Source organism: Neoarius graeffei, chromosome 22 (genome assembly GCF_027579695.1).
Source record: "Neoarius graeffei isolate fNeoGra1 chromosome 22, fNeoGra1.pri, whole genome shotgun sequence".
NCBI lineage: Eukaryota > Metazoa > Chordata > Actinopteri > Siluriformes > Ariidae > Neoarius > Neoarius graeffei.
In genome coordinates, this window is record NC_083590.1 from 4697074 (window position 1) to 4841252 (window position 144179).

The 144179-nt window shown below is 43.9% G+C and overlaps 1 pseudogene; it reads left to right on the forward strand.

Annotated features, from left to right (window-relative positions):
* Positions 1-33571: 33571 nt before the first annotated feature.
* On the forward strand, positions 33572-93999 carry LOC132870561 (NLR family CARD domain-containing protein 3-like; annotated as a pseudogene).
* The last annotated feature ends 50180 nt before the right edge of the window (positions 94000-144179 follow it).

The window sequence follows — 144179 nt, forward strand, 5'->3', positions numbered from 1 at the left end:
CCACCCCCGGGGGCGTCTCTATGTGGTGTTCTATGAGGTTGGTGCGACCGGGCAGGGGCGAGAACACATCCGAAAACTCGGCCTGCAACTGGGCGACCTCCGTGAGTTGGGTCGGGGAGAGGTGGTCTCCACACCGGAGACCAGAGAGGTGCGCGATGCCAATGACCCTTTTTGGACCTCCGGCCCCAGCTCCGCCTTCTCCGGAACTACTGACACCAACGCCACGGGGACCTCCTCGTTCCAGAGTTTCAGCAGATTGAGGTGGTAGATCTGTAGTGCCCCCTCCCTGTCCGTTTGCCTAACCTCATAGTCGACGTCCCCGACTCGCCGTGTGACCTCAAAAGGGCCCTTGCCACTTGGCGATTAATTTGGAGCTCGACGTGGGCAACAGGACGAGTACCTTATCTCCCGGAGTGAACTCTCTAAGGCGCGTGCCCTTGTTGTACAGGCAGGTTTGCCGTTCCTGGGCCTGCCGCAAATTCTCCTGAGTTAGGTGGGTGAGCGTGTGGAGTTTTGCACGCAGATCCATAACGTACTGAATTTCGTTTTTGCTCTGTGAAGGTCCCTCCTCCCAATTTTTCCGCAGTACATCTAAGATGCCGCGCGGCTTACACTCATACAATAATTCAAACGGGGAGAACCCCGTGGAGGCTTGGGGGACCTCTCGCACTGCAAACAACAAGGGTTCGAGCCACTTATCCCAGTTACGTGCGTCCTCACTTACGAATTTTTTGATAATATTCTTGAGGGTGCGATTGAACCGTTCAACTAAACTGTCCGTCTGTGGGTGATACACGCTGGTGCGGATCGGCTTAATACCCAGTAGCCCATACAGTTCGGTCAGTGTTTGTGACATAAACGAGGTGCCTTGGTCAGTCAGAATCTCTTTCGGGATTCCAACCCGGGAGATGACGTGGAAGAGGGCCTCTGCAATACTACGTGCGGAGATATTGCGAAGAGGCACCGCATCCGGGTATCGCGTTGCATAGTCCACCAGAACCAAAATAAAGCGGTACCCTCGTGTTGACCGATCTAATGGCCCAACGAGATCCATCCCAATTCTTTCAAATGGGGTCTCGATTAATGGTAGGGGGCGCAAGGGCGCTTTTGGAATGGCCGCTGGATTTACTAACTGGCATTCGCGGCACACCGTACACCACTTACGGACGTCGCCGCGAATCCCCGGCCAATAGAATCGGGCCATTATCCGGGCGAGTGTCTTATCCTGCCCGAGGTGTCCCGCCATGGGATTAAAGTGAGCTGCCTGGAATACCAATTCCCGGCGGCTCTTTGGAATTAACAACTGGGTGACTCGCTCCTTCGTCTGAGTGTCCTGCGTCACTCGGTATAACCTATCCTTTAAAATGGAAAAATAGGGGAAGAACGGGGTGGCGTTCGGCTGGAGCGTTTGACCATCGATTACTCTCACTTGGTCAAATGCGTGTCGCAGAGTCTCGTCTCGCAATTGTTCCAGTGGGAAATCCGCGAGGGATTCCCCAATAGAAAGAGGAGGGGCCGGGGGCTCCTCACTCTGTCGCAGAGATGACGTAGACGACTCTGCGACTGCAGCTCCAGCCAAAGCGACACCGGGACCCTCCCCTGATAACCGGCAGGACCCACTCTTTACTGGGCGTGCCATCAACCCCCGAAATCCCGGCCAATCAGTCCCCAAGATCAAAGAGTGGGTAAGGCGAGGATTAACCGCCGCCTTCACTATTGATTTTTCCCCTCTGAAATGTATGTGGACTGACACCAACGGGTAGCTGTGAATATCCCCGTGCACACACAACACCTTCACCCCTTGTGCTCCCCCCAATGCCTCGTCTTGCACCAGGCTTTGGCGGATCGAGGTCTGATTGCAACCCGAATCCACCAACGCCTGATATGTCGCCCCTTGTACACTTACCGGTATGCCATACGCTCTGGCCTGATCGAGGGCAGCCTCTGGCGCGTCGGGGATCCGCACCACCGCCCCCACCTCCATCGCAGCACACTGTTGCTGCAGGTGGCCCGGTTCCCCACAGTGCCAGCAAACCAGCCCGGGCCTCCCCTCTGCAGCTGTGTTTTGAGGGTCACTCACCTGAGGGGGGGGAGAGACAGACACAGAAGGGAGAAATGGGAGGGCACCATGGGTGCGGCGGGCCGGCTGGGGGGGAGCCGGCCCTCGCCTCCGTGGTGGGGGAATGGGGCGAGGATGGGACACGGGAGGAGGGGGAAGAGAGAGAGAGAGAGAGAGAAGAGGAGAAAGAAGATTATGTCATCCGTTGTCCTGCCGCCGGGACAGCCGCCAGATGATCCTCTGCCAGTCCTACGGCCTGATCCAGCGATGCCGGGCGGTGGCACTGGACCCACTCTGCGGTTCCGGCGGGTAGGCGGGCGATGAACTGTTCCAGCGCCACCTGGTCGATGATTCCCTCGGCATCGCGATCTTCGGCCCTCAGCCACCGCCAGCAGGCGTCCCGGAGCTGCTGGCCGAACGCGAACGGGCTGCCGACTTCCTCCATCCGCAGCGCGCGGAAGCGCTGGCGCTGCTGCTCCGGCCTGCGCCCCACGCGCTGGAGGACAGCCCTGCGAAGGTCGGCGTAGGCCAGCCGGCGGTTGGCGGAGAGCTGTAGTGCGGCTAACTGCACTTCTCCCATCAGGAGGGGGAGGAGGCGTGCCGCGCGCTGCTCCATTGGCCACCCTGAGGCTTCGGCGACCTGCTCGAACAACGCGATGAAAGCCTCGGGGTCATCCTGCAGGCCCATCTTGGTCAAGGTGATGGGAGATGGGCCCGCAGCCAGGGCGCTGGTGGACCCTGCCGACGCGAGGAGGCGCCGGAACGCCTCTCGGTCTTCCTGCTGAGCCAGCACCAGGGCTTCGAAGCGGCGCTCCTGCTCCTTCCGGAGCGTGACGAGTGCCTGGTGCTGGCTCTGCTGAGCCGTGGCGAGGGCATGGACCAAGTCCGCGAATGGGTAGGATTCCATGGGGCTGCAGGACAGGTGCTCCACCTTTCCCGGGTTTCGGCACCACTGTAGCGGGTATAACGTGTGGGTGGAGCACAGAAGATGGCAGGACAGAGATCAGGATGCAATATAGAGCTTTTATTGCCAAACTTTTCAGTCTAACACTCAAAAACCAATACTCGGAGATTCACACACACACTCCGTAGTCTCCTCTCGGCAACAACTCCCCTCCGCTCTCACTCTCCCTCCTTAAATAGGGCATGGTTTACTGGGGAGAACACACACAAAACACAGGTTAATTACACTCAGGTGTAGCGATTCTGCCACTTACCTTCCCCAACTCCGCCCTCCTGTCACAGACCGGCGCTTGACCACACCCCCGCTGCCACAATATGTTTTACATGAACAAAACCTCCCTGTTTATATATATGAGTGGAAGCTCTGTCCAGACACTTTAACTAATGTAACTCAAGACCTTGTGCAGCAAGCACATGACAGAGTTGTAGCACATGATCTTGACTATATGGAGCATATGGACCTTCACTGCATGGCCCACGTGCATGATGGAAAGAATACTGCATATGAGAGAGAATGGTTTAAACGCACCTGCGAGCAAAAACATATTTGCCTTAGAGATTTATACTGGTCAAAAGAATATTGTGCATGTTCTGTTGAATTACAGCACTGCACAGACATTTGTGCCTGGTTTCAATCATAGGGCATAACCAAATTCCCTAGGTGCTGCCAAAAGGAGCTGTTTGATGGCCCATCGTCCATGCCCCACTTTTCTTTAGCCAAACCAAAGGCGGTTCCGTGGAATCAGATGGGGCGTTGGCTTCGAGGATGTGTGAATAAGAAAGCTTCTGATAAGGTTAGTACAACAGATCCTTTTATAATCCTTGTATTTTATAATCCAGAAGAGGATGGCTTTAAACAATCTCTCTCTATGCTAGTGCATGTCCAGCACAGTGTAGCGCTCTCCACGCTTTTGTGGAGAAAAAGTTGGGGCTTTTGTAAGCATTCCAGGAGACGTCTCCCCAGCTGAAGTCCATCCTAGGCTGGTAGAGATTCCACCAGAGCTCTGGGCCACAGGTAAACACGATGTGGGTTTAATGAAGCATGCTGAACCAGTTGTGATCACTCCCAAGTCAGATTTTAGACCTAGACAGACACAATACCTACTAAAGCCAGAGGCCATAGAAGGTGTTAGGCCTGTCTTTGAGTCTCTGTTGCATGCAGGAGTAATTGTCCCTTGCCTGGACTCACCAGTGCGTACTCCTATATTTCCTGTAAAGAAAGTCAGAAAACCTCCCCAACCTGATGAGTGGCATTTTGTACAAGACTTACAAGCAGTGAATGCAGCTGTCAGACAGCGTGCACCAGATGTTCCAAACCCCTACACCATTCTAGGTCAAGTGCCACCTGATAGTAGATGGTTTTCAGTAGTGGACCTAGCGAATGCATTCTTCAGCATTCCAGTACACAAAGACAGTCAATACTGGTTTGGATTTACATCTGATGGCAAGCCTTACATGTCCACACATCTGTGCCAAGGATATTGTGAGTCACCCACCTTACTGCCGCTCCTCACCAGCAAAACCCAGTTCGCGGCCCAGCAGATTCCTATTGACAATAGGCTGGAGTATGCAGACCCGATATACGCTATCCTGCAACAACTTGGCCATACCCCCTAGCAACATCGTCAGCACTTCTGTGCGCTGACCCTGGAGGGGGTCAACCGGCTGTTCATGTTTGGTCAGCAGCTCCAGGAGGCCTGCCAGTGGTGTTTGGGAACAGAAAATCACAAAATCAAGGGGTCATTGACACAGTTGCACGAGAGTAGTTCACTGCTCGGCTGCCAAGAGGGACAGCAGAGTGGATCCAATGCCACCACCTGGCATTGTTGGATTGAACAATCGAGTTGGCTGAGCAATTCCAGCAGCAGGTGGACATCCTGCCTCTTCTCTCTCTCTCTCTCTTTCTCCCTCTCATCCAACCTCTTCCTCCCAAACCTTCCCTGCACCATGGAAGCTGGGGCTGACTTCCTCGTTGCCAGCTCCCCGAGCCTGTATTTTCCCTCCCCCTACCTCCCCTTATGCTTCTTTGTCTTCCCCCAGATGAGCAATCCCTGAGCCACCAATGCAGAGGTGAGGCCTGGGCCATTGTGCTGATGCTGCAGGAAGCCTGGGCACTTCCAAGACCACTGTGATGCAGCCGAGGTGAAGTTAATAATTCAGATCCCTGATGTGCCAGAGACCACCCCCAACTGAGGTGGAATGTACCGCATACCAGGGAGTATCCAAAGTGGTACATATCACGCTTTGGTGGATTCAAACTGTAACCAAACATCAATCTACAAAAACTTGGTTCAAGGTAAGGCATTGGGTACAGCATGTTAGGTGAAGGTATCGTGTGTGCACAGAGATATTCATGAATATCTGTGGATGTCTGTAAAAATCCAAATTCGGGGAATAAATTATAGTGTTGAGGCGGCAGTCAGCCCACGCAATAATTCTGGGGATGGACTGGCCAGATTTAGGAGCTTAATTGAACAAATTGTGTGTGGGTCCTGCAGTAGCACATCACAGGGGGATCCCAGTGTGATGTTGTCTGGGGAAGTCTTCCCAGAACCACCTACGTCAGCCCTGTGTCATAGTGACACGGAGAGCAGGAAAGGTACTGGCCCTCCTCTTTCTCTTGGGGACTCCCTAGGGGATTTCCCTCTGAAGCAGGCATGAGATGAGACTCTGCGATATGCTTTCGACCAAATGAGAGTACTCAATGTTCAGAATTTCCAGCTGAATACTGTAGTTTCCCACCTGTACTTTTCCACAATTAAGGAAAGGCTGTCAAGCGATGCAGGACACTCAGACCAGAGAACAGATAATGCAGTTATTAGTACCAAAATGCTGCAGGCAACTCGTATTCCATACGGCTCATTATAAACAAATGGCCAGACACCCAGGGCAAGATAAAACACTAACCTGTCTCATGGCCCACTTCTAGTTGCCAGGGATTCATGGGAATGTCTTCAGGTGGTGTACAGCATGTTGTAAATGCCAACTGGTAAATCCAGCAGCCTCCCCAAAAGCGCCAATGCACCCTCTTCCCCTAATCGAGACCCCTTTCTAAAGAATTGGGATGGATCTTGTTGGGCCATTGGATCAGACTGCACAAGGTCATTGCTTAATTTTAGTCCTATTCAACATGATGACCGGCTAGTGGCCTCATGGTTAGTGTGTCCGCCTCTCGATCGGGAGATCATGAGTTCTATTCACGGTCGGGTCATACCAAAGACTATCATAAAAATGGTACCTACTACTATCTGGCAAGGCATGCTGCAATACAGATGTGAGTGGGGAGTTAAACTCTCGTGGTTACCAGAGAACTAGCCCCCCACTGTAACCCTAGCTATGTAATAGGCGAGAGGCCGAGGGCTACGGAAACGGAGATCGGCGCCGCCCAATACGCCACATGGCGCGGGAAGGACTTTGACTATTCAACATGATACCAGGAAGCAATACCACTGTGGAACATCTCCACATGCAATGTCACAGAGACACTGTTTAAAATAATCTCCTGGATTGGCATTCCAAAAGAAATCGTGATCAAGGCACTATGTTTGTCCCGCACTCTTCAGGAATTCTATGAGTGTCTAGTCAAGTCAAGTCAAGTTTATTTGTATAGCGCGTTTAACAATAAACATTGTCGCAAAGCAGCTTTACAGAATTTGAACGACTTAAAACATGAGCTAATTTTATCCCTAATCTATCCCCAATGAGCAAGACTAGGGGCTACCGTAAATCCATCTGCAGAAGTGTTTATCACCCACAAACAGATGGCTTGGTAACCAAACCCTTAAGAACTTAATTCATAAGTTTGTGTGCGAAGACATTCGTAACTGGGATAATTGGCTTGAACCCCTGTTATTTGCAGTACGAGAGGTCCCACAAGCCTCCACAGGATTTTCCCCATTTAAAATATTACTTGGGCACAAGCCTCATGGCGTTTTAGACATCATACAAGAAAATTGTATGCCCAGATTTTTTTTTTTTTATTTTGATTCTCCTTTAAATATAAAACAAATGTCCTTATTAATTTTATGTATTCTAACCACACACAATTGTCTCTAATCACAACACTACCATGAAAGGACTGTCACATATGCACTAAAAGCAAAGTAATCACTCAGTGATTGGTTTTGATCTGTCTATATTGAAGAAGGTTGAATTGACAAAGTATGATCTAGGAATGTAGACCTCTGGCACCTAGAAGATTCTGCCTCATGGATATCTGGGAACAAACAGTCACTGAAACAGACACAGCTGTTCAGATGTTTCCCAGTTTATTGTTGGACAAACATGAGGATATAGTCACATTCAAGAGTGTGTTGTGGGTATGTGATTGGATGATAATGATGTGATTGACGAAACCAAGTTACAGTATCTATGTATGACAGGGTAACATAAATGGGTGATGGAGCATTACATTACTGGTTTAGACTACTTTATGAAAGAAGAAAGATATTATGAACAATTACATCACCCGTCAGGATCATAATCTTATGAAAGAAGAAAAACATTACTGGTCAAAATAACCTTAATTAAGCAGAGAGCAGAATGTGTGAGTGAAGATAAATCTCAAGGATGGAATTAACCAAACAAGTAGCAATCAGAACAGCCTGTTCCAATATTAAGTATGCCAAACATGTAAACATATCACTCAGTTAACATTAAGTACTGACTACCAAGTTGTTTGAGTTTCAATCCTCTTTCTGATGACTGTTTTCTGCTCTATGATTTTGCCCTTCTTATATGGTTTGCTGATCGCATGACCGCTGCCTTTCTTTGTCCGAGCGTCTGCTTCACATTTTGTACCTGTTTGCCAAGTGTTGAATAAAGACTCTCATCTTCAGTTGCATCCGTGTCTCTACCTGTACATGACAGATTATTTCACCCTATAATATAGATGCAGTAGATTCAGAGGCTCAGCGCAATGTGCTTTCAACACAAGGGCATTTCATAGGTGAACAACAACAGGGATCCAAGTGGTTGAGGCCCAGATCCAGCAACTTGCTGAAGCCCTTGCCCAAATCTTAACCCAGCATGCTGCACCTATGGCATCCCCAGCTCCAATTGCATTAGTTGCTTCCCTCATTCTCTAGGCCTGGCAAGTACACAGGAGGACCCTCCCAGTGTAGAGGATTTCTACTTCAGTGATTCCTCCATATTGCCAAACAGGAAGGCACCTCCAATCCATCGAAAATCACCCAGTTCCTGATTTTCTCACTGACAAAGCCCTCAAATGGTCTACAGCTGTATGGGAGAGAGGCAGCGAATCTCTCTCTTCCTGCAACTGCTTCATCACAATGTTCTACAGAATGTTTAACAATGCCCCCAAGGGAAAGGAGACTGGAGAACAGCTACTGGCCATGAAGCAAAGAGGGAGACAAGTGGTGGAATATGCCCTCGAACTCCAAATGTTGGCTGGGCCTTCTTAAAAGCTGCATTTTAACAGGGCCTCAGTGTGGAAGTACTCACCAAGATAGCATGTTGGGATGACCAATATAATAATGTAATAATCAGGTTAAATGTGAAATCTTTCTCAACTGCTTTCCTTTGTCTTTTTCACAAACAGCTTTTCTGTGAGATTATTATTAATGACTACCCCGTGGGATCACCACTTTATTGTGGTAGGGTGGTTTGTGTGTCCCACTAACCCCTAGAGCTATGCCGGCGGGAGTCATATACTCCCGGTAGAGTCACCCAAGCCAGACAGGTCAAAGGGTAGGGGCCTGACAAAGAGTGATCCACTGGTCCTCCAGGTTAGGGGTTGGGCTGAGGGCTGATAACCCACTTCTGTAAAAACATCTTATTCCTGGTATCTGCTGGTAGCCATATTATAAAAGAGCTCTTTCCTGATATGGAATGAGGTTAACCAGCTGCAAGTCTACCGGTGGACAATGTGTGGTCAGTTTTTTGGGACCCGGTGTCCAAGCTGGTAGGATGGAGAGAGCATCGGTGGGCCAGCACAATCTACCCTTGCTATAACATGTGCAGGTAGTTTTTGCAGCCAGAATCCAGTGGAGAACAGCAGTGAAGGCTGGCGTGGCTAGTTTTGAGGAGAGTCGAACTGAAGAACTGAAGGAGTGTCGTCACTGTCGAAAGGAACAAATATCAGCACCTGGAAGTTATCCTTGTGATAAATGTCCACAAATCTGTGGATTGGCAATCGGATTTGTGAGCTATCACTGAGCTCATGACCGCAAAGGAGACCGATGAGACGCTGCTGCTGAACATGGATCTGTCGCTTGCGACAGCCAAACCAAAACAATTATTAATGACAGCACTTTTATTCTGTTTCTTGGTAATTAAAGTGGACTGGACTTGTAGTGTCACTTCAGAACAGCAAAACGTCAAGAGTCTCCCTGAATGAGGAAACATTTCAACTTCATTGTTTGCTTTTTCACTTTTACATTCATCTAAAAGAGCCAAATCAAAGAGTCGATTCATTCCCTGAACTTCACTCGGAGTGAATCAGTTTTCCAGAAGTGGAAGCGTTTCTCCTTCAGCCTCGGTGCCATTCTGTTGTTGTTGGAAAACTAAAGAAAAACTGCAACTCCAGGCAGAAGCGGTGAGATGAATGAAGCCCAGCATGGAGTGCTGAGTAAAAGTAAGTGCTGTGTTGGAGAGAAATGTGGTTGCATTTGACTGAGCTCGTGTAAAAACAGCAGTAAAACCATGGAACTGAAATAGAATAGAATAGAATAGAAAGCCTTTATTGTCATCACACAAAGTATAACGAGATTCAGAGCTGCTCCATAAAGTGCACACACACATAGAATAAAAAGAAAAGGTATGTACAATATACAAAATACAAAAACTACTATTGAAATACTAGTTACTATCAGGGCTTTGAACCGGAATTTTTTTCCTATTGGTTCGTTCCGAACAGAAACGGAATTTTAACGTTTCCGGTTTTGGGTTCCACCATTAAATAGACGTTCCTGAACCGGTTAGAACAAAAAAATTTCGTTCCCGGAACGGTTAATTACGTTCCCTGTCAGCTGTTTAACAAATGGCTATAAAATTATGTCTCTGTCTCATCCAGCTTAAGCCAAATGTAGGCTAATTCTATTACAACCTTCATTAAATAAGACAAGAAATAATTCAAAACAATTATTATTTCAAATGTTGGCGATTTGGATTCTCAGTATGTCTTCCCATCTACACAAACAGAAAAAGTGCCAAAAATGAAAGATAATTCGTTTAGTACGTTACCAAAGGCTAGTCAGGCCCTATAGAGGGCTACCGCATGACGTCACCGCGCCGCGAGATTTTGTTAGGCGCCATATTGGAAGACCAAGTACACATCTATGCAAGTACATACATACATAAAACAAACTCCACCTGAAATGTAGCCAGGGCCGGTTCTGCCCTAATCTGGACCCGGGTGCAACATCGCGCAACCCCCCCCCCAAAAAAAAAAACACCAGTCTAAATCAGGACAACCATCACATAACTATAACTATAAACATTTTATATCAACTATTTTAACTAAATGGGCTATAATAAATAAGCCTGCAGGCAGCCACAGCGGGCTGCCTCAGAAAAGTAACCATTCAATGACACAACTGAAAGCCTGCAGCCACGGCGGGCTGCCTCAGAAAACTAACCATTCAATGAGACAACTGAAAGCCTGCAGCCATGGAGGGCTGCCTTAAAAAGTAACCATTTGTCCTACCTTAAAACTCGTTTTGCATTTTCTGCCTCCTTTTTTGTATTTTCGACCCTCCGTTTATTTTCTTTCCTTTTCTGAAAACCCGATTTGTGTCCAGACATTTTGTTCTGCTACCAACGAACTAACTCGTCAGGTCTCGTCTCTCGAGCCCGCGATGATTCCCGTGGGAAGGGCAACAATTGATACATTTTTACAAACAGCCAATAAACAGCCAATAGGGAGGTTGCATCGTTCAGGCTCTTCTTTGCTCAGACACTCAGTAATGCAATTACTCACTAGCAGTCCACCTTCCCGCTCTCTCCATTCAGTCAGTGAACGTCACACAGGAAGTGAACCCCAGCGGGTCATAGAAACTTGCACAGGAGAAGAATGACTATTTGTAGGCTACAGAAACTTTGAGAAACGAAATAAAAACTGGTATTAACCGGTTACCATTATTTTTAATAAGCGTTTCTGTTCCGGAACATAAAAAATAATAAAGTTTCTGGTTTCGTTTCTGTTCCATGTGAAATAGAAAAAGTTCCCGGTTTTCGTTTTCGTTCCTTGAACCGGTTCAAAGCCCTGGTTACTATATACAGACACATTTGTATATGTCCTGCATGGAGAATACACCCAAGACAAAGCACAGTAGATGAAACCGTAAGGGCAAGTAAAGTGGCTGATAGTAGCAGCATCCAGTGGTGTGCAACCATGTGTAACATAATTACAGTTCAAGTATATTGGCATTATAATAACAGTATATACATACACACACACACATATATGTATGTGTGTGTATATATATATTATATATATATATATATATATACACACACACACACACACACACACACGTGTATATATATATATATATATATACACACACACACACACAATATGTATGTGTGTGTATATATATATGTATACATATACATACACATACATACACATATACACACATACATATATACACATACACACAGCTCAAGTATATTGGCATAATTGGCATATTGTGCATAATTGGCATTATAATAACAGTGTATGTATATATATATATATATATATATATATATATATATATATATATATATATACACACAAACACACACACACACACATTATATATATATATATATATATATATATATATATATATATATATATATATATATATATATATATTAGGTCTGCATCAGTTGCTAGGGAACCAGGGCAAACTGATGAGAAATGGGCTACTGGAACAAGACATCGATGGACGAGGACAGAAAATACGGAATTGCTGGAATGCTACTATACAAGCAATCCCAGAGAGAGGGGATACATGCAGCGAATGTGGGACCATTGGATACTTCGAAACCCACAATCAAGGCTAACAAAGAAACAGCTATTAGCCCAGTGTTCCAACATCCGTAATCAAAATCTACTATCACAACTAGAGATTAATGAAATACAACAACGATGCTACGGCAAGGGGGAGCCAGGAAGACAGGTCAGCGGGGAGATGTTATCATCATCCCCACAACCAGAGATTGGGTACCAAGCCCCAACAGCTAACAGCCTCAACACAAGAGCTGCTGACCTGAGAAGGAAGATCGTGACCCAACTGGAAACCTGGAGCCCCCGACGAATACCGAAGCTGAGTTGCCAAGTACCTTCAGAAGATCTACTAGTAGATGTGAATGCTGCTCTGAAGACAATCTCCACAAGAACCATCACTGAGACCAACAAGCTGATACACAGTACAGCAACAGTAATCATGGCGATGCTTAGACACAAGGTGGGCTCGGGACATAAACAGTATCCACCATGGAAAGACGATTAGAGGCCAAGATAAAGGCAGCATGGAGAGAAGTTAGCCAGCTAGTTGAACTACAGAAAGGGAACATGGTGAATAAAGGGGCACCCAGGAAGTACAACTCACTCTCCATACCAGAGGCACTCGAAACTGCCAAACAGCGACTAACAGCTCTGGCCACCCGGTTGAAGAGATACACCAAGGAGGGAGAGGCCAGGAGAATAAACAAGCTGTTTTCCACTGAACCAGCCAAGGTGTACTCTCAGTGGCAGGGAAACAACAACCGGTCAGACCCACCAAGAGCTGAGGTGGAAAAATACTGGAAAGACATATGGGAAAGAAAGGCATCACACAACACTGATGCCCAATGGTTAGAGGACCTAAGAGCTGACCACAGCAACCTCCCAGAACAAGAACCAGTAACCATCTCAATGGCAGACATCCAAGAAAGAGTGTCAAAGATGAAGAGCTGGACAGCACCAGGCCCCGATATGATCCATACGTACTGGCTGAAGAAGCTAACTGCACTCCATGAACACCTAGCAGCACAGATGAACCAGCTGCTGAGGGATGGGACCCACCCAGAATGGCTAACCCAAGGCAGGACAGTCCTAATCATGAAGGACCCCCAGAAGGGACCCATCCCATCCAACTACCGGCCAATTACCTGTCTCTGCACAACATGGAAGGCCCTGTCAGGCATCATTGCGGCAAAAATGAGTAAGCATGTGGCTCAATACATGAGTGAGGCACAGAAAGGAATTGGCAGTAACACCAGAAGAGCCAAGCACCAGCTACTGGTCAATAGAACAGTCGCCCGAGACTGTAAGAAGAGACAGACCAACCTGTGCACTGCCTGGACTGACTACAAGAAAGCCTATGACTCAATGCCACACACATGGATACTGGAATGTCTGGAACTGTATAAGATCAACAGGAACCTAAGGACCTTCATCCAGAACTCAATGGAAATGTGGAAGACAACCCTAGAGGCCAACTCAAAAAAACCCATTGCCCAAGTCAACATCAAGTGCGGCATATACCAAGGAGATGCACTATCACCACTGCTGTTCTGCATAGGCCTGAACCCCCTCAGTCAGATCATCATGAAGAGCAGCTACGGGTACCGATTCCATAGTGGGGCAACAATCAGCCACCTGCTCTACATGGATGACATCAAGCTGTATGCCAGGAACGAGCGAGAAATAGACTCGCTGATCCACACCACCCGGATCTACAGCGATGACATAGGGATGTCATTCGGATTGGACAAGTGTGGCCGGATGGTCTCAAAGAGAGGCAAGATGATCCGGACTGAGGGGATTGACTTACCAGAGGGCAATATAGGTGATATCCAAGACAGCTACAAGTACCTTGGCATCCCACAGGCTAATGGAAACCATGAAGAGGCCACAAGGAAGTCAACCACAGCCAAATACCTCCAGAGAGTAAGGCAAGTCCTGAAAAGTCAGCTGAATGGTAAGAACAAGGTCCGAGCCATCAACATGTACGCACTACCAGTCATCAGATACCCCGCTGGTATCATAAACTGGCCAAAGGAGGAGATAGAAGCCACAGATATCAAGACTAGAAAGCTCCTCACCATGCATGGAGGGTTCCACCCCAAGTCCAGCACCCTGAGACTATACACTAAGCGGAAAGAGGGAGGCCGAGGGCTAGTGAGCATCAAGACCACGGTCCAGGATGAAACATCGAAAATCCGAGAATACATCAGAAAGATGGCCCCAAAGGATGAACTGCTAAGGGAATGTCTCAGGCAGCAGAACCCTGATGAGACTGCAGAGGAGGAGGAGGAACAGACAACCTGGAGGGACAAACACCTACATGGCATGTACCGCCGTCAGATAGAGGAAGTGGCTGATATCAAGAAATCCTACCAGTGGCTGGATAATGCAGGACTGACAGACAGCACAGAGGCACTAATCATGGCAGCACAAGAACAGGCCATAAGCACAAGAGCCATAGAGGCCAGGATCTACCAGAGTAGATCAGACCCAAGATGCAGACTGTGCAAAGAAGCCCCTGAAACAGTCCAGCACATAGTAGCAGGGTGTAAGATGCTAGCTGGATCAGCGTACATGGAGAGGCACAACCAAGTGGCTGGGATAGTATACAGGAACATCTGCAACCAGTATGGAATAGAAGTACCCAAGTCCCAATGGGCCATACCACAGAAGGTGGCTGAGAACAACAGGGCCAAGGTTCTGTGGGACTTCATCTTCCAGACTGACAAACAGATCCTGGCTAACCAACCAGACATAGTGGTGGTGGACAAAGAGCAGAAGAGGGTGGTGGTGATAGATGTGGCGATCCCAGCTGACGCCAACATCAGGAAGAAGGAACATGAGAAACTTGAGAAGTATCAAGGGTTGAAAGAGCAGCTGGAATGGATGTGGAAGGTCAAGGGTTGCGTGGTCCCTGTGGTAGTGGGGGCACTTGGGGCAGTAACCCCCAAACTGGGAGAGTGGCTCCAGCAAATCCCAGGAACAACATCTGAAGCCTCAGTCCAGAAGAGCGCAGTCCTAGGAACATCGAAGATACTGTGCAGAACCCTCAAACTCCCAGGCCTCTGGTAGAGGACCCGAGCTTGAGGATGACATGGATACCCCCCCCCCCCCCTGCCGGGGGTGAGAAGGAGACTTTTTTTACATACACATATATACATATATATACACACATACATACAGCTCAAGTATATTGGCATCAATACTCCAGTAGTATAAGTAAAGTGGCTAGTGATAGCAGCATTCAGTGATAAGGTGACATTTGTATTGACAGTGCAAAAAGACATGATGCAATACACACACACACACACACACACACACACACACAAGCATACACAAAGTTACCTTTTGAACAGTTCACAGGTAGGCCAGTTCTCAAAGCACCAGTTCCTCAGTGCAGACTGGAGTTGAGTATGGTGACTGCTTTAGGAAAGAAGCTGTCCCTGAGTCTGTTTGTTCTGGCCAGTATGGACCTGTATCGCCTGCCAGAGGGTAGCAGGTTGAACAGATGGAAGCCAGGGTGGGTGATGTCCCTTATGATGTTTTTTGCTCTGTTCAGACATCTAGAGTTGTAGATGTCAGTTAAGGAAGGCAGAGGGCTGCCGATGATCCTTTGTGTAGTGTTGGTCACCCTCTGCAGCCTCCTCCTGTCAGCCACTGTGCAGCTAGAGTGCCACACTGACACTGCGTAGGTCAGCAGACTCTCTATGGTGGAGCGGTAGAAGGTCACCAGCAGGCTTGTGCTCAGTTGCTCCCTCTTGAGCACTCTGAGGTAGTGTAGCCACTGCTGGGCCTTCTTGACCAGGGCTGACATGTTGGTTGACCAGGAGAGGTCAGCAGAGATGTGGACACCCAGGAATTTGAAGGTCTGCACTCGCTCAACACACTCGCCGTTGATATACAGGGGGGCAGGGGTAGCGCTGTTCCACCGGAAGTCCAGGATGAGTTCCTTTGTCTTAGAGATGTTCAGTGCTAAGTTGTTGGTTGCACACCACCTCTCCAGGTTCAGGACCTCATCTCTGTAGGCCTCCTCGTTCCCCCCGTTATCATCCCCACCACTGTTGTGTCGTCAGCAAATTTGACGATGATGTTCTCTGGGTGGGTTGCGCTGCAGTCGTATGTGTAGAGCGAGTACAGGAGTGGGCTCAGCATGCAGCCCTGCGGTGAGCCAGTGCTGAGGGTGCAGGCAGATGAAAGGTGGCGGCCCAGCTTCACCTGTTGGGGTCGGTTGATTAGAAAGTCTTTGATCCAGGAGCAGGTGGATGATGGGAGCCCCAGGCTGGTTAGCTTGGGGATCAGGATGTCTGGTATTATGGTGTTGAAAGCTGAGCTGTAGTCGATGAAGAGCATTCTGACATAGCTCCCTTGTCTCTCCAGATGGCTCAGCACAGAGTGGAGAGCAGTGGCTATTGCATCCTCAGTCGATCTGTTAGGCCTGTATGCAAACTGGTGGGGGTCCAGGGTGGGGGGGAGACAGGTTTTTATGTGGTGCAAGACTAGTTTCTCAAAGCACTTCATTATGACGGGGGTGAGTGCTACGGGGCGGTAGTCGTTGAGGCTGGCTGTGGGTGACTTTTTGGGGACCGGGATGATGGTGGCAGACTTCAAACAGGTCAGGATGATGGCTTGTTCCAGTGACCCGTTGAAGATGTCCATGAAGACCTGTGCAAGTTGGTCAGCACAGGCCTTGAGCACCTTCCCTGGTACGCCATCCGGGCCAGTTGCCTTCCTGGGGTTTACGGCCTGGAGCACCCATCTCACATCCTCAGGCTCGACCTTCAGAGTGAGTGGGGGAGTGCCAGTGATTGCTGTCGGTTGAAGTGGGGGTTGGGGTGGAGTGCTGGGGGGAGGTTTGAGCTGTAGTGGGAGCTGGGGAGATGGTCCGGGGGGTGGTTTGGCTGTGTGCTGCGCCTGAGCTTCAAAGCGGGCGAAGAAGCTGTTCAGCTCCTCCGCAAGTGCCGCATCTGAGTCCCCGGCTGACACAGCACAGCCCCTGTAGTTTGTTATTGCCTGAATGCCCTGCCACAGCTGCCTGGGGCTTGTCAGCTGCTCCTCAATCCTTCTCCTGTGGTCCGCTTTGGCTGCGCTGATGCCTTTCTTCAGGTCGGCCCAAGTCCTACTGTATAGCGCTCGGTCGCCGGATCTGAAGGCTGCATCCCGGGCACGTAGGAGTGCACGGACCTGGCCGGTCATCCATGGGTTCTCATTCGGGAACACCCGAATGGTCTTTACCACGGTGACCGTGTCAATGCAGTGCTTGATGTAAGCTAGCACTGCATCCGTGTATGTGGCCAGGTCCTCGTGATGGAAAACTTCCCACTGTGTTCGTTCAAAGCAGTCCTGGAGTCGGGGGAGGGCGTCGTCAGGCCAGGTGGTAATTGTCCGTCTTTGTGGCTTTGATTGCTGGCTGAGGGGGGTGTATGCGGGGGGTAGGAACAGGGAGAGATGCTCAGACTGTCCGAGGTGGGGGAGGGGAATAGCTCTGTAGGCATGTTTAAGGTTGGAATAAACATGGTCCAGAGTATTTACTCCCCTCGTTGCACACTTCACATGTTGGTAAAATTTAGGCAACACCGTTTTGAGGTTTGCCTTATTGAAGTCTCCTGCAATGATGTGCGCGCCATTTGGGTAGGCTCGCTGGTGGTTGTTAATGTTGTTTGCGAGCAGAGAGAGAGCGGTTTTGACGTTAGCGTCCGGTGGTATGTAGACTGCAGTGATGATAACAGCTGCTAGCTCCCTCGGCAGAAAGAAGGGTCTGCATCTTACGGACATGAACTCTAGGTCAGGAGAACAATGCTTGTCCAAGACTGTACTGTTGTTGCACCAACCTTCATTCACGTAAACGCAGAGCCCCCCTCCTCTGTTTTTCCCGGAGTCGCTATTCCTGTCCCATCTGTGTAGCATGCGGCCTGCTAGCTGCACCGAAGCGTCGGGGATTAGCGGTTGTAGCCATGTCTCCATTATAATGATTGCACAGCATTCACGAATGTAGCGGTTACCAGCAAGCTGTAATTCCAAGTCGTCCGTTTTGTGTACCAGGGATCTAGCATTGGAAAGATAGAGGCTTGGTAGCGGAGGTTTGAGTGGCTGTTTCCTGAGCTTGTTCAGCAGGCCCGCATTGCAGCCCTGTTTTTGCTTCCTCTCGCGTCTCCGCCTCCTTCGTCTGCCAGACCCAATAACAATCCACGGAGACCCCGGTGCCCTCGCTATCTCCTCCGGAATGTTGTAAGCGCGATGAAAGTCGTTTGAAATGATCATTTCTTGCCGAATGCCGATGTCTATCAGATCCATATGGGTGTATCTTGTGTTGAAGTCCATAGGTGACGTGAAACAAACAGTTATAACACACAAAAAATACAAAAACGTGCACTTGAAAGGAGAGCTGTAAGCTGCTGCATCCTGATGCACCACCATCTTCCCTGTAAAGCTGCTGTTTATCGGCTGTGTGTTCTATATTCGAGTTTCTCATCTATTAAACACTCAGAGAGTTTGTCATCGGGGCTCCAGGCTCTCAGCTTGGCTGGCCTGTTGGGCTGCTTAATCTTGTCACCTGTTCTCGATAGAAACCTATTCTCGATAGGATTTGCATAATCGCGTTTCTCGTGAGACCGCGCGCGTTTTTGACAGAGGAAAAGCCCTACAGAGTTTCGTCTGCTGTTGTGCTATCTTGTGCCAAAAGTCAAGAAAATGTTACGAATTAAGGTAAGAGATACATTTAAATAACAATATGAATGCCTTACCTCACTATCTCAGCCTATAGTAACTTTTCCCAGTCACAAATCAGTGAATAAATGCACAAATAGCCATCGCTTTTCATTTGTATTGATAACAACAGGAAGTTTACGTGTTGAGCTCAAAATAGCACGTGGCGTAATGGGGATACCTGGCATATTTTTTTTTAACTACAGAAGCGCATATCTGCCATTGTTTTTATCGTTTTTTATTGAAAGTGATCAATCATGTTGTATCTCATTAAAGCTTAAGCAGCCCAACAGGCCAGCCAAGCTGAGAGCCTGGTGCCCCGATGACATGGCAAATGCCTACAGGATGGTGAAAGAGGAAGGGGTGTCTGCCTACAAAGCCTCTAAGCTGTACAGAGTCCCACTCACAAATTTGAGAGACAGAGTGGCAGGTAATTTATTAGGATTTAATCAGTATTTGATTGCTATTTATTCACAGGTTCATTTCACACCTTCACATGGCCTGATGATTTAATTAATGGAATAATTCACATTTTATTTTCATGTCTTTTCAGGAGCTATCTCAATAGATGTAACTAAGTCCGGACCAGATCCTGCACTCAACTTGGAGGAGGAGGCTAGGCTGGTGAATCACATTAAAGAGTTGGCAAGTGTGGGGTATGGCTATAGCAGGGCTGAGGTTATCAACCTGGCATCAGAGTATGCGGTGGCCCTGAAGAAACAGCAGAAGGACCAGTCCTTCAGCATGAAGTGGTTTTACAACTTCATGGGGAGATGGCCAGAGCTAAAGGTTGTGCACCCTTCCACATTGTCTGAGTCGAGAGCAAGGTGTGCCAGTGAGGAAATGGTGAGGGCATACTTTACAGAACTGAATAACATTATCTCAAAGTATGGTGTGGCGGACAAACCTCACCTCATCTATAATATTGATGAGAAGGGGGTCAACACTGAATTTAAGCCACCTAATGTCGTAGCAGGGAAGGAATTCTGCCCACAAGCTGTTGTCCCAGAGAGAGGCCAGACGATCACCATCATTGGAGCTGGCAATGCTTTGGGGCATCACATACCCCCGTATTTTGTTTTTCCGGGAGCTCATCTCACCGAGGGCCTTTTGGAGAAAACAAGTCTCCAAAAAAAAAAAAAACCCTAGATACTCCAAGAAAACTCACATCCTCCAACCTATGGATGTAGGTTGCTTCGGGCCATTCCAGGTTATATATAGTCAAAAGTGCAGCACATTTGCAAGGCAGAATCATAGAATGGTGACAAAGTATGATGTATGCGCATTGGCTTGTGAAGTTTACCCCCAGGCTCTCAGTGCTACAAATCTTCAGAGCTCATTTAGGAAGGCTGGCATATTCCCTGTGCAGACGCCTGATGATATGGTGAGGAAACTACAGGATCTGATCAAGCCTGCCACCCTGTATAATCATAAGACAATCAGTGAGCCATCAACAGCAGCAGGAGTTGACTCCGGACCAGTCGTTCATGATAATATTACTGAGTTCTTCAGTGATAGGGGTGGCAAAGTAGCAGAGAAGATACCTAAGAAAAAGCGTTGTAGTGTGCATGATATTGTTGGTGGGAGCGCTCTTGAGGGAGAAACTGTTAAGAAACTCAAAACATACTGGGAGTCCTCCAAACCATCTAAAACTTCAGCACCAGCCCCTAAGAGAGCCTCTGTGACCAATTCAGCCAACCATCAGAGCAAGAAAGCTTCACCACCTCCACCCCCGGAGTCCCCACAGCCTGGTCCATCCCAAATCCAGCTCGCATCTCCCTCAGAATCAGAGGATGACTCTCCAGCCAACAGAGAGTCTGAGGTAGCAGATGAGGAAAAGTGCTGTGTCTGTAAGAGGTTCTACATCCCTAGGAATCGCACTGATGGAGATCTGTATAGAACCAACTGGGTCCAGTGTGTTAACACACAGTGCAACCACTGGGTGCACCTAAAGTATTGTAAGAGTAGCTAATAGCTAAGAGTAGCTAGATCTGGCACTCGGTGTTTATGTGACTGTTGCACAGTGAACAGTGAGCAATGATATGCAAATAATTGATTGATATTATTAATTCAACTCCATGTTGTTTTGGAGTATCTTCTTTTATAAAACTGTTTGAGATGAATGAGAGGTATGAATGTGGAAATTAATAAATTTTATATTGTGGTATATGTTCCCATTTATTAAAAAAATAGAAATGGCATGTCCCTAACCAGCTATCCTACTTCTATCATAATGGAAATCCAATGATGACGTCAGATATCGAGAATAGGTGACGGAGTGTTTCCACTTCATGAGGGGAGCATGTCTTATTGATTTGCGTCCGTGAAGCGTAAAATGTAAAACTTGTCATCCAAATCATCGAAATTCGGTAGATAACTTGCAAATTCACTCAATAATAATGGGAATTGGTAGGAAATACGGATATATTGAAACACATTGCCCATAAATTCACTGATACAGTGGTTTTCAAAGTGGGGGCCGTGGCCCCCTGGGGGGCCACCAGGGGGTGCTAGGGGGGCCTCAGAAAGTTGGAGGGACGATAACAAAAAAATTGCAAAAAAATTTTTTTAAAAATAATAATTATTAAATAGGGCGGCACGGTGGTGTAGTGGTTAGCGCTGTCGCCTCACAGCAAGAAGGTCCTGGGTTCGAGCCCCGGGGCCGGCGAGGGCCTTTCTGTGTGGAGTTTGCATGTTCTCCCCGTGTCCGCGTGGGTTTCCTCCGGGTGCTCCGGTTTCCCCCACAGTCCAAAGACATGCAGGTTAGGTTAACTGGTGACTCTAAATTGACCGTAGGTGTGAATGTGAGTGTGAATGGGTGTCTATGTGTCAGCCCTGTGATGACCTGGCGACTTGTCCAGGGTGTACCCCGCCTTTCGCCCGTAGTCAGCTGGGATAGGCTCCAGCTTGCCTGCGACCCTGTAGAAGGATAAAGCGGCTAGAGATAATGAGATGAGATGAGAATTATTAAATATATTGTAATTATTTTTTAATCATTATTATAAAATATAATTATTAATAATACATCATATCGAAACACTGTTTGCCATGCTCATCTCTCCGATTACCTCTGACATTGCGGTTTGCGCCATTTATCAAGCTGCTTTGCTCCTCAAGCTAGCGTATTGCTAGCGCAAAATGGACAAGTTTTTGAAGAAGAGACTGAAGGAACAAACCAACAGCCCTGCTATGGAGGACACTGCTGCGAAAAAAACTAAGAAGTCCTGGCCAACTAAAATCCGAAAATATGAGGCAGCATACATTAAGTATGGCTTTACAGCCATACAGAAAAATGGCCATGATTGCCCGAAATGCGTCCTCTGTCTGGAGACCCTGTCAAACGAGTGCTTAAAACCTTCGAAACTTCAGCATCACTTGGTGCAAAAGCATCCGACAGATGCCGAAAAAACAGTAGATTTCTTCAGATGCAAAGAAGAGCATTTGGTCAGGCAATCTGCTGCATTCACCCAGCAAGCTACTGTCCCCGAGCGGGCCCTGAAGGCATCATTTTTAGCCTCGTACCACATTGCTCGTGCTAAAAAACCTCACTCAATTGGAGAAGATTTGATTTTACCAGCCACCAAAGACATTGTCCGAGAATTGCTTGGTGAGGATGCTGCCAAAAAAAAAAAAAATCGATGCTGTCCCACTCTCTGATAACACCGTGAGCCGATGGATTGGTGACATGGCTCAAGACGTATCTGCTTAGCTGTTGGAGCAGGTGAGAGCCAGCGAATACTTCGCACTTCAGCTGGATGAGAGCACAGATTTATCCAATGAGTCCCAACTGCTTGTGTACATCAGATTTATTTCACAGGAAAGATTTGTGGAGGAAATACTATTTTGTAAAGCACTTGAAAGAAGAACTACTGGGAAAGACATTTTTCAAGTTTTGGACAATTACATCGAGTCTAACGGATTGGACTGGACCCGTTGTGTGTGGGTGTGTTCGGATGGAGCCGCGGCAATGACTGGGAAGATCAGTGGAGTGACCGCTCTCATTAAGCAGAAGGCCCCGCATGTAGTGGCCACACACTGCATGCTCCATCGCGAGGCACTGGTTGCAAAAAGGATGGATAACGAGTTGAATCAGGTACTACAGGAGGTTATACAAGTAGTGAATTTTATTAAAGCCTGTCCCATGAAACACAGACTGTTTACCCTGCTTTGTAATGAGATGGGCGCTCGTTTTGAGGGGCTGCTGCTTCATTCGAACATGCGCTGGCTGTCACGGGGCGCAGTTTTGAACCGTGTCTATGAGCTGCAGAGGGAGGCTGCAGAGTTCCTGTCATCTGAAAAGCATCAGGTGGCAGATCGGTTCACCGATGCAACCTGGATCCGCAAACTTGCATACATGTCAGACATTTTCCAGCATCTAAATGTACTGACTCAAAGCATGCAAGGACGTGACACGTACATACTCCAGGTGCAAGACAAAGTGCGTGCTTTTTCCAAAAAGATCATGCTGTGGTCAAACAAGCTCCAGGAGGGAGTTACAGAAATGTTCCCACTACTTCGCCAGGAGCTGCTGTCATGTGATGATTTGGGCTCTGTCTCTCCATTGATCCAGTCCCACCTGGAGCACCTCCAAGGATATTTCAAAAACTATTTCCCTGACCTCAAAAACACACATTTAAACTGGGTTAGGAACCCCTTTGCCCCCGGTGTCGGTTCTAGTCTGGACTTAAAGTCACAGGAGGAGCTGATTGAGATGACAAACTCAGGGGATTTAAAAATGGACTTTGAGGCTCTTCCCCTGTCTAACTACTGGCTACATGTAAGAAAGGACGATCCCAGCTTGGCTGACAGGGCATTGAAATGCCTTCTCCCTTTTGCAACAACCTACTTGTGTGAGTCTGGCTTTTCAACTTTAATGGTACTCAAAACCAAACATAGAGCACCTCTACATGTGGACAATGACATGCGTATGGCACTGATGGAGATTAAGCCCAGGGTTGACAAACTATGTAGGAGCCACCAAGCCCATCTCTCCCACTAGTGTAAACTGTCTGTCACTCCCAGACACACACACACACACACACACACACACACACACACACAATTGAGAGTGGTTTGATTTCTTTTGTGCTGTTCTTATCAACAGTTTGTTGAAAAGTTTATTGTTCAGTGCGAAAATATTTGTGTTGAAAACATCTCATCTCATTATCTCTAGCCGCTTCATCCTGTTCTACAGGGTCGCAGGCAAGCTGGAGCCCATCCCAGCTGACTATGGGCGAAAGGTGGGGTACACCCTGGACAAGTCGCCAGGTCATGACAGGGCTGACACATAGACACAGACAACCATTCACACCTACGGTCAATTTAGAGTCACCAGTTAACCTAACCTGCATGTCTTTGGGGGAAACCAGAGCACCCGGAGGAAACCCACGCGGACAACATGCAAACTCCGCACAGAAAGGCCCTTGCCGGCCATGGGGCTCAAACCCGGACCGTCTTGCTGTGAGGCGACAGTGCTAACCACTACACCACCGTGCCGCCCTGTTGAAAACATGTTAGTTAATAATATTCTTATGCTAAACAAATGTAACAATTATTGAATATTGAATAAAAGTAAGAGAAAACATTCTAAAAGTTGATGTTTCTTTACATATTTTGTAGCATTTTCTGTGGGTTTGCAAAGGGGGTCCCTGGCCAGAAGCTAATGCTGTTTGGGGGGCCTTGGCATGGAAACGTTTGGGAACCCTTGCACTGATATATCGAGAACTGGTAACGCATGGGTAATGTGATGATGTAAAGTTTACTGGGACTTTAATGGAGTGTGTGTGAATGTATGCATTCAACTGTGAGCATTCTTCACATAAATAGGTTCAAAAATGTTAAACACATCTCTTCAGGTCAACTGAAAATTTGGGTGATGGATGATGAGATAAAAGTGAGCCATTTGTGCTCAGATGATGGCTGACAAAAGTTATATTCACTATAGACAGCCTTTTCCCTGAAGATATTATCAACACGTTTGTTTTTATTTTTGAGAATGTGTCCAGTAATCCTGTAGCATACTGACTGCATCGGCTCTGTGCAGATTATAGCAATAGTTTACCTGGGTGATAAATCTGTAGCTTACATTCAACTGTGAGCATTCTTCACATAAATAGGTTCAAAAATGTTAAACACATCTCTTCAGGTCAACTGAAAATTTGGGTGATGGATGATGAGATAAAAGTGAGCCATTTGTGCTCAGATGATGGCTGACAAAAGTTATATTCACTATAGACAGCCTTTTCCCTGAAGATATTATCAACACGTTTGTTTTTATTTTTGAGAATGTGTCCAGTAATCCTGTAGCATACTGACTGCATCGGCTCTGTGCAGATTATAGCAATAGTTTACCTGGGTGATAAATCTGTAGCTTACAGTAATACCATGATGACAATAAAAACATGATTATGCAGGATCAATGAGAGAAGATAAATGTGTGACTGCAATATTCTGCAGTGCAAAAAATAACCTGCATTTCCTTCTGCCTTTTCAAATGGTGAACGTGTTATCACTGGTTACCTGGATAATACCTGCCTCTGAAAAGCTTCTGATAGAACAATGTGCTTCACTCTATCAGAATTGGGCCTGTTTTCCTGCGCTCTCTCCACCTCTCCTCACTTCTGCTGGACCTTGCTGTGCTCTTTTGTGTGACAATTTTTAAGTGTTTCAACAGGTTTGCTGTATTACCACACTACCTGACAGTTTGTTTCTCTCCCCCCCCCCCCCCCATCTGTCCCTCTGAGTTACATGTTGATCCTGGGATTGAGATGCTGGCCTCTTCTGCCCCTTGGACCTGCTTGATCCATCCTGGTGCCCTGTGTCTGGTCGGAGTTTTATCGCCCCACTCCTGTGAAGGACGGCCCCATGAGGACAGTTGAGGGTTATACCTGTTAAAACTGTTAATATTATAGTCAGGCTGTCTGTTGTTGCCCAAATGAGGATGGGTTCCCTTTTGAGTCTGGTTCCTCTCGAGGTTTCTTCCTCATGTCGTCTGAGGGAGTTTTTCCTTGCCACCGTCGCCACAGGCTTGCTCATTGGGGATAGATTAGGGATAAAATTAGCTCATGTTTTAAGTCGTTCAAATTCTGTAAAGCTGCTTTGCGACAATGTTTATTGTTAAAAGCGCTGTACAAATAAACTTGATTTGATTTGATTTTAGCTGTGTCACATTTAGCTTCAGTGCTGATGAACACAGTGAAATGGCTCCAAACCAGTGTTGCCAGATACTGCTGACGTTTTCCAGCCCAAAATATGTTCAAAACCCGCCAAAATGCACTTAAAACCACCCGAAATGTAAAATGTACTTGATGTCTGTCTTGTAAAGTAAAAATATGCAGCTAAAGTCCAGTATACTATTTGTAAATCGAACAAATGGCACCATGAGCCCGTCAGTGCTGGAGGTGAAGAATCTGCTGTCTGGTACTCGGCTCTGTGTGGTTCAGTCAGATTATAACTCTGCAATCATCTGCTGGGTTCTGAATCCTACATGCACCAATAGGTGGCGCACACGCAGAATATTCTGTAGGCTATGTTAGGCTACGATGCATATCTAACATCTGCATTGCTGAGGTTATTTATTTTTTATTTATCCTGTTTGTTTTATTAATTTTATAGGCCTAGTTATTCTGCTTAATTTATTTTTGTCTACGTCCATGTATTTTCTTCATCTGTTATCCTGATTTTTGTGGATTTGTTAGATCGTACCTGTTTTATATCCTTCAATTAAAAAAAGTGAGGCTCCGATGCATGGCTGAATGTAACATGAGAAGAGAAAATGGAGAATGGATTGCGTCTCTCTTATTTACTAGTTTATGAGTTCAGTTTCTGCACTACATTATACACATTCATATTAGTCTTACAGTTACATTGACTTTTTTTTTGTTTAAATAATACTTAATGAGATTAATGTTTATTGTTAATGATTAATTTAGGGCAATGCTCGATTTTGGTTGTTTAAAATCCCTAAGGGGTGCTGGGTAAACTAGGTCTCTGACTTGCGTCAGTTGACCAAAGAGAGCTGTTTTTCCTGATTTCCTTCGCATATTCAAGAACATCATTCGGCTTAGGGGTTTACATTCTCTCCCATCTCTGCTTTCTAGTGGGAGTGAAACTATATAAACATCTGATAAAAACCCGCCGAACTAACGCCAAACCCGCCCGATTTTTGTCAACCAGCCCAAGCCATTTTTCACCCGCAAAGTAGAATTCAAAACGAGGGTTATGTATATAACCGCGGTTCTATGAGTTTCGGATGACCGCCAGAGGCGGTGCTTTCAGCACATGGATATCCATCACACGAACGTGCAGGTCGAGTAATAGTAACAACAAAGTCACGTGTGACCTGGGTGACGTCACCCCGTGACCCCGGCATAAAAGACCGGTAAACCCAGGAAGTGACCTCTTGGCAAATCTTCTCGTGTACACTCCGAGTGACTGCCAAGCTCTGGCGGTCATCCGAAACTCATAGAACCGCGGTTATATACATAACCCTCGTTCTATTTCGTTTCTACTGACCGCCAGAGGCGGTGCTTTCAGCACATGGATGACTAATACCAACCAGGTCATGAGGAGTGCCTACCCGTACCCAGTGCTGCTGCGACGGGCCTGGAATGACAGCCGTCGCCACAGGATTATGTGGGACGACATTAAGACGGTAAAACCTGGTGAAGGTGCAGCTGGAAGCCCAGGAGGCTGCGCTGCATATGTCTGAAAGGGGCACGCCCTTCAGTGATGCCCATGAGGCTACCACGCCCCGTGCAGAGTGCGCCCTGGCAGCCGGAGGAATCAGGAAGCCACTGTGCCTGTAGGCATGTAATATGGCCTCGACTATCCACTTGGATAGCCTCTGCTTAGAGAGCGCCAGACCCCTCGACGGTCCTGTGCGGCACAGAAACAGGGCGTCACTCCTACGGAAGCCCTCTGTACGCGACACGTACACCCTGAGGGCGCGAACTGGGCACAAAAGTTCCGACCTCTCACCATGGCCCGCCTCGAACGCCGCAAGGCTAAGGGGCTGGTTGACGAAGGTAGCAGAGAGGGTCTTTGGGAGGAAAGAGGGGTTAGGCCACAGGGTGACCCCACTGTCGCCGGAGTGCCACTGCAGGCACTCCCCACTGACTGACAGCGCGTGTAGTTCCCCGACGCGCCTCGTCGATGTAATAGCCAGAAGAAAAGCAGTCTTCAGGGAGAGCCATGAAATGTCTGCCGTGAGCAGGGGCTCAGAACGGTGCGTCGCAGAGAGCCTGCAGCACCAATGAAGGTCCCATGTGGGTACCCGGCTCCGTCGGGGGGGGTCTCAACCGGAGAGCACCCTTCAAGAAACGTGCCACCAAGGCGTGGGACCCCACGGTCCTTCCCCCAACTCTGGCATGCTGAGCAGAGATGGCAGCTGCATAGACCTTGATGGTGGCAGGGGTAAGACCCTTATCAAAAGCAGAGACTGGCGGAACAGTCAAATGGTCGGCAGGGGGCAGCATGTAGGCTCCTCCCCCCGAGTTAAGCACCAGTTGGAGAAAAGCCTCCATCTGTTGGCATAGAGGGCATTGGTGGGGGGTGCCCGAGAGCTTGCAATGGTATTGACCACTGCCGGCTCACAAGGACCTTGCAGGGGGTCCGGCCCTTCAGCGGCCATACCCAGAGCTGCAGACGGGCTGGATCCGGGTGCCAGATCTGCCCTCCCAGCTGTGATAGCAGGTCAGTCCTCACTGGCAGGCACCAGGGGTCGCCGTTCAGAAGTTGCAGCAACTTGGGAACCACACTCTGCCCGGCCACCGGGGGGGCGACAAGCAGCAGCCCGTGGTGGTCCATCGCAACCCTGTGTAGGGTTGGCATGATCAGCAGCAGAGGGGGGGAGGCATACAGCAGTTGCCTCGGCCAAGCATGCGCCAGCGCATCCTGGCCCAGGGGACTGGGCCGTGGAGGCTGAACCACAGAGGGCAGTGTGTCGACTCCCGGCAGGCAAAGAGGTCCACCTCTGCCCTGCCAAAATGTTCCCAGATGGCGAGAACCACCGCTGGGTTGAGTCTCCATTCCCCGGGATCGGGGTCCTGGCGGGACAGCAGATCTGCTGCCCTGTTGGCAGTGCCTGGCAAGTACATGGCACGCAGGCTCAAGAGATGTCGATGGGCCCACCGCAGAAGTTGGCCAGCCACTTCCAAGCACTGGAGGGACTTTGTGCCTCCCTGGTGGTTGATGTAGTACACTACCGTAGCGTTGTCCGTCCGCACCAGAACGTGTCTGCTGGTCAGGCCTAGGAGGAAGTGCTGTAGGCCGAGGAACACAGCCCGTAGCTCCAGCACGTTGATGTGCTGCGCCCGTGCAGCACCGGGTGGAGGTGGAGACCGTTGAACCACCTCTGAAGCGGCATAAGTCCAGAAGTCCCAGCGGGACCAGAGAGGAGGCTGCCGTAAGCATGCCCAGCAGGCGCTGAAAGGTCTTCAGGGCGAGTGACCTACCCCGTCCGAAGCGGCCAAGCAGTAGGCGGATGTTGTGGATCCTTGTCTGGGAGGGAGTTACCATCAACGACCTCGAATCCAGGTGCACGCCCAAGAAAGTCGTCTCCCGGCTGGGCACCAGCGAGCTCTTCTTGTAATTCACCCTGAGCCCCAGCTCTACGACATGCGAGAGCACAGTCGCGATGTTGGTGCAGGCCTGAGCTGCTGACCGTGAACAGACAAGCCAGTCATCCAGGTAGGGCAGGACACGCAAACCCCTTGCCTGAAGTAGTGCCGATGCCGCTGCCGCACACCCGGTGAACACACGGGGTGCCAGCGATATCCCAAAGGGCAGAACATTGAACTCGAAAGCCTGGCCCTCGAAGGCAAACCGCAGGAACTGCCTGTGGTGTGGCACAATGGGAACATGGAAGTAGGCGTCTTTCAGGCCAAGGTGACAACCAGTCGCCCGCCTGGATGTGGTGTAAGACATCCACTGTACGCAGCATGCGGAATCTCATGGTCCTCAAGTGGGAATTGAGGGACCTCAGGTCGAGGATCGGGCGGATACCGCCGTCCTTCGGAACCAGAAAATACCTGGAGTAGAACCCACCTTGCTGTCTCTGCCTGTCGACGGGAGAGACTGCTCCTTTCTCCAGGAGGGTGGCGATTTCCTGCCGGGGGACGAGGGACTTCCCCGGATGGCTCACGGTGGTGTTTGACCCCATGAAACGTGGTGGACGGCGGCAGAACTGGATGCGGTAACCCTCGGTGAGGGTCACCAGCACCCAGGGGTCAACGCTCTCCAGCTTTGGAGCTGTTCGCTGGAAAAGCGGCCGACCGCCGGCGCGCTGATGTCAGCGCCGTCCAGAGCGCCCCCGTCGGTCACCATGGGGGCGACAAGGAGTGGACTGGGTGTAGGGGGCGGCACCGCGGGTCCGGGAGGTGGTGGGGTGGCGAAAGTCATCAACCCGTCTGGTCTCCTGGCGGGTGCGTGGCCGAGACAGAGTCGGTGTGGGCCCCCTGAAGGACTGGGCAGCATTGCCATGGTGGTGGGCCTGGCGGGGGCCAGCGAACTGCTGTTACGCCTAGATGACCTGGGCACTCCGATCCAGGGCTTGCTGAGTGGCTTCGCCAAACGGCTCCCCGGGGACAACAGGGAGAGAGTGCAGCACACGCCGGTCGGGCTCGGCCAGAGGGGACTGTGCCCGCCATATCTGCTGGCGGCCGAGGGTGAGATACGACATCAGCCGGCCCAGTTCCCGCGACGAGTAGGCAAAGGCCTGGAGCCGCGTCACACAGCTCCCGTGATGCCGCGCTCGTCCCCTCCAGCGTCTGGGGGTCCATGACACCTGGCTGGCAGAAGGGAACTTAAATAGGGCGAGAACGCTCCGAGTAAGTAGCCCAAAATAAACTATCAGGCGGAAATAAGAAATAAACGACCGGGCGAACACACCCGTGGTCGGGAATATTAACAAGGATGGCGCCGTGCGCTACAGAACTGATAAACAGCGGCGAGAAACACCGCTTTAATTTAAATGAATGAAGACCGCTTACCTGAGCGACAACAAACCGGCCTCCAGCAGCGAGGACACGCCCCGGAGGGCTAGTCAGCTAACTCCACCGAGCGAGAGCGCTCAGCTTAACGGAGTAACAACCAATACGAATATAACACAAGACAGCCGGCCCGTGAGCAGGCCGGAGACAAGACTACACAAAACAAGCGGTTGATAATATTAACAAGGATAGGCACTGTGCGCCACAGAACTGATAAACAGCGGTGAGAAACACCGCTTTAATTTAAATGAATGAAAGCCGCTTCTCAATGTTGGGCATCTGCAGGAGGCCATAGGTAGGGGTGTCCTGCATTGCCGCCAGGGCCCTGCAGTCACTAGGGAGGTGGGAAGGCATCTAGGGTCCGCCCAACACCTCTGTAACTCCTCGATGTATGAGGCCGAGGGCGGAACAGACAACGAGGAAGGCTATGTGGGACCTCTGAAGAAAGCGCTCTGATGCTGGGCCACCGGGGCGTGTCCAACCCCAGACGGGCCAATGCAGCCCTCAGCATTGGCTGGATGCTCAGGCACATGCAGTCTGCGCAGGCCATGTCCGTCAGCCCCTGCCGCAGGTGATCAATACCCAGGCATGAGGGGCACTCGCGGTGGCCGTCCTCCGGTTCGAGGGGGACCGGCAGTTGGCGCAGCGAGAGAAGAGGTCCATGACGCCTGGCTGGCAGAAGGGAACTTAAATAGGGCGAGAACGCTCCAAGTAAGTAGCCCAAAATAAACTATCAGGCGGAAATAAAAAATAAACGACCGGGCGAACACACCCGCGGTCGGGAATATTAACAAGGATGGCGCCGTGCGCTACAGAACTGATAAACAGCGGCGAGAAACACCGCTTTAAATGAATGAAGACCGCTTACCTGAGCGACAACAAACCGGCCTCCAGCAGCGAGGACACGCCTCGGAGGGCTAGTCAGGTAACTCCACCGAGCGAGAGCGCTCAGCTTAACGGAGTAACAAACAATACGAATATAACACACAAGACAGCCGGCCCGTGAGCAGGCCGCGCTTCTCAATGTTGGGCATCTGCAGGAGGCCATAGGTAGGGGTGTCCTGCATTGCCGCCAGGGCCCTGCAGCGGGAACACTGCCCCCTGTGGCGGAGGCTGAAGATTCGCCAGCAGGGCCTTCATCTCCTCCAGCTCGGTGGACATCGCCTCCACCTTCTGAGCCAAATCGCCCGAGCGCTTCTTTTTCGCCTTAAAAGCGAAGACGTGTGGGGGAACCCACGGCGCTTGCTGGGCCCCGCTGCTGCAGCCGACACCGTGTCCTGTCTCCCCGAGGCCCGGGGGATGTCAGACGGAGAATCCAGCCGAGCCAGCCTGGCGGTCCGCGCAGCCACGCTCAGGCACATGCAGCGCAGCGAGAGAAGAGGTCCATGACGCCTGGCTGGCAGAAGGGAACTTAAAAAAATAGGGCGAGAACACCCCAAGTAAGCAGCCCAAATAAACAATCAGGCGGTAATGAAAAACGACCGGGCGAACACACCCGTGGTCGGGAATATTAACAAGGATAGGCGCCGTGCGCCACAGCACTGATAAGCAGCGGCGAGAAACACCGTTTTAATTTAGATGAATGAAAACCGCTTACCTGGGCGACAACAAGCCAGCCTCCAGCGGCGAGGACACCGCCCCGGAGGGCTAGTCAGCTAACTCCACCGAGCGAGAGCGCTCAGCTTAACGGAGTAACAATATGAATACAACCCACAAGACCGCCGGCCTGTGAGCAGGCCGGAGACAAGGCTACACAAAATAAGGCGGTTAATAATATTAACAAAGATAGGCGCAGTGCGCCACAGAACTGATAAACAGCGGCGAGGAACACCGCTTTAAATTAAATAAATGAAAACCGCTTACCTGAATGAGGACAAGCCAGCCTCCAGCGGCGAGGACACCGCCCCGGAGGACTAATCAGCTAACTCCACCGAGCGAGAGCACTCAGCTTAACGGAGTAACAAACAATACAACACAAGACCGCCGGCCTGTGAGCAGGCCGGAGACAAGGCTACACAAAATAAGGCGGTTAATAATATTAACAAAGATAGGCGCAGTGCGCCACAGAACTGATAAACAGCGGCGAGAACCACCGCTTAAAATTAAATGAATGAAACCGCTTACCTGAATGAGGACAAGCCAGCCTCCAGCGGTGAGGACACCGCCCCGGAGGACTAATCAGCTAACTCCACCGAGCGAGAGCGCTCAGCTTAACGGAGTAATAAATCAATACGAATACAACACACAAGACAGCCGGCCTGTAAACAGGCCGGCGGCGAGGCTACACAAAACAAGGTGGTTAATAATATTAACAAGGATAGGCGCCGAGCGCCGCAGAACTGATAAACAGCGGCGAGAGGAACGCCGCTTTAATTTAAATAATGAAACCCGCTTACCTGAAGCGAAAACAAGCCGGCCTCCAGCGGTGAGGACACCGCCCCGGAGGGCTAATCAGCTAACTCCACCGAGCGAGAGCGCTCAGCTTACGGAGTAATAAATCAATATAACGACAAGAAGAAAAGAGTTGGTGGACTTAGCGCAGTTTCTTGGAGGGTGCATAAGCACAGCCCCAACCCTACGGGTAACGAAACTACCACAGCGCTTTGTCCAGATTTCAATCCAACTCGCAACCTGCAAAACGCGAGAAGATGTAAGAGGTCACTTCCTGGGTTTACCGGTCTTTTATGCCGGGGTCACGGGGTGACGTCACCCAGGTCACACGTGACTTTGTTGTTACTATTACTCGACCTGCACGTTCGTGTGATGGATATCCATGTGCTGAAAGCACCGCCTCTGGCGGTCAGTAGAAACGAAATAGAACCGCCCAATCTGGCAACACTGCTCCAACCGGTGCTGTGGTTCCTCTCAGTCACTGTCAAACTGGCAGAACCGGTTTCTCTGTGTGTGATCAGACAAACACCATTTTGTTGCTGTTCGGAGAAAATAATAAAACTAAAGAAAAACTGCAACTCCAGGCAGAAGCGGTGAGATGAATGAAGCCCAGCATGGAGTGCTGAGTAAAAGTAAGTGCTGTGTTGGAGAGAAATGTGGTTGTATTTGACTGAGCTCGTGTAAAAACAGCAGTAAAACTGCGGAACTGAAATCATCTTCCCTGTAAAGCTGCTGTTTATCGGCTGTGTGTTTTATATTCGAGTTTCTCTCTTCAGTTTCTCATCTATTAAACACTCAGAGAGTTTGGGGGAGTTTAACTGGAACGCATTTTTGTTTCCCTTCATCCCATAATGTGGTGATGTAAAGTTTACTGGGACTTTAATGGAGTGTGTGTGAAAAGCTCCTGAAGTGGAGGAGTTTCAGTCAGTGAGGGAATCTAATAAGAGGAGGACATCTTACAGCACTTTTAATGACCTGCACACAGATTAGTCATTTACACTGCTATAAATGTGGGGAAGGGAAGTTCCAGTCATCATCAAACCATTAAAACTAAATAAAGTGCCATTTAATGTGGTTAATTTTGGGCTGGGAGATCTGGCAAAAATATATCAAGATTTTCCAGCCTGGATCATCAACAATATTATCATGGGGTGGTTTTGTGTTTTAATGTTGGTTTTTAAGACTATTTTCCAGAGCAAACAAACTAATTTCCTCATTGATGTAAATATACGGCATTTTTTCACTCAGGGTCACATTTGGAGAAATAAGATGTTGTGCAGGTGGATTTAAAAAAATATGTCAAGTTTCTTGTATTAAACTTATATGTTTACATTCGTGTCATCGGATCACCACAGAGAACACTTTTTAAATTTTGTTTCCATGTTGATTCTTTCATTTTTTATGCCTTTTTGGTCCATTTTATTCATGCAGAATTCCCCAATAAAAATACACAAGTTGAAATAAGCCTTCAGGAAAGAATGGTAGGAAGTAACGGTAGGAGCTGCTGTTTTATTCGGCAACTATTTTGTGGGTAAATGTGGACTTATTTCGGTAAAAATATTACTTAAATGACTAGTTAACCAGCCATTCATCACCAGTCATCTCCATGTTAAATGGCCGATTTTTCCAATGGAGTTTGGCGGCCGGCTCACAAAACTCCAACTATCAAACTAAACGCCGCTAATCAGATATGAAACAGTATTCTGTTGCTTAAATGTTTTCAGAAACTTTTTAGTCTACTGTTTAGCTGTAAAATGAGAGAGTTTGTGCCATGTCTGCCTCTCCGCCGCTAATGTTAAGTGCTAACCGCTGACCGGACATTACCACACTAAAACAAACAGATTTATGCATGAAAAGAAATAAAATTGCGGCTCTAAAACGTATCACTGTTAATAGACTCACTTCACGAGTGTTTAGGTAAGTTACCTTCACATTTGCAAGTTGCAACAAAACAGTGAGATAGCTCATTTTATATTGTGTAGAGTGGGGGGAAAGCCCCCCTTAAGGAAAATTCAGTTTTTCTCCAAGTTGAAATGAACCATGTGTTGTTTTAATCATAGTTTTTTGACAACAGTGACATGAACAATAATGCCACCTAAAGTTTGCCTAAAGTTAATACTTTTTTTTTTAACAAAAACAAACATTGTGCCAAGGGGGCCTTTTACCCCCCCCCCCCCCCCCCCCAGTGGGGTAAAAGGCCCCCTGAGGTGGGGCAATAGGCCCCCTCACTCAAAAAAAGCTGTTTGGATAGCAAAAGTGTTTACTTAAGCCTATAATGTGAAAGAAACAAGAAAATATCCCTGAATTAATGAATAGATGCATTATTTTATTATATTTCGCATTTTAATTTCAATATAATTTTGTGTGGCTTGAACATGAATTAACAAAGAACAAGCTATTCATTAATTCAGGGATATTGTCTTGTTTTTTTGAGTGAAGGGGCCTATTGCCCCACCTCAGGGGGCCTTTTACCCCACTGGGGGGGGGGGGGGGGGGGGGGGGGGGTAATTGGCACAATGTTTGTTTTTGTTTAAAAAAAAATTAGGTATTAACTTTAGGCAAACTTTAGGTGGCGTTATTGTTCATGTCACTGTTGTCAAAAACTATGATTAAAACTAAACACATGGTTCATTTCAACTTGGAGAAAAACTGAATTTTCCTTAAGGGGGGCTTTTTCCCCCACTCTACTCTAATTATGATAAAAGGAAACAATGCCCCCTGGGGGCCATTTACCCCGCCATTAAGGGGGCGTTTTACCCCACAGACTACACTTTTACAAAAAAGGGTCTTACTTTCAAAATGTGATTCAACTTTTTATACCTAATGTATTTTTTTAAGTACTGACTTGTCTACTCATACCACATACACAGCTGTGATATCTGACGAAATAGCAGCTATCTAAATACAGTTTTACTGATATCTGAAAATTATATCATTTACCATGAAATTTGATTTCTCTCCGGTGCGTTGCTGATATGCGATCCACAGTGGATATTTGTATATCCCCGTTGTCAAACCAGTCCATAGCAACAAAAGAAATGTAACTTTGCGCCATCTGGTGGCTATTTTGGGTAAAACAGGCCGGGTGCCTTTTACCCCACGGGGGCGTATTACCCCACTCTACTCTAACATGCGTTCTTCTTACTAGCCCAGTGATAAAAGAAGTTTTCTTACCTTAGTCAACCAGTTACGTTTTGCAAGATGAGCAATGTCGAAGAAGATGAACAGTCACTGCCTGTACTCTTTCTAAATGTATTGTGGCTAGTTGATAGCCTGCTGCATTCAAAAAAAAAAAAGGGAAAAAAGCGCACTTTGACAGGAAGTGCTTTTCAATTAAAATTTGCCTGATTACATTAATTTGAATTCACTCAATATTCTCTCTATTTGGAATTAGGTAAACATAATACTTAAGTTTTATTTAACTACAATGGGTGAATTTTATTCCAAACATTTTTATTTGAAATTTAATTAAATATTGGCCTCAAAATCAAAAACACAATTATATTGAATATATTTTACCTAATACATTAATTCAAATCTACATGACCACAGAATAATTTCTTACAGTGCATATCTGTCTTTAATGAAAATGCACCTTCATCGTTCTTCTGCATGGTCTTCTCAGTTTTGCTTCCTCGCTTATTAAAATCAGTCGGCTTTGTCCATCTGGTGGGGGACAACATCGGCAGCCAATGAGATCGCTTATAATGAATCGGAAAATTCTGGGATGTCTGACGTTTTCTTTCGATATTTTTATTGGACGGTTTGAACACGTGATCTTGACGTAGCCAACAGATTAGTTTGTTTACATCACACCACGCGGACACTTTGACAGAATCAACACAAATATTGGGAAAAAAGAGCGCTTGTTTAACACAAATATCAATCAATATGTAAATGGATCTGTTATTTGCTCTCCTATGTATCGAGTTACTTGTGGGTAGGAAATTTAACGTGTCGGTATAAATCTAAGCGTATCGGATTTTAACTAAAGTGACTGAGTGTATCGGCAGGCAGAGCAAGAATATCGGGCCCGACACGCTAAAACGCTTTGGGGAAAACCGTGTGTGTGTGTGTGTATGTGTGTATGTATGTATATATGAGTGTTTAGTCTATGTCTAGTTCTTATCTGGTGTTTATACTGTTTATTTATACTGTTTATATTGTTTGTCTGAGTGTTTAGTCTATGTCTAGTTCCTACACAGCAAATTCCTCAGTGTTGAATTAACACTTTCAGAGTTAATTTGTGTCCAATTGGACCTATATAAACACAGTAGGGTGTTAAATCAACACTCTGGGTGTTAATTCAACACTGGGGATTTTGCTGTGTATCTAGAGTGTTTATACTGTTTATATTGTTTGTTTGTTTTTTCAATTATTCTATTTTTATTTATTGCATTGCCTGTTTGCACCGTGGGTCAGAGAAGACTGAAATTTCATCTGTGCTATATGTCGAGCATGTATAGCATATTTGACAATAAAGTTGACTTGACTTGGAGAAATAAGATGTTGTGCAGGTGTATTTAAAAAAAATATGTCAAGTTTCTTGTATTAAACTCATATGTTTACATTCGTGTCATCGGATCACCACAGAGAACACTTTTTAAATTTTGTTTCCATGTTGATTCTTTCATTTTTTTATGCCTTTTTGGTCCATTTTAGGGCTGTTTTGGCATGTTATACTGTTCCACTGTACACTGATCTATATAACATCATACAGAATCCCACATTTCTAGTGCATTTTGTGCTATAAGATTGATATGAAATGATAATGTCGTATCTCTGCTTAATTTAATATATGCATAGAAAGGAGTCATTTATCACCTGGCAAAGATTTTGCAGTTCTTTAATAATGTGTCCGTCGTTATGCCAAATGATGTTTTTGGTCAGTGTTCTCAAAAAGGAAGCCAAAAATTCAATCACTGATTCTTTTAATGGTATCCATTTTGGTAGTTTAAATCACTATATATGTCGGAATAATGCACAGAAAAAAGGTGTTGACTGTAAGGCACCGACACCTTTCAGCATTCATTGAAAATGTTCACTGGGATAATGGAAAAAGCAGTGTAGTCTCCGTCACCCTCTCTAAACTCGAGGTTTAATCAGGGTTAAAGAATTTCCCATAATGTTTTTATAATTACCATGAGAAGTAAAGGTATAAAAATGCCTTTAGTCATTACAGACTTGAAGTAATTGCACTGAGTGGTTTAATTGAGAAATGTAGTCTCCGTAGTCCCCAATTCTTCGTTAGGTGTTTCTTCGTTAGAAAAGATATTTGATTCTGTGCTCATTGCCATACACATTGTATTTCATAATATTTCCAATAAAATATATCTAGTTATACCTTTTAAATCTTTCTTTTTGTATTCTGTGGAAAAAAATATCCCCTGGTGTAGTCTCTGTAGCCCCCACCAATTCACCGAAACGGTGGTCTTGATCAGCAGGCCATATCTTCTGAATCAGATGAGGATACCTCATGAAATTTTCACACTGTAATATTAAGATATGTGGAAACAACATGCACTGACTACAAATCTGAAAACTAAACTTTCAAAAAATGACCATTTTGGAACAGAAATGTGGACCCTGAGTGAAAAAATGCCGATATCTTTAAAAGGAAACATAACTTCATTGAAAAAGAATAAGACACCTGAGGCCAAAGCACATTTTCAGACACATTTTAATAAAGTGCACTTCACTGCAAAATGTAAACCATTATTCCTAAAAGGAAAATAAAGATAACAAATAAAAAAATGCAAGATAAATCTACATCCGCTCTAGTGTTTTCTGTTAAATATGTGTCAGATTAAAAAGAAACTGTTTCCCAGAACACACCACAAACACACGGACTGCGTCACGCTGACTTCTGATCTCTAACACACACACACACACACACCGGCTCACAATCAAATCAACACGTGCCAACAGAATTATAAACAGTTTCCTTCCAACTGCAATAAACTTTCTGAACTCTGATCTCTCCACAGTCTGAGATATGACGTGCAGTACATTGTTTTTCTATTCAACCCACAACCTGTACATATTTCTGGATTTCCATATCGTTTCTGTTAAGTGTATTTATGCTCATTTTGTATATATTATATTTATTTATCCCCTTTATTAGCTCTCAGGTACTTGCTCGGGGGCGGCACAGTGGTGTAGTGGTTAGCGCTGTCGCCTCACAGCAAGAAGGTCCTGGATTCGAGCCCCGTGGCCGGCGAGGGCCTTTCTGTGTGGAGTTTGCATGTTCTCCCCGTGTCCGCGTGGGTTTCCTCCGGGTGCGCCGGTTTCCCCCACAGTCCAAAGACATGCAGGTTAGGTTAACTGGTGACTCTAAATTGACCGTAGATGTGAATGTGAGTGTGAATGGTTGTCTGTGTCTATGTGTCAGCCCTGTGATGACCTGGCGACTTGTCCAGGGTGTACCCCGCCTTTCGCCCGTAGTCAGCTGGGATAGGCTCCAGCTTGCCTGCGACCCTGTAGAAGGATAAAGCGGCTACAGATAATGAGATGAGATGAGGTACTTGCTCGGTCAGGTGTGTGTGTGGTTTTTTTTTTTTTTTTGTCTTTTGCACCTTAACTTTTTGCACCTTTGGGACCAGCAGAAAAGAAATTTCGTTGTACCTTAACAATGACAATAAAGAACTTGAACTTGATTTAAGGACTCCATTCCCACATCCACTTGTGCGTCTCCCAGAACTTACCAAGCCTTTATTTCTGTGATCTGATTCTGCTGCTTGAGTTTGGATTTTGCCTCGGTGTTGATGTTTGATGACCGTCTGGCCTTTGCCTGTTTTTGAACAGTTTTTATCTGGGTGCCAGTCTCTTCATTACAGCTTCAAACTGCATTTGCATCTGTTTCAGCCTCCCCTTTATGATAAATATGTAAATCCAGAACACTTCAGCTGAGTTTGTTTACATTTATATTTAATTACTTTTAAACAGGATATTTGTCTTATTGTGTGTTTTTATGGTACTTTTCTTGCCATTCTGTGTTCAGCTGAGGAATGGAGATGTTAGAAAAATATTTGAGACTCAGTCAGTCGTAATGAGGATCAGCGATATTTAGAAGTTGCTGAATGGGTCGGTGCAGGTGCAGTGTCCAATGTCATGGCATCAGTGATCAGTGTTTTCTCATAAGGAGTGTCTTTACACAGCTTTCTTGCTTTTGCATATTTTTCAAACACCTGTTGTTTTCACCGTGTCTGTTGTGTAAATTCCAGCATTTTCCATTTCACTGATGTGGAATTTTTTCGGCACCAGGTTCTCTGTGTTCTTGGCCACGCCGTTCCCAAACAAAACGAGGAACTGGAGGCCAAGGAACTGCTTACTCTGGGTTCTTATTGGTTCGTTCCTGTGTCTTTCAGGGAGACCATGAGCTGGACTAATGAACAGAGTAAAGTCTGGTTCATAAAACAAGGTGCCATGTCTAAGCATTTTCAGCACAACTGACAAAATATATTCAGTATCACGGTCCATGTGATCCCTCAGTAAAAACAGATCATGGATTGTTCACGGTCTAAAACAGTCATATCACACTCCTCTACTTTAGGCTCGCAGAAATCATGTCTGTTTAGTCCAACTGACTTCAGACTGACTGACTTCTGGATCAGAATTTATTCAAACTAAAAACTCATTTAATGCTGGGAAAGAGAAAGTAGGATGAGATTTAAAGTAGCTTTTCTATCAACCGCAAATGATTTTAGTCACCTTCTGCTTCAGCTTTTTTAGTGAAGGCATCACAGCTGACCTGCTTCCACTTCAAACTGTTTCTCCTGCCTTCCAGCAGAGGTCTCCCTCCCCTGATTACTGAACTGTCCACCTCATCTCCTGTGTAGATGGACACGGAGACTTGTCTTCTGCATCCAACATGACATAACACTGCTGTATGATCTTTAAAACTTCTCTCACTGTGAATCCTCCTGATTCTTAAGTTTGGATCTTTTCACATGTGCAGTTCATTAGATATGAAGGGATTGTTTTCTCCAGTTTTAACAGCATGTTTTGTTTTTTTTTCTGATTTTTAGGAGCCTCATTTATTCAACTCATGAGTAATTCAAGAGATCAGTGTCTTCAGGAATCAGCAGTGAGTCCATGAGCTGTGTGTCCGTCCACTAATATTCAAAAATGGAGAGCTGTGATCTGGACACAGATAATGTGACCCCACCCTCAGAAAAGCGGTAAACTGCCATGTTCTAATATTTTAGCCATTAACTGTTCAGATCTGAAATATGTAGTGAGTTTATATGAAAAGATTAACTGAACAAAAATTCAGACTAAGAATGAAAAGTTAACAGTCACCACTTGAAAAAATGCCAGATTCTGTTCACTGTCAGTAAAATTATCTCATCTCATCTCATTATCTGTAGCCGCTTTATCCTGTTCTACAGGGTCGCAGGCAAGCTGGAGCCTATCCCAGCTGACTATGGGTGAAAGGCGGGGTACACCCTGGACAAGTCGCCAGGTCATCACAAGGCTGACACATAGACACAGACAACCATTCACACTCACATTCACACCTACGCTCAATTTAGAGTCACCAGTTAACCTAACCTGCATGTCTTTGGACTGTGGGGGAAACCGGAGCACCCGGAGGAAACCCACGCGGACACGGGGAGAACATGCAAACTCCGCACAGAAAGGCCCTCGCCGGCCACGGGGCTCGAACCCGGACCTTCTTGCTGTGAGGCGACAGCGCTAACCACTACACCACCGTGCCCAGTAAAATTATGTTGTGATGAAATTAAAAATGCAGTCGTATGAGACGATACATTAAAGCCACGATACGAATCGTATCCCAGTACAGGCTTCACAAGACCAGACTGATGAGACGGCGTTGACACAGAACACGACATTTTAAAGTGTAAAACATTTATTTTGATTTGTAATGGCAGCAAATCAAACCACTGCCGTCTCACTCCAGTCGGGGTGTTAAACTCAGATTCTGTGTCAAATCCAGGTGTTTATTTTAACCTGCATTTCAGACTGTAGTCAATCCAGCTGTGATAGAAACTGGAGTGCACGTCTGTATCTACAGCGGTTTACTGTAACTACCTTCAGATGGCTCCACTACAGATCTGCTGTGAGTTCTTGATCGTGTGAAAATGTTAAGCAGTCGTGTTCGACAGGCTGTTTCAGTATTCTTTTTTCAAAGTTCACGCGGGCCGAATGAAACGAGGCTGTGGGCCCGCTGTCTGACCCGTGTGCCAGAACACTTCCTTCTGATCAGCTTCACTTTCTGGACTGTTAAGTCAGCGTGCTTTGAGGCAGTGAGGTTTCCCTCTATAACTCTGTGGGCAAGAAGGTCCGGGTTCAAGCCCCGTGGCCGGCGAGGGCCTTTCTGTGTGGAGTTTGCATGTTCTCCCCGTGTCCCCGTGGGTTTCCTCCGGGTGCTCCGGTTTCCCCCACAGTCCAAAGACATGCAGGTTAGGTTAACTGGTGACTCTAAATTGACCGTAGGTGTGAATGTGAGTGTGAATGGTTGTCTGTGTCTGTGTCAGCCCTGTGATGACCTGGCGACTTGTCCAGGGCGTACCCCGCCTTTTGCCCGTAGTCAGCTGGGATAGGCTCCAGCTTGCCTGCGACCCTGTAGAAGGATAAAGCAGCTAGAGATAATAAGATGAGATGAGAACTCTGTAGGCTGCGACCTCTGGTGCTGCCATCTAGTGTGTAAGAAGAGGTAGAGCTCATGAAGAATCTCATCTCATCTCATCTCATTATCTCTAGCCGCTTTATCCTTCCACAGGGTCGCAGGCAAGCTGGAGCCTATCCCAGCTGACTATGGGCGAAAGGCGGGGTACACCCTGGACAAGTCGCCAGGTCATCACAGGGCTGACACATAGACACAGACAACCATTCACACTCACATTCACACCTACGGTCAATTTAGAGTCACCAGTTAACCTAACCTGCATGTCTTTGGACTGTGGGGGAAACCGGAGCACCCGGAGGAAACCCACGCGGACACGGGGAGAACATGCAAACTCCACACAGAAAGGCCCTCGCCGGCCCTGGGGCTCGAACCCAGGACCTTCTTGCTGTGAGGCGACAGCGCTAACCACTACACCACCGTGCCGCCCGCTCATGAAGAATATTCAACAGAAATCTCGTGATGCATGATATGAGCAGGAGATTCGTCTCTCCCTGTATTTTGTATTGTGATGTTTGAGATGATGAAATTCTGTCTCATGGCTCCTCTGTAATGTTGAACAGTGAACTCCAGAGAAAGATATCAGACTCCCCAGAACCCAGCTGTGTCTCCATGAAGAGCGATGCGTTTATGGATCCTCCTTTGGAGTTTAAAAATAGAGACTCCTCACCTGTACACAGGTAACATCCCATAATTCTCAGAGTTAAAGTCACTGCAGAGTGAAAGGGCGTGTTACACATTCCTGTATCCAGGCCAGATCATGAGCAGAGTTTTGATATTTATCAGTTTGTTAAACTTTAATTCAGTCCAAATGCTGCTGCAGTACCTTCAGTAAACATTTTAGAGTAATTAATATCAGTAACTGTGCAGGTCAGTGTTTCACAGTGTCACGGACAGGATAAGGAAGTAAATTCATCTGCATGTGACAGTGATAGTAATGGCTCACAGAATCATTTAAATAACCAATAATAATTAGTAATAAGCAGTGTAAATGTTTTATATAAAGGACTGTCTGTAATGTTGAACAGTGAACTCCAGAGAAAGAGATCAGACTCCCCAGAACCCAGCTGTGTCTCCATGAAGAGTGATGCGTCTATGGGTCGTCTTTTGGAGTTTAAAAATAGGGACTCCTCACCTGTACACAGGTAACATCCCATAATTCTCAGAGTTAAAGTCACAGTTACAGGCTGTGCTACACTGACATTAGCAGCTGTTTTGATTTAATGATCCAACACAGTTCTAAAGCTGCTTTTACAACATCTTCATTTATCTGGTGTTTGACTTTATTTTGGTGTTTGACTCGATTCAGTGTCTTGAAATTAACTCTTGTACTATTTTACTCAGTTCAGAGCCACAATCAACTCTGTTACATAATTATTCTGAAATTTTGCTCCAACTCCAAATTTTACTCTCTAAACTCAAAAAAGAGCAAAATTAACTCTTTTTGAGGAAAATACTTTTAACTCTGGAATAATTGCTCAGTCATGTTCCCTGTGTTTGCACTAGAGCGCACGCATATCAACCGATCTGCTCATCAGAAATAGAAATATTTAGACTTACCCGAGTTTATCTTTGGCTGGATCGAGTCAAAGTAAAAAAAACACAAACAAAGGCACCGTGTTGCAGTTCTCAAGATTGAATTGAATCGCTGTCCTGAATCACCCGAAGTGCATAAAATCCGTGTACCATCTCGCAACAAGTTTTACTTCCAAATTGCTTAAACTTTGTCTGACAGATTTTATTCTGTTTACGGTGGGCGTTCCCACCACGAAAGAGAAAACAATTGAAACGGAAAGAGTGAAAGTGATTATCATGCCGTTACCATGGGAACAGTCTTTTATGAATGCGTAAGTGTGCGCTCCATGCTCCGACTCCGGTGTGACTGAGGAAGGTGGCGAGTTTTATGTTTCATCTAATTTTGGTAATTTAAATACTATAATATTATTTGTCAGTGGGCACAGAGGAAAGTATAAAGTTTCTCTCAATATGTTTATCATGCTTGTATGATAAAAACTCTCAAATATATTTATCTAAATACATGACCTACTCATTCTAAACCTGACGGACATTGCCGCCGAAGCTCTCGACCCCTGAGGGTTAATTTTTGATGTCATGAGATACATTGCTTAATCAATGGTGGAACTATTTTCTGTTGTGTGAGCCATCTTTGGCCAATCCCTGCACGAGCCATCCAGACAAAATCTTTTCCAGGGAAGGCCTTCTTTCTTTCAGCAAGACAACGCCAAACCGCTTTCTGCACGTATTAAGACTGCATGGCTCTGTAGTAAAAGAGTCCAGGTGCTAAACTGGCCTGCCTGCAGTCCAGACCTGTCTCCCATTTACAACATTTGGTGCATTATGAAGCAGAAAATACGACAAAGGAGACCCCGAACTGAAATTGTATATCAGGCAAGAATGGGGCAACATTTCTCTTTCAAAACTCCAGCAATTGGTCTTCTCAGTTCCCAAACGTTTAGTGTTGTTAAAAGTAGAGGTGATGCAACAGCGTGGTAAACACGCCCCGTTCCAATTTTTTTTTAAACGTGCTGCTGACATCAAATTCTAAATGAGAATTTTTTTTTCAAAAAACAAAATTTCTCAGTTTCAACATTTTGATATGTTGTCTTTGTACTATTTTCAATGAAAAATAGGGTTTCAGAGATTTGGCTATCATGGTATTCTCTTTTTATTTCCAGTTTATGCAGCGTCCCAACTTTTTTGGAATTGGGGTTGTAGTTTGAAAGTCCAATTTGAAGGTTAGATATTGTATGTTCCATTTTGGTGCCCATATGGTGCAGGGACATTTAAAATAAATGAAAGCAGAGGACTAAAAAGTTGTAATTGTCATATATTTGTATTTGTATGACTGTCAAATTTTGCTCGAGCTAGCTAACAGTAGGAGGAGAGGGAGCGTCATCGTTACTTGGGCTCGCGCACGCCCTCCTCGGTGCAGCAGAGGTAACAGCTGCCTCACCTCGTACTTTTTCATTGCAGTTTTATGTCGAGTGCAACAAGCCTCAATGTCTTTTGCACATCTGTGAAATAAGTTACTTCGACTATAGAAAGTTCAGACGCACAAAGAAGGGGTGTACGAACATTATATTAGTGATATTCACAGAAATGTTAACAGGCATGTGCTTATTACCTGCGCTCAACTCGGTTTCAATAGGATCGCGCAATCAGAGGAGAGGCAGCGCTCACCGCCGCCGCACCTCTCTGTACCTTGCGTGTACTTGCTGCTGAGTTCCGCCAGTCAGCAATTTTGACAATAAAAACAATCTGAATCATACAGAAATGACATTTAGAACACAGATCAAAAAGAAGAATCATGATTTATGAAATATTATTTTACATTCATGTCGTCTGTGTTCATTGGAGCATGATGGGTGAGGCTCTGCCTCCCCTGTGTCAGAGTGCAGGCACTTACAGATTTATGTGCAAAGGAGACCAAGATGTGAACTGTCGGCAAAGCCAAATCGTGAGACAGGAAGCGTGGTCAGAAACCAAGCGTGTGTCAGTCAATCAGCAAACAGAGTAATGGGGTAAGACTAAGACTGAAACGTAAACGAAGAGAATAAGCGGAGGTCAGAATAACGAGAGGCAGACAGTGTGAAAGGCTTGGTATGAACGGGAGAAACAAAGAACAATACTTCGCACTGGAGCTGAGTGAGTGAAGAGCTTAAATAGCGTGACTGGCAATTAGTGGGATGAGTGACAGCTGTCATCAATAAGCTGGTGACAGAGGGTGCTGTGTTTCTTGGGAGTTGTAGTTCAGAGTCCATGTTTGTAGTCTGGTTGTTCTCAGCGGGTTTACTGACAGAAGCCCCCCCCCCCCCCCCCACTGTGAAGCCCTTTATTCTGTTGAATAAAGAATATTCAACAGAAATCTCATGATGCATGATATGAGCAGGAGATTTGTCTCTCCCTGTATTTTGTATTGTGATGTTTGAGACGATGAAATTCTGTCTCATGCCTCCTCTGTAATGTTGAACAGTGAACTCCAGAGAAAGAGATCAGACTCCCCAGAACCCAGCTGTGTCTCCATGAAGAGCGATCGGTCTATGGAGCCTCCTTTGGAGTTTAAAAATAGAGACTCCTCACCTGTACACAGGTAACATCCCATAATTCTCAGAGTTAAAGTCACTGCAGAGTGAAAGGCCGTGTTACACATTCCTGTATCCAGGCCAGATCATGAGCAGAGTTTTGATATTTATCAGTTTGTTAAACTTTAATTCGGTCCAAATGCTGCTGCAGTACCTTCAGTAAACATTTTAGAGTAATTAATATCAGTAACTGTGCAGGTCAGTGTTTCACAGTGTCGCAGACAGGATCTCATCTCATTATCTCTAGCCGCTTTATCCTTCTACAGGGTCGCAGGCAAGCTGGAGCCTATCCCAGCTGACTATGGGCGAAAGGCGGGGTACACCCTGGACAAGTCGCCAGGTCATCACAGGGCTGACACATAGACACAGACAACCATTCACACTCACATTCACACCTACGGTCAATTTAGAGTCACCAGTTAACCTAACCTGCATGTCTTTGGACTGTGGGGGAAACCGGAGCACCCGGAGGAAACCCACGCGGACACGGGGAGAACATGCAAACTCCACACAGAAAGGCCCTCGCCGGCCCCGGGGCTCGAACCCAGGACCTTCTTACTGTGAGGCGACAGTGCTAACCACTACACCACCGTGCCGCCCGCAGACAGGATAAGGAAGTAAATTCATCTGCATGTGACAGTGATAGTAATGGCTCACAGAATCATTTAAATAACCAATAATAATTAGTAATAAGCAGTGTAAATGTTTTATATAAAGGACTGTCTGTAATGTTGAACAGTGAACTCCAGAGAAAGAGATCAGACTCCCCAGAACCCAGCTGTGTCTCCATGAAGAGCGATGCGTCTATGGATCCTCCTTTGAAGTTTAAAAATAGAGACTGCTCACCTGTACACAGGTAACATCCCATAATTCTCAGAGTTAAAGTCACAGTTACAGGCTGTGCTACACTGACATTAGCAGCTGTTTTGATTTAATGATCCAACACAGTTCTAAAGCTGCTTTTACAACATCTTCATTTATCTGGTGTTTGACTTTATTTTGGTGTTTGACTCGATTCAGTGTCTTGAAATTAACTCTTGTACTATTTTACTCAGTTCAGAGCCACAATCAACTCTGTTACACAATTATTCTGAAATTTTGCTCCAACTCCAAATTTTACTCTCTAAACTCAAAAAAGAGCAAAATTAACTCTTTTTGAGGAAAATACTTTTAACTCTGGAATAATTGCTCAGTCATGTTCCCTGTGTTTGCACTAGAGCGCACGCATATCAACCGATCTGCTCATCAGAAATAGAAATATTTAGACTTACTCGAGTTTATCTTTGGCTGGATCGAGTCAAAGTAAAAAAAATACAAACAAAGGCACCGCGTTGCAGTTCAAGATTGAATTGAATCTCTGTCCTGAATCATGAAATGAATCACGAATTGAATCGCTGTCCTAAATCATCCGAAGCGCATAAAATCCGTGAGAGCGCACGCATATCAACCGATCTGCTCAATAGAAATAGAAGAAATATTCACACTTAATCGTGTTTATCTTTGGCTGGATCAAGTCGAAGTTAAAAAAAAAAATGCACCGCATTGCAGTTCAAGATTGAATTGAATCGCTGTCCTGAATCACCTGAAGTGCATAAAAACTGTGTGTCATCTTGCAATAAGTTTTACTTCCAAATTGCTTGAACTTTGTCTGACAGATTTTATTCTGTTTACGGTGGGTGTTCCCACCACAAAAGAGAAACCAATCGAAACGGAAAGAGTGAAAGTGATTATCATGTCGTTACCATGGGAACAGTCTTTTATGAATGTGTAAGTGCGTGCTCCGACTCCGGTGTGACTGAGGAAGGTGACAAGTTTTATATTTCGTCTAATCTGGGTAATTTAAATACTATAATATTATTTGTCAGTGGGCACAGAGGAAAGTGTAAAGTATAAAGTTTTTCTCAATATGTTTATCATGCTTGTTTGATTAAAAACTCTCAAATTTATCTAAATACATGACCTACTCATTCTAAACCTGACAAACATCGCTGGAAAAGCTCTCGACCCCTGAGGGTTAATTTTTGAGATCACGAGATTCATTGCTTAATCAATGGTGGAACTATTTTCTGTTGTGTGAGCCATTTTTGGCCAATCCCTGCACGAGCCATCCAGACAAAATTTCAGGGAATTTTCCTTTTTCAGGGAAGGCCTTCTTTCTTTCAGCAAGACAACGCCAAACCGCTTTCTGCACATATTAAAGCTGCATGGCTCTGTCGTAAAAGAGTCCAGGTGCTAAACTGGCCTGCCTGCAGTCCAGACCTGTCTCCCATTTAAAACATTTGGTGCATTATGAAGCGTAAAATACGACAAAGGAGACCCCGAACTGCTGAGCAACTGAAATTGTACATCAGGCAAGAATGGGACAACATTTCTCTTTCAAAACTCCAGCAATTGGTCTCCTCAGTTCCCAAACGTTTAGAGTTGTTAAAAGTAGAGGTGATGCAACACTGTGGTAAACACGCCCCTGTCCCAACTTTTTTGAACCGTGCTGCTGACATCAAATTCTAAATGAGCATATATTTTTTCAAAAAACAGTAAAATTTCTCAGTTTCAACATTTGATATGTTGTCTTTGTACTATTTTCAATGAAAACAGGGTTTCAGAGATTTGGCTATCATGGTATTCTGTTTTTATTTCCAGTTTACACAGTGTCCCAACTTTTTTGGAATTGGGGTTGTAGTTTGAAAGTCCAATTTTGAAGGTTAGATATTGTATGTTCCATTTTTGGTGCCCATATGGTGCAGGGACATTTAAAATAAATGAAAGCAGAGGAATAAAAAGTTGTAACTGTCATATATTTGTATTTGTGTGACTGTCAAATTTTGCTCGAGCTAGCTAACAGTAGGAGGAGAGGGAGCGTCATCGTTACTTGGGCTCGCGCACGCCCTCCTCAGTGCAGCAGAGGTAATAGCTGCCTCGCCTCGTACTTTTTCATTGCAGTTTTATGTCGAGTGCAACAAGCCTCAATGTCTTTTGCACATCTGTGAAATAAGTTACCTAGACTATAGAACATGAGGACGCACAAATTTCATACAGAAATGACAGAACACAGATCAAGGAGAAGAATCATGATTTATTAAATATTATTTTACATTCATAACATCTGTGTTCATTGGAGCATGATGGGTGAGGCTCTGCCTCCCCAGACTGCACATCCCTTCATATATACAGGGTGTCTCAAAAAAATGTACTCACACTTTGAATGATGAGAAAACCTTTATTTATGAACATAGAGTGAAATGGAATAGCTTCGAATACAGAAGACAAATGTAATTGAAGACTCATGTTCGCAAATGTTCAAATTGATGACCATTGTTGTCCAGACAACGCTGATAACGCGTACCAAGGGATTCGCAAACGTCACGAAACAGGTCATTAGGAATATCGCGACATTGTCTTTCAATTTCCAATTTCAATGCATCAATTGTTCTTGGTTTGGTGCGATAATTTCCTGCCATGCTGTGATTAATTAATTACACCTGCAACACAAAAAAGGCAGCATGTTAGGGACAGTTAAAGTGTGAGTACATTTTTTTGAGACACCCTGTGTGTGTGTGTGTGTGTGTGTGTGTGTGTGTGTGTATATATATATATATATATATATATATATATATATATATATATATATATATATACACGCATATAGGTCTCCAGGTTGGTGGAGAAGTCCTGCCTCAAGTGGAGGAGTTTAAGTATCTCGGGATCTTGTTCACGAGTGAGGGAAGGATGGAGCGTGAGATCGACAGGCGGATCGGTGCAGCCTCCGCAGTGATGCGGTCGCTTTTCCGGTCCGTCGTGGTGAAGAAGGAGCTGAGCCAAAAGGCGAAGCTCTCAATTTACCGGTCGATCTACGTTCCGACTCTCACCTATGGTCATGAGCTTTGGGTAATGACAGAAAGAACAAGATCGCGGATACAAGCGGCTGAAATGAGTTTCCTTCGCAGGGTGGCTGGGCGCTCCCTTAGAGATAGGGTGAGAAGCACAGTCACTCGGGAGGAGCTCGGAGTAGAGCCGCTGCTCCTCCACATCGAGAGGAACCAGCTGAGGTGGCTCGGGCATCTTTTTCGGATGCCTCCTGGACGCCTCCCTGGGGAGGTGTTCCAGGCATGTCCCCCCGGGAGGAGGCCCCGGGGAAGACCCAGGACACGCTGGAGGGACTATGTCTCTCGGCTGGCCTGGGAACGCCTCGGTGTTCTTCCCGAGGAGCTGGCCGAGGTGTCTGGGGAAAGGGAAGTTTGGGCTTCCATGCTTAGACTGCTGCCTCCGCGACCCGGTCCCGGATAAGCGGAAGAAGACGAGACGAGACGAGACGATATACGCGTATACTGGGTGTTTCAAAAATTATGAGAATTGAGATGTAAATATCTCAGAAACTACAGAGTCTGGGCAAATGAAACTGAACAGGCTTAATGTTGAGGAAAATAAATAAGATTTATTCCTCAAAATCTGAATGAGAAATTCAAAACTACCTGGATTCCATGAATAATTTCACAAATTTTCAATATGTGCACCGTCTGAGACACACACACACACACACACACACACACACACACACACACACACACACACACACACACAGCCTTTCTGTTTGAACTTTTTGTGCTGTGTCCAAATCTGTCCCATGACATTTTCTTGTAAATTATATTCAATCTTTCATGTAATTAACAACTAATGTCGAGTGTAATTTGGCAGTTGAAGTTCACAAACGTGCCTAGAAATAGCTGAGAAGCATCTCCAGGCATCTAAAGCCCTTCAGCTTCCAGGGCCCTAAGGTGAGCCCCAGAACCTCAGCCTCACTGTTCCAGGCCTTTGGCCCGTCATTCAGACAGGCTGAAATTTGGATGGACAGATAACATTTCAGACTTTTCTGTCCCATGACAGTTTGCTTAAAATTCCCCAGTGAGCTCAGATTGCAGTTACTAAAACAGTAATAATGGATTATTACTGCAGTAACAAGGCTACATGTAGAATCCATCCATCCATTATCTGTAACCGCTTATCCTGTACAGGGTTGCGGGCTGGATCCTATCCCAGCTGACTCTGGGTGAGAGGCGGGGTTCACCCTGGACAAGTCACCAGATCATCGCAGGGCTGACACACAGAGACGCACAACCATTCACACTCACATTCACACCTACGGTAAATTTAGAGTCACCAGTTAACCTAACCTGCATGTCTTTGGACTGTGGGGGAAACCGGAGCACCCGGAGGAAACCCACGCGGACACGGGGAGAACATGCAAACTCCACACAGGAAGGCCCTTGCCGGCCACGGGGCTCGAACCCAGAACCTTCTTGCTGTGAGGCGACAGTGCTAACCACTACACCACCGTGCCACCTACGACTGTATATCAGTTGTAATTATGTTCAACACATATACCAACAACTGGGTCATTCCATGTCAAATCTCCGAATGCTCCCACTCGACCATCTCAGATATGGCTGAAAAAATTCCAGGAGGTCCACACACTTCCCAATAGGAAAAGTCCCAAATGTTAGCTCCCAATTCCTTATAGTTTTGTCATAAAAAATATATTTTTGCAACTAACCTCGGACCCGTTTTGAGCAGCTTTTTGGGGAGCCACTTTGAGATTGCTGTATCTAGAAGAGTATTTAAGCTAGGTCCTTCAAATTTTCAAGGGTCAAAATCTGGCACCAGTACTTGTAGAATATGGACTTTTACATGTGCGCTTTTGGTTTATCATAGAATTCTGGGGGCTTGAATTTGCTCGGAAATTCTACACTACGCTCTGTGGCAGCATATTTGAAGAACTGTGGAAAGTACAATTTCAAAGACAGAGGCTTGATATTGCACATACGCCTTCCCATATATACTGTGTACTTTGTATTCTAAAACTGCCCCTCTGATGAGCGGTTTGGAAGATATTAAAGTTTAAAAATGGAAAAAATTAATTTGGTGACCTTTTTGGCATCTCGTCTCGTCTTCTTCCGCTTATCCGGGGCCGGGTCGCGGAGGCAGCAGTCTAAGCATGGAAGCCCAAACTTCCCTTTCCCCAGACACCTCGGCCAGCTCCTCGGGAAGAACACCGAGGCGTTCCCAGGCCAGCCGAGAGACATAGTCCCTCCAGCGTGTCCTGGGTCTTCCCCGGGGCCTCCTCCCGGGGGGACATGCCTGGAACACCTCCCCAGGGAGGCGTCCAGGAGGCATCCGAAAAAGATGCCCGAGCCACCTCAGCTGGTTCCTCTCGATGTGGAGGAGCAGCGGCTCTACTCCGAGCTCCTCCCGAGTGACTGTGCTTCTCACCCTATCTCTAAGGGAGCGCCCAGCCACCCTGCGAAGGAAACTCATTTCAGCCGCTTGTATCCGCGATCTTGTTCTTTCTGTCATTACCCAAAGCTCATGACCATAGGTGAGAGTCGGAACGTAGATCGACCGGTAAATTGAGAGCTTCGCCTTTTGGCTCAGCTCCTTCTTCACCACGACGGACCGGTAAAGCGACCGCATCACTGCGGAGGCTGCACCGATCCGCCTGTCGATCTCACGCTCCATCCTTCCCTCACTCGTGAACAAGATCCCGAGATACTTAAACTCCTCCACTTGAGGCAGGACTTCTCCACCAACCTGGAGAGGGCAAGCCACCCTTTTCCGGTCGAGAACCATGGCCTCGGACTTGGAGGTGCTGATTCTCATCCCAGCCGCTTCACACTCGACTGCAAACCGCCCCAGTGCATGCTGAAGGTCCTGGTTTGAAGAAGCCAACAGGACAACATCATCCGCAAAAAGCAGAGATGAAATCCTGTGGTTCCCAAACAGGATTCCTTCCGGCCCCTGGCTGCGCCTAGAAATTCTGTCCATAAAAATTATGAACAGAACCGGTGACAAAGGGCAGCCCTGCCGGAGTCCAACATGCACTGGGAACAGGTCTGACTTACTGCCGGCAATGCGAACCAGACTCCTGCTCCGTTCGTACAGGGACCGGACAGCCCTTAGCAAAGAGCCCCGAACCCCATACTCCCGAAGCACCCCCCACAGAATACCACGGGGGACACGGTCGAATGCCTTCTCCAGATCCACAAAGCACATGTGGACTGGTTGGGCAAACTCCCATGAACCCTCGAGCACCCTACGAAGGGTATAGAGCTGGTCCAGTGTTCCGCGACCAGGACGAAAACCGCATTGTTCCTCCTGGATCCGAGGTTCGACTATCGGTCGAATTCTCCTCTCCAGTACCCTGGAGTAAACTTTCCCTGGGAGGCTGAGAAGTGTGATTCCCCTATAATTGGAGCACACTCTCCGGTCCCCTTTCTTAAAAAGAGGGACCACCACCCCAGTCTGCCACTCCAGAGGCACTGTCCCCGACCGCCACGCGATGCTGCAGAGGCGTGTCAACCAAGACAGCCCCACAACATCCAGAGACTTGAGATACTCAGGGCGGATCTCATCCACCCCCGGTGCCTTGCCACCGAGGAGCTTGCAAACCACCTCAGTGACTTCGGCTTGGGTAATGGACGAGTCCACCTCTGAGTCATCAGCCTCAGTCTCCTCAGTGGAAGACATGACGGTGGGATTGAGGAGATCCTCAAAGTATTCCTTCCACCGCCCGACAATGTCCCCAGTCGAGGTCAACAGCTCCCCACCCGCACTGTAAACAGTGTTGGCAGAGTACTGCTTCCCCCTCCTGAGGCGCCGGACGGTTTGCCAGAATTTCTTCGAGGCCGACCAATAGTCCTTCTCCATGGCCTCCCCAAACTCCTCCCAGTTCCGAGTTTTTGCCTCCGCAACTGCCCGAGCTGCAGCACGCCTGGCCTGCCGATACCCGTCGGCTGCCTCAGGAGTCCCGGAGGTCAACATGGCCCGATAGGACTCCTTCTTCAGCTTGACGGTATCCCTTACTTCCGGTGTCCACCACCGGGTTCGGGGATTGCCGCCACGACAGGCACCGGAGACCTTGCGGCCACAGCTCTGAACAGCTGCGTCCACAATGGAGGTAGAGAACATGGTCCACTCAGACTCAATGTCCCCCGCCTCCCTCGGAAGCTGGGAAAAGCTCTCCCGGAGGTGGGAGTTAAAGATCTCCCCAACAGAGTGCTCGGCCAGACGTTCCCAGCAGACCCTCACCATACGTTTGGGCCTGCCAGGTCTGTCCAGCTTCCTCCTCCGCCAGCGGATCCAACTCACCACCAGGTGGTGATCAGTTGACAGCTCAGCCCCTCTCTTCACCCGAGTGTCCAAGACATAGGGCCGGAGATCAGATGAAACGACTACAAAGTCGATCATCGACCTCCGACCTAAGGTGTCCTGGTGCCACGTGCACTTATGGACACCCCTATGCTCGAACATGGTGTTCGTTATGGACAAACCGTGACTAGCACAGAAGTCCAATAACAAAACACCACTCGGGTTCAGATCGGGGAGGCCGTTCCTCCCAACCACGCCCCTCCAGGTGTCACTGTCGTCGCCCACGTGAGCATTGAAGTCCCCCAGTAGCACAATGGAGTCCCCAGTCTGAGCACCCCTCAGTACCTCTCCCAGGGACTCCAAGAAGGCCGGATACTCTATACTGCTATTTGGCCCGTAGGCACAAACAACAGCAAGAGCCCTCTCCCCAATCCGAAGGCGCAGAGAGGCGACCCTCTCGTTCACTGGGGTAAACTCCAACACATGGCGGCTGAGCTGGGGAGCTATAAGCAAGCCCACACCAGCCCGCCGCCGCTCACCACGGGCGACTCCAGAGAAGTGGAAAGTCCAGCCCCTCTCGAGGAGCTGGGTTCCAGAGCCCAAGCTATGCGTGGAGGTGAGCCCGACTATCTCTAGCCGGTACCTCTCAACCTCCCGCACAAGCTCAGGCTCCTTCCCCCCCAGCGAAGTGACATTCCATGTCCCAACAGCCAGCCGCTGTGTCCTTTTTGGCATGTTATAGCAAAAAAAATGAACGTATCCACCAACATAAAATTGACTGTTTTAGAAAGATTAGATGTCTGTTTTTAACATATCCAAAATTTGTGATGGTGTTCTGCCTTATTTTTGCAAAATGAATTTTTGAAAATGTGGTGTTCGCATACACGCACAGCATTCATGGCCTATGAAATGTTAAACTGGCTAAAGAGAGAATGATTAAAGCAGGCTGTTAAACTGCTAAAGAGAGAATGTAGAAAGACTGAAAGACAATGGCACAAATCTAAACTTCACATCCATTATCAAATCCATAAAGAGATGCTTTGTAATTATAATTATGAAATTCGTAAAGCAAGACAGTCTTTCTTCTCCAACATCATCAGCAGGAATATGAACAATGCCCGTGTGCTATTTTCAACAGTAGAGAAGCTAACAAATCCCCCACCACAATTAGCACCTGAACTTCTCTCAGTTAATAAATGCAATGAGTTTGCAACCTTTTTCAAAGGTAAAATTGATAAAATATGGCAGAATATTCCTCATAATATATCTCAGTTGCAAAAAATTGAAAAACTGCAATCACCAATGACACAGATAGATAACTTCAACACAATGTCAGAATTTTGTTTAATTGATTATGAGACTCTTGAAAAAACTGTACAAAATCTCAGTTCCTCAACATCTGAACTGGACATTCTGCCCACCAACTTTTTTAAGTCTGTTCTTCATCTTATAATTACAGATGTGCTTCAAATTATAAATACATCCCTGGAGACTGGCGTTGTTCCTGTGTCCCTAAAAAAAGCCATTGTAAAGCCCCTTCTTAAAAAAAATAATCTGGATCCTTCAGTATTAAATAACTACAGGCCAATATCAAATTTACCATTCATTGGGAAAATCCTTGAAAAAATTGTCTTCAATCAATTAATTGCCTTCTTGATATCAAACAGCCATTTTGATAATTTTCAGTCAGGATTTCGTGCCAATCATAGCACTGAAACAGCGCTGATTAAAGTTATAAATGACATACGTCTTAATACTGATGCAGGCAAAACATCGGTCCTGGTATTACTGGACCTCAGTGCAGCTTTTGATACTGTTGATCACAACATACTTCTATATCGACTTGAACACTGGGTTGGATTGACTGGTAAAGTTATCAATTGGTTAAATTCATACTTAAAAGATAGAAGCTTCTTTGTTACCCTGGGAAATTGTTCCTCAACATCAATGTCCTTGACCTGTGGTGTCCCCCGGGGTCGATTCTTGGACCATTACTTTTCAACCTTTATATGCTCCCACTTGGGCAAATTATCAATAAAAATTCAATTTTGTATCACTGCTATGCAGATGACACCAAAATTTATTTTGCTCTATCACCTAATGATTATGCCCCCCTTGAATGTCTCTACCAGTGTATCGATCAAATCAATAGCTGGATGTCACAAAATTTTCTTCAGCTGAACACAGATAAAACAGAAGTAATTCTATTTGGAAAAAAAGATGAAAGACTCAGGATTACCACTATTCTTGACACAAAAGGGATTAACACTAAAGAAATGGTTAAAAATCTTGGTGTTTTCATTGACAGCGAGCTAAACTTTGACAGTCACATGAAAGCAATCACTAAAATGGCATTTTATCACCTAAAAAACATTTCCAAACTAAGAGGACTTATGTCAAAAAATGATCTGGAAAAACTAATACATGCCTTCATCTCTAGTAGGGTTGATTACTGCAATGGCCTTTTCACAGGCCTGCCAAAAAAGACCATCAAACGACTTCAGCTGGTTCAAAATGCAGCGGCTAGGGTTCTCACACGAACAAAAAGAACAGAGCACATTACTCCAATTCTAAGGTCCCTTCACTGGCTTCCAGTAAGCTACAGAATTGACTTTAAAGCATTGCTGCTGGTGTACAAATCTCTAAATGGTACAGGGCCCAATTACCTCTCTGATATGTTGCAGCGGCCTAACCCAATCAGATCTACCAGATCAAAACAGAAAAATTTACTATTAAAACCAGTTGTTAAAACAAAGTATGGTGAAGCAGCTTTTAGCTACTATGCAGTGCAGCTATGGAACCAACTGCCAGAGGACATTAAAAATGCTCCTGCTGTTGGCAGTTTCAAATCTAGGTTAAAGACCAAGCTGTTCTCAGATGCTTTCTGTTAAATAATTAACATTGTCTTCTTTACATTTTTTATAATCTTTACTTTCTCTGCATGTTTTAAATTTACTTTAACTTTATTCTATTTTATTCTATTCTGCTGGTTTCTTTTTTCTCCTCCTATTTGAACTACTACTTCATTTTATTATTTTATTTCTACTATTGTTTAATTCTTATTATTTTCTTTTAATTCTTTTAATTAATTGTTTTAGAATAAAAATAAAATTATTTTATATAATTTTATTTCTCTATTGTTTATTGTTTTTGTTTTTACTTCTGTAAAGCACATTGAACTGCCATTGTGTATGAAATGTGCTATATAAATAAACTTGCCTTGCCTTTCCTTGAAAGCATTTTCAAATGCTAACAAAATGCCCTGAATTTATGACACACAACTTAAACTCAATAAAATGCTTCATTTGGTTCATGGTAAACTATACCTGAAGGATAACCTATATGCAACCTTTAGATCCTGAAATATTGGAGCTCCACTATGGGTGAAAACTGAAACTTGTTTTCATTACAACATTTCTGTTGTACCATAATTTAGAAGAAAAAGCAACCTGTGTGCTTCAGTTAGTATTTATCCATGATAAAAAGTCTTTGACAGTCCAGTAGAATTTATTACTATGATTTTATTATTTATGACACTTATTGAATGTATTAAATTTATGATAAAGCTGGTAACTTTGGGACAACTCTTTTGGGACAACTCTCCAAATTTATCTGGATCAGTAAAGAAAGTGTGAAGTCCATGGCTGAAGAGCTGGAAAGCAGATTTGCAAAGGCAGTCACAGTGCCATGTACTAGAGATAATCACTGTTTCAAGCCAGTCAATGCAACGACACTTGAGGTCAGCAGAGTGTCTGGAACTCCTGGATTTTTAGTCAACTATGAGGTAGAACATGTAGACGAAGAGGTTTCACAGGGCTTCCAGATCAGTGACATGATACCTGGCCAATATATAACCTGTGTTTACGACCATCACTGGTGGGTTGGAAGCATCAGAGAGGCATCTGAAGCCCAGCAAGATGTTTTGATACAATTCTTGCATCCACACGGCCCAGCAAAAAGTTTCTTCTGGCCCAGGAGAGAAGATTTGTGCTGGGTACCTGTGCAACACACAATTTCTAAAATAGATGTTCCTTGCACTACAACTAGACTTGTATATACACTTAAGGAATGTGACAAAGCATCTGAAAGTTTCATGAAAGAGTTCAAATAATTTACAAGAGTTGTCCCAAAGTTACCAGCTTTATAATAAATTTAATAAATTCAATCAGTGTCATAAATAATAAATCATAATAAATCAATTCTACTGGACTGTCAAAGACTTTTTATCATGGATAAATACTAACTGAAGCACACAGGTTGCTTTTTCTTCTAAATTATGGTACAACAGAAATGTTGTAATGAAAACAAGTTTCAGTTTTCACCCATAGTGGAGCTCCAATATTTCAGGATCTAAAGGTTGCATATAGGTTATCCTTCAGGTATAGTTTACCATGAACCAAATGAAGCATTTTGTTGAGTTTAAGCTGTCTGTCATAAATTCAGGGCATTTTGTTAGCATTTGAAAATGCTTTGATAGGCCATGAATGCTGTGCGTGTATGCGAACACCACATTTTCAAAAATTCATTTTGCAAAAATAAGGCAGAACACCATCACAAATTTTGGATATGTTAAAAACAGACATCTAATCTTTCTAAAACAGTCAATTTTATGTTGGTGGATGCGTTCATTTTTTTGCTATAACATTCCAAAAATGTCACCAAATTAATTTTTTCCATTTTTAAACTTTAATATCTTCCAAACCAGGGGCGGCACGGTGGTGTAGTGGTTAGCGCTGTCGCCTCACAGCAAGAAGGTCCGGGTTCGAGCCCCGTGGTCAGCGAGGGCCTTTCTGTGTGGAGTTTGCATGTTCTCCCCATGTCCGCATGGGTTTCCTCCGGGTGCTCCGGTTTCCCCCACAGTCCAAAGACATGCAGGTTAGGTTAACTGGTGACTCTAAATTGAGCGTAGGTGTGAATGTGAGTGTGAATGGTTGTCTGTGTCTATGTGTCAGCCCTGTGATGACCTGGCGACTTGTCCAGGGTGTACCCCGCCTTTCACCTGTAGTCAGCTGGGATAGGCTCCAGTTTGCCTGCGACCCTGTAGAACAGGATAAAGCGGCTACAGATAATGAGATGAGATGAGATCTTCCAAACCGCTCATCAGAGGGGCAGTTTTAGAATACAAAGTACACAGTATATATGGGAAGGTGTATGTGCAATATCAAGCCTCTGTCTTTGAAATTGTACTTTCCACAGTCCTTCAAATATGCTGCCACAGAGTGTAGTGTAGAATTTCCGAGCAAATTCAAGCCCCCAGAATTCTATGATAAACCAAAAGCGCACATGTAAAAGTCCATATTCTACAAATACTGGTGCCAGATTTTAACCCTTGAAAATTTGAAGGACCTAGCTTAAATACTCTTTTAGATACAGCAATCTCAAAGTGGCTCCCCAAAAAACTGCTCAAAACGGGTCCAAGATTAGTTGCAAAAATATTTTTTATGACAAAACTATAAGGAATTGGGAGCTAAAATTTGGGACTTTTCCGATTGGGAAGTGTGTGAACCTCCTGGAATTTTTTCAGCCAAATCTGAGATGGTCGAGTGGGAGCATTCGGAGATTTGACATGGAATGACCCAACTCTGACAATATCATTTTCAGTGACTAATAAAATGATTTTGAAAGTTCCTAGTTTTTAAATATTTTTGATTATGGTCATTTTCTTTAAGAGATTTCATTCACAACATGTCTCTGACAGCTCAAAATGCATCTCTGGACATTTAAAGACTGCAGAGTATCCAGGGGACTCTGACAGCCCCCCGGACCCCTGGCCTGACCGGGTTGAACCCCCCCATTTTCTTGGATCCACCCCAAATACGTCTGTGTCTGGGTCAATGTAGAAATGCTGGTCAGCTAAATATTAAATTATATATCTCAATTGTTATCCCATTATTGTATACGGCCAGTTTTGGGTTAAACCCGCCCACTTGGCACATTGACATTGTTTACATTTTGACTTGTGATGGAATGCAGTGTATCCTTGGAGGGGAGTCACATATCGAGACTCGACGTCTGTCATGCAGTTAATGTTAACGGTAATCGTTAAAATGATAAATATGAGTTTATACGCATTTGTTTTTGTCCAGTTGCAGGAACTGTGACTCGTTATCAGATGAATATAGATTCACTTATTATAACTTATAGTGCAATGCCACATAAAAATACTGTGATAAATTAATTCATATATTTTTTCAAAATATCTGAAAAATCTTTTGAACTCTGAACCTCCTTAATATAAAGGGGATATCACAGGCTTATATATATTATATAAAAGGCAAGAGAGCGGGTCCTTTCAAAGAAAAGAAGGATAAAGGGGAAGATAGAACATATAAAAACCTGAATCAGGTTCAGTACCTGATCTCACTACACACTGTTCTAGAAGCTTTAGGATTAGATCAATACTCAGAATGTTCAGAAATTGAATAATGAATCAAAAAGAAATTTGACTAAACAAAACTTATATTTTTGATGTTTACAAGATCAAGTTATTGTAAATGTGACTTGATTTTGTAAACAAAAATATATAAAGTTTTGCATTGTCAAATTTCTTTTTGATTCATTACTATATGGCAGTTCTGTTAAATGTTTAGTATTGATTCCCATCACTTCAGACTATTTTGCTGTTTACAATAAATTGGAAATTCCTCCCCAAATGTCTGAACTGTGTCTCAGATAAACCCAGTTTTCCATTTTTCTCGCCTTTGGTTCACGGTGAAGGGCTTCAGCCTTTTTAATTATATACCCTCCTATTCTCTGCCTTGGACCCTTTTATTCCCCTAAATTCTGAAACCGCTGATGTCTGGACGGCTTTCCTAAAAATACACATCTGCTTTAGGATCCATTTAAAACACACGATCTGTTCATTCTGCGTGATGAGGTGATGTTCTGTTCCATCCCTACTGACCTTATAGGAAGGAAAAATGAGAAAAACTCAAATTAAAACCGGGCAGATATTTTTTCTCCAGTTCAATCAATATTTTTGTCATGTTGTATTGAGCACTGTGCTCTCGAAATGTTACTGCACTCAAAGAATAACTGCAGTAAAATTAGCGCTAAAGTTTAGATTGTAGTATTGAGCAATTCCAGCGTTATGGACGTGACACTTGAACTCAAAATGGCAACAAATGACCCAGTGCATGTTTTATTGTCTCCCAGTATTTAAACAGGTGTTGCATATTTTAAGGCTGTACCATACTGGAGAAGTGATAGAACAAGAACAATTCCCATAGTACATCTAGGGCGTACCAGAAAATGCCAATAAAAGATGCGTTATGGATGTGACAGAAAAAGTATCACTTTTCTTGGGTGACTGTACATTTTTATCAAACTCTGTGAAATTGTAAACCTAATGTCGAAATAGAGATATCCGTTTGATAGAGGGGTCCAAGGTGAATATTAAAAAATATTTGTTTAAAATATTTTGTATTTCATGCAGAGTTTCGGAAGGAAAAGTCAGCGTTATGGATGTGACGAAATTCCTTTATGGATGTGATGCGTCTGAAATAGACATGGCATATGTTTAGAAAATCAGCAATTTAACCACCATAACCCTTTGAAAAACTCTCTAAATATCAGCTAAAACTATCAAAGTTCTTAAATAATATTTAGGATGGCTATTGTTTTGCTGTTTTGTGGATTTTAGCATACATTTCTGTGGCTTGTGGCAATAATATAGAATTGTACATGATCAAAGTTGATTTTAGCTTGGCGTTTACATTATAAGAAAGAAAGACTGACAGTGACATATTAGGTTGGTTACAAATTGGTTCAACTTATTCACATCTGTAAAATACAGGCCTAGGTGAGATCTCTGGGAGTGGTTTTGATGTATTACATGTTGCTTTATTTTTGCATGGTGAGGTTGACATTTACATGGAATTGCCCTATTAAAGGGATTAAAGTTCTTGTCTTTAACAGAAACTATTTTTGTTCCCAGTGTTTTACAGAAGGCAGGAGACAGAAGAGAAAAGATCTTCATCACAGATACAGGGTAAGATCAAACCCAACGCCATGACTGACACTGACGCTCTGGTATTATAAACCTCTCTGCTGTTATTATCTACAGGATTAGATTATAGAAAACATACAGTCAAATCAGGTAAATCCATCGTGTTGGCATCATGAAGAACGGTTATCTGTGGAAACCAGTCAGAAAAAATGTGATGTTAAACTGTAATAATTGGAGCCTCGGTCTCACCACGTCTTCTTATTTCACCCCGTCTCACAGACACGCCCCAGAATCTCCTGCTGTAAATGAATTCCAGAAAAAGTTCAGATTAAATCTGAAGGAGAAGTTTCAGTGTTTAAATGGAGTGATAATAAAGCAGGAAAACCGAGTGCTCCTGAATGAGATCTACACCGAGCTCTACATCACAGAGGGAGACAGTGGAGACGTCAATAAAGAACATGAGGTGAGACGGCTCGAGGCAGCGTCCAGGAGAAAAACAACAGAGGAAACACCAATCAAATGCAACGACATCTTTAAGCCCTTATCTGAAGAAGACAAACCCATCAGAACTGTAGTGACAAAGGGCGTGGCTGGTATCGGAAAAACAGTCTCTGTGCAGAAGTTCATTGTGGACTGGGCTGAAGGGAAAGCAAATCAGGACGTTCCCCTCATATTTCCACTTCCTTTCAGAGAGCTGAATCTGATGAAGGACCAAGAACTGAGTCTGATGAAGCTCCTTCATGTCTGTTTTAAGGAAACAAAAAAAACAGAAATGTCCAGGTTGGAAAAGGTTCTGTTCATTTTTGATGGATTGGACGAGTGTCGTTTCCCTCTGGATTTCCGGAACACAGTGAGAGTGTGTGATGTAACTGAATCAGCATCAGTGCGTGTGCTGCTGATAAATCTGATCAAAGGGGATCTGCTTCCCTCTGCTCTCATCTGGATCACCTCCCGACCAGCAGCAGCTGATCAAATCCCCTCCAAGTACGTCCATCGAGTCACAGAGGTACGAGGGTTCAATGACCCCCAGAAGGAGGAGTACTTCAGGAAGAGGGTCAGTGATCAGAGCCTGGCCGAGAACATCATCACACACCTGAAGTCATTAAGAAGCCTGTACATCATGTGTCACATCCCAGTCTTCTGCTGGATTTCAGCCGCTGTCCTCGAGAGAATGTTGGGTGAAGCAGAGAGTGGAGAGATCCCCAAGACTCTGACTCAAATGTACACACACTTCTTCATCATTCAGACAAACGTCATCAGAGAAAAATACTCAAAGAAGCAGGAGAGTGATGAAGAAATGCTGCTGAAACTGGGAAAACTGGCTTTTGAGCAGCTGAAGAAAGGCAACCTGATCTTCTATGAGGAAGACCTGCGAGGGTGTGGCATTGATGTGACAGAAGCAGCAGTGTACTCAGGTGTGTGTACGCGGATCTTCAGAGAGGAGCCTGGGCTTCACCAGAGTAAAGTGTACTGCTTTGTTCATCTGAGCATTCAGGAACATCTCGCAGCTCTGTATGTCCATCTGACCTTCCTGAAGAAAAAGAGAAATGTTCTTGATCAGGATAATTCCTGGACAAGAAAAATGTATAAAAAAATAAGAAATGTTCTTAATCAGATTTGGTCCTTTCAGACAATTTCAGATGTACACAGGAGTGCTGTAGATCAGACCTTAAAAAGTCAGACTGGACATCTGGATCTGTTCCTCCGCTTTCTTCTGGGTCTCTCACTGGAGTCCAATCAGAAGCTCTTACATGCCTTAGTAACACAGACAGGAAGTAGCTCCCAGAGCAAAAAGGAAGCAGTTCAGTACATTAAGAAGAAGATCAGTGAAGCTCTTCCTGCAGAAAAATCCATCAATCTGTTCCACTGTCTGAATGAACTGGGTGATGATTCTCTCGTGGAGGAAATCCAACGCTACCTGAAATCTGGGAAACAAAGTGAACTCTCTCCTTCACAGTGGTCTGCTCTGGCGTTTGTGTTACTGACTTCAGCACAGGAGCTGGAGGAGTTTGACCTGAGTAAATATATCACTCCAGGGAAGATAACCCATGAGGTTCTTGTGAAGGTGATGCCTGTGATTGCAGCATCCAGAAGAGCAGTGTAAGTAAAGCTGAATATAACTGTTCTATTGTTAGAAAGAGAGAAACTGAAAGCACTTTGACAGAAACTCACTTTGGGACAGAGGAGGGCAAAATCCACAACTCCATTAGTTGAGTGAAAGTATAGATTCAAAGATTTTTATTGTCAAGTCACTGTGTGTCCAGGACATATAGGAGAATCGAAATGCTGTTTCTCTCTCACCTTGTAAAATCAGATAAAAATATTTATATTAAAAAAAGAAAAAACAAAATTTATTTCTGAAATATAGATAATATCGGTAAAATACACTCTAAAATCAATGTACAAAATAGCAGTAGTGCAAATACAGTACAATAACCGTAATGGAGAAGGTGCTTAGAAGAGTCACATTTGACCAAGATCCTCCCAGAGATGTTCACAAGTCATTTTTTCCAAGTCAAGTCTCAAGTCTTTGATGGGCAATGCCAAGTCAAGTCTCAAGTCTTTGTACTCGAGTCCAAGTCAATGCCAAGTCAAGTCTCGAGTCTTTTGTCCCAAGTCCAAGTCAAGTCTCAAATGACTGAAATTAACATTCTCTCATTAGATGCTATCTGAGATGATACTGCATTTCTGTATGTTTTGGATTGAAAGCATTTACTGTACTTTATCATCTATTAGGCTATTATACACAATATCAAAACTGATCAGAGCATGGTAACCTAGGAGGGCTATTTCAATGTGTAATGTGAAGAAACATGAAAGCTTTGTTTGAACTTGATAAATATATTTTGAAAAAAATACCACAGGATACATTAACAAATGTATTATGTTGTGTCGCCTTTTCATTCTTAAGGTCTAACATGGTCCTGTCTGTCCAAATGTCCACAGTCACAGCCACAGCGCCTGTCTTTTCTAGTTTTGATTCGATAGAGGCCTGTTTCTCTGATGTTAGATCACTCAGACGTCTTGTAACTGTGCATCGACTTACTGGTTTATATCTCTCCTCTGTCACTGACAAAAATTTCCTGAAGTTGGGGTGTTCAATCAAAGACAGGGGCAAATTGCATCCAATGACAAGGTCATTGACTATTGATTCAGTGATGATCCTCTGTCTAGGATGACCCTGGTGGTATACTTGCACACCTCTCGTCTGAACCAAGAAAGACTCAATGCTGCTCTGTCCCTCTTCACTGGTCCCTGTCTTTGCTTTGCTGAATTCTGCAAACCTGAAGATGAACATATAAATCCATTTATAAAATCTCATCTCATCTCATTATCTCTAGCCGCTTTATCCTGTTCTACAGGGTCGCAGGCAAGCTGGAGCCTATCCCAGCTGACTACGGGCGAAAGGCGGGGTACACCCTGGACAAGTCACCAGGTCATCACAGGGCTGACACATAGACACAGACAACCATTCACACTCACATTCACACCTACGGTCAATTTAGAGTCACCAGTTAACCTAATCTGCATGTCTTTGGACTGTGGGGGAAACCGGAGCACCCGGAGGAAACCCACGTGGACACGGGGAGAACATGCAAACTCCGCACAGAAAGGCCCTCGCCGGCCACAGGACTCGAACCCGGACCTTCTTGCTGTGAGGCGACAGCGCTAACCACTACACCACCGTGCCGCCCCCATTTATAAAATATGGATGATAAAGCTAATGTTGCTTATAGACAAAATACTATATGTGGATGTACCTTCAAAATTAAAAACCCTGCTGTTATTTGATATTAACTGCATTGCTGCAATATTTTTTTATACCATATTGCATTTTTGCAGTAAAATCCAGTCAGCTATTTTGTATACATTCAGTTTGTCCTAAATATGACATTTACTCCAGAGCAATATTAGGCTAACAGTAATAATGCAATGGAATAGGCCAACAGTATGTTTGTGATAGACGTTCTGAAAGAAATGCGTTTTAATATTTTTTCTGAATAAACACTTGGGGAGCTGAATGTAGTTTTACCAGATCATAACAGTAGCCTATTCTGAAACCGCGATTAATACATAAGATTAACGTTAGGCTACATCCATGAACTACATCCATATAGCCTACTCTGCCACTATCTGGTACAGGTAGCAGAGTATAATAGTAGGCTCAAACATGGTGAGATGTTAATCAAATAAAACCCTAACGTCGGGCGGGTAACAATAAATCTATAATTTGCATGTAATCTGTGGTTCGATTAGTTTGCTAGTGGTAATGTTATCTGTCCATACACGCTAAATTTTTGTTTCACCTAACCAAGTAACTGACCTATCCTTGTGCGTTCTGAGGTGCCTGATAAAGTTGGATGTAGTTGAGCCGGCATCATTTATCCTGATGCCACACACTTTGCAAGTGGCTGTTCGCTTGTTAGCTGTCTGTGTGAAGGCTTTATATCCAAATGCAATAACAAATGGCACAGTTCCAGGTGAACTTGCCATCACCATGGTCAGTGTTGATTTGAAATCTGTGGCTGCACGCATGCGTTACGTTGCGCGTAATAGCCTATCAAGGGAGGGAAATATTCAATCTGCCTCTGATTTTCCCATAAGGCTAGGCAACACATTGGAAAAACTGAAATAATGAATGTGGGTGGTGAAAGAGAGCAACTGGACTTGCTTGAAGATTCTTGGAGACGTTTCACCTCTCATCCGAAAGGCTTCTTCAGTTCTGTCTGACGAGTAGGGAGTATCAAGTATTTATCCTCTCATGGATGAAAAGCTCATCTAAGGTGTCGTTGAGTCATCCTGTTGGTGTGGGTCACTGGGGGCTGGATGTGAACGGCCTCGAGAATCGTTAGGGTGATCAATGGATTGCCCATTAAGGCTACATCCACACGACAACGGCAACGAGATGTTATTTAAAAATATATCGCGTCCAAATGGGCAACAATCAGTAAAATATCAGGTCCATATGGCAACGCAATGCTTGCTGAAAACGATGCAATACACATGCCACACCTCTAGGGGCGCTGTAAGACGGTCCCTTCGGAGACACCAGAACAATAGAAGAAGTAAGGACGCATGCGCATAAACTATTATGTGCGAGGCTTCATATTAGCCACAAAGTCAGGAAAATCTGTTCGTAAAATTATATTATAATGACCAAATACAATGAAAAGTATTTTTCCAGTCTCAGCTGTGAAAGGTAATCCCATGTGATCTCGTTTGGACGGTAAACCTGTTGGTACAGTTAAACGCAGCTAATCTTTATTCTCCGCTTTGACCTCTCCAATATGGCGGCGAGGATGACGTATGATTCTACGCGGAAGGCGGCGTCTTTAATGGTCCGGAATAAATTGAATGCTACACTATTATACGTTGATGGATTAATTTGCTCCTCTACGCCCTTTTTGAGGAATGTATTGTCGGACTTAAATCAACATCTGAAGAGGTGAGATCGCTCCTTTTTTTCCCTATTTTTGCTGGCGGGATTGACTCTGCCCTAAGGGCAGAGTCTCTCTCTCTCTCTCTCTCTCTCTCTCTCTCTCTCTCTCACTTTGCACCATTACACAATAAATATTCACAGTGAAAATATTTTGTAAGCGCGTTTCATGAACCAAGTTATAGGATTTGTTGACAACTCGCATCGCATCGCAATGAGAAGATCATTGGCACTACTGGTGTTAAGAATCAGACCATTTCATGAATGAATATTTTGCTGTAGAGCTGCAGTGTTTGTACAATTGCATGTTTTTGCTTCACTATTACTGTCACTATTCTGCTTCTTGCATTACTACTGTGAACTAACACTGAACATAATAATAATAATAATAATAATAATAATAATAATAATATCCAAGCTCGTGTTTCACTCTCACTAGTGCTCTGTAAGGCTTTTTCCTGGTGATATTCGTTACACTTCTACCTGGCGTGAAGCACTCACAGTCATGTGGTTGTGACGTCATCGTAAACAAATCCGTTCTACTCATCCAGACGACTTCACAACGGCAACGTTGCCAGATCTTTCCACTCTGGAACCCGTTCTCAAAAAGATTGCATTTTGGGCACCCAAAACGCCGGTGCCATGTGGACGCCAGGCCTAAACGATAAGCAATTGTATCGGAGTCACCTGAATCTGTTGCCGTGTGAACAGGGCCTAAGGTGATCAATGGAATACTGATTCTCTCTGTACTCCTGTGAGTCACTGAAAACAGCTGGGTTTTGGTGTGCATTCAGTTGCCTGGGAAGTGTGCCAAGGACTGCATTGTAGGTAGCTGATAAATGTCTTAGGGCCTCTGCATGCTCTTGCGATAAGGCTTTCGCAGATAGCTTTTCGCAGACAGTTGTAATTTATCGTTGAGCGGGGAGTAATAATAATAGGCGTGCGCGGTGTTATTCACCGCCACAACGCAAGGGGTCGCGAAATCGCTATTCATGCCCAGATTCTGCGATATCTCCCTCCACGAATTATTGGAGTATGCGCTGTCCTTATAATGACTAGAACTGGAGTCGTATAGATGTACGTACTTCCTCACTTCCTCGATCAACCGCTCTTCATGCTGCTCCATCTTCGCTTGTGTTTTTAAAAATGGCGCTCGTGAAAACAAAACAAACCGGGAAGCGGAAGTGCGTGTACAGCGGATGTAGAGTGGACCAATCAGAGCCCTCTTATCTGCGAGGCTGTCTGCGGTGGTCACAATTTTTGGGAGGTGCGCGCAGAGCGTCTGCGAAGGGGGGGCTTTGCAGACGCCATCTGCGACGCCATCTGCGAGGACTGGGTTGTCAGCATAAATTGGCCTTTAGACCCCCACCTCTGTTCAGTGATGGCCATTCCAGGTTGACAAAAATGGCTTCTTTAACTCCTCGCTCATACCAGCGATCCTCTCTGGCTAAAATGCGTACATTGCAATCCTGAAACGAGTGTCCTTTGTTGTTAAGATGAAGGTAGACAGCAGAGTCCTGGCCTGAGGAACTGGCTCTCCTGTGTTGAGCCATACACCTGTGAAGCGTTTGTTTTGTTTCCCCAATATAGGAGTCCGTGCATTCCTCGCTGCACTGAATTGCATACACTACGTTGTCCTGTTTGTGTCTGGCTATTCTGTCCTTAGGGTGGACCAGTTTCTGCTTCAGGGTGTTACTGGGTCTGAAATGTACTGGAATGTTGTGTTTGTAGAAGATCCTCCTGAGTTTCTCAGATAGACCAGAAATGTAGGGAATGACAATGTTCTTACGTTTGTTCCTGTTATCCTCCTTGTCCGTTATGTTCCTTTTTCTGCTCTTGAAGAAAGACCAGTTGGGATACCTGCAGTTCTGAAGTGCTTTCTTGATGTGATTCTGCTCCTTCTCTTTTCCCTCTACCATTGTAAGGATGTTCTGAGCCCTGTGTTGCAAGGTCCTAATGACCCCCAATTTGTGTTCCAGTGGGTGGTGAGAGTCGAAGAGTAGGTCCTGGTCTGTGTGTGTGGGTTTCTGGTAGGCTTCTGTCTTGTCTAATGTGTACATCACAATCCAAGAAGGCTAGATTATTCCCACTGACGTCCTCCCGAGTGAAATTGATGTTGATATCCACTGTATTGATGTGCTTAGAGAAGGCTTCCACTTCATGGGTTTTGATTTTAACCCAGGTGTCATCCACATATCTGAACCAGTGGCTGGGAGCAACTCCTGAAAAAGTGGTCAAAGCTTTATGTTCCACTTCCTCCATGTAAAGATTGGCCACAATAGGGGACACCGGTGAGCCCATGGCGCATCCATGCTTCTCTCTGTAGAAACTTTCATTAAACTGGAAATAAGTGGTAGTCAGGCAGAGGTCAAGCAGGGTGCAAATCTGGTCCGTGGTGAGGTTCGTTCTATCCAGTAAGGTGTTGTCTTGAAGGAGTCGTTTTCTAACAGATTCGACTACTTCTGCGGTGGGAATGCAGGTGAAAAGAGACGTGACATCGTAAGAAACCATGGTTTCATCTAAGTCTAGTTTGAGGTCTGCAACTTTAGTAGCAAAATCTTGGGAGTTTTGGATGTGATGTAGCGTATTCCCAACAAGAGGAGCCAGGATGGTGGCTAGGTGTTTGGCAATGTTATAGGTGTCAACGACACATTAGATGAGCTTTTCATCCATGAGAGGATAAATACCTGATACTCCTTACTAGTCAGACAGAACTGAAGAAGCCTTTCGGATGAGAGGTGAAACGTCTTCAAGAATCTTCAAGCAAGTCCAGTTGCTCTCTTTTACCACCCACAGTTACTATGACCTGGATGACTGAGAATCTTTACAGACATGAAATAATGAAATAAATACTTCTGTGAAATGAACGTTGTTCACGAGTCACAACATGCAAGTCCAAGTCAAGACTCAAGTCATTGAGGGCAAGTCTAATGTCAAGTTTCAAGTCTTTGTTTGTGCGACTTAAGTGCAACTCGAGTTTGAGTCTCAGACTCGAGTCCCCATCTCTGGATCCTCTTGGTCAGATGTGACTCCAATCTAAATGAAAGTTGTTCAGTGGAATTTTTACTGAAGTATTTGCTTTTAACCCTTTGGGGTCTGAGGGTATTTTATGCCACTCGAGTGATTTTGGCGTGCTCTGATTTTGTTGTCAATTTCAACAAATCCTAGCAGTATTTTCAAAGTCATATGACTTTTTTTCTTTTTTAATCCCCTGCTGGCCGAAAGGCCCAAAGGGGCATTATGTTGTGGTGATGTCCATCCTTCTGTCCTCCAAGGAAGCTTCTGAAATCAACTCCCCTCACAATTTGGTGAAGAATTTCATGAAACTTGAAAAGAGGCATTGTTATATGTCAGTAATACTCATATTGTAACTTTGTTAAATTCGGTCACATTTTACCAGAGTTACAGCCCTTGATTAACAAAATTATCTCATCTCATCTCATTATCTCTAGCCGCTTTATCCTTCTACAGGGTCGCAGGCAAGCTGGAGCCTATCCCAGCTGACTACGGGCGAAAGGCGGGGTACACCCTGGACAAGTCGCCAGGTCATCACAGGGCTGACACATAGACACAGACAACCATTCACACTCACATTCACACCTACAGTCAATTTAGAGTCACCAGTTAACCTAACCTGCATGTCTTTGGACTGTGGGGGAAACCGGAGCACCCGGAGGAAACCCACACGGACACGGGGAGAACATGCAAACTCCACACAGAAAGGCCCTCGCCGGCCACGGGGCTCGAACCCGGACCTTCTTGCTGTGAAGCGACGGCGCTAACCACTACACCACTGTGCCGCCTAACAAAATTATACTCTTCACAATTTTATGAGAATGTGTTTTCCTTTGGCCATCAACTCCTCTCACAATTTGTGGAGGAATTTCAGGAAATTTGGTAAAAGATCTTATGTGTCAGTAGTACGCATATTGTTATTTTGTTAAATTTGGTCGTATTTTACCAGAGTTGTGGCTCTTGATTAACAACCTTGTACTTTGACAATTTCATGAAGGTGTGTTTTCCTTCTGACACCAACTCCTCTCACAATATTTGGAGGAATTTCACCAAATTTGACAAAAGGCTTTGTTATATGCAGATTGAAATTTCGTATACGATACGATAATACTTTATTGTCAGTTTACACTGAAATTTGGTTTACATCCCTGAACAAGACTCGCTTGAGGACAACACACACATATAACATCACAGTAACAGTACAATAACCCACCACCATAGTCAGGGGTAAAGGCAAGACGGAGGACACAAACCTTCATACAGACATACATAAAAACAGCCATACATAACATGAGGGAAATTTTCACCATGTGTAATACATTGGATTAAACGCTCGCTGGTGCATGCTGCAGATTCAGTAAAAGAATTGATTGGTGTATAAAAGAATGTTTAAGTCTATTGCGGTTGAAGAAGGGAACTCTGAAGCGCCTATTTGAAGGTAATAATTGATATTCTTGGTGTAAGACGTGCGTAGCATCAGTGGAGATGCATGTGGCCAGTCTGAGCATACTCTTATTGTGAGCTTCCTGAAATAGGTGTGCTATGGGCTGCCCAATGATCTTAGAGCATATTTTTATTTGATGCTGGAGTTTAGCTTTATCCTTGACAGAGAGGCTGCTATACCAAGCTGTACTGCAGTAAAGCATAACGCTCTGGATCACAGATGTAAAGAACAAAAAAATTATTTGGTCGCTGACACCAAAAGATCTTAGTCTTCGCAAGAAATATATACGTTGTTGTATTTTTTTACATGTGAATTCTATGTGGTCAGTCCATGTCAGATTCTGGTCAATCATGACACCAAGGTATTTATAGGATAGGACTTGAGCAATGTCTGAGTTATGGATTTTAACTTTGGAATGTTGGAGAGGAGGTTTTCCAAAGATGACCTCCTCTGTCTTCACTGTGTTAATGATAAGATAGTTATTATCACACCATTCAATTAACCAGTCCACATTGTTTTGGTACAAAGAGTCATCATCTGATTTTGTGAAAAGAGTGACTAATGTTGAGTCATCTGAATATTTAAAAAGATATTGATTTGGCACATTGGTGGTGCTGTCCGAGGTATACAGGGTGAACAACCTGGGAGAGCTTATGCAGCCCTGGGGAACTCCAACATTGGTGGTGATGGGAGAAGAAAGTGTGTCATTAACCTTAACTAGCTGGACCCTGTTTGTTAAAAAAGAAAAATACCAGTAAATAATATAGGGGTTTATATGAAACTTAATCATTTTAGACAGAAGCAAGTTTGGCTGAACAGTATTGAATGCTGAAATCAATAAAAAGTGCCCTGGCATATGTGTTGGATTTATCTAGATGTTTAGATATGATATGTGTCAGTGCAACCACTGCATCCTCTGTGCTACGGCCTTGTTTATATGCAAATTGGTAGGGGTCTTGAAGTCCCCCCATCTGTCTGTTTAAATGTTGGACTATGATTTTTTCTAGTGACTTCATGATCACTGATGTGAGGGCTATTGGCCTATAGTCATTATGTTCTTTAGGGCATTTCTTTTTGGGGATAGGTTTAATGTGAGATGTTTTCCATGCTAGTGGGATATAATGGGTGTCCAGGGACTGCTGAAAAATGGGTTGCCATACCAGGGCTAGTTCCCTGGCGAATGTTTTTAATATAAGAGCACTGCTGTGGTCAGGCCCTAAGGCTTTCCTTGTATTATTGCGCTGGAAGACGCCCCTAACCTCCTCGACAGTTATGAGGATTCTGTCAGAGTAGGACGGGTTAATGGTGTTGATTATATTTTCACAATCACTGAAGTGGGAAGAAGAATCAAACCTGCAAAAAAAGTCATTCAGTTCATTTGCAAACATGAGTTCATTACCAGTCACAATGGGTTTGTTGGAAGATGACATTCCAGTTATTTTTTTCATATTGTCCCAGAGTCTTTTGGGTTTTTTTTCTTTAAAGTTATTTTCCAGCTGATCTCTATGTACCTGTTTAGCTTCCCTTAGTTTGTTTTTTAAAACCTTCTCCAATTGTTTACATTTAATCATGTCTTTGCTTTTGAAAGCTGCTTTTCTTTTGTTAATTATGTCTTTAATGTCCTTGGATACAAATCGTTTGTTATTGGGATAGATCTTTATACGTTTACTGGGGATAACTAACTGTGCACAAAAGTTAATATAATCTGTGATGACTGAAGTGGTGACATCTAAGGAGTTCTGGTCGTGGAATATATCCCAGTTTGTTATTTCAAAACATGCTCTCAGATCCTCGCACGCTTCAGGAGACCAGCATCGTATTTCTCTTTCTACTGCATTGCAGCGTTTCAATTTGGATTTGTATGTCGGGATTAAGTGAACCACATTGTGATCGGAATTAGCAATGGAGGGTCTAATTTTAGATCCATAAGCATCCTTTACGTTCACACAGCATTTATCCAATAGTCTGTCTTTCCGCGTTTCACCTTTGACTACTTGATAGAAGCCAGGTAGAACTGCGTCCAATTGGCAGTGATTTAAATCCCCTTTAATTTGGGCAAATTTTACCAGAGTAAAATTTTACCCTTGATTATTAACCGACTTGTACTTTGGCAATTTAATCAAGATGTGCTTGCTTTCTGAAATCAACTTCCCTCACAATTTTTATCCCCTGCTGGCCGAAAGGCCCGAAGGGGGATTATGTCATGGCGATGTCCGTCTGTCCGTCCGTCTGTCTCAGGAAGGGTACTGACCTTCTGAAATCAACTCCTCTCACAATTTCTGGAGGAATTTTACAAAACTTGGCAGGATTCTTTGTTCTCTGTCGGTAATACGCATATTGCAGTTTTGTTCAATTCAGTCGCATTTTACCAGAGTTATGGCCGAGTTGCCAGCGGGGGATATTGTGCTCTCGGAACACTCTTGTTTGTTTTCAGCACAATCTCAGCTACAATAATATCTCTGTAGTCTGTATGTCATGATTGTGCTTTTAAAAATATAACAGATAAATGAAGATGTTGTAAAAAGCAGTTTTAGAACTGTGTTGGAATGTGTGTAAAAACATGACCGTACCCATTGTGTTGAACCGTTTTGGTCACTTGAGATGATTCTGTTCGGTCTGAGGAATGGATCAAACAAAAAACTTAAATCTGCTCCATTGATTTGGACAATTAACTGGCCATCAAGAAATGTATGCCCTGTTGCTTTGGGATAAAGGGTTGGCAGTGGGAGGGGTATTCAATGAGAAAGGTAAAAATTCCATACCATTCAATGAGAAGAGTGAAAACTCCTCCCACTGCCAACTCTTAATCCCATCAGGTCAAGTCCCGATGGGTAAGGTCATGTTTTTTCACACATCCCAACACAGTTCTAAAACTGATTTTTACAACATCTTCATTTATCTGGTGTTTGACTTTATTTTGATATTTGACTCGATTCAGTGTGTCTTGAAATTAACTATTTTACTCAGTTCAGAACCACAGTCAACTCTGTTACACAATTACTCTGTAGTTTTACTCCAACTCCAAATTTTACTCTCTAAACTCAAAATACAGCAACATTAACTATTTTTTGAGGAAAATACTTTTAACTCTGGAAAAAACTGCTCAGTCATGTCAGGCCTTTCAATTATATAATTTGGGTTACACCCTGTATTTCGGAATTTGGGCCTTTTCCATCATGATACAGGGTAATTTGGGTTTTTCGGGCTCTGTGTTTAAACCTGCTGCTGATTTTTTAGCGACAAAGTTCTGAATTAATAAAGAAATCTATGAATTATTTTTACCTCTATTGCAAAATGTCTACAGCATTAATCCCTCTTGATGTACATGACAAAAATAATTAGAATGCAGTTAGTTAGGATTTAAAAGATGTGTTGGGGCCTGAGGAGAGCCTGGAGGAAAGGAGCCTGGGAATGAAAAAGCAAGTTCTGCACTGTTGCCATCAGAGAAACAAACCTGTAGCAGACCTGCGACACAAAAGGTTTTTCAGTCACATCACAAGAATTGGCAGCACAATTCACAGTCTGTAGTCAGGTTAAAGATCTTCGTTTAAACGAAAGGCCAGTGTCTAAGACGATCATCAACAAGAGGACCAAGCGCCAAGTCATTGATTCCACCCACACTTACATAACTGTGGATTTAAGATGCAAGCTGTACCTTTACGCACAGTTGTGTCCTGAATAGCTCTCTTTTATTCAGTCATTTACCTGATTTAAATCATATGACACTAGTTTTCAGGGACATGTTGCAGTTGAGGTCAGATAATGTGGGCTATCGGGCTATTTTTAGGTTTTTAAATGATACAGGAATTATTATTAGAATTTAGCCAGTGCTACCAACTTTTCAAAATTCCTTGGAGTGAGTTTTTTTTTTTTTTGGGGGGGGGGGGGGGGGGGGGGTCAACGGCAAAATTTTTCCGCACACCACGCAGTAAGTGGGAATTTTGTATTCAGTTTGATATTCACTTGTCTCCCTGCATTCTGGTGTTTTGTTTGTGGGTCGTCCAGCTGGAGATGGACAATAATGGGGGGGGGGGGGGTTTGAGATTTTGGATTTAGTAGATGTTCCTGCATTCTGGTGGATTTTTGGAGTGGCCTGCTGTGCCATACCTACATTCTTACACACCCTGACTTGCCAGGCCTTCAGCTTGTGGCCAACAAAAGCACCAAGTTTTGGCTTAAAAGCCCCCACACTAGAAAACTACAGATGACTGCCAATGTTCCTGTAGCCCTATAGACCTGTGTTTCAGATTTAAAGGTAAGTTCATGTTTGAAAATATTTCATCAGCTAAGCCTAAACACCTTCTGAATTGAAACTAAATGTTAAGTTTTTAATAACTGTTGCAAAAATAAGATTGTCCCTCACTGACTATTCATTATGCATTTAAGGGCTTTCCCCACCACTGGGTTCAGCAGAAGATTGGCATGGGGAAAAATATCAACAGCAAAAGAACAAATTAAATGCTTAAACAGTAAGCAAAATGTGCATGTGCTACAAGAAACATTAAAATGATTAAGTTTGAACAGTATTGAAACACAAAAAGCTGAACCTTGGCCATAGGTGGGAATGTGCACACAAAGTTAGGCTTAAAAATTTTGGTCATACTTAAATAAGCTATATTAATATCTCATCTCATCTCATTATCTCTAGCCGCTTTATCCTGTTGTACAGGGTCGCAGGCAAGCTGGAGCCTATCCCAGCTGACTACGGGCGAAAGGCGGGGTACACCCTGGACAAGTCGCCAGGTCATCACAGGGCTGACACATAGACACAGACAACCATTCACACCTACGGTCAATTTAGAGTCACCAGTTAACCTAACCTGCATGTCTTTGGACTGTGGGGGAAACCGGAGCACCCGGAGGAAACCCACACGGGCACAGGGAGAACATGCAAACTCTGCACAGAAAGGCCCTCGCCGGCCCCGGGGCTCGAACCCAGAACCTTCTTGCTGTGAGGCGACAGCGCTAACCACTACACCACCGTGCCGCCCTATATTAATATATTTCTTATTAATTTATTTCTTATCTATGTTTCTTATTAGTAATAGAGCATTCGTCAGGGCCTGTTATCTGACAAATATTCTCTACCTGTCTTGCCCTCTTTGAAACCCTGTCTCCTCAGTATATTGTTCTCTGTCTTTTTTTTAATTATTCACAAGTTCAAGTTCTTTGATATTACAGGTGACCATGCTTTATTTACTTTAACTGAGCAATTACATACATCATAAATAATTAAAAATAAATACCCTGTAAATAAACAATAGGTATGGTGGCTAATGGCTCTTCTTGCATTTGTAATATTATCTCTTACTTGCTTTATTTTACAACATTTCCAGTATGGCTTCAAATAAAGTCATAAAGTATGATAACATACAGTAAACAAACTAAAAATGCGCCTTAATAACCAAGTGCTAAGGAGGTGCTCTCCCGTGCTGCTTGTTGGGGAAGATAGAAGCTGTGGCACGGCAGTAGGCCGATAATGATTTAGCATGCCTAGTACACAGCTCTCGATATGGCATTAAATATTCTCACAACACTTATAGGCTAATACGATTAAGAAACTTTATATAAGTTCATAATTATGCCAGTAACACCACACATTGGCGGGCATATGTACAAACCTGTCTGAGACACCCGTCTTCAACTTGGATACCTTCTTCTCCCTCCTCTTCCTCTAAATTGACGGTAGGCAATTATCCAACTTCTGGTGAGTGCAGCATCATTAGATGCGCCACCTACCATAGGGGAGTGTGTACAGAAGGGAACACCTCTCTGCCTGTTTAGCCGTGCGTAAGGTGTAATTGATCGATCGCAAGTGGTTGGCGCGACGCAATGGGTAGCCTAGATCAGATAGATAAACTAGATTTTTTTCTAGCGTGAGAAATCGGAGGTATGGCGTGTGAGCGTGTGAAGACAATCAAATGCGTGTGTCTCACGCTGATTGCGTGAGAGTTGGCAGCCCAGATTTAGCACAATAGGGTCGTAAACATTCTGGTTCACACTCCAGTCCAGAAGGTGGCAGTAATGCACATAAAAGCTGTTTGCTAACTGCCATAAAGCAATATAAAAGAAGAAGAAAGAAAATTTCCCTATTGTGAAAATCCCGCTCTGGTCATTGGTACGCGAGTCGCTCCTCCATGAAATCATGACATGCCGATCGCCGTTGATGGAGAATTCGTGCTCTGCGCGAGGCTTACGGTGAGTTTGACGAACCCGGAACAACATGGGAATGGTGCAGATTTTGCGTCAATTACGAGAAATACATGCTAATTCTTGCTAATTTCTGTGTTTTTAAGGAAGAAAGTCAAGACATTGGGTTTTAGGCAGCCAAGTTTATTTAATCAACATTTTTTTTTTTACTTTTGGTAGCATATTTTGGGCACTTGACCTTAAGTTCAGCCCCTGCGACGGAGAACGTCGTAGGGGCCGAACTTAAGGTCAAGTGCCCAAAATATGCTACCAAAAGTAAAGAAGAAAAAAAAAACGGCACCGCTCATCATCAGTGTTGCAGTTCTCAAGATTGAATTGAATCACTGTCCTGAATCATGAACTGATTTTCTGTTCTGAAATTGATTTGCTTTCCTGAATCATCCGAAGCGTATAAAATCTGCATGCCATCTCGCAACAAGTTTTACCTCCAAATAGCCTGAACTCTGTCTGACAGATTTTATCCTGTTTACGGTGGGCGTTCCCACTGCAAAAGAGAAACCAGTTGAAATGGAAAGAGTGAAAGTGATTGTTCCCATGGTAACGCCATGATAGTCTTTTATGAATGTGTAAGTATGCGCTCAGTGCTCCGACTCCGGTGTGACTGAGGAAGGGACAAATTTTATGTTTCATCTAATTTAGCTAATTTAAAAACTATAATATTATTTGTCAGTGGGCACAGAGGAAAGTGTAAAGTATAAAGTTTCTCTCAATATGTTTATCATGCTCATATGATAAACTCGTGAACATATTTCTCTAAATCCATGACCTCCTCATTCTAAACCTGCCGAGCTTCGCCAGAGAAGCTCTTGACCCCTGAGGGTTAAAAATCCTTCGGTATTCAGAAGTACTTTTTAATGATTTTTTTTGTTTTCTTTTTAATGTCAGGACATTGCTGTAAATGCACTGCGGCAACGATACAGAATCTAATGACTCGGAAACAACCTACTGAATACAGTGACTTGCTTGTAGAACCTGTAGAATAAAAAGCTTGTAGAATTTGCTCCAGAGCCTTTAGAAGTGCTGATAAAAACACAGTTGAATCAACAAAAGGACAGCTGCTTTCTCAGGTTGGATGGGAAATTCACACGAGCTCATCATGAGTTGCTCCATAAAACCCCTTCAGCACTGGGCTATGATCATTTCAGTCACTCAGTAATTAGAGAACAAATCAGATGTCTGAGCTGTTCCGATAAATATGACTCTACCTGCTTCATCTAAACCTGACTTTTGAAACTCTTTTCCTTTCTCCTCTTATACCTAAATATTTTAGATTGGACTTTTATTTCCTGAGTTGGTGATCAGATTTTATGTTCTGTGTTTATCCCATGTGTCAGTGACGATGTGTGCAGCAGAAAACTCAAATCTGAACAGCTCGAACTGTGAATTACTGTTACAGGATTTAAAGTCAAACAAAATCCCAAAATAGATGCTGTCTGTTGATCATGGAAACTGCCCTGATGTGCCCCTCCCCCTGCAGGTTTCCGTTAAAAATACTTTCGAACAAAAATTTATCCATTTTAAAAGTTATGATATTGCTAAAAATAGGCTTCCCTGGATTCCCTGGATCCACTGAAACCGGATATCTGCCTGTGACGCCACCGGAACACTCGAGCACTGTTTCCCTTCAGTACACAGAAGCAACAAATAAAAGCTTCCAATTCTAAATAAAATAAAATCCCCAGGTGCCAATGTGCACTCTTTCTCTCTCTCTCTCTCTCTCTCTCTCTCTCTCCCTGTCTTTATGTGATCGTTTCTCCCCAGAATCACTTTTACATTAAAGAAATAATTAAAATGGATTTACAGTTAAATATGTGAGCATTAAAATAGTCAAGCAGAGAAATTCTACAAAACCCGACTCTTCAACCTTTATTTACTTTGTGCTGAAACATTTGCACCTCTAATAAACTGAATGTTAATAATTGTCAGTAACAGTGACAAAAAAGTGACAATGTGCAATATAAAGTGCACTATCTCTCCTGCTGCCCCCCTCTTCCCTATATCTTATTCTTTTATATTTGTATCTGTAAATATTTAATTTAATTTATCTAGAAGTTTTTTTTTTCTCTATTTTCTATTCTCTGTTTATCCTGTAATGATGATGATGATGGAATCTTAATTTCCCTGAGGGAACCCTCCCAAAGGGATCAATAAAGTTCTATCTAATCTAATCTCTAATCTAATCTAACGTTTCAGTCGTCATTATTAATATCTTGTGATTGGACAAGAGACGGGAGACAGTCCAACATGAGACACGTCATCTTCACAACCGCTATTAAACCAAGATGGGAATCTGTTGATGAAGTGTGTGTCATTGTGTCTCTGCAGGTTGTATGGTTGTGGTGTCTCAGATGAAGGCTGTGCTGCTCTGAGTTCAGCTCTGAGATCAAACCCCTCACACCTGAGAGACCTGGATCTGTCCTATAATAATAAACTGGGAGACTCAGGAGTGAAGCATCTCTGTGCTGGACTGGAGAATCCTCACTGTAAACTGGAGACACTGGGGTAAGATCATCTCTCTGAGAGTCACATGACCTGCTCCTCAGTAAGACCCATTCTCTAATAGTGAGACTGAAGCAGAGGTTTTAGCTTCATCATCAGTGTCCTGAGGAGGAAGATTGTTTCTGTTCACTGCACACTGATGATTTGTCACAGAGTCTTTGGGTCAGATGGACGTATGTGAGAAGCTGCAGCACAAAATGGGACTTGATCCGACTGCAGTGTGTCTGAAATGTAATTTTTAGAAATTACTTAAAATGAATAATCACCAGATTTTCTAAAAATGTTCCCAGCTGACCATCTCAGATTTGCTTCGTACTTTTTGAATAATGTCACTGTTCCCAATAAATAGTGTGTAAAATTTCAGGCTCGTATCTGCATTAGTTTCTGAGATGTAGAGGATAAAAGGTCCAAACTCATGATTTTTTAACTGTTCTTTTTTCGAAGTGCATGAAATTTTCAGGGTTGGTGTGAAATGTAGAGTTTCAGCGTTATTTTTCCAAGTTCACACGGCTGAATGAAACGAGGAAGCGAGACATATTTTGACCTGCAAGCTTTAGGTTTGACACGAGATTGGTAAATTAATTCAGGAGATAATGCAGTCCTAAAAAAGTCTTGATGCAGTGCAGGGACCGGTTGGGGGCGGGGCATATCCCAACCCAGGACCCCCTAAATCCAGCCCTGACGTGGATATAAATAATTATTGGGGTTTTTATTGTCCTCCACAGTATATTGTTGATGGAATGAAATAATGAAGATGAGCTCAAAGTGCAGACCTTCAGCTTTATTTTGAGAAACTTGCGTTTAAACTGGACGACTGGTGTTGAAATTACAGCACTTTATATTTGTGGTCTCTATTTTTTGAGGGATGAGAAAGTAATTAGACAAACAAACGTAATCATAAATTACACTGACATTTTTCTGTCTCCACCACTGAGAGGTGAAACCGTTATGGTTTGGGGTTTATTCCCATTTGTGTGAGATTCTTGTTCTCACGCTGTCTCGAGAACGAGTGGCTGAATGTTTGTTGGATTTATATGGAATGATCTTTGTTTACTTCCTTGATTCTCCAATAATATAAATCTATAGTGTTCTATAAATGCACTGTGTAGACGACGGAGAAACAAGTTTATTGCCCCTGTGTAGTGCACTATAAGTCTAGTAGAGACCCATCTGAGATTCAGTCTCTCTCTCTCTCTCTCTCTCTCTCTGATTAAAGTTCATGGTCTCTCTGCTGTTCTCTGTTCAGCTTCAGCTGCTGATGGTTTAATATCACACACAACAGAGGAGAGAAACTCAATATAACACTCAGTATTATCATTATTAATGACACTGTTAATGAGAATAAACAGGTGATATTAAATCCTTATGACATTCTGAATAATAAAATTAATTTTACACTCATCATCTTTAAAGTCAGTATTAAACCAAGATGGAAATCTGTTGATGAAGTGTGTGTCATTGTGTCTCTGCAGGTTGTGGGGTTGTGGTGTCTCAGATGAAGGCTGTGCTGCTCTGAGTTCAGCTCTGAGATCAAACCCCTCACACCTGAGACACCTGGATCTGTCCTATAATAAACTCAGAGACTCAGGAGTGAAGCGTCTCTGTGCTGTACTGGAGAATCCTCACTGTAAACTGGAGACACTGAGGTAAGATCATCTCTCTGAGAGTCACATGACCTGCTCCTCAGTAAGACCCATTCTCTAATAGTGAGACTGAAGCAGAGGTTTTAGCTTCATCATCAGTGTCCTGAGGAGGAAGATTGTTTCTGTTCACTCGGGGTGTAACGATTAATCGAGTTTGTCGACTAAAACTGATGACCAAATTAGTTCCCAACTGATGTAATAGTTGATTAGTTGGTGACATCATCACGTGTGTTTTTCGCGCTAACTCGGAATGCTTTGACGTTCGCGCTTACTGGAGAGAAATTCACAAAAGCGCGAAGGCAGCTTCAAAAACAAAAACCTCCAAAGTGTGGGAGCTTTTCACACTGAACTCTGAAAGGAAAGGTTGTGAATGACCCAGTTTGTAAAGCTGACCTTAGCTGGTATGGAAGCACATCCTCTCTGTCGGAGCGTGTGAAGAGGAAGCAGGTCAGCTCACTGGATGAAGGTTCATCTCAGGAAGTTAGCTAGCTAGTTGGCTAACGTTAATGGTGAAAGCCGTCTTATGGTCTTCATGTTATGAGCTGTACCGTTTATTTGAAATGCAGAGTCTCTTGATTTGTTGATGGAGTTGGAACAGAGAAGCAACTAACAACCTGTTATTCCCAGCGAACCTGTTCACAGTCCAAATACCATTTACACTTTTAAACGTTACATCGACGTCATAATGTCATGGCGACGTTTACAGCTGGAGATGGTGCTGCTGCTGACTGCACGAGTTTGCAGATGTCTGCAGAATTTGATATTTTCTCACAAAACCGCAATGAAAATTCTGCACCTCCTGTTTATGGGCATGGCCAAAGTGAAGGTGTTAGGTTAAATTTTATTATATGTAGGTTAAATCAAGATATATGTAGGTTATATGTAAGTTTAGTTAAGTATTAATTCTTGGCCAAGAATTCAGCAAATTATTCTGTGACAAAATTATATTAGTTGAAACGACCTTATGTCTCGGCTGGACATTGTTTGGGAACATTTAGTTTATTTTTTGATATGAATGTGTATTTTGATCAGAGAGGTGTCTGAAAGATTCACCAAGGTCTGTTTTGGTGTCAGATCGACCCACACACACTCTGAAATGGTAGAATTAAAGTTCATGTTTATGTTAATTCATTTAGTTGAAACTTAGGTTTATAGCTTCTTAAAAGCTTGAAATAGACTATGGTAGTGATTTGGATCCCGTAATTAATGAATGCATTCCGTGATTAATGTTAGTTTTATAGTTTTAGATTAGTTTCATAATGACATTATAATTATAGTTAAGATCTTATGATTCTAAGGGTTTTTAGTTTAAAAGCATTAACCTAATTTAGTTATGAGTTTAATCCTGTTAGTTGTTTAATTGTTCTCTCTCTTTCAGACATATTCTTATTGTTATGTTTAAGTTGTTCTTATTTTTATGTTTATTTTCTTATAACATTCTTTGTTTTAGCATTATTAAATACATATTGTTATGTTATTTTGCTTATGTTGATGAAATCAAGATGTAATTTACTGACTTAACACATTCATGTGTTAAGAAATTATGTTAAATTATTAGATCCTTTCTGTGCAAACTAATGCCTTTGACCTTCTCTGAATAGACTCCGTAGACTAGACATTCTGTGTTTAGACATTCCATGCTCTATGTAATGAATATTAACCATAATATTGACCATAAGCCGAAACTCTGATATCTATCTGTACCTTACTATCATCAGAAATATGTTATTATATTATGATTGATTCAAGATCATTACACACTTCTACATAGACACACACCCATTACACACACACATAAATGAAGACAAAACATAAACACAGAGATACTATAAGATGTTTCCAAGAATGTTTTCATTTCAACGAAGTGACTGTGCGAATAAACTGGCATGTGAACTCTCTGGTGTTCCCCTGTCTGTTTCTGTCGACCTGTTTCATTCGTCCTCGGATCTGAGGGGGGCCCACGAAGGAATCGGGGTCTCTGACTGGGTTGAACCCCAACAGAAGGGTTTCTGGGTTTGATCTTGGTGAAGTTGATGTTTGGGGAAAAAGTGACAGCCTGAATAACGAACATCTCCATTTATCGTGAAACTGCACCGATAGAGGGGAAACATTTATTTAGAGCACGTTTCGATATCTACACAGGATTCTAGAATCAAAACAAAAATATGGTTTAAATGTAGATTTCTTAAACGGAGTGTGAGGGACGGAGCGGTGACGCGCGGGAGCGAGCACTAAACCGTTTATCGACAAAAACAGCGAGGAGCTGAACTGCTGCTACTGTTTCTGTACTGTTTTACTGTTCACTGTTTCATTTATCACCGTTCACTAGAGATTAACTCCATTTGAACGAACTCGGTTGTTTTAGAAGTGCAGGGAAAGACCTCCCGGCTTTTTAAACACGTTTGTGTCCAAACTGAAATATTCCCTCCTTCAGCTTTGTCGTGTTCATCTCTCATCTGTAGAAACATTATCTGGGATCAAGAAATGCAGACATCCACACTGGCTGTTAAAATATTCTCATTTATTGGTTAAAACTTTGTAAAACAACCCCATATCCAGTTTCATTCACCGCCGTTCAACTCCACCACCACCTCCTGGTTCCAGTGGGAAAGCGGGGGACTGTACCACCACAGGGAAATAGGGGTGTTTGGTGGTGTGGTCCATTCTGACAGGGGTGTTTTTAATGGAAATGGTAAATATGGGTGTTTTGTGTGTGTAAAGCGGTCTGGGTGAACAGGAAGTGTTTGTTTGTTTGTTTGGTGTTTGTTTAGTTGAGTCATTATTTTATAATTGAGGTATTAACGAGTTAATTGATTTATTTTTGGATTTGGTTTGTCTGGTGGGCGGAGCTACGGCGAGTCTCTCACAAGAGCATGTGGAGATGCTGACTTTCCTCCATTTCAGTACAGAACTGTGATTGGAGCCTGATTTAGCTGTAACAGAGTTGAGGCTGCAGAAAGCACGTTCCTTCCTCACTGTTTACATTTAGATGGTTGTGTGGTTTACCTGATGAAGGGGAAACTGGTGTAGTTTTTTATTTTATTGCTGCTACTTTGCTGATCCTTGGTTTCAAATTTTGACAGAAAAATAGGTTTTGGAATTTTTATTTTTGTCTGAGCAGGAAAGATCATTAAAACATTGTATTTTTGAAAGAAGTGCTATGCTCGAAAAACCCCACGTCCGATCGTCTGAGACGACTAAAGTCTGTGCAAGGACGAGTAAAACTTGAATGGTAATCCTCCGATCGGACGACAAAAGTTAGTGCTGGCAACCTAAACAACACAGGCAACTGCTCCATGATGCAAGTCTGAACTGTCAGTCCGGCAGTAGCATATTTCTATTATTATTTTTATTATTATTATTATTCTGCAAAGTGAATCATGCATCATGACATCTGACTCCTCCTCAAAACAAAGTTCACCTGTGTCTATTGAAAATCGTGTTTTCCTGGACTGGTTCCTGAATAAAATGAATCCTGCCATGCCAAGCGTCAGAGACATGGACTGTATCCTCACTCTGCGCTAAGAGAGCAGGGAACCAGTCTAATGTAGCTCGTCTTGTTTCATGGGAAATGCGTTAAAAAGTTTTATTCATCAACATGACAATATATAAAAGTACAAAAATATTTTGAGGAAATCATTCACATTTCCTTGTTTTTGGTTATAATTTGTTGAAGTATGTGTGTGTTCGGGCAGCACGGTGGTGTAGTGGTTCGCGCTGTCGCCTCACAGCAAGAAGGTCCTGGGTTCGAGCCCCGGGGCCGGCGAGGGCCTTTCTGTGTGGAGTTTGCATGTTCTCCCCGTGTCTGCGTGGGTTTCCTCCGGGTGCTCCGGTTTCCCCCACAGTCCAAAGACATGCAGGTTAGGTTAACTGGTGACTCTAAATTGACCGTAGGTGTGAATGTGAGTGTGAATGGTTGTCTGTGTCTATGTGTCAGCCCTGTGATGACCTGGCGACTTGTCCAGGGCGTACCCCGCCTTTCGCCCATAGTCAGCTGGGATAGGCTCCAGCTTGCCTGCGACCCTGTAGAAGGATAAAGCGGCTAGAGATAATGAGATGAGATGAGATGTGTGTGTTCGAGTGTACTGGAAAAGCTCGGCTCAGAGGGGTCCACGCAATGACGTAATTATACCAATTGGCTCAGAGCGATGAGGGTCAAGGACATCGTGTGCCAGCAGCGCGGTTGAAGTGGGCAGGTGTCAAACTTGAAACTTTTATATCACGATTGGAGTTAATAATAAACGATATCACTGAATAATGTTCCTTACCTCTAACCAGTATATATATTTACCATTTTTTATTGTTTTTGATGGTTTCATATATTTCTTAATAATATTTTTATTTTCTAAATATTTATCAACAAACTGCCATTGTGGCACGGGAGCCTGTGATTGGTGGATAGACGGCAAAGGGAGTCTCCCATTGGTTGTAAATCGTGACATAAAAATCATAAACACATACGGGACCCGCTGATTGGCTGTTCACATACTGAAGCCAAGCGGAGATGTCTGGCTTCTGTTGCTGTTGTCCAAAGAAAACTACAGCTAAAAAAGTTCTACTACCAGATTACTTGGACAATCTTAGTCAGAAAGAAACACAAGATAGATATACACGGAAATGAGAGTTTATTAGCGGTTCTGATCCGTGCAGAATTCCTTGAAACAACTGGAGTGACTTTGCAGATTTGTGGCCAAGCATTAGCATTAGCTGCATGTTGGAATATACATTCTTTTTCCCGAAGAGTCCCAACACAGAAGAACAGTTTTTAAAAAAAATTCTATATATAACTATAATCACCCTGTAATAATAATTTCAGTAAACGGTTAATGTTCAGTTCCCTTTTCATTTATTTTTGATTCAAAAGCACAACTGAGTCACTCAGGTTGATCAGTGTGTAACGGACAATAAAAGTTTTATCTAAAATAGTTTTTTCCTGCTTTAGTTGATTTATTTCTGTTTCACATGTGTGCAGCTGTTGTAAAGTTCAGTGTGTGTGTGTGTGTGTGTGTGTGTGTGTGTGTGTGTGTGTGTGTGTGTAAAACTCTCTTGAACTGTAGGTTCATTTCTACACTCTGGTTCCACGGTAACATTTTGTACAGGACTGGGTTCCTCTGATAACAGAAACAAAGCTCCAGCATTATTATTATTATTATTATTATTATTATTATTATTATTATTCAAAACTCTCCACAGCTTAATATGCCCTAAATTATGAATTCCTCTACTACTAGAACTTTTCTTTCTGAATGTGTCTGCATATATTGGTGTGATGGTTTTGTGGATTTATCATAATGATGCTGCTTCACCTATTAAAAAAAAATCCACTGCATTCTGTCCTCTTCAAAATAAAATCAAGCTCCGGGCAAGTGGAATTGTTTTTCGGGTGAGCATGTTTTGGGTGCTGCTCGCACATTGGGCCGTAAAACTGGGAGATTTTTTTCATGGACTGAAGCGTTAATTTTATTGTCTTCACGGTTTGGGTTTCTGCCCATTTGTGTGAGATTCTTGTTCTCGCGCTGTCTCGAGAACGAGTGGCTGAATGTTTGTAGGATTTATATGGAATGATCTTTGTTTACTTCCTTGATTCTCCAATAATAGTATATAGATTTAGGCACTACCTAAAAGCGGAGCTCCCATCTGTTTCTGGGTTGTAGAATTTTCTTATATCATAGCCAGTCTCTTTTGTTTTATTTCTTTACTGGCTAGCACTGACCATTAGGCGGTGTGTATGACTGGTAATTACTAACACTGACCACGAGGCGGTGGTACATGTACACGTACATGGACAAACCACAAAAAATCGACTCGATGGGTTTACCATTTTTTCTTAGGTATGGTGGTCCGCTCGGAACTCCACTATAAATCTATAGTCTTCTATAAATGCACTGTGTAGATGACGGAGAAACAAGTTTATTGCCCCTGTGTAGTGCACTATAAGTCTAGTAGAGACCCATCTGAGATTCAGCCTCTCCCTCTCTCTCTCTCTCTCTCTGATTAAAGTTCATGGTCTCTCTGCTGTTCTCTGTTCAGCTTCAGCTGCTGATGGTTTAATATCACACACAACAGAGGAGAGAAACTCAATATAACACTCAGTATTATCATTATTAATGACACTGTTAATGAGAATAAACAGGTGATATTAAATCCTCATGACATTCTGAATAATAAAATTAATTTTACACTCATCATCTTTAAAGTCAGTATTAAACCAAGATGGAAATCTGTTGATGAAGTGTGTGTCATTGTGTCTCTGCAGGTTGTGTGATTGTGGTGTCTCAGATGAAGGCTGTGCTGCTCTGAGTTCAGCTCTGAGATCAAACCCCTCACACCTGAGATACCTGTATCTGTCCTCTAATAAACTCAGAAACTCAGGAGCGAAGCGTCTCTGTGCTGGACTGGAGAATCCTCACTGTAAACTGGAGACACTGTGGTAAGATCATCTCTCTGAGAGTCACATGACCTGCTCCTCAGTAAGACCCATTCTCTAATAGTGAGACTGAAGCAGAGGTTTTAGCTTCATCATCAGTGTCCTGAGGAGGAAGATTGTTTCTGTTCACTGCACACTGATGATTTGTCACAGAGTCTTTGGGTCAGATGGACGGATGTGAGAAGCTGCAGCACAAAACGGGACTTGATCCGACTGCAGTGTGTCTGAACTCACTGTGAAATTTACTACAACACTGTAACGAATCCCACAAACTGCACCTGAGACTCAAACTAACTGCCCTCTGTGTGAGCTGCAGTGACATGGTGGAAATGATCTCAGGAATATAGAGTTTGAAATGAAAATGAGTCGTTAATGCCAGAGAACTGATGCAGGAACAAAAATAAAGAGATAAAAAAATTACATATCAATAAAAATTAAAAAGGAGCAGAATAGAACTTCCAATAAATTCAAAACCATGGCAGCAATGCAGTTATTATTAGTTAATAATAATAATAATAATAATAATAATAATAATAATAATAATAATACAATGGTGCCTGAAAGTTTGTGAACCCTTTAAAATTTTCTATATTTCTGCATAAATATGACCTAAAACATCTTCAGATTTTCACACAAGTCCTAAAAGTAGATGAAGAGAACCCAGTTAAACAAATGAGACAAAAATATTAGATTTGGTCATTTATTTATTGAGGAAAATGATCCAAAATTACATATCTGTGAGTGGCAAAAGTATGTGAACCTTTGCTTTCAGTATCTGGTGTGATCCCCTTGTGCAGCAGTAACTGCAACTAAACGTTTCCGGTAACTGTTGATCAGTCCTGCACACTGGCTTGGAGGAATTTTAGCCCATTCTTCCATACAGAACAGCTTCAACTCTGGGATGTTGGTGGGTTTCCTCACATGAACTGCTCGCTTCAGGTCCTTCCACAACATTTTGATTGGATTAAGGTCAGGACTTTGACTTGGCCATTCCAAAACATTAACTTTCTTCTTCTTTAACCATTCTTTGGTAGAATGACTTGTGTGCTTAGGGTCGTTTTCTTGCTGCATGACCCACCTTCTCTTGAGATTCAGTTCATGGGCAGATGTCCTGACATTTTCCTTTAGAATTCGCTGGTATAATTCAGAATTCGTTGTTCCATCAATGATGGCAAGCCATCCTGGCCCAGATGCAGCAAAACAGGCCCAAACCATGATACTACCACCACCATGTTTCACAGATGGGATAAGGTTCTTATGCTGGAATGCAGTGTTTTCCTTTCTCCAAACATAATGCTTCTCATTTAAACCAAAAAGTTCTATTTTGGTCTCATCCTTCCACAAAATATTTTTCCAATAGCCTTCTGGCTTGTCCACATGATCTTTAGCAAACTGCAGACGAGCAGCAATGTTCTTTTTGGAGAGCAGTGGCTTTCTCCTTGCAACCCTGCCATGCACACCACTGTTGTTAAGTGTTCTCCTGATGGTGGACTCATGAACATTAACATTAGCCAATGTGAGAGAAGCCTTCAGTTGCTTAGAAGTTACCCTGGGGTCCTTTGTGACCTCACCGACTATTACACGTCTTGCTCTTGGAGTGATCTTTGTTGGTCGACCACTCCTGGGGAAGGTAATATTGGTCTTGAATTTCCTCCATTTGTACACAATCTGTCTGACTGTGGATTGGTGGAGTCCAAACTCTTTAGAGATGGTTTTGTAACCTTTTCCAGCCTGATGAGCATCATCAACGCTTTTTCTGAGGTCCTCAGAAATCTCCTTTGTTTGTGCCATGATACATTTCCACAAACATGTGTTGTGAAGATCAGACTTTGGTAGATCCCTGTTCTATAAATAAAACAGGGTGCCCACTCACACCTGATTGTCATCCCATTGATTGGAAACACCTGACTCTAATTTCACCTTCAAATTAACTGTTAATCCTTAAGGTTCACATACTTTTGCCACTCACAGATATGTAATATTGGATCATTTTCCTCAATAAATAAATGACCAAGTATAATATTTTTGTCTCATTTGTTTAACTGGGTTCTCTTTATCTACTTTTAGGACTTGTGTGAAAATCTGATGATGTTTTAGGTCATATTTATGCAGAAATATAGAAAATTCTAAAGGGTTCACAAACTTTCAAGCACCACTGTAAATGTTAAAATGGTCAGTAATGTTTGAGTCCATCTCTGTCAGTGATGATCGCTTTAAGACGCCACTGGAAGTCCAGCTTCCCCGAACATTTCATTCAAATGCTGCAATGAAACGTTTCCCAAAGTGTCGATTTTATTCCTCCGTCTTGGTGTAATTCAGTATCTGAGTGAATCAGATTGATGAAGGATCTCACTGCAGTGTGGCGCTGTTTGTTCATTAAACTCACATTGTTTCGTGGTGAACAGTGCAGTCTGTGTGAAAAGCCCCTGACACACACACACACACACACACACACACAGCTAACAGACCTCCACTGGAGCCGCGGCATCTATTAGTGTCTGTTAGGGCTTTGTGTACTCGCTGTTTTAATGGGCAGAAAGACGAAAGCTCATTGGACAACAGGCTTTAAACGTGTCGTTTTGAGCCCCGCCCAGACGCACAGATTCACTGGGAGGGAATGGAGTGTGGGCGGGTCCGTTTTACACAGGAAAAAAACACATCTCTGTGGTTATTGGACAGTGTGCTTTTCCTTTGTCCCGCCTGGACACACGGCTTCTCCTTATTATGATTGGTAGATCTCTCAAAGGGGCGGAACCTCATAACCAACTGCCAATCAGTAAATCAGGAATGAACATTATTGACATCTCAAACCTGAACATATTGGAGTCTGCAGTGGTGGAATAATTTGTAAATACTGCAAATAAATTGTACGTATAAAGTTCTGTTTGATTATTTGTATTTATTTCTGAAATTTGTTTCTGAATACAATGAGCGAGCGGTCACTTCCTCCTTCAGCAAGCAGCTCACACACACACACACACACACACCTCTAATTTAAAGACACACAAAGTAAATCTTGATGTTCATAAACTGAGGCAGTGAAGTGTGTGTCATTGTGTCTCTGCAGGTTGTGGTGTCTCAGATGAAGGCTGTGCTGCTCTCGCTTCAGCTCTGAGATCAAACCCCTCACACCTGAGACACTTGGATCTGTCCGGAAATAAAATAAGTGACTCAGGAAAGAAGCTGCTCTCTGCTCTTAAGAATGATGAACATTACAAACTACAGACACTGAGGTGAGTCATCACCTTTTTTAGATAAATGTTGAAAAAAAGAATAATCATTTCAGCTTATTGTTATTTTTCTTTAATGTCAGTAAATATCACATGACCAGGCCATGGAATGAAACCAGTGTGAGAAATGTTCACCCTGCTGTCTCTGACTTCATCCTGCTGCTTTTGTCTGAATAAGATGATCTCGGCTTTTCCCTGTTTCTGATCAGCAGCACACTTCTCAACTCTCCTCAAAACTCAGTAAAATGATCATCTTTAATGCCACACGGCCACAAATATGTGATTTAAGGAGCCACTTGACTCACTCTGACACTCCTTCCTGCTCTCCACCTCCACACCGTGTCTTCTGTCGTTCCTGTAAACTTCACCTCGGCTTCTTCTTAAACTCTGCACTTAAATCTACATGTAGAACAAGAGATCAAACCCACTGCAGTGTGAGTTACTGTTTAAAAAGCTCCAAAGCCTGGGATTGGATAAGAGCAGTGATGGGAAACGTCTGCTCACTTTCCTGTTAGATCTCGTGGAAGTTTTCGTTTGTTGGAGCTCAGTGTTAGAACACAGATATTATATAAGACTGAATAAATGTTGGATTAAATTATAAACAGGAGATAATAATGTTTCTCTTGGAGCAGAGATGATTCCATGCTGTTGGTCATGAAGTACCACAGTCCAGTGCGTGGGGATTAATCCAGATGTTTTATTTTCAGGTTGTAATGAACATCTGTGTGTGTGATGAAGACTCTGGTGTTCCTGCATTTCCATGTTGGGGAACAGACAACACATTCATAAACACGTCAGTCATTTAGTTCTAACAAATGAAAGAGACTCGGAGACGTGGTCAGTGTGTGTGTTAGGACTGGGACTGTTTTGGCCTCTAGAGGCCGCTGTTATTTCTTTTTCTTGTCATGTTTGTTTTGGCCTCTAGAGGCCGCCACTGTTCCTGTGTTTTATGTTTGTCTTTATTGCCTGTTTTGTCTTCATTAGTGTCACCTGTGTTCAATTTATTTTGTGTATAAATACCCCTCTGTTTGTCCCCTAGTCACGGAGTCTTTATGCTATGCTGTTAGTGCTAGTTCCCGCTGTCCCATGTACCTTGCCTGTGTCTTTGTGTTCTTGGTTTTTGCTTCTTTCTTTTGGACTTTGTGGATTATGTTTTGACCTTTAGGTCTTCTGAGCGTTTGAGTTTTTGCCTTTTCTTTTCTTATTTGGATTTTGGACTTTGAACCTTGGGATAGTTTATTTCTGTTTATCTTCTGAGCTTTGGATTATTCTTTTTTTGTTTTTTCCCTTGGATTGTACATATTGAAAATAAACTGTTTTTGATACTCTACTTTCGCCTCACGCCTCTGCACTTGAGTCATCCCCCTGGTGGCCTAGTTGGGGTTTGCTGGATTATTACACCAGCGACCCGGGTTCGAATCCCAGCAAAACCCTAACAGAAAGACTCCGTCATGACCGACTCAGCAGAGGCTGCTTCAACTGGGAATTATGGCAGCTTTGACACGCTTCGGAGCGACCATGGACACTCATGGACGAACGCTCACAAGCCTTGCTCGCCAGGAGGTGCTGCTTCAGCAAATTGGGAAAACCCTGGCACAGCTGACACCTCTGCCCGCATCTCCTCATCCTGATCTGGCTCCTGCTCCAGTGCCTCCCACCACACTGTCTCCTTCACCTCGCGAACCCAGCCTTCCTGCACCATAGAGGTATGACGGCAAGCACGGTGAGTGCCGGGAGTTCCTTACCCAGTGCCAACTCACCTTTGAGCTCCAGCCTACCACCTACACTACGGATCGCCACAAGATCGCCTTTGTGATAACCTTGTTAGCTGGTAAGGCACGAGCTTGGGCAACAGCTATCTGGCAGAGATGGGGACCCAAGTGCTCTGATTTTGAACTGTTGACTGAAGAGATGCTTTGGGTCTTTGACCAGGCAGACATCAGTACAGATGCAGCCAGAAAGCTCATGTCCATCCGGCAAGGAGGAAGCATCACAGACTACACCATATCATTCCGGATGCTCGCAGCATTCAGCGGATGGAATGAGGCTGCCCTGGTTTCAGCCTTTCACCATGGTTTGTCTGACCCCATCAAAGACGGCCTGGCCTCTGTCAGATGCCCAAGTGACCTCGAAACTCTGATCTCACATGTTATTCGTATGGACAACAGGATTAGAGAACGCCGCCAAGTCCTGAGTCTCCCTGGCCTCACTGCCTCAACATGGAGCCCATCTACCTCCTCCAGTGACTGTCCAGAGCCCATGCAAGTTGGCCATACTCGTCTCTCTGCAGCTGAGAGGGAGCGCAGAAGGAGGAACAAGTGCTGCATCTACTGTGGCAAGCCTGGCCATTTCCAAGCATCATGTCCCAAGCTCTCAGGAAAAGGACCGCCCCGTCCAGCCGAGGGAGGGTTGTGACGGGGCCTACCCTCTCTCCCAAACTCCTTGGCCAAGGAGTCTACATCCCAGTCTCCATCTCCTGGGGTGAGTCTGTCCACTCTTGTCAAGCCTTGTTAGACTCCGGGGCGGCTGGAAACTTTATGGATGTTCACTTCGCCCAAAGTATCAATGTTCCTACTGCTCCTCTTGAAATCCCGCTGTCTGTGTCTGCCCTCGATGGCCAAGCGTTAGGTGATGGAAGAGTCACCCAAGTTACTTCTCCAGTCTTTCTCCAGTCTCAAGGTCACAAGGAAGAGATATCCCTGCATCTTATTCATTCACCAGAGTTCTCAGTGATTCTAGGCCTTCCTTGGCTTACCCGCCACAACCCTCGCATAGACTGGGTAACAAGCCAGGTTGTGGAATGGGGCCCTGCGTGCCATGCCTCTTGTCTGCTCTCTAGCTCTCCTGTGTCTCCTGCCGAGCCCCCTGATCTCACCGAGCTATCTCAAGTTCCCACAGAGTACTGGGACCTTAACAGGGTTCCCGCGGGGTTTTAAAAGGTAGTTAATTAAAATAGGCTAAATTATGGCCAGTAAAAAGTAGTAAAAGGTAGTAAACGTAATCTGACGTGGTAGTACATTTTTTTGACCCCCATCCAACTGGGCCTATGTGTTTTCTAATTCGTTTAATTAACCTGCATGCCATAATATCCATAAATTACTACATTTGGGCGAATTAATTTTTATGTATCGAGGAGGACCACAGTGAGGAGTTGGTGGCGCATGCGCATTGAATTCCAATAATGGTCGAATCCAGTATAAATTTATACCAGAGATTGTTTAGTACGAGACTGACTTTGTTTATACGGCTCTAGTCGAATCTATCTGTTAACTCGACTGGCGACATCTGCACGAGAATTAAACAATGGGGAAATGCAAATTTTCAGACCTCTGGCTGGAGGAACCTGATTTTAAAGACTGGCTAAAGGCAGTTGTTGGGGTTCACCCAGAAAGAGACCCCGAGATTCCTTCGTGAGTCCCCTCGGATCCGGGACGAGAATGATCAGGTCGAGAGAAACAGACCAGAGGTTTCACATGCCGGTTTATTCGCACAGTCACTTCGTCAAAGATGAAAGATTACAAACACCTTTTATAACAAATCATAATCTCTCCAAACGGCTATTGTGTCTGTCAAATGTGTGTGTTTGTATGTGACCTCAGAGAGGGGTGTGTGTGTGTGTGTGTGTGTGTGTGTGTGTGTGTGTGTCTATGGGAGGGTGTGAGTGAGTGACATCATTTTGATATGTGTCTATGTGCTAGGTCAGCAAATAACATCTTAATTCCATATGTATGTGTGTGTGAATGAAGCCTTCAATCATAAGCAAAATAATATTTCAGCAATTCAGCAATTTCATTTACGCACGTCAAAGCGCGTGAGATGTTTTTACGACAATGTTTTAAACAAAGACTATGTTTGGTCTAACAAAGAAGTGTTCTTCTCCACTGGACGAAGGTCAGGCTACACAGGAACAGTTTAAAATCACTGCCATGGTATATGCAATAGTCCAAAATAATAAAGGATCTTAAAAAGCTCTAAAATGTACTATAAGTAATATATACTATAATATATAATATAATATATAATATAAGAGTCTTAACTCTTTGTTCAGCAATAAGGCTACCATTACATCCAACATTAAAGTGTGTGTGTGGATCGATCTGACACTAAAACAGACCTTGGTGGGTCCTTCAGACACTTCTCTGTTCAAAATACACATTTCATAAACAAAATGTTCCCAAACAATGTCCAGCCGAGACAGAAGGTCATTTTTAACTGAACCTTAAGTTAACTCTTAATTTTGTCACCATTTTAATAATAATACTTATAAGAATAATAAGAATAATACTTAAATAAACCTAACAATCCCCCCCTTTGATAATAGTATCACTATTATCAAATCCTATTATCACCTCATGATCATATATGTGATTACATCGAGAATTAATCCTGAGTTAATCTTTGCCCTTCTTGACGTATATTGGTGCTCAGAGGGCGGGCATGCCCAATCAGCCCTCGTCCCACCTCACCGGAGCTTAGAGAAACTCAAAACCTCTTAATTCCCAGATACACGCTACTTCTTTCAGAGTAATTTGTTCTAAAACAGTGAGGGGAAAAATGAAATTAGAAGGCATATCGACCTATAGTGAGAACAGAGTCCTGTAAGAATACAGAGTTTCAGAGCATGGAGATGTGTAATAATAGTAGAAAACAGCATCAGATGAAAGACATAACACATTCGTGTGGTGTGCGCTTGTGCAGGCCAGTTAGCGAAGTTAGTCCAGAAGATGTTGTCTCGAAGTCCAGCTCGAGCGGGTAACCCTGCTCCGAGCAATGAAGTGGTCCAGAAGGCTCGGGCGGGTAGCCCTGCCCCGAGCAACAATGAAGCCACGAAACCCGTGATGAGGACTGTCATGGTTGTAGTGAGGATGATTGGTTCCAAACGGGGCGCAAGATCTCTTCCCCTCTTTGTTCACAACGTCTTGAGGATTCTCAGTCGAATCTGTGCAGAGCTCAGAAATAGAGAGAGAGAGACAGAGAGAGAAAACTGGCCAGAGGGAGACTAGATAGGGACACAAAAGGTGTTAATAGCAGCAAACTTGTTATTGTAACACAACTTTGTTATGGAGCCTTCTTCAATTGAGTGGCATGGATCCACTGTGGAAAAAGATCAGTTAAAACAGCAGCAAAAGTAATGGTGACTATGTCTGCAGGCCCACTATGTTGTTTTCCCAATTGTCCAAATCGTTACTTTAAAAGTCACACCAGCACTTGTCTCCCACGTGAAAGGGGTGTGTGGTGGAGATAATATTGTATTATTGACCTTGGTACAAATTTTATGTAACTTATCTATAAGGGCTGCAGAATACTCATCCATATGCATTTTCAAATCAGAGGTACCCGGAGCCGGAGTTCGCTTCTTCCAGGGGAGAATAATTTCTTGGTGTCACACGAATTTCAGCCAGAATGACTTATGGATTACAGAATCAAACCTGTGTCCTGCATGACCTTAATTAATTTGTCTTTCAATGTTCGATTAGTACGTTCTACGATACCAGAGGATTTAGGAATGTGAAAACACCAGTTTAGTTTAGAGATTAGAGTTTAGAGATACTTACAAAGGTTTTGTGTGACCTTTGAGGTGAAAGGGGTACCCTTGTCTGAGTCTATGGCATTTGAAACCCCATAACAATAATAATAATTATTATTGATTTCTTATTATTTTATTGTTGTTGTTTTGTTGTTCTGCTTTTATTGTTTGTTGTTCTTTTTTACTGTCCAGTGTTCTTAGGTACCTTGAAAGGCACTTATAAATAAAATGTATCATTATTATTATTATAACTAGGTATCAAAATGAGTCACGAAAACCTTCGTGTTCTCTCGAGAACAGGGAAAAACTTCTACCCATTTAGAGAATTTGTCCACAATCAAGATGACAAAAATCAAATGAGAAAGGAAGAGCGTATGTCTCATGCAGAATATCAGGCTGATATTGATTGAACACACAGAATAACCACAGAGGTGTGATAATATTATAAATTATAAAACAAGAACCATCTGAGGGTTTAGAACAAGAACCATCAACAAAGATCCCTAGAGGGCTGGAGGGAAGAGATCAGACCTGATACTAGTAGTATGTACGATTTTTAGACAGCCAATATCAATGTCATCCCAAGTGTCATCCTGAGAATTAAGGAGGCGTGCGAGAGCGTGACCTACATTATCAAAAGAGGATGTGACATGAACTTCGAGATTGTTAGTAGAACAGAGAATAAACAGTCATATGTTAATCTAATTATCTATTAAATTACTGATTAATTAATTTAATGGGTCTGTCAATTTTACAACCATCAAACCATCAAAGCACATGCGGAGACAGCCCCAGACACGCAGGTAAGCCTTGAGCAACAATGTCTAATGTTTTAATGTTTTGGATAAAAACGCACAATGATGCATTTCCCCCCCCTTCACGTTCCCCAGAGGCCATGCCCCGGTGTCCACAGGCATAGAGGTGGAAGGGCTTGAAGTGAGCAGGTAACCCAGGGGCGGAACAAAGGGTGCTTCTGAGGGAGTGATAAGCGACCACCATAGCGTCAGTCCAGGTCAAAGGATGTTGCAGTGGAGGAGGTTTTGTGTCTAGAATGACAGCCTTGAGAAAGTTCAAAACTTCAAAAGTTCAAATACTTAAGTGTCCATGCAATATTGCAGCTTGGTTCTGGAAACCTTAAAGCCCTTATGCGGCAGATGTTGGAGCAGGCGCAAGTGTCAGTGTCTTGGCAGATTTCTGGTGACTCAGCAGACACCAGAACACAGACCACAGAGTCCTGAGGGAGGGAGAAGGTCACAGAGCGCATTATGAATTACAGCTGAAAAAAAAACAGCAGGAGAGTCAAATGAAACCTTGAGTCCAAACGCTATCTCCTCATGTGCATGAAAAAAAGGCAGAACAGAGATCATTAATGGCAGGAACCTGTGATATTACAGAAGAAACGATCAATTCATTAATCTTACGTAAATCTTGTGTAAAACGCCAGGTACGAACTGGTGCACGGTCTCACCACGCCTAGAAGAGACTGTAGGATGACATGGATCCAGAGAGAGAGGTACTGCTTATTATAAACAGGATGCACATGAATAGTTTCATGTCAATTTAAGTTCCAGGTTGCAGTGCAACAAAATGCAGAAAGGTTCAAGGACAATGAATACTTATACAAGCCAATGTATCATAATCATGATAATTTATGAAGTTTTTTCTTAATGGTTAAACAAAGATAAACCCAAGTCTCCGATTTATAAACAAAAAGTTATTCAAGTAAACGTTTGTTAACTGTTTCTTGCTGAAAAAAAAATTATGGTTAACTAAATACATTAAAAGCCTATCCATTCCATATCCTCTGTGGTTTTTAAAGGCAAAAGTATGGAGGTTTAAAACTCAGCAAACAGCCAATCAGAGCATTTCATATCAATAGTTCGAAATTAGGAGGAACATGGTTAAGCTTAGCCTCATAAGTAGCAATAAGTTTAAAGAAAGATAAGGAGATAAAAAACAGGGCAAATTGAAATGACAAACAATTTCACTGAATGTAATTTGAATAAAATTGAATAGCTGATAAGCACTCTTTGTTGGATTCGATATGTGACAGAGACTGAAAATACATTTTTAATTCAATTAACAGTATTAATGAGAATGACAATTGGTTGTCTGTCTTGGACATTTTGACTTTATGTATATGGAATTTACCTAATAATATAAAGAGATTACTTATTAAATTTATTATTGTGAGAAAGTGCCAAAAATAATGATTTTCTCTGCTCATTGCAGATTTCTGTGGCTGTCCTTGCCTGCTGTTCTTGCATGAGTTATTTGTTTATATTATAGCTCTCTGTAACAGTCTGGGAGTCTTATCTCAATGCTGACTGAGAAAGAGACAGAGACTATAGAGACGGAACAATTATTCAAAATATTATTTATAATAGCACGACAATTATTCAAAAAATGTCAAAATGAAGTAAAGAGCGGGTTAGCTCGCTGTTGAACTAATTTCATGCTTCCCAGACAAGACAAGTCCACATTTCGCTAAAACGCGTTAGAAACAGGAGTCTATAGGATATTTAAAGGTTAGAATTACATATGATTAATAAAAATACCACTACACCAACATCATAGATCAACATTAAACATTAGGTTAAACAAACTTTTCAGCAAACTTTCCCCTCCTTGAACTGCCACCTTATTGTGGTGGAGGGGTTTGTGTGCTTGAATGATCCTAGGAGCTATGTTGTCGGGGGCATTATGCCCCTGTCAGGGTTTCCCAAGGCAGACAGGTCCTAGGTGACAGGCCAGACTAAGAGCAGTTCACCAAAACCCCTATGGAGAAAAATCCGAGGACCGTGATGTCGCCCGGGATGACGCAGCCGGGGCCCCACCCTGGAGCCAGGCCCGGGGTTGGGGCTCGTATGCGAGCGCTTGGTGGCCGGGCCTTTGCCCATGGGGCCCGGCCGGGCTCAGCCCGAATAGGTGACGTGGGCCCGACCTCCTGTGGGTTCACCACCCACAGAGGTAGCAGTAGGGGACTGGTGCAATGTGGATTGGGTGGCAGTCGAAGGCAGGGGCCTCGACGACCTGATCCCCGGACACAGCGGCTGGCTGTTGGGACATGGAATGTCACTTCGCTGGGGGGGAAAGAGCCTGAGCTTGTGCGGGAGGTTGAGAGGTACCGGCTAGAGATAGTCGGGCTCACCTCCACGCACAGCTTGGGCTCTGGAACCCAGCTCCTCGAGAGGGGCTGGACTCTCCACTTCTCTGGAGTCGCCCGTGGTGAGCGGCGGCGGGCTGGTGTGGGCTTGCTTATAGCTCCCCAGCTCAGCCGCCATGTGTTGGAGTTTACCCCAGTGAACGAGAGGGTCGCCTCGCTGCACCTTCGGATTGGGGAGAGGGCTCTTGCTGTTGTTTGTGCCTACGGCCCAAATAGCAGTATAGAGTATCCGGCCTTCTTGGAGTCCCTGGGAGAGGTACTGAGGAGTGCTCAGACTGGGGACTCCATTGTGTTACTGGGGGACTTCAATGCTCACGTGGGAGATGACAGTGACACCTGGAGGGGCGTGGTTGGGAGGAACGGCCTCCCCGATCTGAACCCGAGTGGTGTTTTGTTATTGGACTTCTGTGCTAGTCACGGTTTGTCCATAACGAACACCATGTTCGAGCATAGGGGTGTCCATAAGTGCACGTGGCACCAGGACACCTTAGGTCGGAGGTCAATGATAGACTTTGTAGTCGTTTCATCTGATCTCCGGCCCTATGTCTTGGACACTCGGGTGAAGAGAGGGGCTGAGCTGTCAACTGATCACCACCTGGTGGTGAGTTGGATCCGCTGGCGGAGGAGGAAGCTGGACAGACCTGGCAGGCCCAAACATATGGTGAGGGTCTGCTGGGAACGTCTGGCCGAGCACTCTGTCGGGGAGGTCTTTAACTCCCACCTCCGGGAGAGCTTTTCCCAGCTTCCGAGGGAGGCGGGGGACATTGAGTCTGAGTGGACCATGTTCTCTACCTCCATTGTGGACGCAGCTGTTTGGAGCTGTGGCCGCAAGGTCTCCGGTGCCTGTCATGGCGGCAATCCCCGAACCCGGTGGTGGACACCAGAAGTAAGGGATGCCGTCAAGCTGAAGAAGGAGTCCTATCGGGCCATGTTAATCTCCAGGACTCCCGAGGCAGTTGACGGGTATCGGCAGGCCAGGCGTGCTGCAGCTCGGGCAGTTGCGGAGGCAAAAACTCGGAACTGGGAGGAGTTCGGGGAGGCCATGGAGAAGGACTATCGGTCGGCCTCGAAGAAATTCTGGCAAACCATCCGGCGCCTCAGGAGGGGGAAGCAGTACTCTGCCAACACTGTTTACAATGCGGGTGGGGAGCTGTTGACCTCGACTGGGGACATTGTCGGGCGGTGGAAGGAATACTTTGAGGATCTCCTCAATCCCACCGTCATGTCTTCCACTGAGGAGACTGAGGCTGATGACTCAGAGGTGGACTTGTCCATTACCCAAGCCGAAGTCACTGAGGTGGTTTGCAAGCTCCTCGGTGGCAAGGCATCGGGGGTGGATGAGATCCGCCCTGAGTATCTCAAGTCTCTGGATGTTGTGGGGCTGTCTTGGTTGACACGCCTCTGCAACATCGCGTGGCAGTCAGGGACAGTGCCTCTGGAGTGGCAGACTGGGGTGGTGGTCCCTCTTTTTAAGAAAGGGGACCGGAGAGTGTGCCCCAATTATAGGGGAATCACACTTCTCAGCCTCCCAGGGAAGGTTTACTCCAGGGTACTGGAGAGGAGAATTCGACCAATAGTCGAACCTCGGATCCAGGAGGAACAATGCGGTTTTCGTCCTGGTCGCGGAACACTGGACCAGCTCTATACCCTTCATAGGGTGCTCGAGGGTTCATGGGAGTTTGCCCAACCAGTCCACATGTGCTTTGTGGATCTGGAGAAGGCATTCGACCGTGTCCCCCATAGTATTCTGTGGGGGGTGCTTCGGGAGTATGGGGTTTGGGGCTCTTTGCTAAGGGCTGTCCGATCCCTGTACGAACGGAGCAGGAGTCTGGTTCGCATTGCCGGCAGTAAGTCAGACCTGTTCCCAGTGCATGTTGGACTCCGGCAGGGCTGCCCTTTGTCACCGGTTCTGTTCATAATTTTTATGGACAGAATTTCTAGGCGCAGCCAGGGGCCAGAAGGAATCCTGTTTGGGAACCACAGGATTTCATCTCTGCTTTTTGCGGATGATGTTGTCCTGTTGGCTTCTTCAAACCAGGACCTTCAGCATGCACTGGGGCGGTTTGCAGTCGAGTGTGAAGCGGCTGGGATGAGAATCAGCACCTCCAAGTCCGAGGCCATGGTTCTCGACCGGAAAAGGGTGGCTTGCCCTCTCCAGGTTGGTGGAGAAGTTCTGCCTCAAGTGGAGGAGTTTAAGTATCTCGGGATCTTGTTCACGAGTGAGGGAAGGATGGAGCGTGAGATCGACAGGCGGATCGGTGCAGCCTCCGCAGTGATGCGGTCGCTTTACCGGTCCGTTTTGGTGAAGAAGGAGCTGAGCCAAAAGGCGAAGCTCTCAATTTACCGGTCGATCTACGTTCCGACTCTCACCTATGGTCATGAGCTTTGGGTAATGACCGAAAGGACAAGATCGCGGATACAAGCGGCCGAAATGAGTTTCCTTCGCAGGGTGGCTGGGCGCTCCCTTAGAGATAGGGTGAGAAGCACAGTCACTCGGGAGGAGCTCGGAGTAGAGCCGCTGCTGCTCCACATCGAGAGGAATCAGCTGAGGTGGCTCGGGCATCTTTTTCGGATGCCTCCTGGATGCGTCCCTGGGGAGGTGTTCCAGGCATGTCCCCCTGGGAGGAGGCCCCGGGGAAGACCCAGGACACACTGGAGGGACTATGTCTCTCGGCTGGCCTGGGAACGCCTCGGTGTTCTTCCCGAGGAGCTGGCCGAGGTGTCTGGGGAAAGGGAAGTTTGGGCTTCCCTGCTTAGACTGCTGCCTCCGCGACCCGGTCCCGGATAAAGCGGAAGAAGATGAGACGAGACGATTCAACTTTTTGGCATTTCCATTCACACGTAGGGTAAATATATTTGATGCCTTTTATTATGCCTTTAAACAGGTAGTGGTATAATACTCAATATTTTAAAAATGATTCCTGATAAATATCTTCAAATCTGAAAGTGATATTTGATTTGGCTGAATTAATCAAACTCTAAGCCTTAAATATATTTCTTCTGTTTTTACCATGTCTGTTTAATTTAAGTGAATGTTTTAAAATGGTTTTTGTGTTGTATTTGCTTGTACAGTTATTTCATTATTTAAGGTCTGAACGCATAGAATTACTGCCCAAATCTGATGAGACGAGAGTTTTGCCCTAAAGAGCTGCTTTTTTCTTTTATCCAGTGCGCATGCCCAGTTCACAAGCATCATGGGAACTGGAGTTCTCATGTTATTTTGAAAACTTCATATCCATCATTTATAAGATCTAGACATGAAACTCCATTAATAGCTGCACTATTAATTATTAAAACACATTAATAGTCTTGTAGAGTGCTCGCGGACCACCCGTGACTTTCCTGATAACCTTCCAGTTACAAGTTTCAGACTATCAACACCCAATGAATATAAAATAAAATGCAGATGATCTACTCACCAAACGCTGAAACTAATTGATAAGGGCCGAATCCCATTTCACCCCTTGGACATACCCCTTGGCCCTTCCCCTCCATTTTGCGCGTTCACGTGAAGGGGTAGGGGTATCCCAATCCCAGTTAACGCGGAGGGGTAGGGGAAGGGGTAGGGCTTCTGTACCCCTCCAAATGGAGATTTTCCTGGAGCTGACTCCGAACGAAGGGGTTTGAGTGATTTCCCACAATGCCATGCGGATTTCAGCGAGATTTCATGCGGATTTCAGAAAGATGGCGGTTCCCGCGGCGAAAGATTGTCATAAATGTATTTTCTCCATTATTTACGTGTTTTAAGTTGTTATCCAGAGGAAACACGCCGCTTGATTCGCTTTCGAGCTGAGAATGAACAGCGATTTCTGAAATCCAAGCTGCTGCTAAAAAGCTTTGGGAGTGAGTATTGTTTTTGGTTGCTTTACTGCGTACGTTTTGTTCTGTTATTCTCGCTTTTATTGTTTACATGAGTGTTCTGACACCTCATTCTGTCAGATGTGGTGCACGAAGCGCCAAAGATATCCCATTCAGTGGTGTTAGTTAACAAATCACACCCTGCCAGCAGAGATTTCTGCCTCTGGCTCTGACTGTAGCGGCTGGTCGCAGCCAATGACGCATTTGGTCGCGTTTTGCTAACGTACGCGATGACGTATGCGATCGTTGAAGGGCTATCCCAATACGTAGGGGTTGAATTTCAAGCCCTATCCCTTGTAGCTCAGTTTCAAGGGGAAGGGCCAAGGGGAAGGGGAAGGGGGAGGGGAAGGGGTAGAAATTAGAATTGGGATTGGGCCTAAGAAGCAGATTTTTCCTCTGATGATGTTAAGGGAAGAGGATCTCTTCTCTTGGATTTCTAACAGTGATGAGATTCACAGACGATTCGGATCTTCTTCGGGACGAAACATAAATGACTCGATCGAGCGAATCGATACAGATGCACGGACTGCATTTGTTGGGTTCATGCACACGTAATGGTTGAGGAAAGTTCATGCTTTAATTTCATGCAGCATGAAAGTGTGATTATTGTTTACAATTTGAAAACAGGAATACAAATAAGGTTTCCGTAGTTTCTGAGTCAAGAATCAAGAGTGAATCAAGTAAATTGATTCACACGCATGCGAGTTTGTTCTAAAGAATCGATTCAGTGAAGCTTTCGTTGAGATTAAAATGCACAATATACAAAATGTCCGTATTTTATACGGATTTGATTCAATAAACATAGTATACGGGCGTACAAATAAAGTTATAATCAATTCCCACGAGGATAAAAGAGCACATAACATTTACACTTCGTAGTTTTTTGTCAAACATTGAAGCTTTGTATTCATTCTTCTAGGATTCTAAAAAGTAACTGGGATTAACATTAACATTGTTAATTAACATTGTTAATTATCATTCAAATTTTAGGTAAATCATTTTAATTTGCATCTTATAAGGATTTTATAAGGGAAATAAGGACTTTGGAAGTTGGTTATACAGATTTGACTGACCAAAGGTTTGACATGTATGCACACCAGGAACACAGTTCTAACTGTTCATGTCCAGAGTACTGATTTGTTGTTTCATTATTTTGTGCATATCCAGTAATGCCTTATATAAATGCTAAAACAATTAAAGATGCATTACACAGCTCCCAGAGATTGCAAATACCTGGATGAGGATAAATCAAAACTGAGCCGGCCAAGAGATTGATCTGAGATTGTCTAGAATCTGTGTAGAATGCTAAACCACATCCAATCCCGTGGGTTTTTTCTCGGGGTCCGGGTACCTTAATACAATAATACAATTAATATAATACAATTTTCCCCCCATGGTGGCTGCACGAAGGAATCAAAGATTAAAAGCGCGCTCTTCTCGTGACAGCTCTCCCGTGGAGTGTCTTCACGAGGCTCACCGTCCCGTAAACAAATTAGGTTTACCAGTCCAATCCCGTGGCTCTACCAAGCCCCGTCACGTCCCGTAAACAAGAATCTAAAAAGTCTAAAATCTAAAAAGTCTACGAGGTTCCCCAAAACGTCCCGTGCCTCTACACGAGGTTTACCAACCTGAATTATAATGGGTCTCTTTTCTTTTTTGAAATTACTACCAACCAGGCGGAAGTCTAACCAATCAAATTATACATTAAATTTAAAATAATTTACTCACCTGGTTGGCAGTATCCCACTTCTGACACCAAATTGTTGGGGTTCACAGAAAGAGACCCCGAGATTCCTTCATGAGTCCCCTCGGATCCGGGACGAGAATGATCAGGTCGAGAGAAACAGACAAGGAACCAGAGGTTTCACATGCCGGTTTATTCGCACAGTCACTTCGTCAAAGATGAAAGATTACAAACACCTTTTATAACAAATCATAATCTCTCCAAACGGCTATTGTGTCTGTCAAATGTGTGTGTGTTTGTATGTGACCTCAGAGAGGGGTGTGTGTGTGTCTATGGGAGGGTGTGAGTGAGTGACATCATTTTGATATCTGTGTCTATGTGCTAGGTCAGCAAATCACATCTTAATTCCATATGTATGTGCATGTGAATGAAACCTTCAGTCATAAGCAAAATAATATTTCAGCAATTCAGCAATTTCATTTACGCACGTCAAAGCGCGTGAGATGTTTTTACGACAATGTTTTAAACAAAGACTATGTTTGGTCTAACAAAGAAGTGTTCCTTCTCCACTGGACGAAGGTCAGGCTACACAGGAACAGTTTAAAATCACTGCCATATTATATGCAATAGTCCAAAATAATAAAGGATCTTAAAAAGCTCTAAAATGTACTATAAGTAATATATACTATAATATATACTATAATATATAATATAAGAGTATTAACTCTTTGTTCAGCAATAAGGCTACCATTACATCCAACATTAAAGTGTGTGTGTGGGTCGATCTGACACTAAAACAGACCTTGGTGGGTCCTTCAGACACTTCTCTGTTCAAAATACACATTTCATAAACAAAATGTTCCCAAACAATGTCCAGCCGAGACAGAAGGTCATTTTTAACTGAACCTTAAGTTAACTCTTAATTTTGTCACCATTTTAATAATAATACTTATAAGAATAATAAGAATAATACTTATATAAACCTAACAGTGGTAGATGGCAATCGGCGAGAGGCGTTCATTGAAAAGTTGATCGAAGAAAAGGTCAAACAACTGAAGCACATGTAATGCGTTGTGTGTGCACGCGCGCCTGGTGCGTTGTGTGCGCGCGCGCGCCTGGTGCGTTGTGTGCGCGCCCGCGCCTGGTGCGTTGTGTGCGCGCGCCTGGTGCGTTGTGTGCGCGCCATTTGAAGCATCCAAAATGTGATGAGCAAATCTGTTGAACTGTTCAAATGATTAAGATTAGCCCTCTAAAACGCTGATCTCTGGGAGGAAGGTGTTGACTCTGCCCACGGGCCTTCATGACTACAGGACTGGTGCAAATGAGTATCTTAAGCAAACTTGGCAATGTGTTGAGAGACTGCCAAAATAGGGCTTGAGTTATGTGTGTTTTGTATCTTTAGGGTGTGTGTCTTGTCTTTGTCATGTGTGTGTGCACCCATGTGTGCGTGCGCCTGGTGCGCTTTGTGTGTGTGTGTGTGTGGGTTCGTGTTTGCCATTTGACCTGATCTAAATGTAATGAGTTGATGTACCTAAGCACATAAGATTTTTTGTGCAAATCTGTTCACTTATTCAAAAGATTATTCCACAAACAAAAGGTTGGCCATCTTGAAAGTGTTGGCCGACAAAATGTAATCAGATCTTTTACCTAATGTGAAGTGTTGACACACAAGGTTTAGTGCAAATCTGTGTACCTGTTAAGAGGTTATGGGCCACAGTTTCACAGTTCAATAAAATTATAACTTATATGTGCAAGTTTGTTTTCTTTTATGCAAATATGCATTACTCCATGTGTAGCCCTAGCAATGGGAGGTTCTATTATGTGTCCAAAGGGAAAGAGTTACACTACCGGTACATTCAGATTTTCTTTCTATCTTGTCTCATCAATCCAACTCTTTGGGTAGAGTTGTCACTAACTTATATGTAGCACATTCACTTGGACTAACACATACACTCAAAGATTACCTTGTTAAATTGTGAGAAAATGTCCAAATCCAAATTGTCGCTGTGGTAGTAAAAAAAATTGTGAAGGTAGTAAAAAGGTAGTAAATTCAACATAAAATATCTGTAGGAACCCTGCTTAAGGAGGTTTTCAGCAAGAGTAGGGCCGCCGTTCTTCCTCCGCACCGTGCCTACGACTGTGCCATCGACTTGCTCCCTGGGACTACCCCTCCTCAGGGCAGACTGTTCTCCCTCTCTCAGCCAGAACGCAAGGCCATGGAGGAATACCTCAAGGACGCCCTGGTCTCTGGGTTCATTCGACCCTCCACCTCACCTGCTGGTGCCGGCTTCTTCTTTGTCGGCAAAAAGGATGGGGGGCTCCGACCATGTATTGACTACAGGGGCCTGAACAAGATCACTGTGCACAACCGCTGTCCCCTTCCGCTGATGTCCACAGCATTTGACCTGCTCCAAGGCGCCACCGTCTTCACCAAGTTGGACCTACGGAACGCATACCACCTCATCCGTATCCGACAGGGAGATGAGTGGAAGACTGCCTTTAACACCCAGTCAGGGCACTACGAGTACCAGGTGATGCCCTTCGGACTCACCAACGCACCAGCTGTTTTTCAGGCCCTAATCAACGACGTCTTGAGGGACATGATTAACCAGTACATCTTTGTCTACCTCGATAACATCTTGGTATTTTCCAAGAACTTGCAGGAGCACCGCCACCATGTCCGCCAGGTTCTCCAGAAGCTGCTATGGAACAATCTGTTTGCGAAGGCCCAGAAATGCGAGTTTCATGTCCCCGAGGTCTCCTTCCTGGGATTTATTGTACAGACGGGACAACTCCAAATGGACCCAGCCAAGACCCTGGCCTTCCGGGACTGGCCCACTCCCAAGTCCGTCAAGGAGGTGCAGCGGTTCTTAGGATTCGCTAACTTTTACCGCAAGTTCGTCAGGAACTTCAGTTCCGTAGCAGCACCCATGTCAGATCTCACCAAAGGGACTGGTGGATCTTATGTCTGGTCTCCTCAGGCGGAAAAGGCATTTAAAGACCTCAAGCACCGCTTCTGCATGGCACCCATTCTGGTCCTCCCGGACACCTCCCAACCATTCATCGTGGAGGTGGACGCCTCGGACAGTGGTTTCGGTGCGGTGCTCTCTCAACGTTCGGAAGGAAAGTTGCACCCCTGCGCATACTTCTCCCACTGCCTGAGCCCTGCGGAGTCCCAGTACGATGTGGGGGATCGAGAACTGCTTGCGGTGAAATTGGCCCTTGAGGAGTGGAGGCACTGGCTGGAAGGAGCGCAACATCCATTCCTGGTTTGGACAGACCACAAGAACCTGGAGTACCTCCAACAAGCCAAGAGGCTGAACCCACGACAGGCTAGGTGGGCCTTGTTTTTCAGCCGGTTTAATTTCACCCTATCATACCACCCGGGCTCTAAGAACACCAAACCGGACGCGCTCTCCAGGCTGTTCTCGCCCAACAACAGGGAGAGTGAGGTTGGGCCTATTATCCCTGTATCCCGGATTGTGGCCTCTGTCCGCTGGGGTATTGAGGAGACCATTCGACAAGCTCAACGCCAGGACCCTGGGACAGGGCCACCGGGCCTCCTGTACATCCCTCGTCAAGCCCGGGCCAAGGTTCTCCAGTGGGATCACTCTTCCCCTCTCACCGCCCACCCGGGAGCTCAGACGACCCTGGACTTCTTGAAGAGACGCTTCTGGTGGCCTAACATGGAAAAGGAAGTGAGGTCATTCGTCCTGTCCTGTGAGATCTGCACCAGAACCAAGAACCCACGACAGCATCCCCAGGGTCTCCTGCATCCTCTGCCTATTCCCCGGCGTCCCTGGTCCCATGTGGTGGTTGACTTCATTACAGGCCTGCCAGACTCTCAAGGTAACACTGTCATTTTGGTTATAGTCGACAGATTCTCGAAGGCCTGCCGCTTCATACCACTGTGCAAACTCCCTTTTGCTCTGGAAACAGCTAAATTAATATTTAATCATGTCTTCCGAGTCTTTGGTCTCCCACAGGACATCGTCTCAGACCGGGGGCCCTAGTTCTCCTCCCGAGTGTGGCACGGGTTTTGCAAGCTCATCGGAGCCACTGCCATCCTCTCCTCTGGGTTCCACCCCCAGTCCAATGGCCAGACGGAGAGGCTCAACCAGGACCTGGAAACCACCCTGTGAGGCCTGGCTATGGATGTTGGGGTTCACCCAGAAAGAGACCCCGATTCCTTCATGAGCCCCCTTCGGATCCGGGACGATAATGATCAGGTCGAGAAAAACGGACAACAGAATCAGAGATTCACATGCCAGTTTATTCGCACAGTCACCTCGTCAAAGATGAAAGATTACAAACACATTTTATAACAAATCATAATCTCTCCAAATGGCTATTGTGTCTGTCAAATGTGTGTGTGTTTGTATGTGACCTCAGAGAGGGGTGTGTGTGTGTGTGTGTGTGTCTGTCTGTCTATGGGAGGGTGTGAGTGAGTGACATCATTTTGATATCTGTGTCTATGTGCTAGGTCAGCAAATCACATCTTAATTCCATATGTATGTGTGTGTGAATGAAACCTTCAATCATAAGCAAAATAATATTTCAGCAATTCAGCAATTTCATTTACGCACGTCAAAGCGCGTGAGATGTTTTTACGACAATGTTTTAAACAAAGACTATGTTTGGTCTAACAAAGAAGTGTTCTTCTCCACTGGATGAAGGTCAGGCTACACAGGAACAGTTTAAAATCACTGCCATAGTATATGCAATAGTCCAAAATAATAAAGGATCTTAAAAAGCTCTAAAATATACTATAAGTAATATATACTATAATATATACTATAATATATAATATAAGAGTCTTAACTCTTTGTTCAGCAATAAGGCTACCACTACATCCAACATTAAAGTGTGTGTGGGTCGATCTGACATCAAAACAGACCTTGGCGTCGTTCAGACACATCTCTGATCAAAATACACATTTCATAAACAAAATGTTCCCAAACAATGTCCAGCCGAGACAGAAGGTCATTTTTAACTGAACCTTAAGTTAACTCTTAATTTTGTCACCATTTGAATAATAATACTTATAAGAATAATAAGAATAATACTTATATAAACCTAACAATCCCCCCTTTGATAATAGTATCACTATTATCAAATCCTAGGACCATATATGATCATTATCACCTCATGATTATATATGTGATTCGAGAATTAATCCTGAGTTAATCTTTGCCCTTCTTGACGTATATTGGTGCTCAGAGGGCGGGCATGCCCAGTCAGCCCTCGTCCCACCTCACCGGAGCTTAGAGAAACTTAAAACCTCTTAATTCCCAGATACACGCTACTTCCTTCAGAGTAATTTGTTCTAAAACAGTGAGGGGAAAAATGAAATTAGAAGGCTTTTCGACCTATAGTGAGAACAGAGTCCTGTAAGAATACAGAGTTTCAGAGCATAGAGATGTGTAATAATAGTAGAAAACAGCATCAGATGAAAGACATAACACATTCGTGTGGTGTGCGCTTGTGCAGTCCAGTTAGCGAAGTTAGTCCAGAAGATGTTGTCTCGAAGTCCAGCTCGAGCGGGTAACCCTGCTCCGAGCAATGAAGTCCAGAAGGCTCGGGCGGGTAACCCTGCCCCGAGCAATGAAGTCCAGAAGGCTCGGGCGGGTAGCCCTGCCCCGAGCAACAATGAAGCCACGAAACCCGTGATGAGGACTGTCATGGTTGTAGTGAGGATGATTGGTTCCAAACGGAGTGCAAGATCTCTTCCCCTCTTTGTTCACAACGTCTTGAGGATTCTCAGTCGAATCTGTGTAGAGCTCAGAAATAGAGAGAGAGAGAGAAAACTGGCCAGAGGGAGACTAGATAGGGACACAAAAAGTGTTAATAGCAGCAAACTTGTTATTGTAACACAACTTTGTTATGGAGCCTTCTTCAATCGAGTGGCATGGATCCACTGTAGAAAAAGATCAGTTAAAACAGCAGCAAAAGTAATGGCGACTATGTCTGCAGGCCCATTATATTGTTTTCCCAATTGTCCAAATCATTACATTAAAAAGTCACACCAGCACCTGTCTCCCACATGAAAGGGGTGTGTGGTGGAGATAATATTGTATTATTGACCTTGGTACAAATTTTATGCAACTTATCTATAAGGGCTGCAGAATACTCATCCATATGCATTTTCAAATCAGAGGTACCCGGAGCCGGAGTTCCCTTCTTCTAGGGGAGAATAATTTCTTGGTGTCACACGAATTTCAGCCAGAATGAATTATGGATTACAGAAGCAAACCTGTGTCCTGCATGACCTTAATTAATTTGTCTTTCAATGTTCGATTAGTACGTTCTACGATACCAGAGGATTTAAGAGTGTGAAAACACCAGTTTAGTTTAGAGATACTTACAAAGGTTTTGTGTGACTTTTGAGGTAAAACGGGTACCCTTGTCTGAGTCTATGGCATTTGAAACCCCATAACTATAATAATAATCATTATTATTGATTTCTTATTATTTTATTGTTGTTATTTTATTGTTCTGCTTTTAGTTTGTTTTCTTTTTTATTGTCCAGTGTCCTTAGGTACTTTGAAAGGCACTTATAAATAAAATGTATCATTATTATTATTATAACTAGGTATCAAAACGAGTAACTACCTTCGTGTTCTCTCGAGAACAGGGATAAAACTTCTACCCATTTAGAGAATTTGTCCACAATCAAGATGACAAAAATCAAATGAGAAAGAGCGAGCGTATGTCTCATGCAGAATATCAGGCTGATATTGATTGAACACACAGAATAACCACAGAGGTGTGATAATATTATAAATTATAAAACAAGAACTGTCTGAGGGTTTAGAACAAAAACCACCAATAAAGATCCCTAGAGGGCTGGAGGGAAGAGATCAGACCTGATACTAGTAGTATGTACGATTTTTAGACAGACAATATCATCCCAAGTGTCATCCCGAGAATTAAGGAGGCGTGCGAGAGCACGACCTACATTATCAAAAGAGGATGTGACACGAATTTCGAGATTGTTAGTAAAACAGAGAATAAATAGTCATATGTTAATCTAATTATCTATTAAATTACTGATTGATGGGTCTGTCAATTTTGCAACACCTGTTTAACTTGGTGTGACAAGTGCAAGATCAATGGGTGAGACAAAACCAATTTTTCCGCATCTAAAACCATCAAAGCACATGCGGAGACAGCCCCCAGACACGCAGGTAAGCCTTGAGCAACAATGTCTAATGTTTTAATGTTTTGGATAAAAACGCACAATGATGCATTTCCCCCCCCCCCCCCCATGTTCCCCAGAGGCCGTGCCCCGGTGTCCACAGGCATAGAGGTGGAAGAGCTTGAAGTGAGCAGGTAACCCAGGGGCGGAACAAAGGGTGCTTCTGAGGGAGTGATAAGCGACCACCATAGCGTCAGTCCAGGTCAAAGGATGTTGCAGTGGAGGAGGTTTTGTGTCTAGAATGACACAAAATGAAGTCTAGAATGAAGTCTAGAATGAAGTTCAAAACTTCAAATACTTAAGTGTCCATGCAGTATTGCAGCTTGGTTCTGGAAACCTTAAAGCCCTTATGCGCCAGATGTTGGAGCAGGTGCAAGTGTCAGTGTCTTGGCAGATTTCTGGTGACTCAGCAGACACCAGAACACACAGACCACAGAGTCCTGAGGGAGGGAGAAGGTCACAGAGCGCGTTATGAATTACAGCTGGAAAAAAAAACAGCAGGAGAGTCAAATGAAACCTTGAGTCCAAACGCTATCTCCTCATGTGCGTGGAAAAAGGCAGAACAGAGATCATTAAATGGTAGGAACCTGTGATTATTACAGAAGAAACAATCAATTCATTAATTTTACGTAAATCTTGTGTAAAGTGTCTCACTTCGCCTTGCTCGAGAAGAGACTGTAGGATGATATGGATCGAGAGAGAGGTATTGCTTATTATAAACAGGATGCACATGAATAGTTTCATGTCAATTTAAGTTCCAGGTTGCAGTGCAACAAAATGATCAATAGTTCGAAATTAGGAGGAACATAGTTAAGCTTACCCTCATAAGTAGCAATAAGTTTAAAGAAATATAAGGAGATAAAAACAGGGCAAATTGAAATGACAAACAATTTCACTGAATGTAATTTGAATAAAATTGAATAGCTGATAAGCACTCTTTGTTGGATTCGATATGTGACAGAGACTGAAAATACATTTTTAATTCAATTAACAGTATTAATGGGAATGAGAATTGGTTGTCTTGGACATTTTGACTTTATGTATATGGAATTTACCTCATAATATAAAGAGATTTACTTATTAAATTTATTATTGTGAGAAAGTGCCAAAAATAATGATTTTCTCTGCTCATCGCAGATCTCTGTGGCTGTCCTTGCCTGCTGTTCTTGCATGAGTTATTTGTTTATATTATAGCTATCTGTAACAGTCTGGGAGTCTTATCTCAATGCTGACTGAGAAAGAGACAGAGCATATTGCTACGGAACAATTATTCAAAATATATATTATAATAGGACGACAATTATTCAAAAAATGTCAAAAATGAAGTAAAAAGCGGGTTAGCTCGCTGTTGAACTAATTTCATGCTTCCCAGACAAGACAAGTCCACATTTCGCGAAAACGCGTCAGAAGCAGGAGTATATAGGATATTTAAAGGTTAGAATTATATATGATTAATAAAAATACCACTACACCAGCGGCGGTGAGAGCGCTGAATCCTAACCACTAGACCACCACACGATCAGTTTTAAAATGTTTTAGATCAACATTAAACATTAGGTTAAACATTAAACTTTTCGGCATTTCCATTCACACGTAGGGTAAATATATTTGATGCCTTTTATTATGCCTTTAAACAGGAAGTGGTATAATACTTGATATTTTAAAAGTGACTCCTGATAAATTTCTTCAAATCTGAAAGTGATATTTGATTTGGCTAAATTAATCAAACTCTAAGCCTTAAATATATTTCTTCTGTTTTTACCATGTCTGTTTAAGTTAAGTGAATGTTTTTTTTTAATGGTTTTTTGTGTTGTATTTGCTTGTACAGTTATTTCATTATTTAAGGTCTGAAAGCATAGAATTACTGCCCAAATCTGATGAGACGAGAGTTTTGCCCTAAAGAGCTGTTTTTTCTTTTATCCAGTGCGCATGCCCAGTTCACAAGCATCATGGGAACTGGTCTTCTCATGTTATTTTGCCATCACATACTTCGTATTCATCATTTATAAGATCTAGACATGAAACTGTATTAATAGCTGCACTATTAATTATTAAAACACATTAATAGTCTTGTAGAGTGCTCGCGGACCTGTTCAGAGATCACCTCGCAGACCACTCGTGTCTTTCCTGATAACCTTCCAGTTACAAGTTTCGGACCATCAACACACAATGAATATAAAATACAGATGATCTACTCACCAAACGCTGAAACTAATTGATTAAGAAGCAGATTTTTCCTCTGATGATGTTAAGGGAAGAGGATCTCTTCTCTTGGATTTCTAACAGTGATGAGATTCACAAACGATTCGGATCTTCTTCGGGACGAAACATAAATGACTCGATCGAGCGAATCGATACAGACGCATCAACGGCATTTGTTGAGTTCATGCACACGTAATGGGTTGAGGAAAGTTCATACTTTAATTTCATGCAGCATGAGAGTGTGATTATTGTTTACAATTTGAAAACAGGAATACAAATAAGGTTTCTGTAGTTTCTGAGTCAAGAATCAAGAGTGAATCAAGTAAATTGATTCACACGCATATGAGTTTGTTCTAAAGAATCGATTCAGTGAAGCTTTAGTTGAGATTAAAATGCACAATATACAGAATGTCCGTATTTTATACGGATTTGATTCAATAAACATAGTATACGGGCGTACAAATAAAGTTATACGGATTCTTTTTAACAAAAAACCTTCAATATTTATTTAGAGCTATAATCAATTCCCACGATGATAAAAGAGCACATAACATTTACACCTTGTGTTTTTTTTTTTTTGTCAAACATTGAAGCTTTGTATTCATTCTTAAAGCTTATTGAATAAAAAGTACCTGGGATATATTATTGTTAATTATCATTCAAATTTTAGGTAAATCATTTTAATTTGCATCTTATAAGGATTTTATAAAGGAAATAAGGACTTTGGAAGTTGGTTATACAGGTTTGATTGACCAAAGGTTTGACATTTATGCACACCAGGAACACAGTTCTGACTGTTCATGTCCAGAGTACTGATTTGTTGTTTCATTATTTTGTGCATATCCAGTAATGCCTTATAGAAATGCTAAAACAATTAAAGATACATTACACAGCTCCCAGAGATTGCAAATACCTGGATGAGGATAAATCAAAACTGAGCCGGCCAAATTGTCTAGAATCTGTGTAGAATGCTAAACCACATCCAATCCCGTGGGTTTTTTTCTCGGGGTCCGGGTACTTTAATACAATAATACAATTAATATAATACAATTTTTTTCCCCCATGGTGGCTGCACGAAGGAATCAAAGATTAAAAGCGCGCTCTTCCCGTGACAGCTCTCCCGTGGAGTGTCTTCACGAGGCTCACCATCCCGTAAACAAATTACGAGGTTTACCAGTCCAATCCCGTGGCTCTACCAGCCCCGTCTCGTCCCATAAACAAAAGTCTAAAAAGTCTACGAGGTTCCCCAAAATGTCCCGTGCCTCCACACGAGGATTACCTGAATTTACTGGGTCTCTTTTCTTTTTGAAATTACTACCAACCAGGCGGAAGTCTAACCAATCAAATTATACATTAAAATTAAAATAATTTACTCACCTGGTTGGCAGTATCCAACTTCTGACACCAAATTGTTGGGGTTCACCCAGAAAGAGACCCCAATTCCTTCATGAACCCCCTTCGGATCCGGTACGATAATGATCAGGTCGAGAAAAACAGACAACAGAATCAGAGATTCACATGCCAGTTTATTCGCACAGTCACCTCGTCAAAGATGAAAGATTACAAACACCTTTTATAACAAATCATAATCTCTCCAAACGGCTATTGTGTCTGTCAAATGTGTGTGTTTGTATGTGACCTCAGAGAGGGGTGTGTGTGTGTGTCTATGGGAGGGTGTGAGTGAGTGACATAATTTTGATATCTGTGTCTATGTGCTAGGTCAGCAAATCACATCTTAATTCCATATGTATGTGTGTGTGAATGAAACCTTCAATCATAAGCAAAATAATATTTCAGCAATTCAGCAATTTCATTTACGCACGTCAAAGCGCGTGAGATGTTTTTACGACAATGTTTTAAACAAAGACTATGTTTGGTCTAACAAAGAAGTGTTCTTCTCCACTGGACGAAGGTCAGGCTACACAGGAACAGTTTAAAATCACTGCCATAGTATATGCAATAGTCCAAAATAATAAAGGATCTTAAAAAGCTCTAAAATATACTATAAGTAATATATACTATGATATATACTATAACTATACTATAAAAATATAATATAAGAGTCTTAACTATTTGTTCAGCAATAAGGCTACCATTACATCCAACATTAAAGTGTGTGTGGGTCGATCTGACATCAAAACAGACCTTGGTGTCGTTCAGACACATCTCTGATCAAAATACACATTTCATAAACAAAATGTTCCCAAACAATGTCCAGCCGAGACAGAAGGTCATTTTTAACTGAACCTTAAGTTAACTCTTAATTTTGTCACCATTTTAACAATAATACTTATAAGAATAATAAGAATAATACTTATATAAACCTAACAATGGATAACCCGACATTGTGAAGCACCTGGCTGCCATGGGCAGAGTATGCCCACAACACCCTGCAGTCATCGGCCACCAAGCTGTCGCCGTTCCAGTGCCAATTCGGGTTCCAGTGCCAATTCGGGTTCCAGCCACCCCTGTTCCCGGACCAGGAGGAGGACGCTGGGGTGCCCTCGGTCAATCAGTACGTTAGACGGTGTTGCAAGACCTGGAGCAAGGTCAGGAGGACCCTCATCCAGACCTCCAGAACCAACCAGACTCAGGCCAACCGCCATAGAAGGCCTGCCCACATTTTCCGCCCTGGGCAGCGGGTTTGGCTGTCCACCAAGGACCTTCCGCTATGGGTGGAGAACCGCAAGCTTGCTCCTCACTACATTGGCCCCTTCAAAGTTGTGCGCAGGGTGAACCCTGTCTCCTACCGGCTCCAGTTACCACGAACGCTAAGAATCAACCCCACATTCCATGTTTCCCTGTTGCGGCCCATATTGTCGTCCATGTATGCCCCTGCCCCTAGGAATCCCCCGCCCCCCCCGCATCTTCCAGGGTCAGACTGTGTTCACTGTGGATCGCCTGCTTGACTCCCGCCGGGTCCGCGATGGGCTCCAATATTTAGTGGACTGGGAGGGCTATGGCCCTGAGGAGCGCTGCTGGGTCCCAGCTCGGGACATACTTGATAAGGAACTTTGTCGGGACTTCCATTCGGCCCATCCGGATCGCCCTGGGAACATCAGGAGACGCTCCTGGGGGGGGGGGTCCTGTTAGGACTGGGACTGTTTTGGCGTCTAGAGGCCACTGTTATTTCCTTTTCTTGTCATGTTTGTTTTGGCCTCTAGAGGCCGCCACTGTTCCTGTGTTTTGTGTTTGTCTTTATTGCCTGTTTTGTCTTCATTAGTGTCACCTGTGTTCAATTTATTTTGTGTATAAATACCCCTCTGTTTGTCCCCTAGTCACGGAGTCTTTATGCTATGCTGTTAGTGCTAGTTCCCGCTGTCCCATGTACCTTGCCTGTGTCTTTGTGTTCTTGGTTTTTGCTTCTTTCTTTTGGACTTTGTGGATTTTGTTTTGACCTTTGGATCTTCTGAGCGTTTGAGTTTTTGCCTCTTCTTTTCTTATTTGGATTTTGGACTTTGAACCTTGGGATAGTTTATTTTTGTTTATCTTCTGAGCTTTGGATTATTCTATTTGTTTTTTCCCTTGGATTGTACATATTGAAAATAAACTGTTTTTGATACTCTACTTTCGCCTCACGCCTCTGCACTTGAGTCATCCCCGTGGTGGCCTAGTGGGGGTTTGCTGGATTATCACACCAGTAACCTGGGTTCGAATCCCAGCAAAACCCTAACAGTGTGTTCATGGTGCACAGTGAATCAGATTGCGTGCACACACACAATTCTACACTGAATGTGGAACAACTTGTGATCTGCATGAAACTGCCTGGACCTCAGTCCCTTAAAAACCCTGAAAGAGCAGGTGAAAAAGCATAGGGACTCGATCTGAACCCAGTCAGTGGAAGAGTGAGCTGAAATGGACAGGAACAGTTTCAGAACATTGGTGGGATTCTCACCTGACAGGATCGGCATTTGGGGAGTTAATCTGAGGCCCTGAGGAGACTCACTACAAGGCACATTTATGACTTTGTCCTTTGGTTGGTGTTTAATGTAGTTTAGATCTTTTTGTAACAGGATCAGACCAAATCTGTTCATTTACTCTGATATCAGACGATCGAACCTGATATGGGATCAGTGCCATCCCTTTTACTGAAGTATACACTCCTTCCAATATATTGTATAATTGTATCAGTCATATACAATTTGAAGAACTAAATATATCCAGTGTAATTATTTGTGTTGTATCAACTTAGTTTATTGATTTAAAATTAAATTTTTTCACACACACAAAACAATCAACAGTTACTGAAAATAAGTTCATGTCCAGCAACAAAATATATAAAAACTGATTTGGGTGCCGTGTTTATTTCTTGGTATTTCAGGTGTAATGGTGTTTTAAAACATATTAATTTAATTTTATATACAGTACAGTGAGAATGTGAGGGCTTTGTGTGAATTAATAGAAATTCAGTCCTAAAGTTGTCAGGGTGATTGTAATCCTAAACAATTGGAGTAAAATCGTTTGTATTAAGTGTCTTGAGCCATCTTCTAAGAGTATTTTTTGTGCTGTCTTTATTTGGGGCCGTCCTCCACAGGAGCCAAGTCATGAGAACCTCAGCTAGAAGTAGAGCATCAGAATGGATCAGTCAGGTCTGGAGAGCAGGAGACGCCAACATCACTCGCATCTCAGGAGTGACATGTAACTTGAGAGAAACAGAAACACAGATTGTTCGGTCTGTGCATCATCATGTCATGGTTAAAAACAGTGTATATTGTGAGCTGAGTGCAAGCAGGGATTCCAGCATGGCTAACTGTGGCAATATAACTAAAACGGAGAGCCAGAAGGGAACACAGACATGACGGAGCCCTGGGACACAAAGCAGCCAGTCACTCCATCATCACGTGTGTGTGTGTGTGTGTACACATACACTGCATGAGGTCTTGGCTGTTCCTGCCAGGTTATATGCCAGAGCCCATCAGAGCAGCTCCAGTTTCGTGGACTTGACATCATCATCCTAAAATGCACACAGCGTTTCATAGACCGTATACTACAGATCTTATTCAGGTCTGGATTCTGACTGGTCAGAAGGGGTTGATTAATTTTCTATAACAGCAGCTCTAAACCTGTGCTTGATGATGGAGTTTGAGCTCATTTTTTTCAGAGGTCAGCACTTCCAGACAGAACACGAACTCATGGGTCTCATCCACCAAAAAGTTCTCCTACACACCAGGGATTACTACCGATCAATTCTATACAAATATCATGACAATCTCACCCTTTAAAGCTGCAGTCAGTAGGATTGAGAAGACAGTGGACTTGGCTTGAAAATTTGAACGAGGGCCACTTCCAGGTCTCTCCCCCTCCCTCTAATTTGCTTTGTATAAATGAAATTGTCTGGAAATGAAAATAGGCACAGTTGCTTAGAAGGATGAACCATCTCGGTTTCACGGTGGTCCTTAACACACACACACACAAAATCCATAAAACAAATCAACATGAATACACACATAAACAAAAGCTCTCCTGGTCCTAGTCACTCCCACTGATTTCCCAGTGATACCAGAACACATCCAGTAAATGTACACACACCCATACACAGCAATAAACATGCATTAACATGCATCTACACATTAGAGATCAATTATTACCAAATCTCAGGTGTAATTAGAATCAAGAGGAAGTTACTTGCAAATAAGTAAAAAGAGATGCCTTAAAGCAATGAACCAAAGTAACAGATCGAAGTGAAGGGGGCAGGTTAGTCCAGTCTGATGGAGATTTCAGTTTAAAGGCACTTCAACCAATTTCTTTAGACATTTTAGGAACAAAGAAAAAGATGCTCATGCCGATATGCCTTAGCCGATATGAAGACCTTTATTGAATTAAAAAAATGTTTAGATAAGCGGGATAGTTAAAGAAAATACATTTAAAAATAAGTTGCCAAATAATTTGCAACCAGCTTCCAGATTAAACAATAAAGTGGTGTTAACCAATTTAGCGTCTCATACACGTAACAATGATGGGTTCTAACAGGACTCCTCAAAACAAATCTCCAGAGACTACAACTTCAAATAAAAAAAAAATTGGGACAGTATAGAAAATGCAAATTTAAAAAAGAAGTAATTTCTTTATGTACTTTGACTTGTATTTCATTGCAGACAGAATGAACCTGAGATATTTCATGGTTTGTTGGTCAACTTCATTTCATTTGTTAATATACATCCATTCCTGGATTTCAGACCTGCAATACATTCCAAAAAAAAAGCTGTGGCAGGGGCAATTCAGGGCTCGTAACGAGGTAACACAATTAAATAATTATGTGATTTGAAACCGGTGATGACAACAGGTGACTGTAATCATGATTTGGTACAAAATCAGTATCCATGAAAGGCCAAGTCTTTTATGAGCCGAAATGGGCCGAGGATCTCCAGTTTGTCAACAAATGTGTGTGTCAAGGGTAAGGGCTGAAGCCTAAGCTGAACACCCATGGTCTCCAATCCTTCAGATGGTACTGAATCAAGAACTGTCATTCATCTATAGTGGATAGAACCACATGGGCTCAGGATTACTCTGGCAAATCTTTGTCAAGCTCTACAATTATATCCACAGACTTACATCTACAACTGCAAGTTTAAACTTTACTGTGTAAAAAGAAAGTTGCATGTTAACTGTGTCCAGAAGCGTCACTGACTTCTCTGGGCTTGGAAGCATCTGTGATGGATCATCACACAGCAGAAACATGTATTGTGGTCAGATGAATCAGTATTTCAGGTCTTTTTTGTAAGAAATTGACACCATGTGCTCTGGACCAAAGACGAAAAGGATCTAGGCTGCTACCAGCAACAAGTCCAAAAGCTAGGGTGTGTCATGGTATGGTGTTGGGTCAGTGCCCTTGGCAAAGGTAACTTACACTTCTGTGATGGAGCATTAATGCAGAAAAGTACAGTACACTGAAATTTTGGAGCAACATCTGCTGCCTTGAAGACGACATCTTTACCAGGGAGACTTCAACAGGACAATGCAAAACCACATTCTGCTCACATTACAAAGGTGTGTGTGTGGCAGTGGGGTGTGGTGTAGCATCAGTTTGTGAATGGAGGGCGGGGCCAGGAAAGGCGAGTGACAAAGTCAATGCACCTGTGGTCAATTAATGTTGTGTGTGTTTGTTGCAGTGACGGCGGAGGATAGAAAAGGAGGGAGAGAGCAGAGATTTCCCAGACCAGAGCACAACTCTGTGTGTGCATGCATGCGTGTGTGTTTGTAGCTGTATGTGTCTAAAACAAATGTTAAAGCTGAAAAGCATCAAAAAAATGTGTGTGAACGTCATCTCTTGCCTGCTGTACTTCTGTACTCCACCCACATCAGGGACATATTACAGCATGGTTGTAGAAGAGGGCACCTGTCCCCTCTTTCCCCAGTAGAGAATGTGTGGAGAATTGTGAAATTAAAAATATGACGATGATGACCCTGTACTGTTGCATACCTTAAGACCTGTTTACAGGAAGAATGGGACAAAACACCTGAAATGACAGGTGGCACCGGGCGACACAGTGGTGTAGTGGCTAATACTGTCGCCTCACAGCAAGAAGGTTCTAGGTAGGGCTGGGCGGTATGACCCAAAATTCATATCATGGTATAAATTGAATCTCTTCACGGTAACGGTATATATCGCGGTATAAATGTCGCGGTGTAAAACTTATAATGGAAGTGTTTCTGAATGGGTTTTTAGTCAACTGTGGGTGGTAGCAAAGGGCAACTGGACTTGCTTGAAGATTCTTGAAAATGTTTCACCGCTCATCTGAAAGGCTTCCTCAGTTCTGTCTGACTAATAAGGAATATCAGATATTTATCCTCTCATGGATCAGAATCAGAATTCTGATGACAAGCTCATCTAAGGTGTCGTTGAGGCATCATGTTGGTGTGGGTCACTGGAGGCTGGGTGTGAACGGCAAGTCATTAGGGTGATCAAAGGATTACTCGTTAGGGTGATCAATGGAAAGCTGACTCTCTCTGTCATCCTGTGAGTCACCAAAAACAGCTGGGTTTTGGCGTGCACCCAGCCGTCTGGGAAGAGTGCCCAAGACCACATTGTAAATGGTTGATAAATGATATCTTAGACCCCCACCTCTGTTCAGTGATGGCCGTTCCAGGTAGACAAAAATGGCTTCTTTAACTCCTCGCTCATACCAACGATCCTCTCTGGCTAAAATGCGTACGTTACAATCCTGAAATGAGTGTCCTTTGTTGTTAAGATGAATGTAGACAGCAGAGTCCTGGCCTGAGGAGCTGGCTCTCCTGTGTTGAGCCAAGCGCCTGTATAGCAGTTGTTTTATTTCCGCAATATATGAGTCCGTGCATTCCTCGCTGCACTGAATTGCATACACTACGTTGACCTGTTTGTGTCTGGGTATTCTGTCCTTAGGGTGGACCAGTTTCTGCTTCAGGGTGTTACTGGGTCTGAAATGTACCGGAATGTTGTGTTTGTAGAAGATCCTCCTGAGTTTCATACCGTGTATACCGCGCAGCCCTAATTGAAATAAGTGTTTATTTTGACAAAACAATGAAATTAATGAGGTAAAACACCAGATAATGTGCTGCTGTATTGTTTTGAATGCAATACAGGTCAACGATGATTTACAAATCATTGTTTTCAGTTTTAATTTTAATTTCAACATACTGTCCCAACTTTTTCTGATTTAGGGTTGTATTATAAACTACACTGAGAGGGCAGAGATTTGTTACCTCCGCCAAGGAGGTTATGTTTTCGGTAGCATTGGTTTGTTTTTTTGTTGGTTTGTCTGTTAGCAACATTATGGAAAAAGTTATGAACGGATTGCTCTGAAATTTTTTCCAGAGGTGTGACTGGGCACAAGTAACAACCTATTAAATTTTGGCGGTGATCCGGATCACCTTCTGGATCCCGGATTTTTTTTTAAGGATTCTTGGCGGAGGTCTGCGCTCTCCGAGTGCTTTTCTAGTTTTTGATGTGTTCTGATCGAAAATATCTGCATAATGTATTGTTGGTAATATCAATTGTGAAGTGTGTGTGGGGGGGGTGTTCTTGACCTGTAGGGTAAAACGGTGAAAGGAGTGATATATTTTCATTCTACAATTTAATTTATTTTATGTCTAACTGAATTAATATGGGGCTGAAAGAAAGTTGAGAGTCAAGGCAGAACCCAAGTATTTAAATTCCTTTACCTTCTCGAGTGGTGTCCCATCTCAAAAATTAATCAACCAATTATTGGTTTGACACAATACATCAGATTTAGTGACCAACAACATTCTATAAGACTTCTTCTTATTCAGTAGAAAATTTTTAAAGGAAATCCAGCATCAAAATCAACCTGTAGTGTACACTGGATTTGTGAAAAGTCAGGCTTGGGAGAGTAGATCACAGTATCATCTGCATATCACTGTATCTAACAATCAGAGCATTTTTGTGGGAGATCATTAATTTAAAAAGAAAAAAAGGATAGCAATGGCCCGAAATATGAACCTTGATCAGGGTATCTGACAGACTTCCCTGAAAAGACAAGGAAAGAGTGCCCAGAAAAACCAATAGCACACAGTTTGTCTAGAAAGAGGTAGTTACCGGCATGTGAAAAGCCTCAGTAAGGTCTATAAAATATTGCAGCTGTAGGCATGCTGTTGTCTGCTGAAGAGGAAACATCCTCAGTAACTCTCAGAAGTGCGGGAGTTATAGAGAAATTCGGTCTGAACCCAGACCAGTATGGAGATACGATGGAAAAGTCATTAATATATTGAGATAGCTGATTAAAAATTAACTTTTCAAACACTTTTGCCATGTTACTAATAATGGAAATAGGTCTATAGTTTTTGATATCGAGAGGGTCACCACCTTTATGCACTGATGTAACTCGAGCACATTTCCAACTTTTTGGAACGTCACATGTAGATCAGGATACAGTACAGTGAACAAGTTGGACAGAGGATATTCCAGAACATGAGAGGCAGCTTCATGAACTTCATCTCCAGACTATCTGGACCAGCACCACTACCTGAGCATAGATCACAAATAACTGCAGAATATCAATCAGGTGAATTCTTCAAAAGGAGAAGGAGCTACCACGTCAAGTTATTAACTGAAATTTCAGTAGAAGGAAAATCATAACATTGTGAACTACAGACAAGAAAAATGCTGATTGAAGTCATGAGCAATTACAGAGGGATCATTAGCAATTTCATAATTAACTCTAATGTGAGTAGGAGAACTTTTGGTGGATCTGTTAATCATGCAATTGATTCTGTTCCAAAACTGTTTAGGGTTATTAAAATCATTAACTAAGGAGTCTTTACACGCGACTTGTACAAACTCGTAGGAATTAGATTTGATATTTCTTTTTTCATTGAACGTACTGTGGCAAGTTTTCCAAAAGGATCGTAGCACAAAGATCATCATTAAATGGTAGAGCGAGCAGCACAATGAACTCTCTCTCTCTCGTAGTTAAGATGGTCTTAGCAGTAAGAGGCTTTTGGGAAATGCACCACTGGATGTTTCTTAAATGTTTATGTCTGTCCCATCAACAGAATCCCCTGCAAAGTTAAATTTTCCCCAGGCCTTATCTCTTTGTTTAAAGAGACTAATAAGATCACCATTAATCAAAGGTAAACATCTACTTTTAACCTTAATTTTTGTCCAAGGGGCATGTTTGTCTGCACATGAAGAAATTAAGCAATTCTGGGTAAAATAAATTCCAGACATTTTTAATAGAAGATATTAGCTGAAGTCTGTCCCTATTTATGCCAATTAAATCTTAGATAAAACTTCACAGTTAATATTTTTAGCTTGGCTTATCCTAATAAATTTTGGTGGAAGATAGGGCACTTTAATCTTCCAAACACAGAAAATAATGGAACGGTCACTGAAGCAGTCAGATAATACCCCGGAATTATCATTCTCTCAGGATGAGTGAGAAGAATCCAGTCTAGATCTGTAATTGTCTCTGGTAGGCTCACTAATGAGTTGAGTTCGGTTTATATGGCCAAATATGTTTCGATCATTGAGGGATGAGTGATTGAGCCAACTGCTGTTAAAGTCACCCAGAATAATCATTTCACTTGGATGCTCTAAAGAGTTAATGGGAGACGAAATACATTTTATAGATTCTAATAGCACATTCGAATATCTATAAATATGCCCTATAATCAGTTGTAAGTTTGCGTGAAAATGTGTGTTTGCCAAATTTAGTCTTCCAAACCACACAGTGAAAATCACTGATGCCACGCTGTGGCATCCAGACAGAAAGGAGGTATCCCAGGCTTTTCAGGGTGTCTGGAATACACTTCAGTGATCAGCCAATTGATCCAAGAGGCCAAGCAGAAGAAAGGTGACCTAACAGTTGTCTGGTTAGACCCTACGGGTCAATCCCACATGACCTCATCCAAGAAGGACTGGACCACTATTATATACCAGTGGCTATCCGAGATATGATCTCCAGCTACCTGGGAGGGTTTAAACTCAGATTTACATCAGGCCAGTTTACAACCAACTGGCAAGATCTCCAAAAGGGGATTCTGACAGGGTGTACCATCTCACCCATCCTGCTTATCATGGGCATGAACCTCCTGATTGCAGCAGCAGAGGGTGTAACCTGTGGCCCCATGCTGGAGTCAGGCATCATCCAAATTGATAGTCTGAGGGCTCATGGATGACATCACAATAACAATGATGTCACGTCTAAGCAAGATGGGTATTAGAAACCCTGGATAATGTAGCCAATTGGGCGAGGATGTCCTTCAAGGGCAGAAAGTCCAGGAGTTTGGTGATCAAGAAGTGCAAAGTCACCGGGAAGTTTAGTCTCCAAGTCCAGGGTGAGATTCAAGATTCCAAGATTCAAAGATTTTTATTGTCAATTCACTATATATCCAGGACATATAGGAGAATTTAAATACTGTTTCTCTCTCACCTTACTTGTAAAATCAGATAAAAATATTTATATTAAAAAAGTGTATTTTTAATATAAATATTTGAAAATCTGATGATGTTTTAGGTCATATTTATGCAGAAATATAGAAAATTCTAAAGGGTTCACAAACTTTCAAGCACCTCTGTGTGTGTGTGTGTGTGTGTGTGTGTGTGTGTGTGTATATATATATATAATATTATATTATACATATATATAATGTAATCGCAACAAAAACCTAAACACAGCAACTTTCATCGCAATTTTTTGGAAAACCCCTGCAACATCAGACTTTTTAGCCCGCAACAATCACAAAAAAGGCCCTCGAAATCCTGGGGGGACTGGTTAAAGTTTGACTCCATCAGTTGAACTGTTTGAGGGGTTTATTTGCTGCTTTCGACCTGGAGACAGAGAATAGACCCAGACAGAGCTTAGCGCAACGAGGACTGCACTTGTGAGATCTTCTGGCACTGTGGGAGGAGAACAGAGAACCCGGCGGAGTGTGTGGTGAGATGCGGATCTGATGCTGAGCTGTGACTGTGGGCGGAAGGTCGGGACTGGAACATTAACTCCGGTATCAGCCATTTGGTTTTGCTCGCTGACGAGTGAAGCGGCCATTAAGTTTTGGGCCACAACGAACACGGGCACTGCATCAGGCCTGCCACTGTACATTTTAGCTTATAATAATTTTAGTTGCTGGCTTTAGTCGACAGGGCATTAAGGTGTGTGGGCCCACAAATTGTTTAAGTGACCTTGAAGTTGGTATATTGAACTTTTCTGAGTTAATCATTTGGAGGGTTAAGTGTTTATATTGTGGTTTATGCATTTATACATGGTACAGCATTTATAGTATTTTGCTTAAAAAGAGGGATTTTTTTTTATTTTGAAGGTTTAAAAGAACATATTTTTATTTCACTTTCTTATTTCATAAGAATTTCTTTATTAAGTAAATAATTGAGACGTGTTTTTCTAAAACCCTGTGTTGTTACTTTATTACTTACCTGAAAAGAGGGAATGATTTCATTCTGAGAGAGACATATACAGACACATTTGGTTAAAAATCTTTATTAAAACTATAACTGAAGAAAGGTGATTTCATAGGTAGGTTAAAAAACATTTCATGTGTGTGCTTTAAAAAGAAATCCAAGATAATATTTAAAAGTGAGTTAATCAGGGTTAAAAAACATTTGGTAAATACCTTAAAAGAACCCAAAAGCCCTACCCTCATCAATATGACTACTGAGGGGAGCAAGATATAAAATATACACACAGTGGTGCTTGAAAGTTTGTGAACCCTTTAGAATTTTTCTATATTTCTGCATAAATATGACCTAAAACATCAGATTTTCACACAAGTCCTAAAAGTACATAAACAGAACCCAGTTAAACAAATGAGAAAAAATATTATACTTGGTCATTTATTTATTGAGGAAAATGATCCAATATTACTGTGGCAGCGGGGGCGTGGTCAAGCACCGGTCTGTGACAGGAGGGCGGAGTCAGGGAAGGTAAGTGGCAGAATCACTACACCTGACGTCAATTAACCTGTGTTTGTGTGTCTTCCCAGTGACCGCGCCATACTTAAGGAGGGAGAGCGAGAGCAGAGGGAGCTCTTCCCCGAACCAGATACCGGTTGTGTGTGTGTCTGCGGTTATATGTCAATTGTTCACTGGAAAGTGTGACAATAAAAACGCATTATCAACCTGAACTCTGTCCTGCCGTCTTCTGTGCTCCGCCCTTCCGTGAGAACCACTACAGTGGTGCCGAAACCCGGGATCATCTGGGACACAGAAGCCAACCAGCCCCATGGAGTCCTCCCCATTCGCCGACCTGATCCACGCCCTCTCCACGGCCTAGCAAAGCCAGCACCAGGCGCTAGTCACCCTCCGAAAGGAGCAGGAACAGCGGTTCGAGGCCCTGGTGTTGGCCCAGCAAGAAGATCGTCAGGCGTTCCGGCACCTCCTTGCGTTGGTGGGGTCTACCAACGCTCCCACCGCGGGCCCGTCCTCCCGCACCCTAACAAAGATGGGCCCACAGGACGACCCCGAGGCATTCATCATGCTCTTTGAGCAAGTCGCGGAGACCTCAGGGTGGCCGATGGATCAGCACGCGGTGCGCCTCCTCCCCCTGCTAACGGGAGAGGCGCAGCTGGCCGCGCTACAGCTCCCCGCCAACCGCTGGCTGGACTACGCGGACCTTCACCGGGCCATCCTCCAGCGTGTGGGGCGCACCCCCGAGCAGCAGCGTCAGTGCTTCCACGCTTTGCGCTTGGAGGAAGTCGGCTGGCCATTCGCGTTTGGCCAGCAACTCCAGGACGCCTGCTGGCGGTGGTTGAGGGCCGACAACCGCGATGCCGAGGGGATCATCGACGTGGTGGTACTGGAACAATTCATTGCACGCTTGCCAGCAGGAACTGCAGAGTGGGTCCAGTGCCACTGCCCGGCATCGCTGGATCAGGCCATCGAACTGGCAGAGGACCATTTGGCGGCTGTCCAGGCGGCAGGACAGCAGACAGCCTCTTCTCTCCTCTCCTCTCTCTGTCTCTCTCCCTCTCACTCTCCTCTCTCTCTCTCTCTCTCCCTCTCCTCCTGTGTCCCGTCCTTGCCCCATTCCCCCACCATGGAGGCAGGGGCCGGCGCCACCCCAGCCGGCCCAACACACCCGTGGTGCCCTCCCGTTTCTCCCTTCTGTGTCTGTCTCTCCCCCCCCCAGGTGAGTGAGCCCCAGAACACCGGTGCGGAGAGGAAGCCCGGGCCGGTTTGCTGGCGCTGCGGGGAGCCGGGCCACCTCCAACAGCAGTGCACGGTAATGGAAGTGGGCGCAGTGGTTCAGATCCCCGACAGGCCAGGAGCCGCCCTTGATCGGGCCGGAGTGTATCACATACTGGTGAGTATTCAAGGGGATACATATCAGACGTTGGTGGATTCTGGCTGTAATCAGACCTCAATCCACCAAAGCCTGGTGCAAGACGAGGCATTGGGGGGAGCACAGGGGGTGAAGGTGTTGTGTGTGCACGGGGATGTTCACAGCTACCCTTTGGTGTCGGTCCACATTTTTTTCCAAGGGGAAAAATTTATACTAAAGGTGGCGGTTAATCCTCGCCTCACCCACTCGATAATTTTGGGGACTGATTGGCCGGGATTCGGGGAGTTGATGAGTCATTTAGTGAAGAGTGGGTCCTGCCATAGGTCAGCAGGGGGAGGTCCTGGTGTCGCCTTGGCGGGAGCAGCTGTCACAGAGCCATCTACATCATCTCCGCATCAGAGTGAGGAACCACAGGCTCCTCCTCCCTCTCTCGGGGAATCCCTGGTGGATTTCCCGTTAGAGCAGTCACAAGACGAGACTCTGTGGCATGCGTTTGACCAAGTGAGAGCAATCGATGGTCAAACGCTCCCGCCGAACGCCACCCCGTCCTTCCCCTATTTTTCTATTATGAAAGATAGATTATACCGAGTGACGCAGGACACTCAGATGAAAGCGCAAATCACACAGCTTTTGATTCCAAAAAGCCGCCAGGAATCGGTATTCCAAGTGGCTCACTTTAATCCCATGGCTGGACACTTAGGGCAGGATAAGACACTAGCCCAAATAATGGCCTGATTCTATTGGCCGGGGATTCGCGGCGATGTCCGTAGGTGGTGTACAGCATGCCACTAATGCCAGTGAGTAAATCCAGCGGCCATTCCAAAAGCGCCTTTGCGCCCTCTACCATTAATCGAGACCCCGTTCGAAAGAATTGGGATGATCTCATCGGGCCATTAGATCGGTCAACATGAGGGTACTGCTTTATATTAGTTCTGGTGGACTATGCAACACGATACCCGGAAGCAGTGCCTCTCCGCAATATCTCAGCACGCAGTATTGCGGAGGCACTCTTCCGCGTCATCTTCCGAGTTGGAATGCCAAAAGAGATTCTGACTGATCAAGGCACCACATTTATGTCACGGACACTGAACGAACTGTATGGGTTATTAGGGGTTAAGCCGATCCGCACCAGTGTGTATCACCCACAAACGGATGGTTTAGTTGAACGGTTCAATCGCACCCTCAAGAATATCATTTAAAAAATTTGTAAGTGAGGACACACGTAATTGGGATAAGTGGCTCGAGCCCTTGTTGTTTTCAGTGCGAGAGGTCCCCCAAGCCTCCATGGGGTTCTCCCCGTTCGAATTATTATATGGGTGTAAGCCGCGTGGCATTCTAGATGTGCTGCGAGAAAATTGGGAGGAGGGACCTTCACAAAGTAAAAACGAAATTCAATACATTATGGACCTGCGTGCAAAACTCCACACACTCACCCACCTAACCCAGGAGAATTTGCGGCAGGCCCAAGAACGGCAAACCCGCCTGTACAACAAGGGTACGCGCCTTAGGGGGTTTGCACCGGGAGATAAAGTACTCGTACTGTTGCCCACATCGAGCTCCAAATTGATCACCAAGTGGCAAGGACCCTTTGAGGTCACACGGTGAGTCGGGGACGTCGACTACGAGGTGAGGCAAATGGACAGGGGTGGGGTGCTACAGATTTACCACCTCAATCTGCTCAAACTCTGGAATGAGGAGGTCCCCGTGGCGTTGGTGCCGGTAGTTCCGGAGAAGGCGGAGCTGGGGCCGGAGGTTCAAAAGGGAGCATTGGCGTTGCATACCTCTCTGGTCCCCTATGGAGACCACCTCTATCCGACCCAACTCGCGGAGGTCGCCCAGTTGCAGACCGAGTTTTCGGACGTGTTCTCGCCCCTGCCCGGCCACACCGACCTCATAGAGCACCACATTGAGACGCCCCTGGGGGTGGTAGTGCGTAGCCGCCCTTACAGGCTACCCGAACACAAGAAAAAGGTGGTTTGGGAAGAACTCAAGGCCATGCTCGAAATGGGCATCATTGAGGAGTCCCACAGTGACTGGAGCAGCCTGGTGGTCTTGGTACCCAAGGCTGACGGGTTGGTCCGGTTCTGTGTGGACTACAGAAAAGTCAACGCGGTGTCTAAATTCAACGCGTACCCAATGCCTTGTATTGATGAGTTGCTCAATCAACTAGGCACGGCTCACTTTTATTCGACACTGGATTTAACAAAGGGTTATTGGCAGATCCCCTTGACTCCACTATTCCGAGAAAAAACAGCCTTTTCCACACTGTTCAGCTTACACCAATTCGTCACATTTCCTTCTGGGCTGTTTGGGGCGCCCGCTATGTTTCAGCGGCTGATGGACAGGGTCCTCCGCCCCCACTCCACCTATGCGGCCGCCTACCTCGACGACATTATTGTCTATAGTAATGACTGGCCGAGGCACCTCAAACATCTGAGGGCTGTCCTTAGGTCGCTGAGGCGAGCAGGTCTCGCAGCCAACCCGAAGAAGTGTGCGATTGGGCGGGTGGAAGTACGGTAGCTGGGCTTCCACTTGGGCAACGGACAGGTGCGTCCCCAAATTAACAAGACAGCAGCAATTGCGGCCTGCCTGAGGCCCAAGACCAAAAAGGGGGTGAGACAGTTCCTGGGGCTGGCTGGCTATTATCGTAGGTTTATACCTAATTATTCAGACGTCACCAGCCCGCTGACTGATCTGACTAAAAAGGGGGCACCAGATCCGGTCCAGTGGACGGAGCAATGCCAGCGAGCTTTTTCTGAGGTAAAGGCTGCACTGTGTGGGGGGCCACTTTTACACTCCCCTGACTTTTCTCTCCCCTTTATGTTACAGATGGATGCGTCGGACAGAGGGCTGGGGGCTGTTTCATCCCAGGAGGTGGAGGGGGAGGACCGCCCAGTCTTGTACATCAGTCGGAAGCTGTCGGTGCGTGAGGGGCACTACAGCACCATTGAAAAAGAGTGCTTGGTGATCAAGTGGGCGGTTCTCGCCCTCCGTTACTACCTGCTGGGATGCCCTTTCACCCTCTGTTCAGACCACGCACCCCTCCAGTGGCTCCACTGCATGAAGGATGCCAATGCATGGATCACCCGTTGGTATCTGGCACTCCAACCCTTTAACTTCAAGGTGATCCACAGGCCAGGGGCGCAGATGGTGGTGGCGGACTTCCTCTCCCGGGAAGGCTGCAGGCCAGACGGCTGCCCGGCCTGAGTCGGGCGGTGGGGGTATGTGGCAGCGGGGGCGTGGTCAAGCGCCGGTCTGTGACAGGAGGGCGGAGTCAGGGAAGGTAAATGGCAGAATCACTACACCTGATGTCAATTAACCTGTGTTTGTGTGTCTTCCCAGTGACCATGCCCTACTTAAGGAGGGAGAGCGAGAACAGAGGGAGCTCTTCCCCGAACCAGACACCGGTTGTGTGTGTGTCTGTGGTTATACGTCAATTGTTCACTGGAAAGTGTGACAATAAAAACGCATTATCAACCTGAACTCTGTCCTGCTGTCTTCTGTGCTCCGCCCTTCCGTGAGAACCGCTACAATTACATATCTGTGAGTGGCAAAAGTATGTGAACCTTTGCTTTCAGTATCTGGTGTGACCCCCTTGTGCAGCAATAACTGCAACTAAACGTTTGCGGTAACTGTTGATCAGTCCTTTACACCGGCTTGGAGGAATTTTAGCCCGTTCCTCCATACAGAACAGCTTCAACTCTGGGATGTTGGTGGGTTTCCTCACATGAACTGCTCACTTCAGGTCCTTCCACAACATTTCAATTGGATTAAGGTCAGGACTTTGACTTGGCCATTCCAAAACATTAACTTGATTCTTCTTTAACCATTCTTTGGTAGAACGACTTGTGTGCTTCGGGTCGTTGTCTTGCTGCATGACCCACCTTCTCTTGAGATTCAGTTCATGGACAGATGTCCTGACATTTTCCTTTAGAATTTGCTGGTATAATTCAGAACTCATTGATCCATCAATGATGGCAAGCCGTCCTGGCCCAGATGCAGCAAAACAGGCCCAAACCATGATACTACCACCACCATGTTTCACAGATGGGAAAAAGGTTCTTATGCTGGAATGCAGTGTTTTCCTTTATCCAACATAACACTTCTCATTTAAACCAGAAAGTTCTCTTTTGTTCTCATCTGTCCAACAAGTTTTTCCAATAGCCTTCTGGTGTGTCCACGTGATCTTTAGCAAACTGCAGATGAGCAGCAATGTTCTTTTTGGAGAGCAGTGGCTTTCTCCTTGCAACCCTGCCATGCACACCATTGTTGTTCAGTGTTCTCCTGATGGTGGACTCATGAACATTAACATTGGCTAATGTGAGAGAGGCCTTCAGTTGCTTAGAATTTACCCTGGGGTCCTTTGTGACCTCGCCAACTATTACACGCCTTGCTCTTGGAGTGATCTTTGTTGGTCAACCACTCATGGGGAGGGTAACAATGGTCTTGAATTTCCTCCATTTGTACACAATCTGTCTGGCTGTGGATCGGTGGAGTCCAAACTCTTTAGAGATGGTTTTGTAATCTTTTCCAGCCTGATGAGCATCAACAATGCTTTTTCTGAGGTCCTCAGAAATCTCCTTTGTTCGTGCCATAATATACTTCCACAAACATTGTGTTGTGAAGATCAGACTTTGATAGATCCCTGTTCTTTAAATAAAACAGGGTGCCCACTCACACCTGATTGTCAGCCCATTGATTGAAAACACCTGACTCTAATTTCACCTTCAAACTAACTGCTAATGCTAGAGGTTCACATACTTTTGCCATTCACAGACATGTAATATTGGATCATTTTCCTCAAAAAATAAATGACCAAGTATAATATTATTTTTGCCTCATTTGTTTAACTGGGTGCTCTTTATCTACTTTTAGGACTTGTGTGAAAATCTGATGATGTTATAGGTCATGTTTATGCAGAAATATAGAAAATTCTGAAGGGTTCACAAACCTTCAAGCACTAGTAGTAGTAGTACAACCCCGATTCCAAAAAAGTTGGGACAAAGTACAAATTGTAAATAAAAACAGAATGCAATGATGTGGAAGTTTCAAAGTTCCATATTTTATTCAGAATAGAACATGGATGACATATTAAATGTTTAAACTGAGAAAATGTATCATTTAAAGAGAAAAATTAGGTGATTTTTAAATTTCTTGACAACACATCTCAAAAAAGTTGGGACAAGGCCATGTTTAACACTGTGAGACATCCCCTTTTCTCTTTACAACAGTCTGTAAACGTCTGGGGACTGAGGAGACAAGTTGCTCAAGTTTAGGGATAGGAATGTTAACCCATTCTTGTCTAATGTAGGATTCTAGTTGCTCAACTGTCTTAGGTCTTTTTTGTCGTATCTTCCGTTTTATGATGTGCCAAATGTTTTCTTTGGGTGAAAGATTTGGACTGCAGGGGGGCCAGTTCAGTACCCGGACCCTTCTTCTACGTAGCCATGATGCTGTAATTGATGCAGTATGTGGTTTGGCATTGTCATGCTGGAAAATGCAAGGTCTTCCCTGAAAGAGATGTCATCTGGATGGGAGCATGTGTTGCTCTAGAACCTGGATATACTTTTCAGCATTGATGGTGTCTTTCCAGATGTGTAAGCTGCCCATGCCACACGCACTAATGCAACCCCATACCATCAGAGATGCAGGCATCTGAACTGAGCGCTGATAACAACTTCAGTCGTCCTTCTCCTCTTTAGTCCGAATGACACGGCGTCCCTGATTTCCATAAAGAACTTCACATTTTGATTCGTCTGACCACAGAACAGTTTTCCACTTTGCCACAGTCCATTTTAAATGAGCCTTGGCCCAGAGAAGACGTCTGCGCTTCTGGATCATGTTTAGATACGGCTTCTTCTTTGAACTATAGAGTTTTAGCTGGCGGATGGCACGGTGAATTGTGTTGACAGATAATGTTCTCTGGAAATATTCCTGAGCCCATTTTGTGATTTCCAATACAGAAGCATGCCTGTATGTGATGCAGTGCCATCTAAGGGCCCGAAGATCACGGGCACCCAGTATGGTTTTCCGGCCTTGACCCTTACTGGGCTCACACTAGCTGCTCGCACGTCCGCAAATTGCGAAGTTTTATTCCAATTTGCGAAAAGAAAATCATCTGTATTCGCATTTTATGCGAAAGACATTTAAGGTTTAAGCAAAATCCATCAAACAATTGCGATTTCTCAAGATAAACAGTACCTTTCAGGCCTGAATTTGGGCGCAGGATTGCGGGTATCGCGCATATTTTTTTTTAATTCCCGCACCTTTAACGATTCTAATGCGAGAGATTCCTGCACACATTACTGCATTGCCTGACAACGGCAATCTAATAATGGATCAGTGTGAATGCGCGACTACCTTCTGTTCTCAAGGTTACTTGAATTGAACCGTCCTTTTACTGACTGACCCCCCTCTTATCTCCCCCCGTAGCCTACTCAGAACAAACACAGCAGCACAGACAGGTCACTCACACAGAGACAGCGCGCACTCTTCCTCTCTCGGACTTTCGCTGTAAAACACATGGACCGCTGGCTAAAACGCACAAGTGCAGTGGCAGAAGTTTCCCCTGCTAAGAGGAAAACTCCTGAATCTCAGCCCATAGTAATAGCAGTGTGAGTGATACCGTTGAGAATACTGCTGAGAATACACAGGACGAGACCGCTAACGTTAACCTTGCAAAGGGGATTAGATCAGAGCATGGCTATAAGAAAAAAGTATTTACAGTACAAGGAAAAGCAAAGGACACTGATGCTGACAAAAGGGATGACCACTAGGAGAAAGAGTAGGAATGACTACATATGTACAAGAATCCTGTACTCAGCAAAGATGAATTGTTCAGTGTTGAGAGCAATTTGATATATATATATATATATATATATATATATATATATATATATATATATATATATATATATATACAGTTGAACTCAAAATTATTAGCCCCCCTTGTGGAATTGAACATAATTCTTGATTTCTCCATGAAAATGACCATTGACAACAAATGTTTTTATTCTTGAAATAAATGCACTATGAAGACATTGTCCAACAAGTTTCATTACGATATCTTATTATCACACTGAGTTTCAACCAAAAACAGCAAAAGTGAGATGTTCAAAATTATTAGCCCCCTGACCATTAGTAGTCAATTGTGTACCCTTTTTGACCCACAACTGACAACAACCTCTTGGAATAGTTTTTCACTAGGTTGGCACAGGTCTCCTGAGGAATTTTGGCCCATTCCTCCATTGCAAACTGTTCCAATTGGCCCAAATTGGATGGTTTTCGTGCATGGACGTTCTTTTTCAGCACTTGCCACAGGTTTTCTATTGGATTGAGATCTGGGCTCTGTGCAGGCCACTGTATGACGTTGGTCTTGGTATCCTTGAAGTATTGCTGGACTATTTTAGATGTATGCTTTGGGTCGTTATCTTGCTGGAAGACCCAACGACGACCTAAGCGCAAAGTCAGAGCAGACTTCTGCATGTTTTCCTTCAGTATTTTTAGGTAATCTTCCTTTTTCATGGTGCCATGCACCCGAACCAGACTGCCTGTACCTGAGGCTGCAAAACAGCCCCACAGCATGATGCTGCCACCACCATGTTTAACTGTGGGAACTGTGTTCACAGGGTTGAAGGCCTCTCCCTTTCTTCGCCATACATAGGCAATGTCCATATGCCCAAACAGCTCCAATTTCGTCTCATCTGACCAAAGCACAGACTTCCAAAACTCATCTTTCTTATTCAAGTACTCACGGGCAAACTTTAGTCGGGCTTTGATGTGACGATGTTTTAGTAAGGGGGTTCTTCTGGGACGATAGCCCCGAAGCCCATTCCGATGAAGAGCCCTCACAACAGTGTGCCTTGACACACAAACTCCAGAAGAGGCCAGGTCAGCAACAATTTCCTTTGCAGATGTACGGGGCTCTTTACGGACATCTCTGACAATTTTTCTTTCCAGAGTTCTTGAGATCTTACACTTGCGTCCACGACCAGGTTTGTTCTTGACCGAATTTGTCTCCTTGTACTTGGCAATGATGCACCGAACTGCAGTTCTGGAGACTGTAAACCTCTTCGAAATGGCAGTGTAGCCTTGGCCCTTGTCATGAGCCTCCACAATCTTTTGTCGGAGTTCAAGACTTATTTCTTTAGTCTTCGGCATTGTGACAAATAGTAATCCTCCTCATTCATTCAAATGCCCTGTTCCTTGGAGTCCTTTTAAACTGTTGAATGGAGCCAATTGACTACAGGTGTTGCTAGGAAGCCAATTGATTGCACAGGTGTTGTTTAAAAGCTGATTGGTTAATTAACTGTGTTTTAAAAGCAAGAATCCACATGGGGGCTAATATTTTTGACCAACTCATTTCTACCATATTTCATATAAAGACAGCCTAAAACTAATTTCATATTCCAAAATGCACCACAAACATCTGAATAGTACTGGTGATTGTTTGTGTATATCAATTTTTATCAATGCTTTAAACATTTGGAGGATATTTGGGAAAATGTTCCAAAATTTAAGGGGGGCTAATAATTTTGAGTTCAACTGTATATATATATATATTTTTTTTTTTTTTTATTAAAGATGGCATATGACGCAGGAGACAGGGCTATATGGTATAAGAGAATCCTGACAAGTCAGCAAAGACTGTTGTCATGTTAACGTTCTATATGTGGACTGAAACAAAGTTTGTAAAGAACAGTTTGATAGTGTTTTCTTATTTTAATTGTAGCCATTAAACAGAGGACAGGGATGATCAGATCAGACATGAGAATACAAAAATGATATAAAAGTTGATAAAAAAGATGATATAAAAATGTTATAAAAGGAAAAAGCAAAGGTCACTGATTAAAGAGATGGCCACTAAAAGAAGAGACAAATAACACAAACATAGGTAAGAGAATCCTGAAAAGTCAGCAGACTGGTTTAAGTTAGATTTTAAGTTAGACTTGTTGTGTCAATAAATTCATTGAGTGCTATTAAGAACAGACTGATTTTCTTTTTTTTATAATTAAACAAAGCAGTGATACTTAAAGAATAGTGCATGAAGATGAGGAAGAAGCAGCTGTGCAAAGCAACACTAAGGAGGTTGTAAAATTAGCTTAACTAAAAGGCACACAACCTTCCAAACTCTTCCTAGAGCCTTACTCGCACTGCTAGAAAAAGGCTATTGGTGTTTGATGGCATAACAGTCAGTCAGCAATGTCATGCTGTAAAGGATCTCTTTCATTTTGTGGTGGTTTTCTACCCTCCACCCGAAACTGAACAGTCCATATCTTAGACGGCTGGTGGGAATAATACTTGCATTTATCCACCCTTTGTCTCACAATGCTATCCAAATTTGGAGATATCAAAATGAAAAGTCTCCTAAAAAGGATAACTCAAATGGTGACAAAAGGTTACATACTGTAGAGATCTTCAATCTGAGTAGTGGCAGAAGGTAAGACCTAAGCTATTTAAGCCCACAAGTAGCGTTACCCACAAACTGTATAAATCCCCCCCCATTTGAGTCACTGAGGGGGGGAATTCCCCCCCATTCTGAAAAATGAAATTCAGGCCCTGCCTTTCGTGTCCATCTTCGATGTTTTGATTTATAACCAACGCCCCCGAGTTTCGAAGCTTCTTATTGGTTGATCGCAAGTTACGTCTTCCAATAACATCGGACCTTACATATAAAATGATCAATTTCTGAGTTGCGCTGACAATGTCGGCAATTCTCGCTCATTAATGAACAAGATTATAGCGAGGTTTGTTTAAAATAAATTATCTGACTTTACGTATGACAAAAACTTATCTAAAAAGTGAGATAACATATTAGAATATTCTGTTAGCTTTCTCAGTTAGGGATAAAAACACGATATAACCATTCTAAAGACGCATTTTCTACATAATATCAACCCTGACAGAACTTTGGAAGAACTCACAGATGAACCAGGATATATCGACCAAGTGTACCTTGTTTTCAGAGCGTTTTGACGCACATGGTTCAAAGTTTTGACTGCAAGTGTTTCATTTGAGAAATTAATGGTGAATATCATTATATTTGGGTTATGAGATTAATTTATAAGAAACAACCATTGATTTTAACTCCCTGAGCTCCCTTCATCCTACCCATAAAGACACCCCCCTCCCCCTAAACACACACACATGGATCCCAATTACACACACACACACACACACACAGGCCAGTCAGCATACTATAGAGGGTGACTAAGGGCTAAGGCCCTGTCCACACGGCAACGGATTCAGGTGACTCCGATACAATTGCTTATCGTTTAGGCCTGGCGTCCACACGGCGCCGGCGTTTTGGGTGCCCAAAACGCAATCTTTTTGAGAACGGGTTCCAGAGTGGAAAGATCTGGCAACGTTGCCGTTGTGAAGTCGTCTGGATGAGTAAAACGGATTTGTTTACGATGACGTCACAACCACATGACTGAATGCTTCACGCCGGGTAGAAGTGTAACGAATATCACCAGGATATCACCAGGAAAAAGCCTTACAGAGCACTAGTGAGAGTGAAACACGAGCTTGGATATTATTATTATTATTATTATTATTATGTTCAGTGTTAGTTCACAGTAGTAATGCAAGAAGCAGAATAGTGACAGTAATAGTGAAGCAAAAACATGCAATTGTACAAACACTGCAGCTCTACAGCAAAATATTCATTTATAAAATGGTCTGATTCTTAACACCAGTAGTGCCAATGATCTCATTGCGATGCGATGCGAGTTGTCAAGAAATCCTATAACTTGGTTCATGAAACGCGCTTACAAAATATTTTCACTGTGAATATTTATTGTGTAATGCCTGGTGCAAAGTGAGAGAGAGAGAGAATAGCCCTTAGGGCAGAGTCAATCCCGCCAGCAAAAATAAGGGGAAAAAAGGAGCGAGCTCACCTCTTCAGATGATGGTTTAAGTCCTACAGTACATTCCTCAAAAAAGGGCGTAGAAAAGCAAATTAATCCATCAACGTGTATCATTCAATTTATTCCGGACAATTAAAGACGCTGCCTTCCGCGTACGTCATCCTCGTCGCCATTTTGGAAAGGTCAAAGCGGAGAATAAAGATTAGCTGCGTTTAACTGTACCAACAGGTTTACCGTCCAAAGGAGATCACATGGGATTACCTTTCACAGGTGAGAAACAGCAAATTAATCCATCAACGTGTAGTATTCAATTTATTCCGGACCATTAAAGACGCCGCCTTCCGCGTACGTCATCCTCGCCGCCATATTGGAAAGGTCAAAGCGGAGAATAAAGATTAGCTGCGTTTAACTGTACCAACAGGTTTACCGTCCAAACGAGATCACATGAGATTACCTTTCACAGGTGAGACTGGAAAAATACTTTTCATTGTATTTGGTCATTATAATGTAATTTTACGAACAGATTTTCCTGACTTTGTGGCTAATATGAAGTCTCGCGCATAATAGTTTATGCGCATGCGTCCTTACTTCTATTCCCATACGAAAAAGAACAGTAAAGAACTTATAAGAGTTTACCACTGTCTTAGTAGTAAATCCTTATAAATATAAGGATAAATCCTTATAAGGATTTATAAATAAATATATATGCCATGTATGATTTACTCCTGAAAGTGGCCCATTTTGCATTTTCCTCATACAAATTTTTTATGAAAATCTAGTATGTATGAAGTGAACATTGTGCATGGTTTTTACAGATAATGTGTATGATGAATTACACCGTCTTTGTATGCTTCATGTAATGTTTGTAGTTTTAAATTATATTTTACAGTTTAAAATGTATATGCCTTTTATATGTAAATCCACATATGTTTGTGTTGGATTTACATATAAAAGGCATGTACATTTTAAACAGTAAAATATAATTTAAAACTACAAACATTACATGAAGCATACAAAGACAGTGTAATTCATCATACACATTATCTGTAAAAACCATGCACAATGTTCACTTCATACATACTAGATTTTCATAAATTTGTATGAGGAAAATGCAAAATGGGCCACTTTCAGGAGTAAATCATACATGGCATATATATTTATTTATATTTATAAGGATTTACTACTAAGACAGTGGTAAACTCTTAAGTTCTTTACTGTTCTTTTTCGTATGGGTTGCTCTGGTGTGTCCGAAGGGACCGTCTTACAGCGCCCCTAGAGGTGTGGCATGTGTATTGCATCGTTTTCAGCAAGCGTTGCGTTGCCATATGGACCTGATTTCTACTGATCGTTGCCCATTTGGAGGCGATATTTTTTTTAAATAACATCACGTTGCCGTTGTCGTGTGGATGTGGCCTAAAAGGTGCATAGATAGCAAAGAATGCAAAGCACATCACACCAGATGTTAGATATAATTATAATGAAAAATATGCACTCCGTAAACCAGAATAAGCGGGTTAAATTAAACACACAATTTCATTACATATATACAGTTGATGAAATGATCAAAATAAGAGGATTCAAGAATAAATAAGCATGCTATGAACATAAATCAAGAACATGGAAAGACAAAGGCAGGAAACAAGCTTTCAAACACTATTGAAACACCAACAAACTACAATAACAATTCATTTTTTAATATTATGTCAGCACAAGAAGCATTTAGAAGTATAACATATCTTGCTAAAAAAAATTACTTTGCTAAAAAGAAAATTGTTCTTTTAGCATTTCTTGCTAAGCGAAATTGCAAATTGCTAAAGAAAAATTTGAGTCTTTAGCACTTTTTGCTAAAACAATTTGGGTCCTAGAGTGAGCACAGCCTTACGCACAGAGATTCTTCCAGATTCTCTGAATCTTTTGGTGATATTATGCACTGTAGATGATGATGATGATGATGATGATGATGATGATATGTTCAAACTCTTTGCAATTTTACACTGTCGAACTCCTTTCTGATATTGCTCCACTATTTGTCGGTGCAGAATTAGGGGGATTGGTGATCCTCTTCCCATCTTTACTTCTGAGAGCTGCTGCCACTCCAAGATGCTCTTTTTATACCCAGTCATGTTAATGACCTAT